A 118,521-nucleotide genomic window follows, 5' to 3' on the forward strand; every position below is an offset into this window, starting at 1 on the left:
TGAAAGATGGGGAGAGAGACAGAAACCCCATGACATCGTTTTAAGCACTGGGTACAGCCATGCTAGCCCAGTTACGTGGCCCCGTACATCCCCGTTTTTGTTTAAACTGGTTACTCCTAAAGAAGGAAGTCGAAGGAAGCAGAAGCCTGAATGAGACCTCAATGCCAAGATCACCTATCCTGGAGAGGAGCAGAGAGAGACAGAAGGTGGTTGCTTAATGAGCAGACTTAGTCTTCTGTCTTAATGGCTTCTTGACTAAGACACATGACTGGGGAGACAGTCATGTTGGCAGGAGAGGTGGCCAAATAGTGAGGTAGCTTTAGACTTAAAAAGACTTCAGTGGAATCCCAGCTTTGCTGCCTACCAGCTGTGTGACCTTGTTCAAGCTACTTAACCTTTCTTTTCTCCCACATTTTTTCTACATTGGGAATAGTATTTGTTTCATTGGATTTACTGTGAGCATGACATGATGTCTTGAGATGACATACATTATTAGTCATCTCAGTCCAGAATACCCCCTTCCTTCTGTGGAACTGCTCTTCCCCACTCTCTCCAAATGTTCCTGGAGGGCATTCTTAGTCACATGACTATAATCCAGCTGGTCACACAATTGTGCCACAGGTTGGGTTAATTATAATACCTCATCCACCTAGCCACAAGGATTGGTGCAAGAATGGGCATGTGGCTCAAATCTGGTTTATCAGAGACCTCCCCTGGGAATTATTAAATTATTATTAATAAAGTTGGGATCGAATAATTATATTTCTTCTTTGGTCCCAAGGCTGTAATGGTTTGAGTTCAGAGCTGCCTGCAGCCATAGTTCCAGCGTTATGGAAATAGCAGCATTATGCAGAAGGAAGCAGAGACAAGAGATAAAAAGGGAATAAGAGAATCTTAATAAGATTTTACATTCCTGGAGCTGGTTGTTCTAAAGCTCCACCTCTGCCCTTTCAGTGAATCAATGCTTATGCTATAATATAGGTTGGGTTTCTATCCTTTTCAACCAAAAGAGTCTTAATCAATACAGGGTGCGATGCACTTAGTATAAAGCAGATGGCACATAATAAATGCTCATAATAAATATTTGGCACAGAAAGTGCTCCCAGGAAAATGGTTTGAGACTTTCCAGACTTATGGAATCTTTGCTTTAATTTAAGATAAATTCTTAAGCCCTTGTGTGTGTATATATATATATATTTATACATATATAGGTTTACCATAATAACAATGTACAATAAACAGAAGTGCCCTCCCATTGTCCCAGTGGTTTCTGCTTGAGGGTAAAAGTCGTTCCCATCTAGTAGTTAAAAGTGATGCCCATTTCAAAGGAGATAAGCCCACATTAGCCAAAGAACTGGTAGAGGCTCTTTGTCCTAAGGGCATCTAATTAATCCTTCAGAAGTCAGAATAGCTAGATTGGCAGCTGCAGATGGGCTACCATGTACTGGCTACTAGAGTGGTGGAGGAAAGGAGCCATTCCTGAGGAAGCTCCAAATGTTGTACAAAAACGGGATTCTCAGGATCCCAAAAAAAAAAAAAAAAAAAAAACGGGATTCTGGATGAACATTCACTCTGTCTTTAATCCATCTTCTCCCAACTAACCTTGGAGGGTTTTATTTTTATTAAAAGAGGTGGGAAGTTTCTTCATTGAATTGTCTGACATAGTTGATCCCAATACCTTGAATAAGTCCATACGTTAAAGACTTCTGCCCTCTAGTCCAAACCAGTGGCCAGCCAGGTAGAGGAAGACTGTCGCGCCCGCCTCGCCAGCAAGGAAGAAGCGGCAACCGGAGTTCTTCTGACAGCGCTTTATTGGGGAATCTGAAGATGACTAAAGCGGAAGACCCCGAGGAGCTCTCGGAGCGGGCTTATATAGGCACTAAGTACATTAGGCAGAATCTGATTGGCTCACGCAAGAGCCCTCATTAGCATACTTGCTGAGAGACAGGAAAAAGCCCCTACACATGCGCGGTTCACCCTGTTTATCAGTCTTGTGGTATGGGTGTGACCAGGAAGTCGGCGCCATCTTGCAATGGCGTTAACACCGCGCCCCACAGAAGACCAGCCTGCCACTGCCATTTATAAGGAAGTAAGGGCCTGCCACCTATCACTTTTGAAAAACCAATACAGATCAGCCACCTAGCTAGAGATAAAATGCCCAAACCCATCCAGTCCTCCTCTATCTCTGCGTCCTCATCTTTGTCTTAAAGGAATTTTCCTTAATCGCCAGTAATTCCAATTATAGCAAGCCCATACTCCAGACATGGGACAACTGGGAGAGGTTGATGTGATAGAAATAGTGAGAGAGACCAGGGGACAAAGACTTTGAGCATGACTGCAGGAACTATAAATGGTCACTGAGAATCCTGCAATGACTCCTTCAATTAAGCAAATCCAATCTAGGCCAACCAATTAGGGAATCAAGGCAGCACAGGATTGCATAGACTCATGTTTGAATTACTAGCTGTCCCAGCTTAGACTTTTCAGGGTCTGTTATCAAAGAATCCCTGGAAACTACTTTCACATGCACTCCTCATCTTGACAAAATGATAGATGCATTGATCTGATGCACTTGAACATCTCTTGTATTATTGTGTCTTGTTAGGGATTCATTTGTGTAAATGTTATAGAAAGCCTAAATGATAGTGTCTTTAATCTATAGGCTTGGGGGTTTTTTTCTTTGTGATTTTAGCATGTTGACATTTTGCTTCATAATTACAAGATAGCTAATGCAGCTCCAGACTTCAGGTCTGTATTCAAGGCAGAAAGAAGGGGGATGATTACACCAGCTGCATCAGCCCCTTCCTGTCTGGAAAGTAAAAGTTTTCCCAGATTTCTCAACAGAAATCAGTTTGTATCTCATTGGCCATACTGGGGTCTTGTGACCAGCCCTAACCAGGCTTACATATGATCTGTTGTCATGTTTGAACCCATGACTGCCTCAACAAAATTGCAGTTGTGTTAGCAAGCAAGATGGGGAATGCATGGATATTGGCTAGGTAAGCAGCAATGTCTGCCATGACGATCTCATTACAGTCTACACAACCCCGCTTATTATCCCAAAGGTGGGACTTTCCTGTTGATGTGACATGTGTCTAGCAAGTCATAATGCAGTGCTGCTCCACCATCCTGTTCCAGAGGAATAGGAAGTCTTCTCTCTTCTTTAAAGACCAGGTTTTACATTCTCTGTCTTTGGAGGAATATCTACTATGTAGGACTGTGTCTACTGCACAGACCTTTGACTCTGTCTACTAGGCATATAGGAGCACTGAACACCTATAGAAAGACTATTGAAATATCTGAAGGTCTCAGGGTCAAAAGGAAGTGTGGTTTCACCTTCACTGCTTTCTCTCTAAGCAGCATGAACATTTCCACTAACAACCCAATCCAAAAACAGCTCATGTTCCAGCTCTCCCCACCCTCATCACACTCCAACACACAATCCCATGAAGGCAAAGCAAAAATAACAAAAATACGTCAACCCAAATAACTATCAGTACACACTTTATTTTTTTATTTTTCGAGACAGAGTCTCACTCTCTTTCCTGGGCTAGAGTGCCATGGCATCAGCCTAGCTCACAGCAACCTCAAACTCCTGGGCTCAAGTGACCCTTCTGCCTCAGCCTCCCAAGTAGCTGGGACTACAGGCACGTGCCACCAGGCCTGGCTAATTTTTTTTCTATTTTTTAGTTGTTTGGCTCGTTTCTTTCTATTTATAGTAGAGATGGGGTATCGCTCTTGCTCAGGCTGGTCTCAAACTCCTGAGCTCAAGCAATCCTCCCGCCTAGGCCTCCCAGAGTGCTAGGATTACAGGCGTGAGCCACCATGCCCAGCCAGTGCACACTTTATTAAAGTTAAATGTTCCATGCAAACTACAGAATAAGAAAAGCTTAGAGTTAATAACCCTTTACTTTTCAGTGCTTCAGTCTGACCAAAAAAAAAAAAAAAAAAATCAAAACATCACTTCCCAAAGTTAGAGCCATAGTTTAGCTGGATAAAATTACTCTAATTTTTATATAGGGAAAGGCATTTGCCCAAATGACCAAATTCCTGTGTCATGATCCAATCCCGGGATGTGTGGCATATCCTTTATGTTGGGCGATGTCCTTGAGGAAGTTCTCTATTGCAGATGACCTGCCATCCAGGCCCTGCAATGGCTGGCTTCTAATATATGTTCACCTGTATCTTGGCCATGGTGGATGCAGTCCACTAGGACAATTCTGTCAACGCCTCCTTTCTTCCAAAGTCTGAAACTTCAGAACATATCAGTGCTTCCTATGACAAGTTCATATGAAAATTCAGTAGAAGATGATTATTGGTAATACCACCTTTAGCCAGATGGCTGATCTGGATTGGTTTAAAGAAAATAATAGGTGTTAGGCCCTTAATTCTTTGTAAACAACAATGGCAGGCTGGTCTTCATCCACCCAACAAGCCTGATAGCCGGAAGTAATTAGCATATCAGCTTATTCAAGGGAGTTGGGATCAACCATGTCAGATAACTCAATGAAAGAAATGTCCTACCTTTCTAAGTAAAAATAAAACCCTCCAAGATTAGCGCTGGAAAGAGAATATCCAAGTGGAACAAGGCACCAAGACCACAAAACCTGAGAGCCAGGTGCCTCTTGCAATGCCTCACTAAGGATTGCTGCCACGAAGCTGCCTGCCCCACCTTGGCCTCTCTGGCCTGAGGCCGAGTATATAACTCTTCCTGGAATGTCCCTTTGCACAGCAAAGACACAATGGAAATGCTTAGCCAAGCTAAAGGAAGGAAACAGTCAAATGGAACTAGACAGAAAGTAACATTAAACTAGATAAATGAGGACAGACATGGCTCCTTCCTGGCTTTCAGGCCCTGTCACGGTCCATCTCCCAAAGTGCTCCCAGGAAAGAGGTCACCTCAGCATGGACTTCGGAGGAACACGCCTCTACATCTCAGCTCCTCAAAATGGAAGCTCCGGGGCTAAATTGCAGAGAAATGAAGAGATGCCTCTCTGTTTACCGCCTACCTTCTAAGTTCTTGCTGAAGACATACCTGGCCCTCTAACAGAAGCGTGGCCTGCTGCAAATGAGGTCATGCCTGGCCACAGCAGAACGCACTTTCCCTATGCCTGGCTTCCTCCTGACATGTACTCATTCGTCCTCCTCCTTGTTCATTCAATCATTCAAAAGATATTTACTGAGTATCCACTATGTCTCAGACATTGTGTTAAGGCTACAGTGGTAAAGAAAACAGCTATGGGCCGGGCGCGGTGGCTCACGCCTGTAATCCTAGCACTCTGGGAGGCCAAGGCGGCAAGATTGCTTGAGGTCAGGAGTTCAAGAACAGCCTGAGCAAGAGCGAGACCCTGTCTCTACTGAAAATAGAATAATTAGCCTGGCGTGGCGGCCCATGCCTGTAGTCCCAGCTATTTGGGAGACTGAGGCAGAAGGATCACTGGAGCCCAAGAGTTTGAGGTTGCTGTGAGCTAGGCTGACACCACAGCACTCTGGCCTGGGCAACAGAGTGAGACTCTGTCTCAAAAAAAAGAAAAAGAAAGAAAACAGCTCTGATAACTTTCCTTATTTTTTTTACATTTCATATTTTTTAAGCTTTATTGAGGTACGATTGGCAAAGAAAAATTGTATATTTTCAAGGTGTACAATGTGATGATTTGATATATACATACACTGTGAAATAATGATTACCACAATTAAATTAATGAACACATTCATCACCACACACAGCTACCATTTGGGGGGGGGGGAGGTGAGCACACTTAAGATCTACTCTGAGCAATTTTCAGGAAAACATCACCATGCTATCTGGGTCTCCAGAGTCTTTCCCCATGGAACTTACAGTCTAATGAGCACATGCTTTAAAAATAAGTATTAAAGAGTCTTTATATTTCAGACATATATACTTAGATATCTATAAATGAAATGATAATGGGGGAATCATAAGGAATATAAATAAGTTTGGTAATGAGTTGAGAATTATTGATGAGTACAGTGAAGTTCATCATATACTACTTTATTTACTTATGCATATGTTTAAGTTTTTGTAAAATAAAAAAATGTTTTTTTAAAAAAAAGCATTAATATAAAACAATAAATGCTAGATGCCAAATGAATGGCACAGCCGTGGCCAGTGGATCACTCCAAGCCCTCAGATGAGACAGTGTCGGCATGAAGTGTGAGAAGTGTGATACCAGCCACATACATGCACACCAAGAGACATTCAGGCTGGGTGATTTTCAAGGGGTCTCCATTTCCTGGATAAGAGCTTCCCCCACCTTCAGCCTTGAGATAGACAGTGACGAGGAGAATGGCCTGAACTTCACTTGGATCACCAGACACGCATTGCTGGTTGAGTCAGGAATTATCTGACTATCCAGCTGAACCACAAAAGGAGAATATGTCCTTAAATGAACTAAGGAATAAGGTAAAAATTACATTTCATGTAAGTGTTTTTGTAAAAATCAATTAAAACAAAACTGAGGTGGTTATTATCAGGTTTGTTTTAGAGTTTGTTATTCAAATGTTAATAAAATGGTCATTGCCTTGTTATTAAAAGGCTGTGTTGGTGTAATGTTTGCAGGCAGGATGTGTGGGCCCAGCAGGTGCACACACTGCTTAGTGTCACTAGCTTTTACTCATTAAAAAAGGTGGGGAAGGGCCGGGGGCAGTGGCTCACGCCTGTAATCCTAGCACTCTGGGAGGCCGAGGCAGGAGGATCGGTCAAGTTCAGGACTTTGAAACCAGCCTGAGCAAGAGCGAGACCTCGTCTCTACTAAAAATAGGAAGAAATTAATTGACCAACTGAAAATATACAGAAAAAATTAGCCGGGCATGGTGACACATGCCTGTAATCTCAGCTACTCGGGAGGCTGAGGCAGAAGGATTGCTTGAGCCCAGGAGTTTGAGGTTGCTGTGAGCTAGGCTGATGTCATGGCACTCTAGCCCAGGCAACAGAGTGAGATTTTGTCTCAAAAAAAAAAAAAAAAAAAGAGGTGGGGAAGGAAACCAGGGAAAGGGCAGTGGAGAGGTGTGGAATCACTAAACGTTTGCAGCAATATAGGAACAAAGAGCAACCACATCAAGGACTCTGAACTTCACTGAGACCCAGAACAAAAGGAGTGGAAGTGGAAGAAGCAGACGCCTGGCACGTCCCAGCAGCAAGGGGCAGGCGTGTGCTAGAACTCGGAGGAACAGCAGGGCTGCTGAGCAGGAGTAAACACCAATTGGTGTGGACCTGGAGGTCCTCATGGGCTTCGATATGTCACCAAAGATGAATGTAGGGCACAGAGCTTCAGGCATGAAACCCTGTGTATGAAGAAGGAGATTAGGACTGCTGCCTTCTGGGCTGGGGTAGCATGAGCTCACAGTGACACTAAATACAGTTCATGGCTCACAACATCCGCCCCTGCCTTAAATGTCCTTCTGCCCACTCCTGGTCCCCTTCACTTATCTGAGCTCTATTCTTGCTTCAAACCACCCTCATCCAGGGAGCCTTCCTTGATCACCAAAATTCTCAGATCATTTCTCTCATACCTCAACTCCCATAGCATTTACTGTCTGCATCATTCATTTGGCATCTACCATTTATTACTTTATTTCATACACACATACATTTGTCATCAGACTATAAGATCCCAAGAGAAAGGAGACTGTGTGATTTGTTTAGCACGTAGCCCATTACAATGAGCACCATGCAATGTTAGGAGCATGTTAGAAGGGTCAGAAACACAGAATTCTAAGTCAAAGCTCCTGTGTTTTAGCGCTAGTTCTGCATGTCGTTAGAGATCTAACGCCAGACAAGTAACAAGTCACTTACCCTCTCTAGGCCTCAGTTTCCTCCTCAGAAAATGGGTTTAAAAATACCAATCCCTCCTCACATAGTTCTCAAGAGCACCACGTTAAATAATGGATGGGAAGCACTTTGTAAAAAGCACTATTCGGAGTTAGCCTAGTACTCACACAATAGTGTTGCCTCTCTCCCCATCTTACCAAGTACAGTATATCAAACCCTTAATCTACTCTGTGTCCCTAGCAGAAGCACACAGCAGAAGCTCAAAATATTTACTTTTCTTGATAACGACGCTAACAATGACAATGTTGCTGATGATGGCTAACGACTATGGATGAAGATGACTTAATGGTCACCTAATGCCCAGCAAACCTGATTTTTACATTTGAATGCATCCCTTGAGCTGCGTGCTTTTTCTTCCTCTCCTTTATGACATGTGGGGTGAGGGTGGAAGAGGCCTCCAGTCTGGCAGAGGCCCCTTTAAAAATGTACCGGGGCTCCTCCTCTGCCAACCAGGTTGCTAAAAATACGACGACAGCAAAAGCTGAAATATTTGCAGCGAAAACTGAATTTCCTGCTACCTCCACCCCCTCCTCGCAAATGGGTAAAATCCTGACCTAAGAAGCCCCCAGATCAGCTCCACGAAAGGCACAGGCCTCCCGCTTTCCAGCCCCCTTCTTATGATGGAGTCCCTCCGTGGGCTTGAGCTGGGATGTTATGTTCAGAAAGTGCCCACTCCGAGGAGGGGAAGCCACAAGTATTGGCAAATAGATTGTCACATGTCTTGGCTTTTCTCCCTGCTTACTAGGACCAACCCTCTCCAAATCCCCCTCCATCTGTCCCAAGAAGGAGCTGTATTGGACCGCAGAAGCTTCCCACTAATCCATCTTTTAGTCTCTCTTTTGCTAACCATCTCCTCTTCTGCCTGCCTTGGCTTTTATTCTTCACCCTGTACCTCCATGCTCCCTGCTGACACCAGCCCACGGCACCGACACGCCCTAGCCCTTCCCTCTGGAGCTCGTCTCCTTTCCAGGCCTGCAGCCCTTCCTTTTCGGTAGCAATGGGGGCTGGCGACTGTACAGGAGACTCAAGGAGGACAACTACAGGGTCCAAGCCCAGCTGGTCAGTAGGTAATACTCCAAAAGTTGACTGGTGGCACCCAGGCCCTAGGCCAGGCAAGCTGCTATGGGAAATGTCACCTGGCATAATTCTGCCAAGGACCGGAGCCCTGCAGAGCCAGACCCGGGCATCCCATACTGCACCTGTCCCTTTTCCTAGCTCCTCTATTTGAGAATCACAGGCTCAGAGTCCCACCGGTCCACCCTGCAGACAAACTCCAGCCACCTAGAGGTGCAGAAGAGAGATCTCTCACCAGGACCTCTCACCAGGGTTAGTGTGTGCCTTGGCCCCATGGTGGTTAAAGGGCCTCCTCTGAGCATGTCTTTGGATGTCAGTGTATGACAAGCTGCTCAGGGTGTGTGGCTCTGTGGATGTGGGCAGTGTGTGTGTCTGCGTCTTTGGGTCTATGTGTATGTGTCATCTATATGAGGCCATATGTGTTGCTGCTCCTGCCTCTGGTATTTGAGTTTCTGAATGTCTGTCTTCTCATTCCAGTCTCTGCCTTCCTCTCTGTCTTTTCCTCACCTCAGAGCCAGCCCATCCCCCAGGGTGAACACTGTGGCCAGTTCTGCGTAGGCGCCTCAAGTGGGCTGTTGCTGAAATGGTTGTTTTGCAGATGGAATTGACAGTTGCCGTATCTGTTCTCCCATGGGCCTGCCAGTGTTCGGAGACACCCTCACCCCACACAAAGGTGTCTTTCAGGAAGAGGCAAGGGCTGCGCTGCCTGTGTGGGAGTGTGGGGGGAGTGTAAAGATACCCCCCCCTTTCAGCTCTGACCAGCAGGAAGAAGGGCCCAGAGGCAGCGCAGCCTGCAGAGGGATGTTGCCTAGCAACTTGGGAGACTTTACTGCAAACTCACCAAATCCCGAATTCCTCAGCTCTAATTTGGGAAGAGAAAAGCACAGAGTCTAGGCCTGGTATCCACTATGTCCCCCCCAGTTTCCTCCTTTTCTCTCCCCTCTGGATTCTAGAGTTGAAGTCCAGCAGGAATTGGCACAACCTAAGGCCCCAGATGTGCCCATGATGTATACAAGAGCCTGAGTTGCCAGGACATCCGGCCATTTGGTGGAGGTGGGGAGCTGGAGGATGTGCCAGAGACAGCTTGGGGAACAGATTTTTAGTTACAAGGGTGGGTGGGTCCCAAACATGCTGGGAGAGACACCCCTACACCCCAAGCCCTGGAATCCCAGCCGGCATCCAGCTCAGCTCAGGGCCTCAGCTGGCTCAGACTTCCCCACCCCGAATGGACACTGGAATTTCCCTCCCACTCATTTTCCCTTTGGCCAGCAAAGCCTGTGGGCCCAACGTTCAGGTGGGAAAGAAGCATGTAACAGCCATGCCATGACTGGCCAGTGGCTGGGAATTCCTTGTAATGCAGTCTCAGGGTCCCCTGTCCCACCCAGAGCCACTGGGCATTTTCGTCTCCTTTGCCCTGAGAAGCAGCCATCCTTTCCTCCCTCCCTCCTCTGGGACCTGAGGACCTCCTTCTAGTTTTCTCAGAGAAGGCCCACCCTACCCACATAACATGCCGCACTGCCAGCTCCATCACCCTGACAAATCGGGGGAAGTTGGTGACCACAAAAGTGGCAGACTGTCCCTCCCAGATGCTCCTGCCATATCTCCCCTTCCCAGCCTCTCACCAAGCACACATCCTTCCTCATCATAGACCCAAAGAGCCTATCACTTCTAATTCCATATACTTGGGTTTAGGGTATTTTTCTTTTGCACAGGAGCAAAGGTGAGGGTGGCCACTTTTTTGCCTTATTCTGAGGCAGAAGATCAAGATGCTAGGGAGAGTGTGGTGTGAGGAGCAGTAGTGGGGAGGTGTTTCTTCCAAATCTGTGCACATATTATAAACACAGACAAAGTGGGTTTTGTTGGTTTGGTGCAGGGCATACAGATAGATAATAGATGATGGATCCATAGACAGACAGTAGAGACGCAATGCAGACAGCTCGAGCAGGGAGATTGTCTGTGTGTGTGTATGCACTCCCATAACCGGTGTCTGCGTTTACCTGTAACTGCACAGGGTGTGCGTACCAGGTCTACGCAGTTATTTTTGCAGGTTGTGTCTGCAGTATCTGCATGTTGGAAAGCCACGTTTTAGTGAGCCTGGCTGTGTCATATATGGACATGTGGGGCTTGTGAGGTTTTGTGTTCATGCTGCCCATCACCAGGTTGTGTACCAACAGCTCTCTCCGTTCTATAGCAGCAGTGATGATGGGACTTTTTTTTATTTTATTTTTTACCGCACGTCTTAAGGAGCTGTTCTTTGCGGACTGAGGGGGAGGGAAGTTAGAGGGAGCCATATTTGGGACTCTAGCTAGCTTGTGGAAATATGGAGAGGTGGGTGAGGGGTGCGTGGTTTTCTATTCACGGGCGGGAGAGGGTGCTGTGCCCAGATGTGAGTGTGTTTGTGCCAGGGCTGTCGGGGGCCTCCGTCTGCCTCCTCCAGCGTACATCTGCCTGGCAGTCTGCCACGCAGCAAGCAAGGGGACGGAGTTGGGAGGATGGGGTGTGTAGGGGGAATGGATGCAAGCGTGTAGGCGGAGGGGTTGGGGCAGGAGGCGAGAGAGGGCGTGGTCCTCCCTCCACTTCTCCCCGCCCACCCTGCCGAAGGCTTCTTCTGATTGGCTTTCGGGCCGCGGGGCTCAGGTTACATTCGAGAGCGGAGCCGAGCGCGGGAGACCGGACCGGAGAGGCGAGCTGCTGGTTCGGCGCGGGTCGGCTGGCGGCCCACAGCCCCAGAGCCCCCACCCAGCATCACACTGACCCCACCCCCGCCCTCCGCCCCAGGCAAGGACCCCCAACACCAGCATGGACTGCTGCACCGTAAGTTAGAGGGCCTGGGGGACGGGCACTCAGCTGGGGCTGGGGCAAGGGGCGCCCGAGAACCCCCTGGACGGCGAATAAGCAATGGAAGTGGGTGCGGAAGACCTGGGAGCAAAGAGGGGTGCCTGCCGAGACGTGGGTGGTGGGTGGTGGAAGGCGCCCGCCTGAGTTGGAAGCCCCAGGAAAAATGCTCCCCAACTTGCGGGGGCGTCTGAGCGCCGATCACCCGGGCAGTCTAGGTTGGACTGGGAGCTCGGCTGGGCTCTGCCACAGGGACGCAGGAGGTTAGACGAGAAGAGGAACTTCCCCCCACACACACGCCCCAGTGAGATGCTGGAAACCGTCGCCTAGAGGAGCCACGGCGGCGGCCCTTTTCACCTGGCTTTCGGCTCCCACCATTCCGCCTCCCACCGCCGCCGCCTGGGCGGGCGGACCGGCCGCTCCGCGCGGCCCTTCAACCACCGCCCGAGCGCCCTGTGCGGCGCAGGCTGGGATGACCGGCTCACCTGGGTTAGCTTAGTACTGGCGATGAGCAGCAAAGCGCCTAGTGAACGCGGTTCTCAGGGCGGAGGGGCGGGGGGTGCCCGGCCCCCGACGCCTTCTCGCTCCGGAGGGGGCTGGGGGAAGTGGCCGCGAGAGAGCCCTGCTGGCCAGGGGGGGAAGTGTCTGCGGTTTGTCGGCGCCCACACGGAGACCTGGATACTCCTAGGGCCGAAAGCCACAGAGCGCTGCTGCTCAGGTGACTCGGTGTGAAAGCGCCTGGCACAGGACCTGCCTCCTGGCTCACTGGAGGAGTGCAGTGGTCATATGTATATAAAATTTGTGTTTGTTTATTTATTTTTAGCCCCTACATATGAAGAAAGACTACTCCAAAGTCTTTGTATTCTCGTTCAGTCAACCCAGAGAATGATACAAGAAGGTTACTGACTTAGCCTGCTGTCCCACCCTCCACCCCATGGCGTACAAAAGAAAAAAGAAGTGGGGTTTGGAAGGAAAGGATAGCCCAGTTCTATAAGAATTGAGACTTCCCTATGTCTGGGTACCAAGAGGCAGAGAAAACTTGGGGGCAAGTCGTGATTGCTGTAATTTTAACTCTTATTAGTGTCAATAACGGTTGCCAGTTTTTGAATGTTTACCACGTACCTACCACTTTATATTTAATCATTGCAACAACCCTGTCAGGTGGTATTATTTCACAGATGTGCAGACTGAGGTTTAGAAAGATTAAATTGTTTTCCTTCCCAAGGAGGCAGGATTCAAGCATCGCCCTATCTGATTCCAATAGCTGTACTTTAACCTCTCCTCTGAATCTGTACTGTTTTTTCCTCATTGTAAAAGTAATATGCTCATCATAGAAAATGTAAAAACTAAAGAAAAGTATGAAAAAAACATATCAATCATCTCCAACCCCACCCCCTCCCCCTGGAGGAACCCCCACCCCCCCATAAAATATCTCCTTCCAATCTTTTCCCTTTGCTTATTATGCTTCAGGAAGCAGTTTTTGTCGTGAGAGGGACTCCACTTTCCTGGGCTCCACTGAGGAAGAGCCCCTCACCCCCCGCAGTGTTTTACAAAGTAGAGAAAATAAATGCATGGTGGGCTCTGGGATATACGTGGGAAAGGGGAGAGGAGTGAGGGGGCAGTATTGCTGGGGAAGGGGAAGCAGGAGGCATGGCCAGTGGAAAGAGATGAGTAAGCAAGGGATCCAAGAAGCCAGGGAAGGAAGGTAGCTTGTCTTCTCTAGTGTCTGCACAAGTAATTAGGGTAGGATGTGGAGGCCCTGCCTGCAGGCCCTGGTCTGCCCAGAACTGTGCTCTTGAGTGCCCAGGAAGCCATACTGAGGAATTGATAGATGTAGTTGGAATCAATGTCCCCTAAAAAGGGAAGGCTGCCCCTCAAAAGGTACAGAGGAAGCATATACACAACTCTCCCAGTGTACCCAGTGCATAGGAGCTTTCCCAATTCATTCCTTCCCTGTCCTAGATCTGCAGAGACAAAGGGCTGAGCAAGAGAGACATTTTCAGACTGTGCAAGGGGCAGGAAGAATAAGCAGGCGCGATGAGGTAGAGGACTGGGGAAGGGCAGGGCTGGGCTCAGTGCTGAAAGGTAGCTGGGACTTGTAAAGAGAACAGTGTACCTCTGGGAGCTAGAGACAAGTCCTTCTTCACCTTTCATTCTGGGGCTCTCCAGCGCTGACTGCCTCAGCTGGTGTTTGGGAAGAGCCTAGTCCTGCCTTCTTCCCTCTCTCCCCTTGGTAGAGGCTCGGACAGAAATGAGGAAGAAGAAAATAGAGCTGCTTTTTTTTTTTTTGAGACAGAGCTGTTGATTCAAATGTTACAGTTGCTGATTTACATAGCCACATATATATGACTTTTCCTGCATTCACTTAATATAAAAAGGCAAGGAAACATTTTTTTTTGAGACACAGTCTCACTGTATTGCCCAGGCTAGAGTGCCGTGCCTAGCTCACAGCAACCTCAAACTCCTGGGCTCAGGTGATCCTCCTGCCTCAGCCTCCCGAGTAGCTAGGACTACAGGCATGCGCCACCATGCCCGGCTAATTTTTTTCTATATATTTTTAGTTGGCCAATTAATTTGTTTCTATTTTTAGTAGAGATGGGGTCTCGCTGTTGCTCAGGCTGGTCTCAAACTCCTGACCTTGAGCGATCTGCCCACCTCAGCCTCCCAGTGCTAGGATTACAGGCGTCAGCCACCGCACCTGGCCTGGAAACATATTTTTGATCCAGCTCCTTTCTTTTGTTGAGTCTAGTTGACTTGGTCCAGCTGAATTCATAGAAATAATTACCTGCCCTAAGGCAGTAGTTAACAGCAGAGGCTACTGAATCTGATCAAGTCATTGTCACGGTTTGTCAGCTAAGCGACCTTAGGTAGGTTACCAAACATCTCTGAGGCTCTATCCTGACTAAACGGGGCCTAAATGGGGTAAAATGTGCAAAGTGCTTAGCATAGGGCCTCCTCTCACATAACAAGCAACAGACAGGGATAAAAGCCTGAAAGCTATTAAAATTTGGGTATTGAAGGAGACTTTATTCATTTAGGCCAAGTGCTAGTTGTGGCTGAAGAAAATGAGACTCTTGGAGGTGAAGTGACATGTGCAGCGGGGACGAGAGGCCATGAGTCCTGTTTTGTCAACCAGTGCTCTTTCCACTTCCTCCGCCACGACCACCCCTGCCCTCGCCAGTTGTCTTTCAGTTCACATGGAGCTCTCAGGCACGCACCAGTGGTCTTAGGTTTGGAAGGCACCAGCCCAGGCGTCATGACCAATGAGCCCCTTTCTGGATTCCTTTTACTCTCCTTCCAGTTTTGCCACTTAGCAGCTCTGTCCTGAGAGTTCAGCTGCAGGGAGAGGGAGCTGATTCTGGAGAAGAGCGGAGTGAGTGTCAGGGGTGGCTTTGCCTGTTGTTCCAGGTTTCCATTCTGGATCCATCAGGGGTGGGTGGTGACAGCAGGCAGGGTCTTAGCATGGTTGGGGGAAGATACCCTTTCCAGAAGGGTTCCTCCTCCGCTCAACCTCCTGTGAGGCCATCGAGGACAGGTGGGTCAGGAATGGTTTTTTATGGTTGTTGCTCCTTTTTGAGAAGAAATCTAACTGTTCCCTGATAATATGCCAAGAAAGACTTGAACTCTGAGAATCAAAGAATCCAAAGGAGTTGTTTCTGATTTTACGTGAGGAATAAGATGTCAGAGAGAGCTCCAGACCTGCGAAAGACAAGAATGTGTTTGTCAAGCCCCATCCACAACCACTTGCCTATTCCTAGCTCCTTTTAAGTGTGTTTAAATCAACTGTGGGCTTCTTAAGCACAAATGGAAGAACTCTGAAGCCCAGGAAATGAGGACAGCCTGGGGAAACATGGTGACAGGGAGCCATTTGTAAACCTAGGCTTGGGCATCTGGAATTTCAACCTGTGCTCCTGGGGCAGAACCTGGCCAGGACAGTGACCACTGAAGCCTCACTCATTTCCTATCCACTTCTGTGAACTGGATTGGTGGAGGGCGAATGTGCAGAACTGAGTTACCGTGTGTGAGACCTTGGCCATCTCATGTCCTAGAAGAAAGAGACAGCGAAAGCTGTGGAAGGCCTTATGGAAAAAATGAGCACAAAGTCGTAGAAGCCAGAGGGCCAAATCAAAGGAGAAATGCCCTTCCAACCGTATAGTAACCATCCCCATCCCAACCCTCACTAGTGCTGGAAGTAAGGGGTGCAGGAGCTGAATCTCTACAATCCAGGGCCTTGCTTTCACAATCAATACCATCAGTTCACTAACCTCTTCTAGGAAAGAGGGCAGGCTGTCAGAGAACCAGAAACCTACTTTGGGGCACAGGGGAGGGTTGGATTATTATTAGGTTGAACCATGTGAAATTATTAATGACCACTTTGGGCCCCATGAAAACGACTATTTTGCATCAACTTATTATTTAAAACAACCATAATAGCTACCATTTATTGAGCAACTAGATTGTGCCAGAAACTTTATGCATATCATGCTGTTTGTTCTTCCCCACAACCCATAGAAGTGGTTATTATTATCCTGATTTCTCAGATGAAGGAGCTGAGATAGGAACAGATTAGATAACTTGCCCAAGACCATGCAGTCATAGCAAGTGGTAGAGCCTTGGTTTCTTTTCTGGGGTGCATTTGCTTATCCTACAAAGTAGGGGTTAAAAATATATTCTGGACTCTGACATACAAAGGTTTGAATCTTAAGTCCATTATAACTATCTGTAAGACCCCAGGTAGGTTTTTAAACACTCCAGTCATTAGTTTTATTAGAGGTAAACTAGGATAACAATTAAAAGGTACATCATAGCTTTATTTTTGAGGACTAAGTAAAATAATGCCTAGAAAACACTACGTTATTGCACCTGGAACAAGGTAAGTGATTAAATGGTAGCTATCATCATAATTCCTCTCTTTGTCTTTTCTCTGTCACTCCTTCCACACTATCTTTTGTCATCTGTGTTTGAGCTCATCCTGGGAAGCAATAGGAAACAACCTCTGGGCCTCCAGCCCTAGGTAGAGGGAGGCTGACTCACTGAGAACTCAGGGAAAGAGCTGTCCTGCTGAGTCTTCTACACCCTCTCTCCAGGGAATCCTGGACTGGGAAGGGGACTTTCTGAGCTGGAGGCACCCTCTGAGAGCAGGAGCCCTAAGGCCACTTCCAGGATGGCCTGCTGCTGTTGTCCTTGCTCCTCCAAACCCAACCACCAATCAGCTGTGCAGCTCCTCTAACTCGGCCGCTCCTGGTGGGCCTGACTTTCTTGTATCCCAACCCACCGTGCGCTTCTCTTTCCTGAGTTGGGCACACAACTGTGTCCGCCTGGCCCTGAACCTTCCTCTTCGCCTGCCACTCCCCCCACCTAACACACCTGCCCCAGTGCGGCCCTGCCTTATCCCTTCCCCACGCTCTGCTCCCCTCTCTCCACCTCCCACCCCCGCGTCGCCCTCCTCTGCATCCCCCAGGGCTCTGTTCCTGTCCCACCCCGCGGGATCTCGATCCAGTTACCCCATAAGAACCCCCTTGCCCCGCCCCAGGAGAGCGCCTGCTCCAAGCCAGACGACGACATTCTGGACATCCCGCTGGACGATCCCGGTGCCAACGCGGCCGCTGCCAAAATCCAGGCGAGTTTCCGGGGCCACATGGCGCGAAAGAAGATAAAGAGCGGAGAGCGCGGCCGGAAGGGCCCAGGCCCTGGGGGACCGGGCGGAGCTGGGGGCGCCCGGGGAGGCGCGGGCGGCGGCCCCAGCGGAGACTAGGCCAGGTGAGGCGGGCCGGGCGTGGCGGGCTGGAGGCTGTCCTTTCCCAGCCCTCCTCCGAAGGAACAGGGGCAGACTATGGGGGGCGACGGGTGGAGAGGGGTGTGTAGGGAGCCAAGGTGGGGGACCAGAAATCCGAGACGTGAAGTGGGTGGGCGGGAGGAGGCTGAGGGTGCTGCGGGTGCCGAGAGCTCACTGTTTCTCCCTTTTCGCCCTCCCTCCTGCCCCGCCCTGGACCAAAGAAGAACTGAGCATTTTCGAAGGTAACGAATACGGCCCCGAAGCGGCAGGGTGGGAGCTGTGAGTGGGAGAAAAGGACCAAATCCCCAACCCGTCCCTCTGCCCGCCCTCACCCCTCCCAGCTGGGGACATGCACCCTGCGCTTGCGGGTTTCCTGATACATCGAGGCGCCTGAGGCTGCGACGGGGACACACCTGGCCCAACACAGATACGCAGTCACCCCCATTTGGCTGCACAAGCCTGGCCGAGGGGCATACGCACACCGCGGCGCGCACACGTACCTGCCGCGGGGCTCATTTCAGCACAGTGACTCGGACGGGGGTTCTGGGTGGCTGGGGCCCCTGGCACTCCCTGCCCAGCCATCCCGGTTCAGAAAAGGAGAAGGGAGGGGGAAGGAAAAGTACCAGGAGAGGACGGGTTCTCAGACCTTCTCTCTCCTCAGTTCCCGAGGAGAGATGGATGCCGCGTCCCCTTCGCAGTGACGAGACTTCCTGCCGTGTTTGTGATCCCCTCCTTCCCACCAACCTGCCAGCTTCAGGAGCCCCCCCGCGTCCCAGAGACTCCCTCTCCCAGGCAGGCTCCGTCGCGGAGTCCTTGCCCTTTTAGTTAGTCTCCAGTCCAGTATGGTTCCCATCTGCCCTTCCTCCCCGACCTGCCCTAACCCTGTGCTCCCAAATCTTCCTTCTTTTGCTTCTCGCCCACCTCTCCCCGCACCCAGCATGCAGCTCTGCCTCCGCAGCCTCGGCGCGCTTCCCTGCGCGCACTGCGGAGGGCGCCCTAAGCGTCACCCAAGTACACTCAGAACAAGTCCTTTCGTTCTGTGCGCAGCCGAAAGGGGCGCCCTGCGTCTCTGTGCCGTTCCCGCCCCAGTCTAGCCCCAGGACCTGGGGCACGGAGAGGGGGGAAGAGGGTTTTCATGGCGTCAGACGCCCCTTTCTCTGATCGGAAGGGAAGTCCCTACCCCACGCCTGCCTGTGATGTCCCCTCCCCTCTCCCTAGCGCACTCTTGAGAGCAGCCTTTCCAGCTCTCTTGTTTATGCAAACGCCGAGCGCCTGGAAGGCTCGGTAGGAGGAGTCTTCCGCGGCCCCGCCCCTGCCCCGCCCCTGCTGGTCCCGTCCCCCGCAGGGCTCCTGGGGCTGTGGCCGGAAGGTTTTTAATCTCCGTGTGTGCATGTGACCGTGCTGGGTTGGAATGTGAACAATAAAGAGGAATGTCCAAGTGTTCAGAGGGTGCCGGCGGAGGGAGGGGGTGGTGGAGAGAGTTTGGGTGCACGAGGCCACCGCCTGGAGCTTGACAAGTCTCATTTGACCAAATGAAACCGGGCGGGGGATGGGGGCAGAGGTGGAGAGGTACCTAGGTTGAAACCTACTCCTTTGACCCAGCCAAACTTCCTGCTAAGGCGTCGTCTCCGGGACTTCAAGCTCATTCCTTCCTTCCTTTACTGGTAATGCTCTTTGAGCCGCCTAGAGGAATTCGCCATACTAGCAGGAAGAAGTCAATATGGTACCCAAAGACTTTAATTATTGACATCCTCCTTCACCGCCCTCAGGTTCAGGAGAATTCAGACAACCACAGGGAGCTTGGACTTCGTGGTCGTCACAGTGCTGGCAGACGGGGGCCTCTCCAGGAGCCCGAGGCTAGAATCACCCCTCTCCGAAGTTTGCTCAGAAATTCCTGGGGCAGTGGCATCCTCCCTGATGGATATAGAGAAATTCTTAGTGAATGTTAAAAGCATCCTTTGGAGGGTGGCCATCGTCTAACCTGGGGACTTTTAAATTTTACTATGCATAAGAATCATCTGTGGAACTTTGGTTAAAATGAAGATTCCAAGCCTCATCAGCCCCCAAACACACACACACACCACTCTAGGAAGGATAGGAAATGGCCTGAATCTGAATTCAAGTTTTGGACCCGGACTAGCAGCTACAGTAGATGGAAGAGGCAGTTTCCCCCCTCCTTTCCTGATTGCCTCACACAGAACTAAACTAGCCAAATGCTCAGGACAAAGCAGCTACCTCTCACCACTATTTCCAGGTGGTTAGTATATATGAAAATGCCTTAAAAGAAGAAAAGTAAACTTTTTTAAGTATGAAGAGGGGCGGGGCAGTCCTGCAAACTGAGCTGTCTCTGTACCAGCTTGTGAACCAACCCCCCCCACCCTGTACACCTTGCTCACACACGCAAATACATATTTATACTGCTGTCACCACCAAGTCCCAGGCCTGAGCAGCAGCCCCCTACCCCAAAATGCATTTTACAGTGTCAGAGTTTGAGGGCTGCAGGCACCCACTTAACCAAAGCCCTTTCCTCCCTCTCTGCACCACCCCCAAGACCTCCTGCTCACCGAAGGTCACTACCCCCATAGGTCTCTTTGGGCTTCTTCTTCCTGTCTTTCTGGAACCTGATCAGGCAGAAGGCAGCAACTGACAGCAACAGCACACCCAGGAGCACCCCAATCAGAGCCCCAGCCACTCGGCCTTTGGAGGGATCTAAAGAGACACAGACCCCCTCAGAGTTGCAGACCTCCCTTGGCCCATCCTCAGACAGCTTCATGCAGCCCTCCCCAGCCCAAGCCTGCCAGTCTGGCATCTGCCCAGCATCCCCTACCAGTCACAGAGAGGGTCAGCTCACAGGATGCACTGCCCATCTGGTTGGCGGCCACACAGCGGTAGGTGCCCGAAGAGGTCAGGGAGAGATTCGTGAGAATGAGCTGGCCAGACACCTCATCTAGAGGATGAAGAGGAAGTGTTCCGCCACTCATTCAACTCACAGTGAGCACCTACTATGCAGAAAGCACATTTCACTTCATCCTTACAATTCTGTCAGAAAGGGACTAATCTCATTTTATTGGTGGGGAAACTTGTTCAGAGAAAGGAAGTAATTTGTCCGAGGTGACCAGAGAGGAATTCCAAAGCCACTGCAACTTGTGTTCTTTCTACCCTATATAGCTGCCTGCTGAGGGGTCTGTGTGCACACAGAGGGCTTAGAAACAGGCAGTGGAATTGCGGTGGGGTGCTTACTGAGTAATGTCAGGCTTCTGGTTGGGGGTAAAAGGTTTGATTGCTAGAAACTGCATCCTGTGGGGTTGCTTTAAGCTGACCCAAATGCTTTTCTCAGCTGCTTGCCTTTGCTTGAGAAGACAGAGCACACACCAGGAGGCTGAGGGTGAGGGTGTGTGTCTGGATTGATAAAGGAGTTTGCTAGGACTGGGAGGAGACAGAGTAGCTGGAGCCAGCAAGAGAAACCTGAGTAGCTAAGGCTCTTAGGTATGTGGTTCCTCCAAAGAAATTGGCTGAAAGATTCAAGCCAGTCCAGGTTCTCTGCCTCAGTTTCCTCTTTTGGAAGTTTGGAAGTGATTCATGACCCTTAAGAAATGTAAAAGAAGTCTCCCCAAAGCAGACAAGTGGGAATTATCAGAATGCTCCCTGCTCTCCACTCTCTTCCAGGATATCAGGGTATATTTAGCTTGAAAAATGCCCCTAGGGTCACCCAGCTACAGACTGTGTAGGAAGCAGACAGGAGGGAACAATACAGAAAGCCAAGGAAGAGTCAGGGAAAGGTCCAGCGGTGTGCCCCATACTCCTAGTCATGGGACTAGTCATGTGGGTGTGGAGGCTCAGACCAGATTTGCTCAGATCCCAAGTCCCCTCTTCCCGATGCCCTGGGCCCTTACCTTGAACCATGCTGCCAGGAGAGGGTGTGGGAGAAGATCCAAGGTGCACCCAGTTGTACACTGGCTTGGGAGCTCCCTGAGAGGAGTGGCATCTCAGTGCAGCCGAGCCACCCACAGAGGTTTGCCCACTCTGACTGCATAAGGGGTTACTGGGAGGCACTGCAAAAACCACAGAAAGTACCTCAGCATTCTTCCAACCCCGCCCCCATTAAACACTAGACTTCCTGCTTCAATACCCCCTACCAAATAGTGTCCACACACCACTGCATCCTGAGGAAGGGATTTCCACTATTGGAAATTCTGATTGTTAGAAAATTCTTCCTTATGGTGAGCCAAAATCTGTGTTAATGCAATATCCACCCACTGCATCCAGTTCCTGCCCTCTGGCCCTGAAAGGAGAAATGAAAATTTCTCCTCTATGTGGCAGTCCTTCATCTGTTTGAATACAGCAGACATACACCACATGCTAGGTCATGTCTTTTCCATTAAACATCCCCAGACTATTTAATAGTTTCTTCTAGTTGTTCATCTCTGAACAGGCTCTGATTTGGGGTAAGATGGAAGCTCTGAATACAAAGTTGGTGTTCAGTGACAGGGGCCCTTGTTCCTTTAATGGCCACTCCCCTTTTCTGCCACTGACCTTGGGAATAGAATCTAGCTACCCGTGGGAGGTTCCCTCACCAGGGAGCTGGTGGGGGCATGACTCAGATCCCCACACATGGGAAAGGCTTTCTCTCTCACACCCTTTGTTACTAGGCCCTGAGGGAGGAGATTCTGTCTGTGGAGGGTGGAGTCAGAGTAGGACCATCTAGATTAGAAGAGTTGGGAAGGGGATATCTTCCCCTGGGGTCCGCAGTGCAGCTGTGTGCTCAGGCTGAAAATGAGGACATGGGGAGATTTAGTAGGGCCAGTACAAGCTTTCAGGTACGTGGGTGGCTGACGGGTCCCCAGCCTGCCTTACCCAGCACAGTAAAGTTGATTAGCCCTAACCCATTGGTGTAGAAATCTGGTGGGTTATTAACATGGCAGAGGTAGGTTCCAGTGTCTGAGGGGTGGACATCAGCCAGTTTCAGGGTGGCCACCCCTCCCGTGGGTGGGTTGTGAAGCAGGCTGGCCCGCTTTGCCTTAGAACCAGTTGGATACAGATGGCCATTGGTGAAGTACAGGATCTGGAGAGAGGTAGAAAACACACATATGTGCCTTTTCCTGCTTGGCATCAACTCTACAATCCTTCCTCATAAAAGTGAGAATAAGAGGCTCCTCACTTACATCAGCCAGGGAGGCTGATACTCTAGCTAGAACCACAAAGGTCTATCTGTCCCCAAACACCAGCCCCTTCCAGGTGCTAGATGAACTAGATTCATTGCTTTCAGTTAAGCATGGCTCTCTCTACTCAGGGTAGGGGGGATTCAGGCAAATAGTCCTAGAAGAGGCAGCATATTGTCCTAATATTAACTACAATGCCTTATCGTCGATGAGTTTATTAACTGAAACTAGGACTGCACTAACATAGGTGAGTTGGATATAGGAGCTACGGGAGAGGAAGGGATGATGTAGGGTCAAGCAGACTGCAGCCCTGAGAAGACCTAGGAAAAGCCCACTTACCTTTCTACCCAAGCATCCTGATGCCCAGACGCACCCTCCCGACCCCACCTGGGCTCCTGCCTCTCCCTGCCAACCCCACTCGACACAGTTGCTCTCAGCTCACAGGATGGGATGCAGAGATAGGCTCCCCAGGCTGCACAAAGCTCCACTCCAGGGCGAAGCTGTCTCCCACCGAAGTGCTGTAGCTGCAGGCCAGCTCGGCAGTCTTGCCCACGGGCGTGCTCAGCGGCTCCGAGGGTACCTTCACCTCCACGGCTAGCCCTGGGGCTGGAGACCCAAATCCCGTGATCTGGAGGGTCCGACCCACACCTGGGTGATTACACTGGAAGCCATGGCTGCCCCCCACCCCCAGAGCGCAACCCCTCCCCTCAACCCAGTCCCTCCCGTCCCTCCCGTCCTGAAACCTGAAGTTTCGGTAGGGAGAGGCCCACAGCCTGGCCGGGTTTTTGTGGGTAAAAGGGCCGAGACTGGGCCAGGTAGGAGGGTGTGTTCAGCAGAGAAAGGAAAACAATGGTCCTGCGGTGGTTAAGCCCTCTGCCACCGAGAGGATGAACTCGCCTGCCGGCTTGCCTACCTCTCCCCTCCGCCCTCCCGGCCTCGACGACGACGGTTCCCCCCTCCCGGACCCCCCCCCAGAGGACGCCCCAGCCCCTGCTCCCGCCCAGACGGAGCAGGCCCAGGCCCGAGGAGAGGAGGAGCCAGGCAAGCCAGGCCTCGGCCCCCCAGCTTTCCCCGAGGTCCCGCCCTCCTCACCACTTAGGCGCAGGAATCCCAGCAGGGCCCCGCAGACAAAAGGTCCAGGGAGCTTGGCCATGGTCCCCCTTCCCGGGTGTCTGGGAGGGACGGGAGCGCCCCAAGGGCAGCCGCCTTGGTGCCGGGCAGGAACAAGACTGACTATCTCAGAGCAAACAAGGGGAGAGGCTGGCACCCTCGGGTAAAAAACACGCTCCTCCCTCCTCAAGGCCCAATTCTGGAATCACTCTAGCTCTGCTCCCTTCTTCCTTCCTCTTCCCACCAACCTCTGAAGCTGCCAGGCCCTGGGAAAAGGGCTGGCCTTGGGGTGGACACCCTGAGGGGAAGGGCTCAGAATAGGACTTCTGAAGGGACAGTGAGACTTTTGAGGAAGAGGGAGGCATTCTGATCCCCCCCAGAGCCGGCAAATGACATCCCCACCCAAAGGCCTGACACAGGGAGCATGTGCCCCGGCCACAGACCATTTCTGTCCCCTTAGGGTTCTTATTCCTTCCCAAACCCTCTTCTCACCACTTGCTGAGGTAGGAGTCTCCATGGAAACTACAACAGCCCCCATTCGCAGAGCCACTCCATTTTATGGGCAGAGAAACTGGCACCTAGAGGAGACCCCAGCCTTGGTAGGAAAGTGCATCGCAGAATTCAGACATGGACCTGCACCACATCCTATGCCCAGCTCTCCCTCACAACACAGGGTCTCAGTTCCGCATGGGCAAGCACGAGGGTTTGTCAGGATTCAGTGGTTTGGGAGAAAGGACCACAAGTCAGCTTCCTCTCCCCTGTCCCAGAAGAGGAAGCAGGAGCCCCAAGCCTGGAGCACAGAAAGAAAGTGCCACAATCCCATCCCATTGCTGGTCAGAGCAGGTTAGGGTATCCTCACCTCAGGCTCTTTGTGCCTCCTCTTCTCCACAGGACAACAAATGACTCTTCTAGAGCTATGGGAGGGGGCCGCTCTAGGAAACTCTAGAAGAGCCATCTGGAGCTGGTAAGCTCTGAGGCTATGTGGAGAAGCACTCCTGGGTACAAAGCCTGGGTAGGGATCTACTTTGCATCATCCTGAAGCTCAACTTCTGAAATTCTGAGTTTGAAAAAGCAATTTGATTCTTACTCCATACAAACACAATGTATCTTTATTGAAATTGGCAAAATAAAAACAAAAAACATACATTTCAAGTTAGTTTAAAAGATATCTTCCCTATTCCCTGCCCCAACAAAACCCAACCAAGCCAGCAGGACAGGTTATATCAATGCAGGGAGCGGGAGCGGGAACAAAGCACAGTGTTAGACAGGGGTGATGTACAGATCAAGGAGGCTTGGGGGACCCAGTGACTAGCAGTCTCTGCCAGGGCCCTTGGTGGGCAGCCAATCTCAGCAGCACTCAGCTGGCTTCACAGGGAGGAGAAGGGGTGGGTAGAGGCTCCTCACAATCCCAGGTCTCTTCTTCTACCTCCTGGACATTTGTGTCTTACTGAGACTCAGTTTTCTCATAGTAAAGAGAGGTGGGGGCAGAGGACTAAAGGTCTGGAGTGTGGCTACCCTCCCAAGACTTAGGCCTCTGTGCTAGGGGTGACCCCTACGGGAAGGAGAGACACCAGATGGTTCATCAAAGAGTGACAGGGCCATCACACCAGAGACCCAGCCTGACTCTGGGCAGGCACCATCACGGGCACAGCACCCATGCGGCTCAGGGCGGAGGAAGAAACCCCCCCAGGGCTGGGGGATGTTGGCTTGGGGTGGGCCCCATCTGTTCTGGGCAGTCTTGATGAGGGCAGGGCCTGGCTGGAGATACTGGGTGTGGGGGTCAGGGCACCAGGCCTGGAAGGGGGAGGCCGGAGGGCTCGTGCTGAGGTGACAGAGGAAAGGGTCCCATTCTTGGAGATTGTGTCTGAGCCCTTGGGCCAGGGCAGGGTCCGAGGAGCAATGGCATCCTCCCTAGTAATCAAAGAAGTAATAAGAGGTCAGAAGTGGGAGGGGGAAGGAGGTGAGAGTTCACACACTTTGTTCTATTCCCCATCTCCCCCCATACTTCAACCCTCCTCCCCCTCTCCCTTAAAATCTGCCCATAGAAGTGTTTCAGCTACTGCTCACCTTTCCATTAGATGAGAGCTGCCTGAAATCCCAGGCTCTGTGAGGGGAGCTAGGAGATCCCCAAATACAGCAGAGACCAGGGACACTTACTTGATATCATTGGCTGGCTCCTCCAGGCTCTTGCCCCAGCGTTGGTACAAGAGGACCAGCCCTGCCAGCAGCCCCAAACCAATCAGGATGCCCACAACAGCTCCAGCTACCACCGCAGCCCTAGGCCCTAGAAAATGCTGGGAATTAGAGGGGGACACTGAGCTGTTCCCTACCCCTCTCCAATCCCACTGTCCTCACTGCCACCATACGCATTCTGTCTTTTTCCATGTTAAGAAGAGGGGATGGCTGTCAAACAGAAAATGGCCAGTCACTGATCAAACATTTGTACAAATATTTCACCAGAGCAAGCTCCCTGTCTTGTTATAAGGGGAGGCCTCATCAGACAGGCTTTATCCCCTCTTGTGACCCACCTCACCCCCACTGACCGTTCTCCTTAACCACACTTACCCCTCACTGACCTGTGCTCACTTCCAGTGTCACATTGCACCGGGCACTGCCCACCATATTGTGGACCTTGCAGACATAGACTCCAGACATGGAAGTGGAAAGGTTGGTGAGCCTTAGAGACCCACGGGTGGCATCTGTGGACACAATTTAGCCATCAGTCCAGAGAATCTCTTTCCCATTAAAAACAAAAACAAAAAACTCTTCCCCTCCTCTCCTTCCTCTAGAATGTTCCCTCTGACTCTCTTGGAGTCACAGATTGTCTATTCCCTGATGGAGGGGAAGGTGTGACAGCCAGCATGCTGGACTCAGCTCAGTACCCCTCTCCATCAGTACCCCTCTCCATTTCCACTCCCCAAGGGCCCTAACTGATATCTGAAAAAGGAAGCTAAAGGGGAAGTGACATACAGAAAAACCAAAGTACTCTTTTTGCTTCTTATATTCATCACACTGAAAGGCAGTAAGAGAGAGAAAGAACATTAGGCTAGGAACTAGAAAACCTAGGTTCCAGAATAGGCTCTGTGACTTTAAGCAAGTTATTTCATATACCTGCGTCTCCAATTCTTCATCTGTATAATGGGGACAATATAATTTACCCTCCTGTAGAAAGGTTATATGGACTAATCACTATAACAGTTAACATTTATTGTCTACCTACTCCACATCAAAGACTGCTCTAAGTTCTTTACCTGTACCAACTTACCAAAATTTCACAATGAACCTATGAGGAAATAAGTACTATTTAAAAAAATAAAATTGCTTCTTTATAAATGAAGCTAGAAGAAATGCAAAGTATAAAAAGAGCAAAATGAAAATCCATATTCCTACCACCTAGATCCCACAGTTGCTAACATTTTGCCATATTTATTTGATTTCTCTCTCTTACTGAGACATTTTAAAGTAAATACTTAAGCAGAAATCTCCAAAAAATAAGTATGCTGTCCCACATAACCACAATACCATTGCCACACCTAAGAAATTAATGATAATTATCTAAAATCATCTAATACTCCATATTAAAAATGTTTCAATTGTCCCTAGAAATGTTGTTCAAACCACATTGGTGTGTTCAAACAGGTGTGTGTAAAAATCCCTATTTCACAAATGCAGGAATGGAGGCACAGGATCACAAAGCCAGGGGACGGAAGAGCTGGAATTTGAACAGAGACACTTGCTCCAGAGCCTCTTTACTCACAGCATACAGCACTGGAATGGACCCAGCACCATGCCTGCCCCTGGTGGGCCATCTTTCTCCCTCCTCCTCCCCTTCCCAGTACTTTCCAACATTGCCTCCCCTTTTCACCCTAGTTTCTGCGGCACCTCAGTAACTCCTAGGTACTTTCCCCTCCCCAGCCACAGTCCAGCTGTTTCCAGAAGTGCTCTCACCTAAAGCTGGTGCAAAGAAAACCTGGGGGGACGGGGGTGGCCGCTCCCACTGGTATTGGGCAGCAGGTTTACTCCTTGGAGACTGGCAGCTCAGGGTCACGTTGGTCCCCACACGGGGCACGCCCAGGAGACGGCAAGATGGAGGAGCTGGAGGAACTGGGCAAGGGGACACAGATGAAACTCCACACCTGAGGGACCCACAGATCCTTCTCCTCCCATATCCTCATACCCTTGTGTCACTCCATTTGCCCCTCCCCCAACCCTTTCACTCAGCCATTTGGGAGGGACAGCTGCCACACCTCCCAGTGGGGTTGGGTGTTGGAAGGGACCCAGAAGTGTGTGCTTCTCACTCACCCAGCACATTGAGTTCTAAAGTTTTGACGCCAGAGTCCCTAACCACGTCTTGGCTGTCCAGCACATTCACGGAACAGCTGTAGGAGCCCGTGTCTGTCTCCCGAAGGCCCTGCAGGTGCAGGGACACATTCCAGGAGGGCTTGGGGTAGAGCAGGGATACTCTCGGATTTTTTGACGTCGTGTTCCCACTGAAGTCGGACAACACCTGGTGTGGGCATAACACCTCCCCGTTATTACTACACGTGTGCACTGTGCCCACAGGCTCAGCCAGTCGCCCTCCCCCAAATTGTCATTCTTCGAATACCTCTCATCTACACCCATCCTTCTGATCTGTACCAGCTCCCCATCCACCCCTGTCTTCCCAGCCACCCTCTCCCTGCCCCTGGGTCCTCTTCACCAGAGCAGTTCAGTTCAAAATCCCTTATGTGTTATTTCTTCCTCTCTCACTCCAGATGTTTAGAAAGGTGGCTAATGGGTGAAGGAGGGATAATGTAAATAGGCAGTATGGATGAAACAAACTTAGATTGCAGGGGCAGATCCAGGTTTCGTAGGGCCTGAAACTTATACAATTGGGGGGGGGCGGGGGATGCAGCATCTTCAGGAAAAAGAAGATTAAAAATATCTTAAAAAAAAAAAAAATCAAATGACCTGCTTGAACACATTCTCCAGGACCTTGGAAGGAGCCCATGCAAGTGAGGGGCTCTGAAAACTGTTCCCTTTGCTTCTTTGTAAATCCTCCTCTGAGTAGGTCCGGTGAGGAGGACAGGTGGGAGGTATGGACAGGAGGACAGGTGGGCTGCCCCTCGCCTCTCAAGGTGGCATAAAGGGGCAGGGAGCAGATGACAATCATTTGGGTAGAGAAATGGCCTATGACATGACAGTGTCCAAAGCAGAGAATGTGAAAACAGGAACATGCTCAGCTTTTAAGAGTTGTGTTACTTAGGAAGATGTACTTCAGAAGTAAAAAAAAAAAAAAAAAAAAGAGTTGTGTTACTGGCCCTAAGCCTGACCCCTTTCCTTAAGCCCCGCCCCTCCCCCACTCCCTATAACTAAGCAAAATGCCTTTCAGCTTGTGCGGTGTTTTGTGTGCTGGATTTCTAGGGAAAGTGGGGCGAAGGAAAATTCTTTTGGGGAAGCCTCCAATATCAGAACAAAAACTAAACCGGTAAGGACACTTGCTTATCCCTGAAACTCCTTCCTGGGCCCCCATTCCCTGGCCACCCCTCCCGCCTTCCTTCCCTAAGCCTACCGCTGGGCGAAATTTGCCACCGGCCGGGATGCTTTCCTCTCTCACCTGGATCTGTTCCTTCCCTTCCTGTTTGAAGAGCCAGATCAGGAACACCTTCCACCGCTGGACCGAAGACTCCTCCCCTTGCAGGGTGTACCACACCGGGAGCACCACTTCTGCTCCCTCTACCGCCTGCAACCTGGCGAGGCCGGCCGGCACGTGCAGCTCCAGCTGGGCCCGCGAGGGGGACGCTGGAGGCAAGAGCGCGGAGGCGTGAGCGCGGAGGGCTGGCTCCCGGCTCGGCGCTGTCGCTCACCCCGTCCCACGCGGCTGGAGGAGGGGGTCGCGAAAAAGTCGCGTGAACGGGAAATAACCTCGTGGTGTCCCGCGGCCGGAGGCCTTGAGCAGTGCCCAGGGCCCGCTGACCCAGTGTCCTGCTTTCAATTTCATTAGAGCTTATTCTCTCCACCTCCAACCCCTGGGTTTGTAGCGCGGATAGGCCACATTTATATGCATTTATTCGTATCCAGAGGCGCAGATTTCTGAGCGCCAAGAAGAGGGGGCCGATTTCCAGCCAGGAGGAGAAGATCTCAGGAGGAAGGACAGATCTACTTTTCTACACCCCACGTAGCCCACTTGCCTCCCCAGTTTCTCCGGGCGAGGGCCAAGGAAGAGTAGCGACGCTGGTCCGGACAACCGGGTTTCCTGGCTCCAGCGTTCTCACGGGCGGAGGGGGTTGGGAGGCTGCCGAGTTACCGATTAACGCCGCGGCTCCTTCTGAACTCCCAGAGCAGGAGAGAGAGGAGCGGCCCAGCGCCCAAGCGCCCAGCGGCTGCGGTGGTCCCCGGCCTCCCCGCTCAGTCCCAATGCGCCGGGCTTCCCTGGGAAAGCGGACCCAGAAAGCACCCCAGAACCTTTTGAGGTCCGGGCGATCTGGGCGGATCCTCTCGGGTCGCAGGGAATTACAGGCAGGGCGAACTACGATCTCCGGACAAGCACAAAGCTTCCCCGCGTGTCCCGGGTGCAGGAGGCGGACTGGAGTGCCGGTTTCAGGAAGGGGCCTATGGTTTGCACCGTGGCGTCCAGGCAGGCTCCCGTTTTGCCTTTCGGAGAGGCAAAGGAGCGGCTGCGTGCCAAGCCCTCTGGAGAATGGCATTGGGCTTGTACTCGGCCAGGCCTGAGGACGCTGGCCGCCCTACTCCCGGGCCCTGGTCTTTTCGGGCCTCGGCATTCCGCACCCGAGTACACAAGACGCCACCTCCGCGTGGCGAGCAGGCGGCCAACCCGCGGGCAGAGGCCGCGGACAGGCCCGCTCTCGGCCTTCGCCTTCGCGGCGCCGGCTTGCAGGCCTCTAAGGGCCGGGCCGATCCGGCCAGGATGCGCGCCACCCCCACCGCTTCCCCGCGGCGTGTCTTTACAGAACCCCCACCCCGATTCCTTGGCCTTCGCAGCACCCCCTTCCCATTTCCTGGCAGGTTCCCGCGGGCTGGGCAGGAAACTTGTACCCGGTGATAAGGCAGAACACAATGAAGGGGGGGCCGCTAGACCGGAGGCTCTGCGGGCGAAAACAACTCCAGCCTCAAGGAGCTCGACGCCCCCTGGGGACCCGGTCCGTGGGCCACTGGGCCGAGGCAGGGCCGGGAGCCCGCAGACGGTGCGGGCTCTCTCCTAGCCTTTCCGCAGCGCACACCAAGCGCTCAGAAACCGTTCCCGCCCGGAAACTGCCTGCGTCCCGGGAGGGGCGCGAGTTTCCTTCGCACAGACTGTCCCAGCGACCTCCCCCATTTGTAACTGCACGTTGCAAAAGGTAGAGGGGGGTTACAATAGATAGTAATGGACACACTGGGGGCTGGACAAATGCTCCCTGTCCTAGCCCGCAGTCAGAAACTAGGAGCAGAAAAGGGCCCTCTGTCCTGGGTGCCCCCCCCAACTGGTCGGCCCTTTTGGCCCCCAGGGGTTCACGGTGCCTCTGGGAGAGAAAGGATTTTGGCTGGGCCTGAGTGAAGGTCACAGGGGCAGCCCAAGAAGGGACCTTTCCAGCTCACGGCACTCGGAGACCAGAGTGAGGGAGCAGGCAAGGGCCAAAGGAGAGCGAAATGGGCCCGCTCCCCAGGGCTACTATTTTTAGTCTCCCTCTTTCTCTGAGAAACTCCCCCCGCGGGCTTCTCACGCCCCAGGGGCAGCAGCGCTGAGCCGCGGAGGAGCGCGCGGAGCAGGAGGCCTCGCCCGGAGCCCGGAGAGCGGAGCCGGTGCCTGCCCGACGCGCCACCGCCGTCCTGAGCGCCACTTAACCCTTAAGTGGCCGGCAGGAGCTGGGAAACCCCCTGGCGCCCGGTAGAGCCTTTGAGTCCTGGAGCCTTCGGTGTGGCAAACTGAGGCTCAGAACTGGCATAGAAAAAGGGGGCGCTGCAGATGAGCTGCAGGTTATGTCCAGGATGCCCGGGAAACAAACTTGGATTTTCCTCCCTTACTTCAGAGACTTCCCCTCCCACAGAAGGAAAAGAGGAGCTGAGGTTAAAGTTGGGAGAGCCAGGCTGAGAAGTTGAGGGATCATGGGTCAGGCCCACCAAGCCTAGAGAAGCCGGAAGTCGTTAGGTGTGGCTGGTGGGGGTGGGGGGGTGTGCTGCTCTTGAGACCCACTTTGTCTGGGGACTCCTTCATGCCCCAACACGCTTGGGATGCAGACCAGGCTAAAGGGGCACGGGCAGGACCTAGCATCTCCATCTCAGTCCCTGTCATTGTAACTGAGTTTCACTCTACATCCTTTCAGGCCTTACTTGCCTGGCGTCCTCCATCCTGACGGAAATGAGCTAAAGTGGATATCCCAAACCCCCCCATTTCCCCCTATTCCAGATCCTTGAAGGAGGATGGCAAGAAAACCTGGGAGGCAGCAAGTGGAACAGCTTCTATGGGCTTAGTTCCTGCTGGGTCCTTTTCTCCCCAGATGCAACATTGAGCACCCCCAGCTCCAGCTGAAGCTAGGGCCCCTGGTGGCCTTCAACACTCCCAAGCACTTGCTCCAAGTTGGTTCCCTTCCTCTCTGACCCTTTGCCACCCTTCTCCCTATTTTCCTTGTCCCTTAGGCTCTGGGAACCAATGGGGTAGTGGACCTGGGGGGGGGATGGTGGTGTCATAGTTATCCTCAGGGCATTTGAACCCCTCCCCCATTTCCTGTGTCCCAAATGACCTCACGGTCACCCTTTTGGGACACCTCCCTTGATTTCCAGGGCAGGAAGCAGGAAGAGGGGGCAAGAGGGAGGATCTGGGCCGGGGAACACACGAAGTGCCTTTGTCAAACCTGAAGACCAGGGTGTTCTCTTGGGGATTCATCAGCTTGTGTGGGGGGTGGGGGGACGAGGGGGGGCTTGGGTTAAGTCCTTAAGCTCTTTAGCCAGTGTCTCATCTAGCGGCTCAGCTCATCTGGCTCTGCTGAGTGGGGGGTGGGGAGTGGGAGGTGAGGAATGGCTCGGACAACTCACCCCAAAGGTCTTTCAGGCGATGCCCTTACCCACCTCCCACACACGCCACTATTCACACACAGACACTGCACCCAAACTGGGACCTGTCCCCGCCAAAGCGCGGAGAAAGGTCAGCACTGGCCAGTGGTGCCCTGGGGTGCGGTTGCGGGGTAAGAGAGGAGAACAAGAGTCTGAGGCAGGAGTCATGTGGGACCCAGTTCCCCATCAGTGCCCAAAGTCCTCGCTGAGGCCTGGCTCACCCCATCCCACATCCCAAGCCCCCTCCCAGTCCCGGGTTTTACTCACCGAGCGTACTCAGCCCCAGAAACAAAAGCCGCAGCAAGTGGGTCGCCGGGGGCCCGGGCAGGGAAATCATGGCCCTCCCTGGCCCCGACGGAGTCTGGGGTACCAACTCAGGGACACACCGGGCCGACAGGTGCCAACGCTGCGCGACGGGCCGTAGCGGGCGCGGGAGTCAAGCCACTAACACCACGGGCGGCTCCAGCCCAAGTCTGTGCTCGCGCGTGCCGGTGGTGGGGTGGGGACCGACGGCGACAGGGGGGCGGGGCATTCGAGGGGGTGGAGAGGTCGCCGTCCTCCCGGGCGGGGTGCGCGGGTGGCCTGCCGCGGGGGGGCGCTCCTAGCGTCCGACGGCCGGATCCCGCGTCCCCACCAGGTCAGAACTCAGGGTGGGGCTGGGTCAGTCTTGATGTCCCCACGAGCCAGCCCGGGGTCAAGGGGGAATGAGGAGGGTCCTGAAGAACTATCATTCTCGCCGTACCCTCCCCTTCCGCCGGGGTTGGATAGGAAGGATGACTAGGAAAGGAGGGAAGTTTGGGGACTCTCCGAAGTCTGGGAGCCACCCGCACCCCCGACACCCTAAACGCCTTGGGGCTCTGGCTCCAATAACCGGCTCCAACTTGGAGGCTCCGCGTCTTCGACCTAACCAGGGAGGCCTCCCTGGAGGAGGAAGAGGAAGCAGCGTCTTCCCGAGGCTCCCGGGACTCCGCAGCGTGTGGAGGAAGAGGCCAGAGCGTCGCCCGTGCCGGCCCCATTCTGCTGCCCAGAATCAACCGCTTTCCCGGAGCCAGGGCCGGGCTCGGCCCCCGGGCCGGGCGGGCAGGGTCAGCGCCGCGCCCGCCGCCGCGCACCTGGCGCGCCCGCCGCCCTGGGCCGCTGGGGGTCCCGGCGGCGCCGGCCGGTCGGCGCGGGCGTCTTCGCCTTGGGCCGGGAAGAGAAGGCCTCCCTGAACAGCCCACCCTAGGTGATTACCCTGCTCTTGTGCCTCATACCCCAAGCAGGCAGGATTGGCGCAAGGTAGGAGCTCGGCGGGAAACTGAGGCAACACTAGTTCCGTTCCCAGCTCCTCACCCCCAACATGAACAGCTCTCAGGCCTTTTGCTGACCGAGGAGGAGGGGGCGGCTGCGGGAAGGTAGGACAGAGTCCTCTGTTTCTTCTTTATTCCCCGAATCTTTAGTGCCTCCCATCGCTGCAGTGAAAGGCTCAGGCTCGCTCTGATCCTTTAATTCCCGAAACTAGATCTTGTTCGCCGTGAATTTAATTTAACCGCCCTCCCCCCGCCGCCCCGCCGCCCCGCCGCTGCCATTGGGTCACAGGCCCTTATGCGCCCTCTGGCGGCCGCGGCTCCCTTACCGCAGGGCACGCACCTGTTCTCCGTCCAGTAGCCAAGAAAAGATGCTTCAAACATCCGGGCAGAGCTCAAGCACCGAGCAAAGGTCACCAAAGGTCACCGAGGGCAGAAAGCATAACGAATCCCTGGCGCTGCCCGCTGTAGGGGCAGAGCTGTCTGAGAAGAAGAGCAGCCAGGCCTGCTGGATTCCATTTACTCCACCCAGTTCTCTGCTATTTTAACACCGAGTATGGGCCTTGTGCACACACTGCACAGGTCTTTTCCCACACAGTGCCCCATAGGCCCTCTCGGGTGCTTCTTCCTAGTGTGACTTGCCTGGCTTCTCTTCAAATACCTGCCATGCAGTGACTCTGAGACATGCCTATGCAAACACTAGCTTGCTCATGCAAACCCTGGAATCTCATACTTGGCAACTCGGTAGCGGAAGTGGCAAAGGCAACAGGAATAGATAACTGCCAGTCTCACACCCTTACTCAGGGAGCTACGAACTTGGAATTGTCAAGTAGATTGCGTGGAGGGGCAGGGGGCTTTTGCTTTGGTTTTCCTATTCTATCACACTCAAATTTTTCTTGGCTTTAGTCTACATTGCAAACCACCTCTTGTAAACACCGCTTCTTTGTTTTCAGACAGACCAGTTAAGTCACTCAAATAACTCCTCTCAAGAAAGGCAGTATAGAGTCTTTTGGCTCTAACGCAGGAACACCAAAGCATCTAACCACGCAAGCTGTGCTCATCCTTATCAAGAGGTACGTAAGGTATAGCCTCAACATTCATTCCCCGTAGCTAACTTTTCCTTCAGAATTCAGATTCCAAATAACTTGCCTCATGGGAAGTAAAGCTGCAACTAAGGATTTGTAGGCAGTGAATGTCTCCATGTGACACAGGCGCAATCTCGTCAGGACTTTTTCACCCCCCAAAATTTTCCTGTCTCCTTTTCCAACCACTTCTTTCTTCTGACCCTAAGACAGTCAAGTAGTAGGAGTTAGCAGGGCAGCTCGATTATTTTCTGAAAGCTTTCACCAACATGCATTTTAGGGTGGACATTGCTCTCCACCCTGGTGGATAATGAAAATGTTAGCATAGATGATCTGTGTGTGACATGGGAACTGCTTACATAAACATGCATGCAAGAGCTAAGTTCCTAGTTTCATATGTTAGAGACTTGCAGATCATTACCATTTCTTCCGATTACACCTCATCTTATATCTCCAAAGTACTTCCTAATAATTATTCTTACATTTGAATATAGTGTCTCTGTCCCCCTTGAATCAGTTATAAGGCTTCATTAAGGTCTAAAGAGTCCATTTTTTGTTGTAGCAATGCTCACAGTTATCTGACAACCTACTGTCTTCTTTTCTAGACTGTTTTAGCCAGAGACTTTCTCTGCAAGCCTCTGATTCCCAGTGCTCAGCTTTGTCCTCTTTTCCCCTTACCCCTACCCATCCCAAGCCAAATGGTGAAAACACATACTGGATCCAGTCTTTGCCATCTTCCCCATGCCACTCATAGTGGTCCAGCAATGGCCCATTCTCATAATGTTAGGTGAGTCTAAGACATCCTCACTAAATGTTCCCCAAATGTTCTGCCCAAGCTAAGCAACTAACACCGACAAAAGATGGGATGCAGAAAAAATGCATGAAGCACAATCTTAGTTTGGGGACTGGTCAGTGGCAAGGTTTTAGGGACTCCATGTAGTACTCCTGGTAATAATTCTTTTTCCTACAGCACTAAGCACTGAATACTAATGAGATTAATGAGATTATAGGTACAAGATGGTCAATGGGGCCTCAGCCTTTAAGGACCATAATTCCAAGTTCCAAAGAAGAGCAAACTCATGAGAATTTCCTAAGGCCTCTGTCTGCATAACAGGTGCTATATTCAAATACTCTCAGGATATTTACTCTCCCTGAACTAGCACCCATTTTTAGCAGCTCACATCAGAAAATAGCCAACTCCACAAACCCAGACTCAAATAATATAAATAAAAGCCATCCCATTAAAGATCTCTAATTGTTAGAAAAATAAATAAGCATCAACCAACCAAGAGGTTTCAGAATGAGAAAATCATTGATTTGAGACTATTCAGGTTGCAGAAAAAGAACATTTTTTTTTTTTTGTAAATATGCAACTTTATCTTTGGTAGTATATTAAAAAATGGGGAGAATGACAGCTCTTACCTGGATTTACAGCCCATTTAAAGCAGAGTACCTGAGAGATGCTGGGGAATCATTAAAGATAACCAGTCTAACCAGTTCCTGCCATGAGACTAAAGTGATCCTTGACTACTCTATTAGTAAGCTATTCTTAGCCAAGAGTACTAACCTCTAAGTGGAGTGGTGGTTGACCCATTAGAAATCTCTGAAAGATCTAAATATGATAGTTACTTTCCTAAGGGACTGATACTTTCCAATCTCCTCTTCTATGGATCACTTTCTAAAAATCTTTTTTAGATGTTTCTATTAGATCCTCACTTTCCTTTTTCAGAGGCAGCAAGATGACATCAGTGTTCTATTTGTGTTCCTTGAGAGAGTTGCTCCTGAATACTGAGTGTAAGAGATGAGGAATGAGTCTCTTACAAATTCATGCACTTAGGGTCAAAAGGATTATCCTAGTCATTTTTAAAAAAGAAATACAAAATGAGATGTCCAATGGCCTTTGGTACTCTGACAAGAAATGATGACATTGGTCAATGGGGTATAGAAAGTGCATGAAAGTAAGAGATCCTGCTCTGTTTGTTCTGTTCACTCTTAGCAGTAAAGTCAGAGCATACTACCCACTGCCAGTGTGGCCACATTCTGCTACAAAAAGCTCAACTAGTACGCCAAGAGGCCAGGAATTACTTTAATTTTTTTTTAAAAAAAGTTTAAACGGCAACACAACCGTAAAGTTGGTACATCACAGAAACAAAGGTCTTTGCAGGCAACACTGATTGGAAATAGCAAAACACTTGGTCGGTGAAAAAAATGAAACTCTAAATTATATACAATAGTAGCTAAAGGTGATATTGAAAAACAGTCTTATTTACTGTGACTCAGGATTTAACTTGCCATTATCTATTGCTTATTTATTCAGGGTTGTAAATATTACTTATATAGAGACATAGAGATGTGTAAAAATGAAACATTGTGAAAAAAATACAATTTTTCAATTTCATATGAAACTCAAAGTATAAGTTTTGTCCAATATGGAATGTACCTACAATTTGTTTATATTAGGGCTTTAAAATCCATTTAAAAATTGTTTTTTGTCTTTAAAAAAGAAATAGCTGACCCACCATGTAAGTTTGCTATATATCTTGCTTGCTCAAAATGAGCATGCTCAGGTGAGGTCTGTTTTCTCTGCCCAAGTCTACTATGATTTCTTAAAAGTTGTACTGGCCCGATCGTGGAAAAGTTTCCATGAAGAGTCTGATGGCAGCATCTGGATGAGGAACAGTCTGGGTAATGGGAAGCCGTAGAGAAGAAGGAGGTAAGAGCCAAAATCCTTATGAAGGATGACATTCAGTTGTTAAATTTTAAGGGGTATCCAATGGCTTTTTCCAGGCACTCAACCAAAGAGCCAGCAGAAAGAAAATCCCTCTCTACTTCTACAAATTTGATATAGATGGATTTGGGGGAAACTCCGGGATCCACAATACAGTTCTGAGACAAAAACCCATTAATACCAACCCAATCTTTGTTGAAGGTTTTGGTATTTGCTTGAAAATGTAAAAATAAGCATTGCTGCAGAGTCCTGACCTCAGCGATCCCGAGGTAGCAATAGGTAATTCGGGTGGGTTCCATTTCCACCTGTAACGAGGCTTGTGCTGAAAGGGTTTCCAGGTCAACACAGCCCTCTTTTCCTGCATCCGAGGAACGTCGCTCCGTGTGGGGTGAGAGGGGCCTCTCAATACATTCTTCATAGCCAATGGCATAAAGGCCTGGGCTTTTAGGAATGCCTCCAGGCAATAAATATTGAACAACGTTCCCACCAGTTGGTTTGGAGTGGGCAATGGGTATCCAGTCAATTTCCATGTGCAGCTCCAAGCACCTAGCTTCACTAATAGTGATCTCTAAAAATTTGTAGTAAACATTTTTCCAGTTCATTTTCTGTACTCGGGTCATAATGATCCGCCCCTCAGGCTTCTCAGAGTTGAAGTATTCCCGAAGTCGCTTGCCAAGGGGCACCTGGGAGCTGATCTCAGCATAATGGTAACGAATATCCTCTTTCCAACGAGTGTTATAACCAATTCCAAAAATGGCCAGTTTATTAGAAAGATGGAGCCTTGAAAAGTCTGTCCAGCTCTGAAACAGTTCCCATTTCAACTGTACCGATTCCAAAATCTGTACAATATTCTGCATGATGTCTCTCTTCCTAGAAAGAGAAATAAAAGTTAAATTCTTCACGTGTCCAGAACAGCACTGTCAAATGGAACTTTCTGTGACGATGGAAATGTTCTGTATCTGTGCTGTCCGATACGGTAGGCACCATAACTTAAAAAGTGGCTAATGTGAGTGAGGTATTAAATTTTAAATTATATTTTATTTAAAATTACATTTAAATAGCCACATATGACTAGTGGCTACTGTATCAGACAGTGCAGGTCTAGATAATCATAGTATTCAAGTATGAGAAACATTCACCCTTAGGGAGTGTCTAGGAATTAATGATAAACTGCTTTGTATTACTTCTGTAGCCTTGCTGTATCATATTTAATCAATATTAGTACCTAAGCTTCTAGGATTTCAGAAATCCAAGGATCATAAAATTTTTAAGTGGCTATTAGAATGCCTATGACGGCCTTCAGACCTAACTACCAAAATAAGATGAGGAGTGCTGTATTCAGAAAAGCATCTGATGTTACTTAAAAAATTAACATCTTAGCCGGGCGATGTGGCTCACGCCTGTAATCCTAGCACTCTGGGAGGTCCAGGCGGGCGGATTGCTCGAGGTCAGGAGTTCGGAAACCAGCCTGAGCAAGAGTGAGACCCCCGTCTCTACTATAAATAGAAAGAAATTAATTGGCCAACTAATATATATAGAAAAAATTAGCTGGGCATGGTGGCGCATGCCTGTAGTCCCAGCTACTCGGGAGGCTGAGGCAGAAGGATTGCCCGAGCCCAGGAGTTTGAGGTTGCTGTGAGCTAGGCTGATGCCACGGCACTCACTCTAGCCTGGGCAACAAAGCGAGACTCTGTCTCAAAAAAAAAAAAAAAAAAAAAAAAAAATTAACATCTTAATTTCTAACCTAGAAATTCAGAAAGTTCAATAATTTTGGCCCATACATGAATGTGGTAGGAAAATATACAACTGATTATGACTAATGACCTGATATAAAAATAAAATGACATTTTCTGTATGTCTGAAATTAATTACTACTCCCAAATTTAAAAGAACTGTCAGGTTAGCACAAAATTAAGATCTGAGAATTCAGATGGAAAAGGTCTACATTAGGCTTAGGATTTAAGACAGAAAGATTCAAGATAATGAATTGAGACTGTCCTAGAAAACCCTTTATAAAGAGAAGCAAAAGTATAGGAATTATTGCAATTTTGACTTGGATAGTTAACAAGACTTAGAAAATGGTGGGAAATTCTTATTTCACAGGCTGTTTAACTTACGTAATTTGTATATAATAAGGATATGTAATTATAAATTTGTTTCTCAAGTATAGCAGACTTTGATATTGGAAGATTGATTTGTTAAATATTAACTTGGCAACAAACTATTATACTCTACGTCAATTATAGGTTTAACCTATAAAAATCCTCAATTACTACACTCACACACAAACATAGGCAAGAAAAGAGGGTATACGTGTTGATTGGCTAATAGCCTCTTGAAAGGAGGACTTGCAAGGAGCCAGATCCTTGAGAATTTCCTTGTACATTCTCATACTTTCTAGGGTAACAGCTTCTGGAACATTCTGGGGAGTCTTCACATAGCCATTCTCAGTCTGTTCTCTTACTCTCCTTGACTTTCTTTGCAAGATGACAAAGAGATAATATTTTGTTATCAGCTGCTTTTTGGAGCCTAAGAGTACTCTGGATTTACTCTCTACCCTTTGGTTTGTCTTAAAAGTTTCTCAAGTATCAGAGTGGCCATCTGATAGATGAAATCACTGCATTCCTGGAGAATGATTCTTCTTCTCAGAGGACATAAAGGCTGCTGATTGCTTTTATAATATTTTTGATGCTTATGAGGCTAAGATATAGGACTCTGTTTCTGCATGGGTCCGTGCTTTAAAGGAAGACTCTTTCATAGCCACCATCCTTTCTTGTCCTCTTCTGAATTTTTTTTTTTTTTTTTTGAGACAGAGTCTCACTTTGTTGCCCAGGCTAGAGTGAGTGCCATGGTGCCAGCCTAGCTCACAGCAACCCAACCTCAAACTCCCAGGCTCAAGCAATCCTTCTGCCTCAGCCTCCCGAGTAGCTGGGACTACAGGCATGCGCCACCATGCCCGGCTCATTTTTTCTATATATTTTTAGTTGGCCAATTAATTTCTTTCTATTTATAGTAGAGACAGGGTCTCACTCTTGCTCAGGCTGGTTTTGAACTCCTGACCTTGAGTGATCCTCCCGCCTCAGCCTCCCAGAGTGCTGGGATTACAGGCCTGAGCCACCACGCCTGGCCTGAAATGTTTTCTTGATCGCAGGGAGGACTACACTATGGAGCAAAGGGCAGAGATTTTTATCTATTATGCTCACTGATGTATCCCAATGCCTGACATATAGTAGGCACTTGATAACTATGTGTTGAACAAATGAGCAGATCAGGTGACTCTTCTTCATGGATGAAGGATGGTGTATTTTACTACAGGTTATGCTAGCTAGTTCTGCTAATCCTGCCTGTACCCACAGAGAAAAAAAAATCCCATGCCTAAATGAAATTATTTTATTCAGCAATGATTCATGATTTTATTCATAAATCATTAATACTATAGTCAGACCCTGCAAAGAACAGTTCTGCAAAAACTACCACCCTGGAAAATACCCAGTGACCCAGACCCTCTTCAGAATCTCTCACTCTAAGAGCTGAAACCTGAAGAGGCAGCATAAGCTGGAGATTTCTGCAGAGCCTGCCCTACTGATTAGTTGCCTGCCCTACTGATCTGAGCTTGAAGCTGATTCAGGTTCAAGACTCATGAAGAGTCTCTGAGATACGGAGCACGATGAGAACTAGACCTAATTATTTGAACAGTTCCTCAGAACTGTCTGTTGTATTTCCTGGTTGCTGAAGTTGCAACCACCAGACAAGTTCAAGTGGTTTGAGATTGACATTTTGAGATTCAAGTGGTTTGAGTGACACCCATTCCATGAAGATTCAGTTCAACCCCAGTTACCAGTTTCATCAACTGGTAACTTCAGGCCTCCCCTGAAAGGTTCTGAGTGACTATAAGGGAGAGACAGAGCAAGGGGGCAAGTTAGTGTAAGAGCAAGTGGGTTTTTTGTTTTTTTTGTTTTTTTTTTGAAAATAGAGGTTTGAATGTATGGACTTGTAATAACTCATTTTTAAAAATAATAACCCTTCCTTTGGTATACTTTAATGTCACAGTCTTAAAAGGTAACTACCTTCCCAAAAGACATGGCCTTAAACTTACTGATCTGGGTCATTTAATTTCCTTTTTGAGGCACAGAATAAAGGCTAAAATTTTGGGTAACAACTCCTGATACCTGAATTCTCACCCTCTCCTCAGACATGGAATCAGATGATACTGGGAATTCTTTGATTCCAAAGAGATACAGTCAAAATGAACAGCATTTGCAAAGGAGAGGTGCTGATGGTGGTGATTTGCTGAATGAAAACAATGTTTCCTCATTGCACTGCCTGTTCTCTATCACAGTTCATCTCACCTCTTTGCCTCTTTCTCCACCATCTCTCTGACATTAAGATCACATGTGTGGAATGAAGCCGCCAGGAACAAGTGGGTGCTATAAATGCTCCAAGGTTAATAGGTGAAAAAAAAGGTGTTTCTCACTTGCCCCCTAAATTTATCTTTTAATATATTCTCTTCAATGTTTAGATTTAATCAGAGACTTAAAAAAAATCTATCAAAAAGAACTGTACCTGCCTGGGCAATATAGCAAGACCTTGTCTCTACAGAAAAATCTTTAAAAATTATCCAGGCATAGTAGCGTGCACCTGTAGTCCCTACTACTTGGGAGGCTGAGGCAGGAGGATTGCTCAAGCCTAGGAGTTCAGGCTATGATCACACCACTGCACTCCAGCTTGAGCAACAAAGTGAGATCCTGTCTCAAAAAATAAACATACAAAAGAACTGCAAACATAACATTACTGGTAACTCTACAAACTCTAAGAACTGTGATGTCTTTACAAAAATGATAATGCTAAACTCTTAGGGGAAAGATCAAGAGGTGTGGACAAGTGGGAAGACCCTGTCCCTGGACTTTCTTAGTCTTTCCTCCAGCAACTGCTTTCTTCTCCAAATATATAAGTAGATCATCTAAGAGCTTGCTTTTAGAATCCCAAAATATAATACTATAAGGAATTTAAGTATCTCTCTGGCCCTCCTTCTGTCTCACCTATCCCAAGATTAAACTCAGGTCCCTATGACTTTTCCTTGTGCCTTATTTAAACATGCAGAAATCTACATCCACACCCAGTCAAACACCATAAACTGGCTCATTTTCATATAACACATTTATTTATTCTTGTTGTATACAAAATTCTCACATCTTAGATAACCACTAGAAAATATAAGATCAGAAGATGATAAAGAATAAAAGGACATGCTTCCTTGGTGTCATGACTGTCACTTCCATAATTTGTCTAACAACTTTCTGATCCTCCTAATGGTCAATAAACTTAGGCAGACACAGTTTCTGAAAAGGTGAAGCATCTACTTACTGTGCTTCTTCAGAAGACTCTTGTTTTATTTTTAATGTTCTCTTTGTGACAGGTATTTCATCTGAAAAGCAAAGATTTTGAAACAAATTATATTGTCCTAAGTGATGGCATATATTTACATACATAAGTACCTATGTTTACTGCTCATTCCATACTTTCCAATGCCAGGCCTTAGTTCTAATGTCAAATTGTCCAATGCCAGATTTATAAATATAATTCTTATATAATGAGATTCATACATTTATATGCAAGATCAGAAACCAGCTCTACAAGTATAAAATTCTTCAAGGTCACCAGTGGATTTCTAGCTAGGAGCTTAAAGCTTAATTTCACTGCAAACACGATTTTAAAAGAACAAGAATGAAAATAATTCTGTTCTATTTAGATTTTCTATGTAGGTTTTATAGAGGATCAACACATATTGCATGTTATTTTTTTCCCAAAGGTTTGAGTGACTTAACTCTGTATGGTAAAAACCAGTGTTATGGGATGCCAAAATAATTTAGTCCTTATTACTGTTTTGAAATTAAAGATATAGTGATCACTTAACATCTGACCTTATTATTCTTCTAACCTTTAAGTCCATCTTTCACATACTATTATTCTTACAGTTTTATAGCCCCTTTCTTCTCATTCTCTCTTTCAATATTTGAGAGATATTTTAAAAACAGCATTCATAAGAAATACAATAGCATTTATTCATTTTTCTTTTGAATTCACATTTCTGTCTCATCAGGAATTCTGTAAAAAAAACAGTACCCATGGACTTTTATCATAAGCTAGGGGAGCACATTTATACTACCAATTCTACTTATTCTTCCTTGGGAGTTGCCTGAGTACCTCAATGGGAAGTAAGAACATTTACTTAAGTGAGTGCTTATTACACAATTTGCTGTTAATGTACAATGGCTGCAGCAGAAACTTTATTAGTACTTCCAAATTATAGAAATCAAACCAGAGCATCTAACGCAAAAAGAAACAAACAAACAAACAAAAATTCTACACATATACTCTTAATTAAGCCATATAAGTTTAGATTTGATGGCCAGTTTTATTTTCCATTTGTAATGCCTATGACTGTATATAAATCATTCTAGCTACTACTGGCATGTGATCCCTTAAGAACTTTGAAGGAGTATGATCACAGTTCAAATATCAGCTTTTCTCAAGATAGATGGAAGATTCCCCTCATTTTTTGTTCAGACTGAAGTCTGGGAGGGGAACTTCTCCAAATCATAAACAGAAAAGAAAAAGAATTTGGGATGAAGGAAGGACAAGACAGTCACATCTATAGCATTTGGGCCAAGAGTCAATACTCTTGGCTGTCATCTTAGAACTAGAAGGTGCAGGATATTTAGAATTGCATAGGATGCTGCCTGTCACTGAGCTTCCATGTATAGCTCAGAATCAGAAATTCTTCTGGGTCTTTAGGAATCTTGTTGGTACCCACATCACCAAAGGACCAACACTGCGCACTAGCTGGCACGTTTAAGGTTAAACGGCCCATGTTGCCCCAAATAAACTGGCTATGTGCCTTGTGATGACTGACCACTAGTGGGAACAGTATCAGAAGATATTTGCAGATAATAAGTACCAGTGCACATATATAAAGGTATATAAACACACACATACTTAAGTATCATATATATTGGCTTCTTACCCAATTCCTGATCTGTTGGATAGCCATGGAGATCCTGACTGTGGTTTCCCCAGTCCTCCTGTGAATAGTCCTCCATAGTGCTGCCATCTGACTCCAGCTCCTGGTACAAGCCACTACTGTTAATAAGTACAGGCTGGCAGGGCTGAGCATCCCATCCTCCCTGACCAAACACCTGTTCCAACTGTTCAAATGTGTAACTGCTCTTTCTTTTCCCAACACCATGTTCTTTCACCCGACTGTAACACCTGCGAAGGGTCTAAGACACAAAGTCTTTTGTTATTCCTTTAAAGCTGTACTTCCTCTTCCAGGTACGGACCACAGATATTAATTACTATTAGACAGACACAGACAGACAAACATAGACACATTGTTACAGGAATGCTAGATTTCAAATTCATTATTATATTAGAAAAAAAATACTAATTTAGCATTTACTCAAACATGTTATAATTCAAACAATTATTTTGCAATTAATTATCCATTAAACAACAAGAAACATTACAACATTATTGCATGTACCCCATACACATACTTTTATGCCCCCACCCCATTTAAAAAGAATAAGGGGGGGAAAAAAACAAGAAATACCAGCCAGCCAATAGGATGCACACCTGCCACAGAAAAGAGAGAGCTGCTATTGTGCCCAGAATTTGGAAAAAGTGAGGGAAGGGAGGACAGAAAGAAGAATTTCCCAAAGCAAAGAATACCTTCCTTACTCTTGATTAAGAAGAAATACAGGGTAAAAACAATTGCCTGAACAAATTACCTAGTAAAACATACTTACATAGTCTGTATTCCTTACTAACTTAACTTAATCTTTGTAGAAGCTGCTAAAATTTAAAAGAGGTCAAATCAGTAACGCTACAAATTCCCAGTCTCACACATCAATTATCAAGAAATAGTACACTAATACCTATGTCTAAAACTTGACAATTTACTAATCTATTCTACCAATTCAAATCGCCAGCTAAACAAACCAACAAGGCAGGCCCATCATTCCTTTTCTGGGGGAAGGGCAAGGTGGAGGGGTATTATTTCACTTATTTTTCTGCCACAAAACACACAGCAAATAAATAACATGCAAGTCCACAGATAAAACCTAGTTAATTTACCTTGTACAACTCTTCCGTTTTTTTCAGGGTTTTTATTTCTAACACATTATTTCTGATGGTTAGCCCAGTTTCCTGAGTTTAGTGGTATGTCTGACCAAGGACTTAGTCCCAGCTTCCAAACTGAGTTTAGCTGCATTCAGTCTCTATATCATCTCTGCCTCCCTTTGTTCCTTCTACTCTCCTTTCTACTTTACTGGGTTTCACTCTCAGAATCTTCTTGAGAGACAAGACCCTGTTCCCTGTTGCCTCCCCAATACTTTCTAACTCAACAATGCAAAACCAGTTCACCTCCAACTTAATTCATAGGCATTTGCCAGACTCTAAATTTCTCCTAAATATGAGATTACTTTCCATAAGCCAATAATATTAACTATTCTCACCAAACTAAAACACCTCTTCATAATCTTTATAGAGCCTCCATGGAAGTTCAGTATCTTTAAATCACAGCTGACAATCTATAAGACACTCTGTCAAATATTTTGTAAATCTGTCCCTTGAGGCCGGAAATCCAGATGGGTAAAAAGAGTAATAAAAACATGACACATGATCTTCCTCACACATAAACAGAGCAATTATTAGTGTCTCCCACCCTAAAGCCAGCCAGCCTACCCTCTGCAAAAGCACCTGCTTCATTCTCCTTTTCTTGAGATCTCTTCTGGGGGCTCAAATGATGCCTTAGAGAACTGAGGTTTCTAATAATACAATCTTTTTAAAAGTGTTTCTCTTCTTTCTCTTTGTAAAGGATAGCCACAACTACATAAAAAAAACTTTCTAGAACAAACCAGAAATATGAACTTGGGAAACGTGTGTCACGGGCAAACCTTCCAATGGAAGGAGACAAATGCCTGCAGCAGATCTCATTTGACTTTCTACATGTTCCCCTTTCCCAGTGCCCTCTGCCTTCCTTGCAGGGATTGGAATTTGAATTGCAAACATCCCCTGACAATTTATTTTTATCTTATAATGTCTAGTTTCTGCCTCCAACAACACCCCAACCACTGTTTTCAACTCCTCCAAGGTCCGTAAATGGAGAGTCCCAACCATGTCCATTTCACCCTTCCAAGGCCATAAATGGAGAAGGAAACCATGCCAATGTTCACCCTTTACTGGCTGCCTAGAGAAAAGCCTTCAGCACATAAAAGAGCCTATCGGCTCTTTCACTGAGAGTTATTTCAGAAATCGAGGAATAAAACTAACGTTCCTTTGAAGAAAGGTGCCACATTTATCAGGAATTGACACACAGGCATAAGCAAAGCCACCAATGTTTGATAATATACATGGTGGGAAACCACAGACTTTTACTCACTTTGAAACCACAAAATTGAGCTTAAAATTTCAGTTGGCTTGTATAATTGTGAATAAGGAAACTAGTAATATCTAATGGTTATAGATATGGGAGAATAGACAAGTGTTGTATATTTCATCAAAAGAGACTAACAGATCTTGCCATCTCTTACTTTGTAGTGTACTTTTGTAATACATTTTATGGTGCAATATCTTGATATGTAAAATATCTATCAGAAGAAAAGATGTTTGGTAACTTATAAATCCATGATAGGAATTTGATGTATTAAAATAATATTAAAAAGATTTCCAAGTTGATTTTAACTCTCTCAAGATATAAATACACATAAGAGGTAAATTCTGGGTTCAGTAAAGACCACAGATTCAAGGACAGGCTGTTTAAATAGCCCACATCAACTAAGAAAAAAAAAAGCAAGAACTCAAACATCAGCTTGACTGGTTCTACTATAACAAACACTGGGATTTAGTAAAACTTGACAGAATTTAGAGATGGATAAAAAGGACCTATGGAGACCTTCCAATTATTATCACCCATAATAAATCAAAAAAGGTTATGTTTTCCACACTCTCAATGATTAACCAAAGCATATAACTAAAAGACTATATGTGTCAACGATCCTGAATAAACCAACTTAAAAACACACTCTGAATCTGAGAGTACAATAATGCCCCTGAATCTAGGAAAAACAAAGTCTCACCTCCCATTTCAGACAGCTACCAAATCCAACAAGAACCTTAATTTGGCTTTCTTGGAGAGCCACGTCCTATTCAACACAAAAACCTTGCTTCTCTTCCTTCTTCCTTTACCTTACTGGTCTTGGAAATTTATAGTAATTTAAGCTCTAATAATTTTCTAAAAATTAAGATCTTAGGGAAATTTGCTTAAAATTATTAAAAATTATTCACAATTAAAAATAATAATTTGGCTTACTATCAGAAATTTCCCTGGTAAATTGACATTAAGTTTCTGTCTCCTCCCTGGAGGAAGAGCTGTGAGATAATACTATATCTTGAACGAAGCATAGGGACAGAGGTCAGGAGGAGTCAAGAAAATCTGGACAGGAGAACTAAAGCACAGGTAATACCTGGATCAAGTGGTCAAACCAGGAGTTCATGAGTACTTAACTTGGAAGAAATGCCAGGTAAATGCTTACTAAATACACCACACCAGGTGCTTAATGACTACCAAAGGAAAAGAACCAGAGAAAAGACTTGAAAGATGTCCCATTACCAAAGCAGGAAAAAAATAAGATGGCTGACAACTGACAATTTATAGGACAGAGTGAAAGTTTTGCCAAGTTTAAGATTAGAGTAAAAGGAAATGAGAGAATAAAAAGATGACATTCATTGTGGATGAATGTATAGGGAGTCTATGGGGGAGGGGGTCAGGTAAACAAAGGCAGGGGCTTTAGATTGGCAGGATTGGGGGTTTAACGGCAGTAATGCAGAGAAAGACCCAGAGTTACAGTACACGTAACATTAAATACAGTGCACAATGCAGCTATCTTGCCAAAGTAAGTAAATCCAGTATTGGGTTGTATAAGCAGAGGAATCACATGTAAGCTATGAAGGTGGCTCTTCCTCTCTATTCAGCACCGGTGAGGCCACAGCTGGAGCACAGCATTCAGTTCTGGGCATCGAACCAGCTACAAGAGAGGGAAATTGTAGAGTTCAGAAAAGGGCAAATAAAATAATGAAAGGCTTGGAAAATAAGATCTATAAGCAGGGCCAGTGGTTTCATCAAAGCCCTTCCTGACATTATCTAAGCTACTTTTGGGGTGAGATTAAGGTTTATTTTGCTACAATGTCCTCCAATCCCTCCTTTGACCTTCAGGAAGTGGGAAGAATTAAATTCCTCCCTGGTATGGCCAACTAGGAAGCAAAACTAAATAAAGCGTAAGGGCATATGCTAACCAATTCCAGTACTGGCTCAATAATTTTCTCAAAATTTGCCCCATTTCATACAATCATAAAGTAATTACCATGACAATACCACTGCTATAGCTGACTGACTGTAAGGGGAAAGAAGCATACAACGAGGAGGGTAGAAATAAGGTGTAACAGTTGTATAAACACGTTGTTTAGAAAACATTGGCTTGATCAGGCTAAGATGTCAGATGAAAAACAGTCAATCTGCAGTGAGGACAGCTTAGTTATAATAGCAGGAAACAATGTTATAAGAAAAAATAAGCAGTGAAACAGATTTTCAAATGTAATTGTCAAACTGGCCATACTAGAAATGGATTACACAGTTATCTTAACCCACTGCCAACTACAACTGATAAATTTGAGATTCCTTTCACCCAAATGATTAAATAAAGAATACACTTATTTGTAAACAAAGCCTTAAAAATCATATATTATACTTTACAAAGATGAGGAAATTATACTAGGAGTAAACTTCCAGTGACTGATTTTCTTATAAAAGTATTAAAAATTATACCTCAGACTAAAGCAGATATGTACTTTGAAACAACGTAAGTCTTTGTAATAGATTTTTCTTCTTCCTTTAAAGTAAAGTTACTACTATTTTAAATGCTACAACTAGTTGCTCTTAGTTAATTGAGGCAACAAAACAAAACCAAGTGTATTTAATATCTTTAAGACTCAAAATTTCTTTAATTAGCTATATTTCATTACTGTGAGCATAAAAGAAAAAAATCTTAAATAGCACACATAAGTCAAAAACCACATTTCTGCACACAGTAAGAGATGTTAACAATGTATTGTAAATTCCTGTACATATCTTTTTGACACGGAATTGTAATAATTAGGAAGTCACCTAAGATAAAATCCATCTGGGGCCAGCAGAACTTTTACTATCCACTTTCTTAGATTATCTATGTATTAATATCTGACAAACTGGCTTGCCAATCACTTAAATCCCTTAAAGCCAACCAAATAAAAAGCTCAACAAAAGAAAACCAAAAAGAAAAATGTATCAAACTTATTTTAACTCCCCCAGTTCTTAGTACTACAAAGCAAGTTTTGGCAAATAAAAATCTTTTTATTCTTAAATATTTTGCTTTTCCTTTTCCTCTCCAGGGCAGAGGTTCCTAACCTTTTTGGCTCATGGACTCCCTCCCCAGAAAAATGCACACATACACAACCTGTTCCATACAGTTTCAAGGGGGTACATGGACTCACTGAAGTGCCCATACAAGAACCTCAGATTAAAAACCTCTGCTCTATATTAGGTAGTTTTTTCTTCCATAAAAGACAATAATATATATTAGTCAGAAACTCTAAAATAAGGTAGACTTAATTTGTTTCTTAGGCTTTTTACAAGAGATTCTAAAGACTGGAACAACAAGTTTAAGTACAATTAACCAGTTTGCTCAGTATCCTGTTCATTTAGATGAAGCAGCATTAATATTTCCTTTAAGAGGTAAATTAGCCAAATTCCCTGTTTCTTGAAGGAAATAACATCTATCAGTAAATCATACAAGGATATCGCTTTACTCTTCACAAATATATAGCATCTTCCTCCTGCTGAGCAAGAAATTCTTTGTTGAAGTGATAATTAAGTAATATTAAAAGATTCATTAGTTATGCTGATTATCTGATCCAATTGTATCATATAGTACTTGATCATTATCTGATTGACTTATAAATATAAATGCCAGATAAATTACCTAAAGTAACAACTTAAGACAGGGAAATTCATACATCTAGAAACAAGTATAAGAAAGTAACTGACTATCTTTCTTACCAGTCTCTGTGGCTAAGTTCTCACATCTTCCAATTCTAACACTTCCATGATGACTGAGGGGTCTCACAGGAATAGACAATGTCTACATTAGTTCAGTCCTTAACCCATTGGGATCGCCTTTTGATCTATTACTCTACTAGAACTGTTCATATTATGATCAATGTTATCTTAATAACTAAAAATGGTCCTCAAACTCTGTACTTAATTCATTTGCCTCCCCTGCAGCACTTGATACTGTTCAGCACCTATCCATATCACTGTCCTTGCCAACTTTCTCTTTATAAAACTTTCTAGGCCAGTGCGATGGCTCATGCCTGTAATCCCAGCACTCTGGGAGGCCAAAGTGGGAGGACTGCTTGAGATCATGAGTTTGAGACCAACTTGAACAAGATACCCGTCTCTACCAAAAATAGAAAAAATTAGCTGGGTGTGGTGGCACACACTTATAGTCCCAGCTACTTGGGAGGCTGAGGCAGGAGGATCACTTGAGCCCAGAGTTTGAGGTTGCAGTGAGTTATGATGGCGCCACTGCCACGGCACTCTAGCCCAGGCGACAGAGTGAGACCTTGTCTTAAAAAAAACAAAAAAACAAAAAACCCAAACATTCTATAATATACTGATCCACTGGGAGTTGGTGGAGCTGCCAATGCTCTAATTGCAAACCAGACCCCAACTTCTAAAACGTTATAGAAATTTTGAATGGAAAAGAACCTTAAAGATCATCTAGTCCAACTTCCTCATTTAACAAATGAGGAATCAAGGCCCAAAAATAAGTATTCCTTTAAAAGGGATTTGGTATATGAAAATTACGAAATAACACCCATAAAATGTTAATATTTCCTAAGAAAGTTATGAGGTAGGGATTTTGTCTACCTTGTTTGTCTCCTCCTGAGCCTAGAACCGTGCCTATCACCTATTCAATATATATTAAATAACTATTAAATAACTAAATTAAGATAATTTTAAAATAGTAAATCACTAACAAGGGGATCAATTTATTTTTTTTCTTTCTTTAAGAGACAGGGTCTCTGTCGCCCAGGCGGGAGTGCACGGGCTTGATCATAGCTCACTGTAGCCTCAAACTCCCGGGCTCAAGTGTTCGATCCTCTTGCTTCAGCCTCCTGAGTAGCGAAGACTACAGGCGTGCACCACCACACCCAGTTAATTTTTGGTCTTGCTATCTTGCCCAGGCTGGTCCCAAACTCCTGACCTCAAGCAATTCTCTGCCCCAGACCTCCCAAAGTGCTGGGATTACAGGCGTGAGCCACCATGACTGGGTCAAATTTTTCTTAGCAGAGAAAATCAGAAAACTCATTGTTTAACCACAATAGATTATATTTATAAAATCAATAAATCTTGGTAGGTAGGGTCCTGAAATCTTTTGAAAAAAGCAGTAGCAAAAAAAGGGTACAAAATGTAGATAACGGCTATAATTAGCAAAGCAGAAAGGCTATTTTTAAAATACCTACCATTCTTGTTGTTATTGCTTTGGGAGGGGGCAGGTCACCTACCAAAGGGAGCTCTGCAGCCCTGTCCAAATTTTATTTCTATGCCCTATAAATTAAACAAATAAATAAAATATTTAAAAATACAAGGTAGTTCTGTCAAAGATAGAAAGGGAAAAATACTCGTTTCTTGATTTTAATAGGGTCAAACAGAATGACCACCACAAACAAGAGATCTTACCTCTCTGGAGCCTCAGTCTTTGTGGGGAACTGTCCAGGACTGAACGCTATCAGCTTGCACTTCATTCTGAATCTAGCTATCAACGACTCACTCACTTTGTGTTTACAACCGGTCAGCACTGTCTTCATGAGCAGAGAGTCTTGCATAGAATATGTAATGTGAGAAATTTTGATTCTCAACACCAAGTTCTAAGTTTTCTGGGTTCCTTCACGCTAGCAGCTAAGGGTCTTGCCCATTCAGATTACTAAGAAAAAAAAAACCTTTAAGGAAGACATTGTCCAAAAGAAATACCTTCGATGGCTCAAGGAAGTAAATTCATGTAACCATAAAGCTTTTAACCTATGCTATATGTACTTCATATGGACACTCATACAATTAACTCATATCAGCAGCACTCTATAAAAGCAACACGTGGTATACATGTTCATGTGTAAGAGCTTCTTTGGGACATAAGAATCCTTCTAGATATGGAATTCTCGAGTGTTCTCTATTTAGAACCAGGCAGGTCAAAAAATTAGGGTATACTGAATTACTTATTTCAGATATAAGCAGCAGTATGTAGCTACAATAGGCAGATAACACTATCTAGAACTTCCTCCTCACCTGAAAGGGAAAAAAAAAAAATCAATTGTTGGTAAAGAACTGACTTGGATTGGAGGTTATTTTCATGTGACCTCCTATCACACCTCTCAAATTGCTAATGTCAGCACCTCTTTGAATCTCTTTCTCAGTACTTCGCACCTTGGGGCACCACTTCAAAGTGGTATTCAGATACATTAAAAATGTTATTAACTTTGATTGGCATGTGATATCTAAACAACACATTCAAGAAAATTATCTAAAATATTTCTGCCACAGGGGAGAACCATTCGTCTTTAAAGGCCTTCCAAACACCCTCCATTATGAACTTAACTGTTTCACAAATAACTATGTCTAGAAATTAAGAACCCCTTCCTCCCACCACACACACACACAAGAAACCTCACACAGCTTTATCATTAGAACATTGTATTGCTCCCCAAATACAAAGGTATCTTCTATTCATGAGACCAATGTTTAAAAGGGAAACTGTCCAGAGCAGTTTCCCCCTGCAGTAGACCACTTTATTCTTTTCATATGTTGACCATGTGATTCTCCCAGTTTTATAGCTTTCTTACCAAAAACTACCATCTATGACACAAAGATGACCTACAATAGAGATGTTTTCTGTTCGTAAATTTTATACTTTGGTTATGAAAAAGAGAATCCTGATATCCAGATAAAATCATCCAAAAACTAATGCTATTAGAAGTCTTCCACCAAGACATCTGGGTACAAATGTTAAATCAAGACTCAATTGTGAAAAATGTAAAGATTGAAAAAAATTTTTTTTTGCATTTACACAGTGGAAACTGCAGGTCATAAATGCATGAAAAGAACACATCTTCATATTCCGACACATACCATTTCTATAAAAAACCTGAAAGTAAGCATTTTTTAAGTGTACTGTAAGCAACTATCCTTGAGTGACCTGAACTTATTTAGGAAGATGTTAGAAAGAAATTTGGGGAATCATAACACTATTTTTATAGCTCACTTGGTAGAATTTTTATATTTCATTCTTAGCTTTATGAGGATTGCTAAGAAAGCCATATGAAAAACATCTCTGTATCTTCTACAAATGTCACGCATTTTCCTTATGTGGCTCAATGTGCCATGTAATGAGAGTAAACCATAACTACCATTTCCTGAGGGGCTACTGTGTGCTGAGATTTGGGCTAAACAATTTACATTATCATTTCTGCTTCTTATAGTAATGTTAAAAGAGAGTATCCCCAGAAACAGACTCTGAGGAGACTGTGCAGGAAGTTTACTGGGGAAGGCTCCTGGGAACCACACTTCTAAAAGAGTGGCAGGGCTTGCAGAGAAAGAAGCGAAAATAAGATATATTCTTTGTTGCAACAGAGGCCTCTGCTAATCCTAAAGTGGAACTTGGGTGATCCTAAAGTTGCAACAGAGGCCTCTGCTAATCCTAAAGTGTGGTATGGAACTTGGGTGATCAATCCTTCAGAGTTGTCCTGAATTGAGGCAACAAGGCTGGACCTTTGTATTTCAGCACTGACCAGTCATTAGTTTCAGCCTGCCACCAGAGAAGGGTGAGACAGTTCCCTTGAGCAAGGGGAAATTCTTAGGATGAATTCCACCAGAAGCCCTCAGGGGTTAATGCTCCTGGCAGCTGGGGGGACTACTGTCTCATTCCTGGAGGATGCATCTGGGCAGCACATCATATATATAGTAGTGCACATATATGGTGCATCCCTATTTTACAGGCATGAAAACTAAGACAGAGAAAGGTAAGAGCTTCTTATCCAAGGTCACTATGGCATTCTTTTTAATGTAATTCATCTTTGGTTTCAAACCTAGGACCTGGTATGCTTCTCTTCAGGAAGCATTGAAAATTACGGAAAGTCACTGTATTTATCCTTTTGCCATAGTTGCTGGGAAGCTCACAGCTCATTTTTATATTTAGCTCCAGTAACCGTATTTATCTTGGTTACTGCTACACACCCTGCATTGATTTATTTCCTTATTCTATTTTTAGCTTTCTCGATAAGCGAACACATTTTTTTACATTTGTATCATACATTACAAAACAGTCCATGTCATCCCCATCATCTCTAAGATGAGTAGCCAAATCATTTATACATTAGAAAACAATGGCAAGTATAAGGTAATAGACATGCCATAGCCTCATTTGGTAAGCCTCATCTTCACCTGTTTCTACTGTCAAAAAGTAATTCTACTTTGTGTTTCTCCTGTAATTCAAACTTACTTCTTTCGAGAGGAGTTGGTAGTCCAACAAATGCCACCACTTATACAGTCTCGAATGAATAGCTGAATCAGTCTTCTACAATGTGTTTCAATATTTATTTTAAATTCTTCCTTAGGATTTCCAAACCAGTGTTTCTCCTTGTGTTTGTAATCTTAGGAAACCCTGAATTATCTGCAAGAATTTTAAAAATTTGTGTTTTCATTTCAATAAGAAACATATATAAGCATAATGATGTCCATCTGGGTGTTACTATATTATTTTGCTACTGCATTTATGACTTTATGATTCACACTGTTGCCAAAAGCATTACTTTAATTGTCAAAATTTAATAAAGTGGGCTAATAAGGCCGTAATATAACCAAGGAGGCAATATAACCAAGTAGTTACGAAGAACATGGGTTCTGGAGTAAGACTGCCTAGTCTACAGTGTCACCACCTGCTAGCTCTGTGACATTAAACAAATTAATCTGTGTCTTAAATTCTCCATCTGTAAGGTGGAGCTAGTAATAGTACCTCCATTATAGATTTGTTGGGAGCATTAAATGAGAAAAAAGAAATAGAGCATTTAAAAGTGTCTGCCTAATTGCTTATACTTGGTAAATGTTAATCATCATAATTATTATAAAAATGATACAGTCACACCACATGGACGCTAAGGGGTCTTATGAATAAAGGGTAGTTCAAGTAGAGAAAAAATAGTAGCAGTAGTGTTATATCACAAGGTACAATATGGATAGTAATAACATGTAAGAATAAAATACTGTGAACCTTACCAAAGCAATCAGTATCACAGTCTATCACAGTCATGTGGGAAAAGCAAATAAGTTTCAGCTAAACCACACCATCCAAAATATTAAAGGAATGCTAACTTGACTTTTAATTTTTCATTCTATTAGTACTTAAAATATTTCATAAAACTGTATTGGATAACACGTGAGCTCTATAGGTAAAAGTAGTATATTCCTAGATGTAAATTTGCATATATTAAATAACATTGTTACATAAACATGTTTTTGCACACACATTATTAAAGTTTCAGAAACATCTGGCTATATCATCATAGCTTCTTCCAATATTTGCTCAGTTCCTCTTTTATAGATAAAAGCCAATTAATTGTTTTCAAAGATTGATAGTTTGGGCAAGAATATGTAACTAGCACACTGACATACAAACCAACAAGGAACAGGGGATTTTAACTCCCCATCCAGAGTGAGAAGCAGGTTTCACTCCTGTTTACAAGCAGGAGGCAGGTAAAACTCAGCATGAATAGAAATAAATAGAAATAAGGAGTATGAATGATCCATATATTTTCTTGGAGTTTGACAGAACAAAGAGCATGTGGATCTCTCATTCCTTTTTAGTATGGAAATTAAATTAAATTAAAATCAGATTTACCATTACCATTTCTTGAAAAATAACAAAACGTTTCATGGATATGTGGTTATACTATAATAAAGAAGTTACAATTTTTTCCCTTAATTTTGTAGTGAGGTTATATTATTTATAAAAGGACAAAAGTAATTATTTTATACTGTCCTAAATTGGCAACTCTGATTTCTGAAAGCCCAACTATGTTTCCCAATACAAGAGAGAAAGGACATTACCTGGTTTTGCTGAAGACTGTACCTTTGGGACCCTATATAATGTGTGGTTCAATAGTAGTGCTCGTTACCTAATAACTGAATGAATTATAAGAATACAGCATTTTGCTGCTTGGTGGTGCAAACCTCAATGAAAACTGGATAAACACAATGCAAAGGAATATAAAATCATGTAAATCATTCTTAATAAAGCAAAAGCAGATGAATTTCTATTATGCATAATGAAAGGCACAGAGCTCAAACTTTCTAAGGCCAATAAGGCTTCATCAAGGAATACAGTAGTTGAGTTTTTTCTTAATTGTGTTAATTGCTCTGAATTACATATTTTAAATATCATACTGTTTTCTACTAGAATATAGGCTTGTCAGTTTTGTTCACTGATGTACCAGGACCTAAATCAATACCTGGCATGTAGAAGGGGCTCAATAAATTTTTGTTGAATGAATGACTAAAAAGTCCTTAAGACTGTATATGGGCAGTTGAGATACCCAATATAAGACTAAAGTACTTTTTGACCTATCAAATTCTCCTCTCTAAATCACAAAACCAGCTCTTTCCCTTCAGAGAAAAGTTATTTGCAAATTAAAAAAAATAATAAAAGCAGTTTTTGGTAGATATGAACTTTTATTCTGGTTTTATTAATATCAGTTACAAACATAATTGGTTTATTCAAATAAATGAAGTAATCTGAAGATAGTAGAGAAGCAGTACTATAAGTTTCAAAGATGATTACAACAAAGTAGTCTTACATAGGCTGAGAAAATGCAACTAAAAAACATATTGAAGTAAACAACTTCCACTCTATTGTATCAATTTATATTGAATGAAGTAATATTTGGTAGCTCAAAATATGTAATTTATGAATACAGCCAAGAACACACATATAAAAATAAAATGATGGCTGTTCCTAAAATGCCTGAGAATACAAGTTTGTAATTTACTAAGGAATAACAATACATCCTAAGTGAAAAGATAACACTCACTTGATTAGTGCCAAGGAAAAAAAGTATTTCCACTGGCTCTCAAGGACTCTTTCAACTACAAATAGGGGAGAATTATACAAATTTAAACACATGCCTTTTTCCATATGTAGACATCTTTCAATTATTTAAAACAATAGGGGGGAAAGACTCAGCATGGATTACAAACTCCAGATAATGTGTAACATATGCATAGGAGGCACAGATTCATTAAACATTCCTTTTAAACGCTGAATGAAGTTTCTGCAATGGTAAATAGGCGAAACACAGTGGAGGAACCCCACAACAGCAACAGAATTAAAGTGTATCTAATTATCACTTCAATCCTAACAATTCTTTAAAATCTAAAGCTCTTTATGGTACTGGTCTGTTGTTCTTTTGAAACTCAGAGAATTTTTCCCCCATTTTATTTCATTTTTAAACATTACATAGATAAAACTTTTCATAGGGGGAAAACCTGCTATTCTATCTTAACCTAGCAATAGGAGCATACTTCTGGGTGCCCATATGACAATTAACATTTGAAATCTTAGATCTGAATTTTATTTATTTATTTTTGAGACAGAGTCTCACTTTGTTGCCCAGGCTAGAGTGAGTGCCGTGGCATCAGCCTAGCTCACAGCAACCTCAAACTCCTGGACTCAAGCGATCCTTCTGCCTCAGCCTTCCAAGTAAGCTGGGACTACAGGCATGTGCCACCATGCCTGGCTAATTTTTTCTATATATTTTTAGTTGGCCAATTAATTTCTTTCTATTTTTAGTAGAGACTGGGTCTCACTCTTGCTCAGGCTGGTTTTGAACTCCTGACCTTGAAAGATCCTCCCGCCTCGGCCTCCCAGAGTGCTAGGATTACAGGCATGAGCCACGGCACCAGGCCTTAGATCTGAATTTTAATTCTTAACCTCAGGTTATGTTAAGAAAAAGAGAAAAAAAAGGCAGGAAAATCACTTCTGAAGACTAGGCAGAAAATCAAAATCTAAGAGTCTGTAGAGAATATATTCTAGAGGCAACACAGACCAGACTGCCCCAATGTGGTGTTTTAGTTGGATTTCATCGGGTTCTTAGAAATCAAGCCTAAAAACCGAAGCTATGAAATACTATGATGGCCTCTGATGACTGCAGCAACGAATCCTCTGTAAATTGGTAGAGAAGTAGATAGTGAGTTGTCTCATAGGTTAAGATCTGACAAATCCTGTAAATTAAAATTTCCAAATTCTCCTAATAGCCCCCAATTTTGATACATCTGAAATCCACCCTCTTCCCTCCATCTTCATTGCCACTGCTTTATTTCGCCTCTCATTTAGCTTACTTCAAGAGGCTTCTAAATCTGCAGTCCCCAACCCACGGTCTTTGGACAGGTACCATCTGTGGCCTGTTAAGGACCAGGCCAGAGAGCTCCACCCTCCTACCCCCCCCAACCCCCGCATACCTCCATCCATGGAAAAACTGTGTTTCATGAAACTTAGGAGTGGGGAGGGCCCCACACACAGCAGGACGTGAGCGCAGGCAAGCAAAGCTTTGTCTGCATTTACAGCCACTCCCCATTGCTCACATCACTGCCTGAGTTCTGAGCTCACCCCACCTTCTTCCATGGAAAAACTGTCTTCCATGAAACCAGTCCCTGGGGCCCAAAAGGTTGGGGACTACTGCTCTAAATGACCTTTGTGCTTCCAGTCTTATCCCTTCCATTTTCCACATTACAGCCAGTGACTGTTCTAAAAGTTAAGACTAATCACGTCACTGTCTGGTTTAAAATCCTGATTAGGATAAAGTCCGAACTCCTTAGCACATCACCTGACCTCTTGTTTATGTCTCCAGTCTCATTTCTTCTGACTTCCGACCTCTCTTCATCCTTCATTCCCACACCCTAGGTTCCAGCTATCTGAAACTACATAGTATAAATTAATGATGTTTCTCGAGTTTTGGTATATTAAGTCTAAAAGAGAATAATGATTGAAAAAAATCCTGATCTTACCTCAATTTTTTAGTTCCTTTTAATCTAACTGTAGGTTGTGGCCCATTAGTGGGTTGCACAATCAATTTTAGTGAGTTGTGACCACCTTCGTGAACACCCAAAGTGGGAGATGAAGAAATAATGCATAGGAGACCCAAAACTGAACTGCTCTGATGAAGAGGACCCATAGGCAGGGAGAGGGAGGCTGGGGAGACAGGGGTGGATGGGGAGCTGGTATAGGTAGGTTAGAAAGGAGGGTGCAGGTGAGAGGCACCTGAAGAATGCCAGTTTGGGGAAGGGTGACTGGCTGAGCATACAGGCACAGTGCACAAGTAATAATAACAGGGAGGTGCTTTGCCCACATCAAGTGTTGGCCAATATCAATGGGGTCATGTCTAACAAACTTAGAGTATCCCTGGTCTACCCAAGCGCTCTCAGTATGTGTCCCTGCACCTGTAGGGCCTGCAGGAGACAGACACCAGCCCCTACTGCTGCTCTGCCAAAACATGGTTAAGGACTCCAGCGTCAAAACTTTAGAACTCAATGTGCTGGGTGAGTGAGAAGCACACACTTCTGGGTCCTTCCCAACACCCAACCCCACTGGGAAGTGTGGCAGCTGTCCCTCCCAAATGGCTGAGTATAAATAAGGGTGGGGGAGGAGCAAATGGAGTGATACAAGGGTACAGGGGACTGGGAGGAGAAGGATCTGTGGGTCCCTCAAGTGTGGGTTTTCATCTGTCTCCCCTTGCCCAGTTCCTCCAGCTCCTCCATCTTGCCGTCTCCTGGGCGTGCCCCGTGTGGGGACCAACGTGACCCTGAGCTGCCAGTCTCCAAGGAGTAAGCCTGCTGCCCAATACCAGTGGGGGCGGCCACCCCCATCCCATCCCCCCAGGTTTTCTTTGCACCAGCTTTAGGTGAGAGCACTTCTGGAAACAGCTGGACTGTGGCTGTGAAAGGGAAAGATAGGAGGTACTGAGGTGCCGCAGAAACTAGGGTGAAAAGGGGAGGCAATGTTGGAAAGTACTGGAAGGGGGAGAAGGATGGAAAAAGATGGCCCACCAGGGGCAGGCGAGGTGCATTCCCATGCTGTATGCTGTGAGTAAAGAGGCTCTGAAAAGAATATACCAGAGTATATTACATGTAGTTAAGTATAGTATTGTTAGATGGATTAAATAAGTTAACATTCAGAAAGCCCTTAGAACAGTGCATGGTACGTAGTAAAAGCTACGTAAGTGTTGGCTATAATCATTATTTTGTGAAATTTGTTATAGTTATACATATGTTATGTTATTTGAGTACTAGGCCCCAGGGTAAAATATATTTCTTCTTCTTGTGAGTTGTGGTCAAAAAAAGAGGCACTGCTTTGTTTTTTCTTTCCAGTATATAAATTAAGGAATGAGATATATAATGGATATTTGCACAACTGCAATTCAATGCTGTAAAAGAGTTACTCATCAAAACATACAAATTGCCTAGAATTGGTATGTCCCCTATGTCATCCGAAAACTGTCAGCTCTATCCTTTTACGTGGTTCTTTATGACACCACCAATCCATCATTCACAGTTCCTAAATCACACCTTTACCACACACCATGCACTATGGCAAATGGTTCTTCAATGAAAAGGCATGACTCTTTAAATAGCTGGTCACTTAAAAATTTCTGTAACAATTTCATTATTTGGATGCTCCTAGTTTGGGATTCTTACATAAATATATCTTAGCGTATTTGCAGTCTGCACTATTCTGGGTTATGCTGCCTCTGAACTTTTATATCAACTACTCATCTATTAATATCGCTACTTCCTTCTACCCAATTAAATACAACTTCACCTTCAAGATCCACCTCCTGAAAGCCTAGGATGATGTGTACTCCTTCCCTTACACTCCCTCCCATGAGCCTAACATTAACATGACACACAAGACCTTATTCACAATAGTGTAATTGGTGCTTTAGTAACCTGATTCCTTTATTGGAAGGTGGACATCTTGAAGGTACTCGGTATGCTGCTGTATTTCTAGGGCCTACCACAGCAGGTACCCAAATATTTGTTGGCAAATAATAAAAAATAAAGTCCTTATTTCAGACCTTAGTATTTAAGGAAACCCTGGGATAAATCTGTCAGTTGAGTCTGATGAAAGGGAATGGGCAAGATATCTAAATCTACCCCCCCTCCAGCTGCTGGAACATTAGCTAAGAGTTAAGCCCCATACCTTTCTCCTGTAATTCTTCCCTATTTCCCTCTGGGATTTCTAAGGGCAGTGGAATTCAAGGGTCCGAGCTCAGGCCCACTATATCAGCCAAGAAAGATAACAGAAAGATGCTCGGAGTTCTAAAGCAGTAGTCTGTAACTGAGGTAGTCTCCTTTAATGATTGATCAAGGTACCTTAAAACCTTAAAAAATAGGTTCCTGCCATTCTCTATTTTATGTATATTTCTTTTGGTGTGACACTTGGCCCCTGAATTTAGAATGACCAAAGCAATATAGCTTAGTGATTTTTTTTTTTTTTTTTTTTTGAGACAGAGCTTGCTCTGTCACTTGCGCTAGAGTGCAGTGGCATCATCATAGCTCACTGCAAGTTCAAACTCCTGGGCTCAAGCAATTCTCCTGCCTCAGCCCCTTGAGTAGCCGGGACTACAGGCACTCACCACCATGCCTGGCTAATTTTTCTATTTTTTTTTTTTTTTTGTAGAGACGGCATCTTGCTCTTGCTCAGGCTGGTCTTCAACTCCTGGCCTCTCAGAGTGCTAGAATTACAGGTGTCAGCCACCGTACCAGGCTTGATATTGTTTCTTTTAAATGTAACTAGAATATTTCCTAATCGCCAACATTTTCCAGAGATACTTGATAAAACCCACAGGTAAGGATTTTATGTGGATTTTTCACATTCATAATACATTACTCAAGACACACTTTATAGCCAATCCTCATCTTATTCATCTCATACTAGATTTAATATTTTTATATCCTATTAACTTCTTATAGATTTTCAAACACATGAAAAATTTTGATGTCAGCTTTAAAATGTTTCAGAGGATACATGGATTTCAAAATTCTTTCAAGAGTATGTAAGTAAAAAGTTTGAACACCCATTGTTCAAAAACTGTCCTGTTTAATACGACAGTCACTAGCCACTTTGTGGCTATTTAAATTTAAAAAATTAAAATTAAATAAAATTAAAAATTCAGTTTCGCAGTCACTATAGCCACATTTCAAATCCTTAATAGCCACCTGTGGCTAGCAGCTACCATATTGGATGGTGCAGATATAGAACACTTCCATTATCACAGAAAGTTCTATGGGGCAGCACTGTCCCAGAGCATACACTGTTTGCCCAAGCCAGCTGAGGTAATAATACTTTCATTCCCTGTACTAAAAGCTCCACATCCTAGAATGGCAGACCATTTTTCTTGACTTTTATCAGGGTTCCTCCTACACAGGGGTAAAGTGACAGGAAGGGCAAGAAGAAGGAACTTTGAGCTCCCCCTAGAGGTTTGAGTATGTGGCCAAGTGAATCCTTATATAAAATTAATACTTTAATACTATGAATAACAACTTTCTGCCCTTATACTGTTCAGTATGGTAGCCATTAGCCACATGTGGCTATTCATAATCTAAAATTAAATTAACTAAATATAATTGAAAATTTTGTTCCTCAGGCACACTAGCCACATTTCAAATGTCCAACACCTACATATGACTAGGGGCTATCATACTGAACTGAGGTAGAACATTTCCATCTTCACAAGTTTTATGGAATAGTGCTGCTTATACTACATGCTTTCTAAATTCTTTTTGCCTTTTACTTAACCTTTTTTTTTTTTTGAGACCAGAGTCTCGCTTTGTTGCCCAGGCTAGAGTGAGTGCGTGCTGTGGTGTCAGCCTACCTCACAGCAACCTCAAACTCCTGGGCTCAAGCTATCCTCCTGCCTCAGCCTCCCGAGTAGCTGGGACTACAGGCATGCGCCACCATGCCCCGCTAATTTTTTCTCTATATATTAGTTGGCCAATTAATTTCTTTCTATTTATAGTAGAGACGGGGTCTTGCTCTTGCTCAGGCTGGTTTCGAACTCCTGACCTTGAGCAATCCGCCCACCTCAGCCTCCCAGAGTGCTAGGATTACAGGCGTGAGCCACCACGCCCAGCCTTACTTAACCTCTTAATGAAGTATCCAGAATATTCAACTCCACCCTTCACTAAATTTCCAAAAATGCCAGGAAGTCAGAATTCTGTTCATTCAGTTTTAACATGTGCTTGTTAAATTGCTTCCTTCCAAAACTGAAAGCCTAATTAAAGCATATGGCCCAGTTGTCAAAGATGGTCTATTCTTATAAGACATGCATTAAGCTTCTGTCACATTCACAAGCAGACAAGCAAACTGGAATGCATAAACTTTCAGGTGACAGTGGGATGAGAAAAGAAGCTAAATATGTAAAAAATGATACAAAACAAATCTGACTAAATCTTTCTTATGAACTATTTGAGTGGCTTTTCATATATCTTGGAAATCTTTCAATGATAATGCAAACACCAAAGAGAAGTCCTCGGAGATGGGCAGTGTCTATTAAAATGTTTATACAGGGACAAAGGTGTCTTTGGGCTCCAAGTTATCTTTACCCTATTCATTCTAACAAACAAATAATCACAAGCCTCAATAGCTAAAATAAAAGACCAAATACACTATATTGTGATTTGTCTGCTAAAGTACAAAATTTGTTCCAAAGATGACAATTACTGATGGATAGATCTAAACAATACCCTCAGAAAATTAATCATTTTGTTTGCTGGACAGAAGACTCCTTTCCACTTCTAAATTTGTCTGATCAGCAACCAGCACTGATCCAGCAAAGGCAAGTTTTTTAGGTCACATACAATCACCTTGCATTTCATCTTGAGGCAGAGCTACAAGTACACATCTGTTTCAAAGACATAAAGCCAACTCTCAAGAGGGAAATTTCTGGAGAACACCCAAAAATATGGGACTTGAGAATGAGTTTTGCAGGGCATCAAATTAACTGACTGAAGTGTGAATGCAGCATCTGGTTCAGAAGTGAATGCTTTCATGAATTCCAACTCAAGATAGATCTTTCAACTACTACAGTATGGACAGTGATGAGATCGTTCACCTCCTTTGAAGTCATCACATTATAGTCCACATTAGTCATATGACACTGAATCAAGTACAGCCTTGCACACCATCCCTTGTGTAGTCTTGTACAGCTTTTTAACTCTTTGATGTATGTATACAATCTTCATTTGGATTGTAAACTTTTGGGACTACACCAACTGTATATTACAATTCTTTTCTTTCTTTCTGTTTTTTTTTTTTTTTTTTTTTTGAGACAGAGTCTCGCTTTGTTGCCCAGGCTAGAGTGAGTGCCATGGCGTCAGCCTAGCTCACAGCAACCTCAAACTCCTGGGCTCAAGCAATCCTCCTGCCTCAGCCTCCCGAGTAGCTGGGACTACAGGCATGTGCCACCATGCCCGGCTAATTTTTTCTATATATATTAGTTGGCCAATTAATTTGTTTCTATTTATAGTAGAGACGGGGTCTCGCTCTTGTTCAGGCTAGTTTCGAACTCCTGACCTTGAGCAATCCGCCCGCCTCAGCCTCCCAGAGAGCTAGGATTACAGGCGTGAGCCACCGCGCCCGGCTTCTTTCTGTTTTTTAAGACTACAGTTCTTTTATCCATCCTAATATCCAGCAGACAGCCTTGCATATCAGAAGCACTCAGGTATTTGGTGAATGGAGATATGAAGAAAAGGCCTATATAAAAGGAGAAAATTCATGCAATTACTTAACAAAGAACCACCTATATTTGTTTATCTGACTCCAAAATCAGGCTAGAATTGTTAGCAGACAAATTTTCTTCTGGCAAACATACGAAAAAGCAACATAACTTCAGAATAAACAACATTCTGTGTAGCAATGCAATCTCAAACACATCTATTTTATGCAAGTGATAGAACAAATACCAATAAAATGACAGACATCAAAATGAAACTCTCTGCAGCAATAACAAACATTTATATCTAAGTTAAAATCATGTGTGTGTAGAAATACATCATTTGATATTAAAAAGTAGGACTTTAGTCTCAAAATCTAAGATTATTAATTCAACTTCAATATTTACAATTTTAAATATTTTCATTGTATAGATAAGAGGACTGAGGCACAGTCCAAAGAAGGTTAAGTGATGTGCTTTAAAGTTACTCAGGAAGGTGGTCAGAAAGAGGTTGAGACAGGACTCAGCTTTCTGATCCTTTATATGATGAGATGAAGACTACTACATCAACATGTTGAAACTATATAATTAAAGGAAGGTTTGCATGGGAAAACTAAAGTTACTACATATCTCTTCCTTTCAAACTTAGAAGAAATTATTTACTGAGTTTTCATACTTGAATTTCTTTAAGAGCCTAAGTCTGTGTTACCCAGCCTGCAGTGCAGTAGCCATCCACAAGTGCCATCATTGCACACTGCAGCCTTGATCTCAAGTGATCCTCCCACCTCAGCCTCCCAAGTAGCTGAAACTACAGGTGCACATCACCATATCCAGTTCATAATTGAATTTTGATGGGAATTTCAAATATATTAGATCAGATATGTAACTGACTCACATGGTATTCCTTCTCAGTGAGCCTGACATTGAGTTCACATTTCCATTAGTATGTACAAGAAGTTCCTCATTTTCCACATTTTATTGAAATACTTTGTTTCTAAATTGTAAAATCTAAAAGTATTACTGAATTTCTTTTTGCAGTTCTCATCAACACAATGAAGTGAAAGAGATTTCCGAATTACTTGTTTTTAAATCATCATTTCTGAGACTAGGATCTAAGAATTTGTTTTCAGAGGTTTGAGGTTCTCTGAGAATTTAAGGTTGCATTTTTATTTTCCTAAGTATAATCTGGGTTACTTGAACATCCACCTCATAACTGTATAAGGCTATCCTTTCAGTGACCACATTTGCTTCTGTGCTTAAGATTACATTCACACTACATCTCCTAAAGGGACAGAGTTTAGTTTTTATTGCAGTATGTTTTCAACCTGGGTTTCAAAGTCTTAGGTTTCTGAGTTAAAGTTTGAATAATACTGCTGTAGATTATACTTTCCCAAATTCTCTTTTCTAGACTTCATTTGATGAATTTAATTGATATGTATTCAGTGTTTACTATTTGCTAGTACACCAGTGAATAACAGAACCTGTTAAAGAGCTTATCATTCTGGCAGGGAAGATCAACATTATTAATGAAAAAGCCTGGGTTCCTTGATTGACATCACATAAAGAATAGGGCACTTTAAAAAAACAAAATAGTTATCTGCACTCCTTGTTAATTGCTATTATGGTCCAGAGAACCCACTGTCATCTGCTTATTCTCAAAATATTCTAAGAGCTTGAGATCAACTTGGTCTTACCTGTCTAGAGACAGGTAAACTGATCTTCTTTTTAAAATTCTTCAAAGAAGCTCAATCTTTGTTCCTCGCTTTAGGTTATCCTTCTCATAATTGGACAATGAAGCAACCCAACTAGATATTCCCTGGTTACTGGAGAAACAATTTTACGAAGAGGTTTATATTCTATGAGGTTTTGATAGCACACTTTCTCTGTGTGATTAGGAAATTTATATGGACAGAAATCAATCAAGCTAAAGCAGTCACAAATGCCTAAAGTACACTTCTCAAACAGATAAAAATTCATGGATAGATGCTAGGGCAGGACAGCGCAAACATTCTCCCAAAAATTTAACCTAATGACTTTGAATAGAACAATGAATGACAAAGAACAGTAGTTTCTTCCTATTAACTACTACTTTGATGACATCCTTGTTTTTTTAAAAAAAAAAAAAAGAAAAAAGAAAAAGAAAGCCCCAAAGGTATATGTTAACAAATAAACTAATTTAATTCTATAATTGAGTAATGAATGCCAAATTGCTTTGGTTTGAAATATCTTAGTATTTCGACCAAATTTTCTAAACAACAGTGTCCCCAAATGAACACTACTGGAGCCAAGATCTTGTGAACTTTGGTGCAATTTCCCTATATTAGTGTGATTACTCTTACTTATGATTGTTCTTAGTGGTTTTCACCCTCAAGGAGTTCCCTGAAAAAGTGCTAGCCCTACCAGAAAAAGAAATACACAGATACTGTGGCTAAGTAGTAGAAGCAGTTCAGTAAAAACTGGGAGAATCCTACCCAAATCTCTTAGTAGACACTATGATGAGGGAATGAGTTTGAAGCACAACTCCATATCTGCCAATGATATAAATACGAATACTAGCTAAAAGGCAGTAGAAACAGCAAAATGATAACCCGGCTGGTGGTAAAATTTGTAGCCCAAATTAAGCCTCTGCATATCAACATGCAGATACACAAGGATGGCCAGATGCACACTCAGAGTTCTACTTGTCACCACATCCGGCACAGTAACTGAAGCAGGGGAAAACTGGTTTTCATGAAGGAGCTTCATCAGAAACAGCAGGGCCTCAAGCCAATCTAACTCAGGAGGCATCGACAATCCAAATTCCAGAACAACTCTTGGCCAGGCTAACTTAACTTTCATGGTGCCCGCTAACTTCACGATAACAATACACAATCTGGCTACAATCAAGCCTTTCCAATTTTCCAAAGCATCTCAAGTCTTATTCGTCCTTCGTAGCTCAAGTTAGAAGCAAAGCGACTGACACAAAGGCCAGTTGTCCCAAGGCGCTTTTTGTGTGGCTTTGCCACAACTACTTCTGAAAATTCCTAAACTGGGGGCTCAACGGCCCCCCCACTTCTGCCCTTTCTCGATCCCACCCCGGCTGGTAAGCCTCTGCCTGGGAGCCCCTCCACCTGAAACAAAGCAAGGGGCCCCGGCGGTGGGGGCGAGAGGCGCCAGCAGCACGGGGACTGCCGCACCGCGCACAATAAGAAACTACCAACTTCAGAGCGCAGGAACATCCTCAATTGGCAAGAAAGAGGGGCGGCGGCAGACACGCCCAACTTCAAACTCAGGAAACCTACGGGCTGGCGGCCATCTGGAAAAAAGCCCCCTTCCCAGGGAGAGAAGAAAAAGGCGGAGGAGATGCGAATCGCCCACCGGGCCCCGGAGGGGAGCCCCGCACTCAGACCGGCCCCCGCCCCCGAGGCCCGCTTCCCCGCTTTTTCTCTGCCTCAGGTGCGCTGCCCCAGGCCGGGCGGCCGGTTACCTTGATGCGCTCCCGGCACTGAGACGGGGTCCGCTCGTAGCCCAGCTCGGACAGGGCCCGGGACACGCGATCGTACATGGCTGGCCCGGGGGCCTTGCTGCCGAATACCGTGCCGGCTCCCTCCAGCTGCTGGTACCGCGCCTCCACCAGCCGCTCGTTGCCCCACACTGCGATGAGCGCGTTCGTTTCGGCTGGCGTCCACGACATGCCCCGGCAGGCGGCGGCAGCGGCTGCCGCAGCCCCGCCACCGCCGCCACCAGGGGAGAAGGAGACCGAGGACGAGGCGGCGCTGCGGCCCCCCAGCCCCAGCCCGAGACCCCCGGACGCCGCTGCCCCCGAGCCCGCCGCACTGCCTGGCCCGAGCGGGGAGGCACCCCGAGGCGTGGAAGGGTCGGACAGCGATGGATTTCCGTCGCTCAGGCCACCAGGAGAAGCCGGCGAGAGCACCTCCATCTTCGGGATTTTTAGCGGCGAGTTGGCGGGCAGCTCCGAGCCACAGGGCGCAGCCATCTTCCAAGCGGCCGCCGCTGCACCGCCCGGAAGTGACGCGCCCGCGCATCCGGCCACCGCTGTCTCTGGGGCTGCCCTCGGGCCTGGCTCGCCCGCAGGCGGGCGGCTATGGGCCGCTGCTGCAGAGGATGCGGCTGTAGGGCGGAGGCCGTCTGCTCCCGGCCTTTCTCCGCGAGCCCTCCCGCGCCGCCCGCTCCTCTCCCGGGGCGAGGGGCGGGGACGAGGCGCGCCGAAGCCACGAGCTGAGGAGAAGGGTGGGGGCATGAGGGCGCTGGAGTGGGGAACAGATTGGAGCCTTCCCACTTCCTCTCCAATCTCAGCCCCCGCGAGGAGGGGTGAGGCCCGCGAGGGGGCCCGGAGTTAAGGAGGAATTGACCATTTAGCTCTGTCTCTCCTGTCTCCCTCCCCTCTTGCCCGTCTTCCCTCTAAACTGGCCTCTAGGTGCAGAGGCTGACGTCCAGGGTGGGGACTAGAGAAGACTACGGAGGGTATGTCGGGGAAGGCGCCAAGGCTGAAGGAAGAGCAGTCCAGGGGGAGGCTTTAAAAAGCAGATGTGGACTAGGGTGGAGTTTGTACGCTATAGCTTTTCAAGAAACCCAAGCCCGTTATTTGAAGAACAGCACCTCTTTAATTCAAGTTATGATCTATTGTTTTCCAGTTAGTCAGGGTACGTATAACCGTTTTATAGGAGAATTAGATGTCTTTATTGCGTTTATTCAGTTGTCTGTAGTTTGAACGTGTGAAAACTCCGGAGCGCAGCAGAAAAGTCACTTTCCAATACCATTCTTCGTCCTCCCTGCTTGGGAAGTCGCATAGTTTTCCCACTTTTTCATACTCTGAACTGTAAGGAGATTGAAAAGAAAGCTGTCAATTATGACAGCCCTTGTGACCTCTGGAAACAAATTAGTGTATTAGTCACTCCTGAACGTTCCTTAAAGTGCTGGAACTTGAACAGTAGCACACCAAATCCAGTGTATAGCTGTAAGGTTTTTACATATTCTTCAAAGCTTTGAATCATTAACTCAAAAACTTCAGTGGATTTTTTTCCAAAGCAGACGTATAACTGAGGAGGCTGACCAATGTATATGAATAAAGTTTGAAATATTTTTTTATTTTATTTTATTTCGGCTTATTATGGGGTACAGATTTTAAGGTTTCAATAAATGCCCTTTCCCCCCCTCCCCCCACAAGTCTGAGTTTCCAGCATGACCATCCCCTGAAATATTTTTTAAAATAGAAAAGTTATGTTAGGGTTTTTTTTAAAGCTGTGGTCAGCCACATTTTTTTTTTTTTTTTTTTTTTTTTTTGTAGGAGATGGGGTCTTGCTCTGTGCCTGGAGTACAGAGCCACAATTATAGTTTAGTGCATCCTTGAACTCCTGGGCTCAAGTAAGCCTCCCGCCTCAGCTTCCCAAATAGCTGAGTCTACAGGTGTAAATTTTTTGTAGAGCCTAGTCTATATGTTGCCCAGGCTGGTCTTGAACTCCTGGCGTCAAGTGAGCCTCCTGCCTCAGCCTTTAGTGCTGGGAGAGAATGGCTATGGTTGCTTATGGTTGTATTGGAAAGTCAAAGGATTAAGCAATAGGGATGAAGTACAGGAGGAGATAATTGTCTTCATATGTTATGTTAAAATGCCATCATATTTCATAAGTTAGTATGAAGAAGCCTAAGGAAGTTCCATAATTTATGCTATCCTCTTCACTCTTTTTCTAAGAGAAAGACACACCACCTAGGTTAAGATTATGGATTCTAGAATCAGAATGGCTAGCTTCAAATTCCAGTTCGTCAACTTCAGGCAAGTTATCTAACCACCCTCTCAGTGCCTTGGTTTCTTCATCTATAAAATGAAGATGACCTCACAGCATTGTTGGGAGAATTAAATGAGTTAATATAGGTGAAGTCCTTAGAACTTGAACTCCTGGCCTCAAGTGAGCCTCCCGCCTCAGCCTTCCTAAGTGCTGGGAGAGAATGGCTATGGTTGTTTATGGTTGTATTGGAAAGTCAAAGGATTAAGCAATAGGGATGAAGTACAGGAGGAGATAATTGTCTTCATATGTTATGTTAAAATGCCATCATATTTCATAAGTTAGTATGAAGAAGCCTAATGGTGCCTGGTTCATCGTAAACATTGTATGAGGGCTCTAGTAGAATCTCAAATATCTGTCAAAGCGAAATTCGCTCTCATTCAGCCCAACAGCAAATTTTTAATGTCATAAGGTATGTAATGTGTATGGAAGGGAAAGTCATGCCTAAATCATATACTAAATTAGAGACTCCAGAGAATTTTTTTTTTTTTTTTTTTTTTTTTTTTTTTTGAGACAGAGTCTCACTTTGTTGTCCAGGCTAGAGTGAGTGCCGTGGCGTCAGCCTAGCTCACAGCAACCTCAATCTCCTGGGCTTGAGTGATCCTTCTGCCTCAGCCTCCCGAGTAGCTGGGACTACAGGCATGCGCCACCATGCCCGGCTAATTTTTATATATATATATCAGTTGGCCAATTAATTTCTTTCTATTTATAGTAGAGACGGGGTCTCGCTCTTGCTCAGGCTGGTTTTGAACTCCTGACCTTGAGCAATCCGCCCGCCTCGGCCTCCCAAGAGCTAGGATTACAGGCGTGAGCCACAGCGCCCGGCCGACTCCAGAGAATTTTAAAATCAACACTTTATCCTGTTCTCATTGTCCCACAAGCCTGAAAAAAAAATCTTCCCTCCTCCTATTGCCTAATTCTGGAAGATTCTCAGATCAACTCTGACTCATGCAGGAAGCCTTTCTAGATAAAGTGGGTTGACTGAGAGGTCTTCCTTCCCACAAACTTCTGTTTCTTGTCATTATTTCTGTATAACTCAACCCCACCCCTTATTCCCTTACCCATCCATCAGTCTACCTAAATGAGAAAAAGTTGTAACAAAAATAAAATTTCCAGTAACATCCTAAAGTTAAAACTAAGCCAATAATGTAAAAGCTATTAATATATATTACGTGGTAGATAGGCACGGCTAAATAGGCAGCTAGGCGCGTATGTATGTCATGCTGGATCACTGTGTCTTATCCTGGCTTTTAGAGGATGTGTGAGGTGCTTGTTCAAGACTTCACAGGTCAATCAGAATTTACAGAATGGCTACTGTGTTTGAAGTAATGTGCTACACCTTCAATGGATCTAATTGGTAGTCCTAAGTAATGCATGAAATGTCTCAAAAATAAAATAATGTGCAAAATAGCATAAAACTATACACAGTAATCTACCTGTAAACTATCAACTACTCCCTTTAATTGTGTCATCCCCTTATTCATTTCCTTCACAATCTGTTCACAAGTATTAGATTCCCCAGCTTTTCTATACAGTCTTCCCTGAAATAGTTGGACAAAAGTCCTCCGTCTAATACCTACTCACACAACCTGGAACTTCACGTTAATATTTTCTGTTTCAAAAGCCTAGTTATTAGGCCGGGCGCTGTGGCTCACGCCTGTAATCCTAGCTCTTGGGAGGCCGAGGCGGGCGGATCGCTCAAGGTCAGGAGTTCAAAACCAGCCTGAGCAAGAGCGAGACCCCGTCTCTACTATAAATAGAAAGAAATTAATTGGCCAACTGATATATATATAAAAAATTAGCCGGGCATGGTGGCGCATGCCTGTAGTCCCAGCTACTCGGGAGGCTGAGGCAGAAGGATCACTCAAGCCCAGGAGTTTGAGGTTGCTGTGAGCTAGGCTGACGCCACGGCACTCACTCTAGCCTGGACAACAAAGCGAGACTCTGTCTCAAAAAAAAAAAAAAAAAAAAAAAAAGCCTAGTTATTTCTTCATGTTTTATCACTGTATTTTATTATGAGTTAGTGTTTGTTTTACCTTTTTTTTCTTCACATTCCTCATCATCCTATTACCTCGATCTCTAAAATGTTTCCTAAATCTGATTGCTTCTCAACCCTAGTCCAGGCCATCATGTCTTAACTGGACTCCTGCTTGCACACTTGCCTATATACACAGTAGCCACAGTGAACTTGACTTTTTAAAAAACTTTTTTCTGTGAAATATGCATATAGAGGGGTACATAAAATGTATATAATTATTATATGAATCATTGTAAAGCAAATACCACATAACCACCATTCAGATCAAGAAATAGAATATTACCAAAACTCTAGAAGTCTTGTCCCCAACTCCTTCCCAGTATTACCCTCTATCTCATTTATAAAGATAACCACTATCCTGATCTTCTTTATAGTTTTATCATTTTATTATGCATCACCAAACATTACATTTTCCCTGGTTTTGAACTTTTTATAAATGAAATTATGTAGTATGTATTCTGTGTCTGACTTCTTTCATTTAACATTGTTATTTAATTAAGATTCATACATACTATATGAGGCTGTAGTTTATTCACGTTTGATTCAATAAAATTATTTAATGGATATATTACATTTTATTTGTCCATTCTGTTGTTGAATTTTTGGGTTGTCTGAAATTAGAAATAATATGAATAATGCTGCTAGGAAAATTCTTGTACACATCTCCCAGTGCATATGTGCAAGTATTTCTGTAGAGTATCTACCTCCCTCCCTCCCTCCCTCCCTTCCTCCCTTCCCTCCATTCTTCCTTCATTCCATGTGCATACAAAATTATTCCAACTCTGTTTACTGAAAAGACCATCCTTTCCCTCCCTCTTTGTAATGTCATCTTTGACATAAATCAAGTGTCCGTATGTGCATGGGTCTGTTTCTGGGCTCTTTCTTATATTACATTGGTCTGTTTTTCTCTCCCTTTTACTATTTGTGTTGCTTGTGAAAATATCACACTGCCTTAATTACTGCGACTTTATAATAAGTCTTATGTCAAGTAGAGCAAGTCCCTCCTCCTCTTGCTTTTCCTCCTCCTCCTTCTTCAAGAGTGGCTTGCTATTCTTGATCCTTTACATTCCCATATACATTTTAGAATTAGTTTGTCCAAGTTCTGCAGAAAACAACTGTAGATATTTTGATTGTTATTGCATTGAGTCTATGGACCAATGTGAGAACAAACATCTTTGTAATTATCACCCTTACAATCCTTGAATATGGTATCAGCCTACATGTATTTAGTCTTTAGTCTCTCTCAGTAAAGTTTTATAATTACTGCATAAAGGTCTTACACATTTTTTGTTGGACTTATTCCTAGGTAGGTGATATTTTTTAATGCTCTTGTAAATTGTATCATTTTTAAAATTTCATTTTCTAATTGTTTTGCTGGTATATAAAAATACAATTGATTCTTACATGTTTATTTTGTATATAGTAATCCTGGTGGAGTGGTCTGTTGAAATTGTAAATCATTGCACATCATTTCCTTTTTGAAAATTCACCAGTGGCTTTCCTGTGGAATAATATAATCCAAACTCTTTGCCATGACCATGGTGGTTTTAAAACATGTCTACATAATATTTGACACTCTTCCGAGAAGTTGAATCTCTGTTCCCTCCCCTTGGATCTGGGCCCTTAGGGTAGCCCAACTTCTCTCTTTATTTTGTCAACAGCATTTATTTTCAGAAATCATTTATTTATACATATTATTTTTCTTTCATGTGTTTATTGTCTGCCATCCCCCTCTAGAACCCTCTAGAATGTAAGCTGTTTGAAGCCAAGGATTTTGTTCATTTTGTTCACTTCTAATAGATCCAGCACTTAAAATAGTGCCAGACAGTCTTTCCCCATCAACCAAGATGGAATAACAAGGACAAGTTATACCCTTCTATCTTAAATAATTAGAAAACCAGACAAAATATATAAAACACTGGTTTTAAAGACATAGGACATCAGACAACAAAGGACAGTGAACACAGAAACAAACAAGGTGAGCCCTATAATTGCCCAAGCTTACTGGCTGGAAAGAGTTTCCAGACCATGGCATAGAGAGGATTCCCAGAGGAGTTCTGTGGTCTTCATGAGTTGAGAAGACAATGAAAGTTGAGAGTCCAGAGTGGCCAAGGCAGCTGGCATTTGTAGAGCATAGGAACAGAGATAAAAGAGGTACAGGCAGAGAGAAACTCAGAGATCTGCAAGAGATCTCCCTCAGCTCTTCAACCTAGTTCTTACTGGTACATGTGTGTGACAAAACATCCCAAGGTCAAGGGAAGAATCACTTAGGATTAAAAGTAAGAATACATGGAGCTAATAAAGGCCAGGAATAATTTCTGTTCCCACCAGCCAATTTGGAAAACTTCATAGATCATGGAGCTTAAGTAGAGTACCCAAAAGGAATTTGCCCCAGAAATAGACTCACATATATATATATATATATATATATATATATATATATATATATATATTCAATTGATTTCAACAACAGTGCAAAGACAGTTCAGTGCAGAAATAAAAAGAAATGAACTATTGATACATGGGACATTGATGAATCTCAAAAAAAGTAGGGTGAAAGAATTCAGAATCTCCCCACAAAAAGAGTATATGCTGTATGATTCAATTTATATAATATTCTAGAACATGCAAATTAATCTTTGATGACAAAACGTGGTTGACTGGAAATGGTTGGGGAACAGAGTGGCCAGAATCAGGAGAGAGAGATTACAAAAATGTACAGGAAAATTTTGGGGGGTGATGGATATCTTATCTTGATTATGGTGATTGTCTTACAGGTGTATGCATATATTAGAAATTATAAAATGTGTACACTTTAAATATGCACAGTTTGTTGTATGCTAATTATACCTCAAGAAAGCTATTATGGAAAAAATACTTCTGGGCAATAATAGGCACTCAATAACATTTGTTACCTGGCCAATGACTTTCTAGGACTGTGATTTCTTAGCAGTTAGGGATTGATTCTTCTGTACATGTTTATGTAATACCTAGCAAAATGCTGTGTTGGAATAAGTGCTCAATAAATGCTATTTTATGAATACTATCACCAAATATTTATGACATAGCTATTAGATTAATGTCATTTAAGTGGAACTAAAGATAATATATTTTTCCTGACATAATGTTTAACTTCATTAGCAATCAAGGAAATGCAAATTAAAATAATGAAATACTATTTTTAACCTTTCAATTTGCAAATAATTTTAAGTGATAGCATAAGTGAGTTATTTTTATATTCAGAAGAAAAAAGGAAACTGTTTCAATTTCTAAAGCATTTTATAATACCTATTTGACAAGAGATTGGGGAAATAGGTGCTTTTTCATACACTGCTAATGAAAATAGTAAACTGGGAGAAATTTTCTGCAGAACAATTTTAATAAATATTAAAAGCTTCAGGCTGGGTGCAGTGGCTCACGCCTGTAATCCTAGCACTCTGGGAGGCCGAGGCGGGTGGATTGCTCGAGTCAAGAGTTCAAAACCAGCCTGAGCAAGAGGGAGACCCCGTCTCTACTATAAATAGAAAGAAATTAATTGGCAAACTAAAAATATACATATATAAAAAAAATTAGCCGGGCATGGTGATGCATGCCTGTAGTCCCAGCTACTTGGGAGGCTGAGGCAGCAGGATTACTTGAGCCCAGGAGTTTGAGGTTGCTGTGCGCTAGGCTGACACCATAGCACTCTAGCCCGGGCAACAGAGTGAGACTCTGTCTCAAAAAAAAGCTTCAAAAACATAAGAACCCTTTGATCCAGCTATTCCACTTCTAGAAATGTAAGCTAAGAAGATAGGATTGCACACAAAGATTTAGTTATAAGATCATTCATCACTACATAGCTTATAATATTAAAATATGGAAATGACCTATAAAGCCAGCAGTAAAAGACTGGTTAATAAACACTGCTATATTCATTGCATGAACTATTATTCTGACATAAAAACTAGTGTAGTAAATGAATTAACTTAGATGCACACAATATTTTTGTTATTCAAAAATAATAGGCTTGTTAAGAGAATGAAAAGACAAAGATTTGTATTCAAAATATACAATAAACTCTTAAAACTCAACAATAAGAAAATAAACAGAGAGAAGAATGGCCAACAAACATGAAAAAATGCTCAACATCTCTAATCATCAGGGAGATGCAAATGAAAACCACCATGAGATATTACTTAACCCCAGTGAGAATGGCCTTTATCAAAAAATCTCCAAACGATAAATGTTGGTGTGGTTGCGGAGAGAGAGGAACACTCCTACACTGCTGGTGGGACTGCAAACTAGTTCAACCTCTGTGGAAAGCAATATGGAGATATCTTAAAGCGATACAAGTGATTCTACCATTTGATCCAGCAATCCCATTGCTGGGCATCTACCCAAAAGATCCAATGACACTCTACAAAAAAGACACCTGCACTCGAATGTTTATAGCAGCACAATTCATAATTGCAAGGCTGTGGAAACAGCCCAAGTGTCCATCAATCCAAGAATGGATTAATAAAATGTGGTATATGTATACCATGGAGTACTATTGAGCTCTAAGAAACAATGGTGATATAGCACATCTTATATTTTCCTGGTTAGAGCTGGAACCCATACTACTAAGTGAAGTATCCCAAGAATGGAAAAACAAGCACCAGATATATTCTCCAGCAAACTGGTATTAACTGAGTAGCACCTAAGTGGACACATAGGTACTACAGTAATAGGGTATTGGGCAGGTGGGAGGGGGGCGGGGGGTGGGTATATACATACATAATGAGTGAGATGTGCACCATCTGGGGGATGGTCATGATGGAGATTCAGACTTTTAGGGGGAGGGGGGGAATGGGCATTTATTGAAACCTTAAAATCTGTACCCCCATAATATGCCAAAATAAAATAAAAAAAATCAATGGTGACATAGCACATCTTATATTTTCCTGGTTAGAGCTGGAACCCATACTATTAAGTGAAGCTTCCCAAGAATGGAAAAACAAGCACCACATATACTCACCAGCAAATTGGTATTAACTGAACAGCACCTAAGTGGTCACATAGGTACTACAGTAATAGGGTATTGGGCAGGTGGGAGGAGGGTGGGGGGTGGGTATATACATACATAATGAGTGAGATGTGCACCATCTGGGGGATGGTCATGATGGAGACTCAGACTTGTGGGGGGAGGGGGGGAAATTGGCATTTATTGAAATCTTAAAATCTGTACCCCCTAATATGCTGAAATAAAAAAAATAAATAAATAAAAATAATTAATTAATTAATTAATTAAAAAAAAGAAAATAAACAACCCAATTTTAAAAAAATAGGCAAAAGATCTGAGCAGAGATCTCTACAAAGAAGATATTCAGATGAAAATATACATATGAAGATATTCAGATGAAAATATACATATGAAAAGATGTATATTGGGCATATTGGGCATATTAATTGGGCATAATGAAATAATAATGAGATACCACTACACACCTATTAGAATGACTAAAATAGTAAAACACTGACAATACCAAAGGCATGATGAGGATGTGGAGCAACAGGAACTCTCATTCTTTGCTGGTCAAATGCAAAACATGTAGCCAGTTACAAAACTAAACATAGTTTTACCATATGATCCAGCAATGGCGCCTATGTCCACACAAAAACCTGTATATGAATGTTTATAACAGCTTTGTTCACAATTACCAAAAACAAGAAGTAACAAAAATGCCTTTCAATAGGTGAATGGATAAACAAACTGTGGTACATTCACACATGGGGTATTATTCAACGTTAAAAAGAAATGAGCTATCAAGCCATGAAAAGACATACAGGAACCCTAAATGCATATTCCTTAGTGAAAGAAGCCAATCTGAAAGGACTACATTGTATATGTTTCTTACTATGTAACATTCTGGAAAAGGCAAAACTACCAAGACAGTAGTAAGATCAATGGTTGTCAGGGGGGAGAGTAAGAGGAATGAATGGGTGCAGGGCATGGATTTTCAGCACAGTAAAACCCTTCCCTATGATACTTCTGTATGTAATAGTGAATGTTTGTCAAACTCCATAGAACTGTGCAACTGAGTGAACCCTAATGTGAACTGTAAACTTTAGTTAATAGTAATGTATCAATATTGGTTCATCAATTATAACAAAGGTATCACACTAAAACAAGCTGTTAATAACAGGGGAAACTGGAGGGGGAGGACTCTCTGTACTTTCTGTACTTTGGATTATTCTGTAAATCCAAAGCTGCTTTAAGAAATAAAGGCTATTAATATTTTTTAAGAATTAAAAGCTATTAATATGTTTTTAAATAGGCCTACCCACATGTATTAATTCTAAAAAGGGTTGAAATAAATAGGAAACTGGTTTTAACACTAGTTATATCAAATGCTGGTTTTCTTTTGTTGTTGTTGCTTATCTTTGTTTTCTTTCAAAGAAAGAAATGATGGTTTTATGATTTTTATTTTTTGAGACAGAGTCTCACTCTGTTGCCCAGGCTAGAGTGAGTGCCGTGGCGTCAGCCTAGCTCACAGCAACCTCAAACTCCTGAGCTCAAGCAATCCTCCTGCCTCAGCCTCCCGAGTAGCTGGGACTACAGGCATGCGCCACCTTGCCCGGCTAATTTCTTCTCTATATATTAGTTGGCCAATTAATTTCTTTCTATTTATAGTAGAAACTGGGTCCCGCTCTTGCTCAGGCTGGTTTCAAACTCCTGACCTCGAGCAATCCGCCCACCTGGGCCTCCCAGAGTGCTAGGATTACAGGCGTGAGCCGCCGCGCCCGGCCGGTTTTATGATTTTTAAGAAAACAAAAACAGTTATTTAAAAAAGAAATGTTGGAAGAAATAATGCAATAGTCTTTCCTCTCTCCCATGACTACATCCTCCCATGGGCCACGGTCACACTTGGGGTAGACTGTCAATTTTATTGCCCAATGGGGACATAAAGCCTACCTCATTGGAAGGTATGAGGCATAAATAAGGTAATGCATGAAGTATAATTTGCATGGAACCTGATACTACTCAACACAATAAAAGATTACTGCTGCTATTTCCTCTCATCTGCATGCTGTTGGAAAGGTGTCCCATCCTCAAACCCACCCCTATGCAACATTGACAGCCTTGCCGCCACTTTCTGACTTCTGGCCACCAGTACTAATCTCATCATGACCTTTACCTGTTTAAGGCACTCACTATGAGAAGCCCAGGAATCCCTGGACAACCTAAATGCTCTGGAATTTAGTGCTCAAAGTTCTGTAAATTATTGTTTCTGACTCCCTTATCCATCCTGCCCCACCTCTTATATTTAGACTCAGTGAACAGAAAAAAATCCTTATGTCCTTAATCTCTTCTCAGGCCATTCTCTATACTTTCTGGCTCTTACTCAACCTTGGCTATCTCACCTCCTCTTCAGCCCTTGTAAGTGAGCACTGTTACATCTCAACTCATCATTCCTTTTTCTCTTGCAGCATTCATTTGGCAAAACCACAATCCTGTTTAAATCCAACTGTCTGCCAATGCCACACCTGCACCATGCAACTGCTCATGGCTAGGAAAAAAACCACAAAACCATGCTGACTGGTCTGCCTTTCAATTAAATGATGACCTCTGATCTCAAGTGAGCTCTTAATGTGGCTCGGCAATCATTTCATTTCTTTTGTTCCTTCATTCACTCACTGTCTCGTATAACTATTTAATATTTTAATAAGCCTTTGGTCACCTTGAACTTCTAAGAAAATCTCTTCCTCCAACCCTCATTCTCAGCTCCTTATCTTTCTTCCTATTTTCATTGGAAAAGAAATGGAAGGGATTAGAATCAAAACTCCCAACACATTTATTAATACTTACCTGCTTGCTGTACCTCTAGTTAGTACTAGTTAGTAGTCTGCACTTTTGCTTAAGATCAGTTCCTCCATTTAAGCACTAAATCCTGTCATTTTCTACCTATAAGAACATTGCTCCAAAAATTCTCCTTTCCAGCTCTTTCAGCAGCAATTATTTCCCCCTATACTGGATCTTTACCACCAGTATATATTTATGCTTTATTTTTCTCATAAAAAAAAAATCTCAAAACATACTCTCCTCTTCCAGCTATTGAATATATTTCCTTTTAAAAAAAATATAGCCACTTTATTCAGGTATAATTTATATAACATACAATTTGCCCATTTAGAGTGTACATTTTGATGGCTTTTAATGCATTCACAGTTATGCAACCATCACGACAATCAATGTTAGAACCTTTTCATCATCCCAAAAAAGAAATGCCATATCCATTAGCGGTCACTCTTCATTTCCTCCCAACTACCCCAGACTTAGGCAACAACTAATAAACTTTCTCCTCCTATAGATTTGCCAATCCTAAGCATTGCATATGAATGGAATCATACAATATGTGGTCTTTGGTTACTGGCTTCTTTTATTTAGCATAATGTTTTCAAGGTTTATCCATGTTGTAGCATGAATTATTAATAATATTTCATTCTTTTTTATTGCCAAATAATATTCCATTGTATGGATAAACCACATTTTATCTGTTCAACTATTCACGGCCATTTGGATTGTTTCCACATTTGGGCTATTATGAATAATTTTGCTGTGAATATTTGTGTAGAAATTTTTGTGTGGACGTATATTTTCATTTCTTTTGGGTATGCCTCAGAATGCAAGTGTTGGATCATAGGAGACTCTATGTTTAACATTTTGAAGAACTGCCACACAGTTTTCCAAACTGTGCACATCATTTTCCTTTCTCAGCAGCAAACTTAAGTGTTCATATTTCTCCATATCCTCTACAATAGGTTATTATCCGTCTTTTTGTTTATAGCCATCCTAGTGAGGCAAAGAAGAATCTCATTGTGGTTTTGATTTGTATATTTCCTTGAGAATAAGTGATGCTGAACATCTTTTCATATGCATATGGGCCATTAGTGTGTCTCCTTTAGAGAAATTTCTGTTCAGATTCTCTGCCCATTCTGAGTTATTTGTCTTTTTACTTTCAGCTGTAATTTTTTTATATATTCTGAAGAAAAATCTCTTATCAGATATATGAGACTATATAAAGAAAATATTTGCAAATATTTTCTCTCATTCTATGGGTTGTCTTTCCCTTTCTTGATGGCATCAATTGAAACACACCAGTTTTAATAAAGTTTTATTTTAATAAAGCTATTTTAATAAAGTTCAACTCACCTAATTCTTTAATTTCATTCATGCTTTTGCTATAAAATCTTAGAAGTCTATGCCTAACTCAAAGTCACCAAGGTTTACTCCTGTATTTTCTTTGAAGACTTTTACACTTTTAGCTTCTACATTTATGTATATAATCCATTTTGAATTAATATTTGTATATGGTGTAAGAAAGAAATCCAACTTCATTTTTTAATTTTGTATCTGGATACACAGTTGTCTCAGCCCTGTTCATGGAAAAAAATTATTCTTTTACAATTGAATTTCTTGGTTCCCTTGTCAAATATCAATTGATTGCAAATATGAGGGTTTATTTCTAGACTCTAAGTTCTATTCCATCAACATATAGATTTATCTCTATGCCAGCTCCACACTGTCTTCATTACCATAGCTTTATAGTAAGCCTTAAAATTATGAAGAATGAGTCCTCCAACTTTGCTCTTTTTAAAGATTGTTTTGGCTATTCTGGGTCCCTTACATTTCTATATAAATTTTAGCATCAGCTTATTCATTTATGCAAAAAAAAAAAACCAACTAGGATTTTGATAGGGATAGTATTGAAACTGTAGATCAACTTGGAGACAGGGAGTATTGCCATCTGCTATAGTTTGAATATATGTATCCTCCAAAAATTCATATGTTAGAACCTAGCATTCGATGTGATAATATTAAGGTGCAGGGCCTGTAGGAGGTCATTAAATCACCAGGGCTCTGCGCTCATTAATAGGATTTGTGGGCTGGAGAGAACTAGCTAGTTCTTTTGCCCTTCTGCCTTCCATCATGTGAGGACACAATGTTAATCCCTTCCTCCAGGTGACGATACAGCAACAAAGTGCCATTCTAGAAGTAGAGGGCAGCTTTCAAGTGTCTTCCTCATCAGATGCTGAATTTGCTGCTGCCTGGATCTTGGACTTCCCATCCTCCAGAATTGTAAGGAATAAATTTCTATTCTTATAAATTACCCAGTCTGTGGTATTTTGTTATAGCAGTATGAACAGACCAAGATACCATCTGTTGACAGAAAAAAACCTAACTCTGTAAAATAACCTAAAGATGTTTATTCTGAGCCAATACAAGTGACTGTGGCCCAAGGTTATACAACCTTCAGAGTTCCTGAGACAGTACACCCAAGGTGATCAGATTAGAGTTTGGTTTTATGCATTTCAGGGAAATAGGGATTGCAAGCAAAATTATAAATCAATACATGGAAAGTATACATTGGTTTGGCCCAAAAAGACATGACATCTCAAAGCAGAAGCTTTCAAGTTAAAGGTAGATTTAAAGATTCTTTAATTGGCAATGGATTGAGAGAGTTAAGCTTTGCCTAAAAATTTGGAGTCAGTAGAAAGGAATGTTTAAGTTAAGATAAAGAAGTCTGCTAATCATAGAGCAAGCCACAATGTACCAAATCAAAGTGATCTGTTAAGCAAAGTGATGGCCTTCAGGCATGACTTAACCTTTGCCTCGCATGGCCTTGGGTCCTGTTTATAATTTAGTACCTTATTGTCACAAAGAGCCTGTTTGTGAGTCTTATGATCTCTATGTTAACATTAATGCTAGTCAGTTGCTGTGTCTAAACTCCAAAAGGGAGAGGGTATGATGAGGCATGTCTGACCTTCCTTTTCTTCAAAGCCAGGAACTCAATTTTAGGATTTTTCTGGGGTCCCCTTGGACAATTCAGTCAGTGAGGGGCTTAGAATTTTATTTTTAGTTTACACATCTTAACAATATTAAGTCATCCAAACAGTGAACATAGAATACCTTTCCATATATTAAAGTCCTCTGTAATGCCTTTTAACAATTTTTGTGATTTTCAGAGTGTAAGTTTTAAACTTCATGTGTTAAATATGTTCCTAAGTATTTTATTCTCGTTGTTGCTATTGTAAATGCTTTCTTTTTTTTTTTTTTTTTTTTTTTTGAGACAGAGTCTCGCTTTGTTGTCTAGGCTGGAGTGTGTGCCTTAGCATCAGCCTAGCTCACAGCAACCTCAAATTCCTGGGCTCAAACAATCCTCCTGCCTCAGCCTCCCGAGTAGCTGGGACTACAGGCATTCACCACCATGCCCGGCTAATTTTTTCTTTTTTTTTTTTTTTAAACATTTTTTATTTTTAAAAAATTTATTTTACTCTCTTTTCTTTCTTTTTTTTCCACCAATAACCATTGGGAACAATAATTTTTTCTATATATATTAGTTGGCCAATTAATTTCTTTCTATTTATAGTAGAGATGGGGATCTTGCTCTTGTTCAGGCTGGTTTTGAACTCCTGACCTCAAGCAATCCACCCACCTTGGCCTCCCAGAGTGCTAGGATTATAGGCGTGAGCCACCGCGCCCAGCCTGAAGTTGCTTTCTTAATATCATTTTCAGATAATTCATTGCTAGTATATAGAAATACTATTGATGTATGTAATTTATTTTGTAGCCTGAAATCTTGTTGAACTTGTTTATTAATTCTAATTTTTTTAGTGAATTCCTTATGCTTTTCTATATATGAGATCGTGTCATTTAAGAAACAGAGATAGTTTTACTTCTTTCTTTCCAATCTGGATGCCCTTTATTTACTTCATTATCCTGCTTAATTACCCTGACTAGAACCTTCAGTTTAATGTTGAACAGAAGTGTCAAGAGCAGATATCCTTACTGTATTTCTGATCTTGGGAAGAAAGCATTTCAAGTTTTGCCATTAAGAATGACTTCAGCTCTGGGGTTTTTATAGATATCCTTTATCAGGTTTAGGATATTCTCTACTTTAAGGCTGGTGGCGGCCCCCTCCCTTCCCTAGATCAAAAAAGAAAAGGCTCAGGAGACCAGACCTGCCAAAGACAAAACTGCCAGGCTCCGCTGAGAGGAACCACACCCAGATATCCACCAGATGAGAATATTTTGGCTCCTGGATTCCACAAATACCTCCAGCCCCTCCTATTTCTCAATGACCACCCAAGGTCACAATGGAAAATCCCCAGCTCGTCCCGCCAAAAGTCCCTAGCCAGGCCCAAAGGGTATAAAAGGCCTCATCCCTTCAAACAGAGGCAACTTCTGGGGCTCTCTTCCTTGGGGACCCAGAACCTCATCCAAGAATGTATAATAAAGCCATGTGGTTTGGTCCCCACTCTCTCTCTCTCTCTGTCTTTTCTTTTTGTGGCTGCCAAAAAACCTTACACCTACTATGCCTAGTTTGCTGAGTATTTTCATTGTGAAGGAGTATTACGGTGTTGGAGTTCATCAAATTCATTTTCAGCCTCTGTTGAGGTGATCATGTGATTTTTGTCCTTTATTCTATTGATACTAGATAGTGAATTACATTAAATGACTTTCAGATGTTAAACCAACCTTGCATTTTGGGAATAAATCCCACCTGGTCACGGTATATAATCCCTTTTATATGTTGCTGGATTCAGTTTGCTAGTATTTTGTTGAAGATCTTTACATCTCTGTTTGCACTCAACTGTTAGGTTCTGCCAATTGCCAACTGATTCCTCTATCATTTTCTACAGTGACCTGGGGCACAAATTTCTCTGTAGTCTAATCCAATTAAATTTGGGCCCCTTCAGGGGTAGTTTTTGAGGACAGGCTTTGAGGTTTGTCCTCATCCCAGGAAGGCTGTTCTTAGCTGTCTCTTTCTCTAGTTCTCTCTGGTAAACTAGCTAGCTTACAGTTTAGCTTATTTTTCTCATGGAGCTACCAGCCTCCTTTTAATTGCTTACCACCAACATCTCCATTGTTTTCAAAAGTACCCTTAGGCTTTAACTTCCTGCATCCTCTGTTCCAAATAAAGTCAGTTCTCTTGGAGAAAGCTTTGGGACTGTCTGTTCTTATGGCCTACCTCTTCCCTAGGCAAAATCTCTATACCACTGCTTCAGAGTTGGTGGCAGAGACAGTGGCCTGCTTGTTTCAGAGTGATCTGCCCCTGCAGGACACTTCATCGGGGTGGCCTCTGGTCTTCTTGGCTTGCCTGTCTCCATGTGGAACCTCTGCCCTATAAGTGAGCTAGGGTGAGAGTGATTGGGGCCCCAGTATTATTGGCCTGCCACACCTAGGTAAAGGCTCTGACCTACAAATGGGGGTTGGGTGAAGATAAAGAGCCCCCAGATTCTTGGCAGAACCTCCCTGGAATAAAAATTCCTCTGCAACACAGAGTTTGGGAGCATGAGAAATGCTGGTGGCCTGCCCCTCACAGGGAGACAGGATAGTCCTCGAGTGGGAGCTAGAGGAAGAAGAAGCCCTGCCATCATAACCACAGCTACCCAGAGTGGAGGAGCTTCCATCACCCTGAGCTGGAGAAGTGAGCAAGACAGGAAGCAGACTGTGGCTTAACCCTTTGCACTCGGATGTCGAGTGTGGATAATGTCGAGTGGATAATGAGAAAAAAGCAAGCGAGTGCAAAGGGTTAAGTTCCACAGACTCTCCCTGTTCTTACTGATATTTAGTAGAGTTTTTTGAATAAATGTTTCTTAATTTACTGCATGCCTTAGGAAATTTCCAGAGACTTTAAAAGGTTGTTGTTTCTTGAAATAATTTCATCAGTTATGGTTGTTTTGTTGGGGGAGAACGTCTTCAGAGCTCCTCACATTGCCACCATTCCAGAAGTGATTCTTTTTCTACTTCCCTTCTTCTTTTTTTTTTTTTTACAGTCCCAAACTAGAGACAGATCTACTTCCCTTTTAAGCAAAACTTCTCAAAAGTGTTTCAGAACTTCATATTCAATTCCTGTCTCCTCCCTGCCCTCAAATTATTTCTTGAACCGACAACTCCAATCAGGCTTTGAGCCTTCATGAACCCAATGAAACTGCTCCTGTCAAGATCACCAATGATGTCCACATTGCTAAATTCAATAGTCAGGTCTCATTTTCATCTTACTTAACCTGCCAGCAGTATTTGACATAGTTGATCTCACCTTCCTCCCTGACACTCTTTCTTCACTTTGCTTTCAGGACATTATACTCTTCTGGTTCCCAGTTTTCCCCTTACCATATATATTTTTGCTTCTCAGTCTCCTTTGCTGGTGCTTCAGAAGCAGTCCTCAGACCTCTTCTTCTTTATCTATACTTATATCTTTGATGATCTCATCAAGTCTCTTGGTTCTCAATAATCATCATTATGTTGATGGCTTCCAAATTTATGTCTCTAAGCTAAGCCTCTCTTCCAAACTGCACACTCACATAATACTCTGCCTACTAGACAGCTGCACGTTGCCCAGTGAGCCTCTCGAACTGTATGCTCAAAACAGCTCCTGATCTTTCCCTCTATTTATGTTGCTACAATGTAACAAAAATACGTTTTATATTAGGATAAAAAAATCAAAACAAAGAAACACTGTGGGCATTTGTGTAGTGAAGAATTACCATTGCCCAAAGAGAGGTCTGACATTCGTCCATACTCCTTAGAGTTTCCCTCTAATCCTCTGAAATTTTCTGAGTGACAGGAGTGAAATCAATCTGACCTCCAGAGAGAAAGGGTGGCTGGACATTGAACTCAACCACAAGGGTAATAAATTAATTGTGTCTACCTAATGAAGCCTCAATGTATACTCTGGACACCAAAATCAGGATGAGCTTCTTGAGTCGGCAATACTCTCTGCTTATTACAACACATCGATGCCAGGATGGTAACACATGCCTGAGGGCACAAAACTTGGAACACTGTTAGTTTTAGTACTAGATTCTGCCATATGTGTCTCTTTCTTTGGCTGGTTCTAATTTATAACCTTTCGTTATAATAAAATGATAATTGTTAGCCTTGAGTTCTGTGAGTCATTCTAGAAAATTATTAAACCTGAGGGTGATCATGGGAACCCCCTAATTTGTAGCCAGTCGGTCTAAAGTGAGTGAATTTTGCATGTAATGGGTGAGTTTGGGCATATTTTGTTTATTTTTTTTTAAGTGTATGCCATCATATTCTCCTCATACTGATAGCCCTTCCCAGGTTAGGATAGAATTTGTTGACTTTAGCAAGACCAAAGTTGAGTATCTAAGAAAACTTTTAGCTCAGTGACTCAAGAGCCCCTGTCCCAGGATTGGTATCCAAATGTATCCCACCACTAACATGTGTAAGTTCTTGAGTGCATTGACAGATAACAAGCCAACAAACTAAATGGAAAATGGTAAACTTATGAATAGCCAGTTTTGAGAATAGAAAATATAAATGGCTCTTAGTTAAATAAAATATGCTAAATCTCACTCATAATACAAATTGAAATTATAGGAAGTTGTCATTTTTTACCTGTCAGATTGGCAGAGGAAAATTTTGGGATAATATACCATCTTGTGAGATCTGGAGAAACTTTATCTGGTACCCTTATTTATCGATGGTGAGATTGAAAATTGGTACAACCTCTGTGAAGTGTGATTTGGCAATATCTCACAAAACTGCAAATACATATTTGCACTTGACTCAGCAAGACACTTTTAGGAATTTATTCTGTATATCTATCCACCTGCAAGTGAAAATACCTCTGATGTAAATTGAAAAACAATGTCACATTATGTTATAACTCTCTCCATTAACAGTGGGTTAATTTTTCCACTCCTTGAATCTGGAATGGCCTTGTGGCATGATTGGACCAATAAAAAAAAAAATGTGGCAGAAGTGATGTTGTTCTGGAACTTATCCTCAAAAGGCTTGTAACTTCCACTCTTGTTCTCCTGGAATTCTGCCCGAAGACCAGTTGGTGGATAGGGGCTGGAAACACACCAAGGGAGCTGTGAGCAAAGGCTGGGGGAATGGCGAACCAACAGCTGCTGGAGCTGGAAAGGCAGTCAGAAAATAGTTGCTGGAGGCTGGAGAAAGGGCAACTTGTATTATGTCGTCATGGAATCGTTGGCAAAATGTTGCCTGTAGAAACTTGAGACATAGAAAATGTACCTAATAAAGTTTTTAAAATATGATTAAGGAGATCACCAGGCAGAATGTTGAAAGTGCTATTTGGCTTCTCCTAACTGTGTATAATAAGATACAGGAAGAGAGAGATGAGCAAAAGAAGGAACTATTTGGCTTACAAGCAGAATTTAGAGGATTTATAGAAGCCCAGGGATTTGCTGGTTTGGAAAATACAACTGCCTCTTATCCCTAGTTTCCCCCACTGGTAAGCATTACTCAAAGTTAAAGGAGTTTGAGGCCAAAATTGAACCAAGGGTATGGCTGTAAAAATACTTGTTAAAACCTCTGAATAATTTAAGGCAATGCCTAAAGGACCTCTCAGCCACAGCTTCTAAGAATCTTAAGAGTGTTTTCCCATAGCAGCCTCAAAGTATTGCCCGAAAGACCTTGATGGTCTTGAGATATACTCCAGAACTCCAGAGTTTCCCTATTTGGATGCATTATGTTAATTGGATCACTTATGTACAAGAGGTGAGGAAACAAACCCTTAACCAATTGAAGGCCTGTCCTATCAGTGAAGTTTTTAGGGGTCCAGTTGTCTGGGGCATGCCAAGACATCCGCTATGAGTTTAAGGACAAGTTATTTTACTTTGCACCTTCCTCCACTGAGAGATGTAGTACTGCTAGGCCTCTTTGGATTTTGGAGAAAGCATACACCACATTTGGGAATACTGCTCTTAGCCATGTATTGGGCGACTCAGAAGGCTGCCAGTTTTGAGGGAGGCCCAGAGCAAGGCTAGATTTTGCAGCAGGTTCTGGCTGCAGTTTAAGTGGCCTTGCTGCTTGGGCCCTGTGACCATTAATTCCATGGTGCCAGAGGTATCTGTTGTAGATGTGTATGTCACATGGAGTCCCTCTCAAGATCCATTAGGAAAGTTGCAGTGCAGGCCTCCAGGGTTCCGCTGCAGGGCCACGCCTGCAACAGTTAATGCGCCCAGAAGCAGGTCTTAGCAAATGGCAGATGGAGAGTTGGTAGATAAATATTCCTACTTCATTGCCCTTCAGGTGGGACAACTCTGAGGTGCATCCTGTACCGTCTGCTAGAGTTTCCTGATGGAACTAAACCCCAGCTACCCACAACTCTCCCTTTATTGGCTTTCTGCCTTTTTCTCACACACCTTTAATTTCCTACTGGTGATCCATTTCCCCAAATGAACTCCTTGAACTCGAATCCTTGTCTCATACCTATCTCTGGAAAGACCCAACCCAATTCAACAACAATTAGAAGACAGGCAAAGGGTCTTGCTCATTTTTGACTCCTACTGAAAGCAGACCTTTTCCAGAACAAAAAGTCCTGGTTTACTGGCAGTTCAATGAGTTTTCTGTTGTATTTGCACACGCACACTAAAGGGATAAGAAAAAAAACAAAAACTGAAGTGTTTTCTTCCCTTTCTCTACTCCCTTACACAGCCATCAATATTTCTGATACCAGATGTGTGAGGTTTATTCTCTACATGCCAATCAATTCTTCGGTGGACACCAGCTGAATACCTTCCAGTTCAATTCTGACACTATCTACCTGGAGATGGCATCGGATCCCATAGGTTGAGGGCTCAGCCCCACAAGATTTTCCCCACTACAGATGCCAGTCACAGGCACAAGTTGTAACCCGTGCTTTTGCCCAACTGGCTATAAATCGGGGTTCTCACAACCTCCTCCTTGGGTTTCATTAATTTGCTACGGTGGCTCAGAGGACTCAGGGAAACATTTACCTACATTTTCCCATTTATTATATAGGATATTACAAAGGATACAGATGAACACCCAGATGGAAGAGATGCACATGGCAAGAGCTATGGGAAGGGGCACAGAGCTTCCATGCCTTCTCCAGGGCCCCACCCTCCAGGAACCTCCGGGTGTTCAGTTATGTGGAAACTCCCCAAACTCTATCCTTTTGGGTTATTATAGGAGCTTTATTATGCAGGCATGACTGATTACGTCATTGGCCACTGGTGACCAACACAATCTTCAGATCCTCTCCCCTCCCCATTGGTTGGAGCATGGGGCTGAAAGTCCCAGCGCTCTAATCATGCCTCGGCCACCAGTCAGCTCATTGGCATAAAGACTCTCATCTCTCCAGAAATTCCAGGGATTTTTAGAAGCTATATGTCAGGAAACGGAAGCCCAAATATATATATTTCATAATATCACACCCAGATACTCTCTCGATCACAGATAAATGTCTGTTCCCAGCATCAGAGGTGAAGGAGGCTTCTAATCTCACAGAGATCTGGGTCTAATAGGTGCTAAGAACTACTCATCAATGCTTTGTACTAGGAAGATACTGAGAATTTTACATGCATTATCTTATTTAAGCCTCACATTACAGGTAAGAAGGTCTGCCTTAGCTCAGAGAAGTTAGGTCACTTGCCAAAAATCATAACACTGGTAAGTGAGGGATCTGAGCTTTGGCCCTGGGACTGTCTGACCCCAGCTTCTGCTCTAAACTTACACTACTGTATTTTCCTTCAGTCAGTCACTGCAGTTCCATCATTCGATGGAAGTGTACCCCCCTTTAAGGCAGAATAAGGCCCTCTGCCCAACTCTGTTCTTTCTCTCTCCTCCTGCCCTAAGAAGGTAGGGAATACAGTAGAGGGCTTTGGGTTGGAGAGTGATTGTAGAAAAGATTTGGGACTAGAAGCATCGGCCAGGGATAGAAATGGTGCAGGTTCCACTACAAGTGGGAACCTTTAACCAGAGCCCATAACATGCAAGATGTGCAAGAAATAGGGGGGCAATTTCTATCCCAGTGTCTTAAGTAATAAAAATTCCTTGTTAAAAAAATAATTGAAAGAAGACAGGCTGGACATACTGGCTCACACCTGTAATCCTATCACTCTGGGAGACGGAGGCAGGAGGAGTTCAAGACCAGCCTCAGCAAGAGCAAGACCCCATCTCCACTAAAAAAATATAAAAATTAGCCATGTGTCATGGTGCACATGTGTAGTACCAGCTACTCAGGAGGCTGAGCCCAGAAATTTGAGGTTGCATGCAGTGAGCTACAATGATGCCACTGCACTCTACCCAGGGCAATACACTGAGACTCTATCTCAAATAAAAAAATTAAAAAAAAAAAAAAAGAAAGAAGGAAAGAAAGCTACAGAACCAAATGTGTATGTAGTCATATGCTAATAAAGGTTGTTAAAGTTAGCAGTGGGAAAAAAACAATAAACAAACTTATAAAATCTCCTTATGTTCATAAATTAATTTCAAAGACCAAATGTTGATTTGAATGAGTCTCTTTTTACCTTGATCAAAAAATGTGGGATTTTTTTTCAGCCTGGTTTTCTGGTATGAAAGACAATAGGGAATGACATTCCATAACTGTTATAGATGTGAGCACAGTTTTTCTTTTTTTATTAATGGTCATTAATGGCCTATAACCAGGGCACAACCTTCTAGGTAAACATTTAACTTTGGAGTATTAGTAGAATATGATTCACTAACTTTTAAAACTTTCTTCCCTTCTGCGCACATTAGTACCATGAGGTACTAATATCTTTTAAGTCCATATACTCCCACATAGGTACAAATAAATTCACATATCTTGTTTGCAGTGTGTGCTGGTTTTACATAAGGGCTTGCTAGTTCAAATGAGGTTGTTAGTTTTGCATCTCAAATTAGTTCCTACCAACCCAGCAACTAAAGAAAATTCCTTTGTGAAAAGTTTCCAAGCATGACCTAGTAATTGTTTTAATGGATTTTCAATGAAGGGTGAAATACCATGCTATTTATGTAGCCTGTAGGCATTCCATAAATACATTTTGACTGACTGTTAACAACACACATAGAAGAAACAAGATGTACTATTTCAATCTTCTTAAATTGTTTCTCACAGGCTCCGTTAGAGTATCTGTTAACATTTACAGTGTACACAGTTTCTGCTGCAGTGAAAGTGAATTGCCCAAGGCAGAGCAGCGCTCTGGGCTGGAGGGTTTAACTTAGTCAAAGATTTTCAGTGTGTACCTGGGATCTGCCCACCACCAAATGGGGAAGAGGCCTAAAGCTGATCAGATGAAAGAAGTCCTAACCCCTGCAGGCTAAAAAGGTAATGTTCCACTTACACTAGAGAACCAGATGTTGGTATAGACAATTTCCTGTCTTCTATGTAAGGTATAGACCTGCTTTGACCTTGACATTGTAGTGGATGCTAATATATATTCTCAGTACCTGTTGTATACCTGAGATGAGAAAGTTGTGTTGAACAGAAATCTTTACCTACCCTTCTCCTAAAACATTCATGGAACCCTCTTGTAAGAGGCATATATTCTTGTTGCATGTGAATAACTCCTGCTATAGTTATTATACAATTTATATTGAATTCAGTGTATGCACTGAGTATTGTCTGAGCATTAGGACATTTGGGGTAAAGGGCAGATCACCCACACGTCCATCAGGCTGCAAAACTAGAGTTTAGTAAGAAGGTCCCTGAGTGGATTCTAGAGTTAAAATAAAGCTTTATTTTTTTTTAGTTTGAAAACATTTCAACATGGGAAACAGAACAAAGAATTCTTGAGTGGTAGGTAATAAGAGTTCCTGCCAGAGAGGATAGAAGCAAAGGAAGCCAAGCCATGTCCTTGTAAAATTGTTTAGGGCTGTCATATGTGATGGAAGAAACCTCTGGTTTGAAGTTATGGGGTCTTTGCATTTTTCTTAGTTAAGTAACCCATTTTCTTACATCTACAACAGAGTGTACCTCTTTTCCCAAAGGAAAAACTAGAAGGTTTCAGCGGGTGCTTTCTCACTGATGAGGAAGTTCAAAGGATTACTCAAGTACACTGGCAGCAGTTACAAAGATGGTTTCAAGCAACTGTCCTCCCTGCCTCAATTTCCAACTCATCTAAGAAGACAAACAGCCCTTTTGCCCTGGCTCTGATTTGAAAAAAGTAGAATTTAGGCCAGGTTTCAAGTCCAGGGATAATTCTCATTAGTGATGCAATGTCTGCCACCTGGTGGTGAGAAATAAAATGTCACTTGCTTTTCTCCCGTGATCTCTCTATATCGTGCTTCTTTTTTTTTTAAACTCACTTTTGCAAACCGTCCTCAGCCTCTCTCTGACGTGGGTCGGCTTGCCACCAGCCAAAGGCTCCTAACTGATGATGATGACACTGACATCTTAGGGGGAACTTGTCAGCAAATAGCTGGAACCCAACCATCTTAAATCACCGTTGGAGTGTGTTTCAGAACTGCTGGAAGAAGCAAAGGTGAAGAGGGGGACTGGTAGGTGCTAGGATTTGCCTAAATAGGAAAGAAAGCATTAATAAATTCATTCATACACAAACATTTAAGTCATTATTGTGTAGTAAAATCTGTGCTCATCAGTTTGCAAACAGAAATGTGGACGCAACATCCTTGCTCCGTTAGTGACACCGAGATGGGTGGGTAACCAAGTTAGGTTGGGAAAATATTAGGGTAAGAAATTAGGGTGATTCTTGCTTCCCTTTGCAAGGCTGAGAAGAGCACAGAATCATCTGAGTCCATTAGGGGGAGTGCTCAGTCTCCAGAAAACACACACACACACACACACACACACACACACACACACACACACACACGGCTAATTCTGGAATATGCCACAGTCCTTGGGGGATTTAGCCTGTGGATCCCTCTTAGAGAGTGAAGGTGCTCCAGTACCCTGGGGAGCTTCAGCCTCCAGTGAACTTCTCAGCACTGAATGGTGCAGCTTCTTTCTCTTTCCACCAGCTCCTATTTTGCTGCCCATCTAGATGGTGCTCTCAAAGCCTGGGCCCTGGAATCAGCACTGTTACCACCTGGGAAACTTTTAGAAATGCAAATCCTCTGGGCCTACCCCAGACCAAAGGAGTTGGAAACTCTGGGTGGCATTTCAACAAGCCCCCCAGGTGATTTTGGTGCATGCTAAAGTTTGAGAACCACTAGCCTAGGAAAGCTATGGGGTACAGACCAGGGAGACTGGGGGTGGGGGGAGTGGGAGGCAAGAGGAGGGGCAGTGGATCCTCCAGGCCAAACTACTTGCCCTCCTCCCCAGAGTGCCAGAGGGAACCAATGCACAGCCACAAAGAACAGAATCACTGCAGACATTTTTGCCAACTCAACTTGCCACCAGTGTTGTGGACAGTGAACCCCAAATCACCCTCCGTCAGATTGGTGATGCTGCCAAGATCTTTAGACTGGAGACGTGGACTCAGACTTCAGCTCACAATACTCCAGAGGGGGGTCCCTACAGGTTCCAGGGCAAGTTGAATAAACTAGGGCCACATCCACGCGCAGCTCCAGCTCTGTCCACTCGCTTCCAGATCCATGGAAGGCCATCTCACCTCCGCGGCAGTGAGTGTGGTTAGTGGGAAGCCCTCCTCTCCCCCCCACACCTTTGTGGTTTGGATATCTGAATCAAGAACTAACTCCACCAAAGCCCTGGAGACACTCTGCTGGGTGGAGAAAAGGCTACTTGAATGTGCAGTGTTATCGCACAAATAATACAGCACAGCAAGTCTTATTCCTCAGTACTTTTTCTGCTACCCTTTTCCTCCTTCCCCCTTTCCCCCATCATGTCTGCCTGTGCCTCCCTACCTTGCAGTTTCTCGCACAAGATGGGCACTTAATAGTGTGGAATGAACTGCTATCGTCTGCATTTTTCTCTAGCTGCTGCCCCAAAGCACCAGCTCAGGGCCAGGGCGGCAGACTTTGTCACAGTCTCTTCAGAAGAAACCATTCTTTTTAGGGAGAAAGTAAAAAGCCAATGAAGGCCTCTCCCTGCCCTCTATTCCTTCTCCCTGCACGTGGGCACACAAAGAGCGGAAGGCAGAGGTGGGGGCGCGAGGAGGACAGGCCGCCGATGTCCAGAGTCCCGTGTCACCTCGGCCTGGAGTCGGTCTGACTCAGCTGCAGACGAGGAGACGGGGCCGGGCGGGGCGCAGAGCCCTCCCCCCCTCCCCGGGCTGGGTGACTGTCAGGCCGCATCTGCTCCAAATTTATAGCTCCTCCTCGGGCCGCCGCCGGCCTCTCCACGGCCTCTTTACCAAGTGCATCCCCAGCTGAGACCCCTCCCGCGGGGAGGGGGAGGACACACCCGCGCCGGCCGGGGCTGGGGGCGGGGAGCAGGTGTGAGGCGGGGGTCGCGGCCGCGCGCGCGGTCACCCTCCGCCGCACTCGGGGACCCGGCGTCACCCCCGCACGCACACAATGGCGCGGGGTGACACAATGGTCGAGGGCGGCTCATTACCGCGGCCGGCCGGGGAGCGGCTGAAGAAAGAGGTGGGAGCGGGAGGGCCGCCGCCGAACCGCCGCGCGCAGACGCGGGCCGGGCGCGGGAGGGCGGAGGGCGGAGGGCCGGCCCGCGCCGAGGACTCGGGTCCGGTCTGCCGCCAAGACCCACCCTCGCCAAACCCCCGAGGCTGGCACCCATCTGGGCTCCCTAAGCGGGCCCAGAGGAGGATCCAGGGAACAATGAGACGCCCGCGGGGGCTGGGAGGGACGGTCGCGCCCGGGGAGCGCGCTGGCTGGGGGCGCCCGGCGTCCGCTGATGGCCCATTGTGTGTCTCCGCGTCCGCGCCCTCGCGCCCCGCCCGAGCCATTCCTCCTCCGAGCCGGCCCCTTCTTCGCTGAATGAGCAGCCAGCGCCGCAGACACGTGCCAGGGGAAGGGTCGTTCCCTGCCGGGGAGCGCTGGTGCAGGGAGGAGGGGATACACTAGGAGAAGGGACCGCACAGAAATGGCACTGTGCCCGTCCCCAGCGCTGCCCCTCTCGCGTGCCTTTGGATGCGCGCACTGTGGCTTTGGCTCGCTCCCCTCCTCCGGCCCAGTTGCCCCATCTCCGCAGACTGACCGCCCTCTTCTCTAACCTGAACTGCTCCGGGAGACATTCTCGCCTTCTATTGTTACTTTTTTCCTGGGCAGTAGATGACTTTGGTCTGGGCTCTGGAATGCCCAGGTAAAAGGTGAGAGGTCTGGCCAGATGCGGTGTATGTCTTTGAGGTTGAGGGGAGAGAATTGGACAGAGAAGGGGCGCTAGGTTGCGACAGCTCCTGTCCCAGCTCCAATCACCCTAATCCTGCAGTGCTTTCTGTCCTAGGGAACTTGCGCTGGTCTTCATGGCTTTGTTTAATGTTCCTCTCTGCAACACTACCACGTTCCCTGGGAGGTGGGCACTTCCGGGAAAGGGCCTGAAAAGGGACCAGAAAAGAGTGTGGGAAATCAAGGTCCAGTAGTATTGGGTCCGACCACTGATGGTTTGGATTCATGGGCAGTTTAGAGTTGGATGGAAGCTGAAGTGTCAGGGAGTCAGAGGCCACAATCTGGAGGGCTGTGGACCAAATCTAGGCATATTTTGGTCCACAATGTATTTTTTAAACTATTATATTATGAATAATGGCATATCGTGGATAATAAACATATACAAAATTAGTGAGAATAGAATAACCCCCATATACCTATCACCTAGCTTCAGCATTTAATCCCTCCAAAGGCAATCTTCCTTCATCTATTCCCTCACTTTCTCCTCGTGATTTTGAAGCAAATCTCAGAGATCATATCATTTCTTGTGTAAATATTTCAAGGTAGTCCTAAAAGGTAGGTACTCTTTTAAATAACAAAATAGTAATACCATTATCACATCTAAAGTAATCATTCCTTATCCTCAAATATATGGTCAATGTTGAAACTTTCCCAGTTGTTTTCATTAATCTTCTTCATTGTTCAAATGAGGACCCAAATGAATCTACACGGTGCATTGTCTGACTTGATCCCATGTTCCTCCTCTTAATCCCTTTTTTCCCCTTGCAATTTATTTGTTAAAGAAACCAGATCATTTGTTTTGTAGAATTCTCCACAGTCTGGATTTTGTTGAATGTATCCCTATGGTGTCATTTACACATGTTCTTCTGCCCCTATATTTCCTGTAAATTGGTTGTTAGATATAGAGGCTTGATCAATTAACGCTTGATTCTTTGTTCAAGAATACTTCATAGGCAGTATTGTTTAATTCTATCAGGAGTAATATCTCCTTGTCAGTAATGACCATTGCCTAGATCCATTATTTCATTAGACACTGCCAAATTGTGATATTCTAATTCTATGATTCCCTCTTCATTTATGAGCCATAATACTTCTCTAAAGAGAACCTGTCATCAACTGTTTGTTTATTCTGAAATACATTTCAAACAGGAAAAGTAGGACAAGTGCTTGATTCTTTCCCTTATTATTTTCTAAAATAATGAGTTGATTCTTCAGCATCCTCGAAGGTGAATGATTTTTTAAAAACATCATTATGAACTCATGTATTTAAATATATTTGATGTGTTTCAAACCAAGTGTGTTTTGATTGTGCAGGCATTTTAAAATTAGGAGATCTCATGTTAAAAACATTGAGCTCTGGCTTCTGCTGTAGACGATCTGGCAACCTTGAGCCTTTTTCCAGCAAAACTGGAGCAGGCTTTGACTGAGGGGCACGGCCTCTGGCTTCTTCGGTGGGCATTCATTCCTGCCTTGGTCTGCTCAGAGCTCTTCTGTTGTCTGCCTGGTCCTGCAGGTGTGAGTCTGTACACCAGCTCCAATCCAACTGTCTCATCTTATAGATGAGAGAGCTGATGAAGTAACTTACCTATCTGAAGCTGAAAGACATCCTGACTGCCTACCAAGGGGAGGGTAAAGCGGACAGGCGGGAACCAGCAGGTCTCTGCCTTCACCTTCAATTCGAGGTGAGCCAGAGACCTGGGGCCACCTCACCATAACCTTCCTCCCTATTCCCCAAACATGCTTTGCAGAGGAAGCTTGGGAATATTCCAGACTCCTCTCTCTCTCTCTCTTGCCTCCCACACCCAGTCAGTCACCTAACCTGCTAATTAGCCTCCCTTCCTCCATTCCTGTCCTCCTCAATTCATCCTCCTCACTTGCAAAGAGGTTTTCCAAAACACGAGTCTAATCATGTCACCCTCTGGCTTTGAAATCCACAAGTAACTCCTCATTGCCTTCAGGTTACATCTAGGTCCTTGTTCTTAGCACAGCATACAAGGCCCCTCATGACCTGGGCTATAAGGGGGCTACCTTCTTACCTCGAGCTGTCCCCTTTGTCGGACCCTGTCCTCCAGCCAGACTGAATTACCCAAAGGGCTTTGTACACACAGTTCTGTCTATATTTTGTCCTCTGTATTTGCTATGTGCTGCTTTAAATATCCACTCCTTCACTGGCTAACTCCCACTTAGAGTTTAAGTCCCACTTCTAGCTTTGATCTTCTTAGGAAAACCTTTTTTGGCAAGCCTTGGCTGCATTCAGTGTCCTACTCTGCACATCTACATCATTCTGTGCTTTCTTTAAGAATAGCACCTTGCTACCGGTGGTGGTTTTATCTTATCCGTTTGATCTGCCTTTCACTTTCCGCCTCCGGCCACGGTAAGAGCTTCCTGAGGACTAACAGCCGCTATGTCTCTATCTCCCCCCACCCCCACCCCCGTGTCCCCGGTGCACACAGTAGGTGTAGCCCAGTAAGGATGTCGTTAGTAAATGAAATTAGACCAAAACGATGGACTTTTTTGGAAAGAAGGAGGATCCTCCTTCTCGTGCAAGGAAGGGACTGGTGTGAATGCCCACTCCGCGGTGGGCTCACAGGGCGGATGCAAAGAGTCTCTAGGGCCGCCTGGGGTTGAGGTACCATCCCGGGAACCAAGCCAGGGTCTGCCGCCCTGGCTGGGTCAAATATCACGCCCTGCCTGGGCTGGAGCATCGCGGACCGGGGTGTGTGCGTGCGTGCTTGGAGTGTGCGCGTGCGTGTGTGTCCGTGCGTGTGTGTGTGTGCGCGCGCGCGCGTGCGTGTCCATGCGTGCCTGTGTGTGCGCGCGCGTGTGTGTCCGTGCGTGTGTGTGTGTGCGCGCGCGTGCGTGTGTGTCCATGCGTGCCTGTGTGTGCGCGTGGTGTGCGCCTGCGTGTGTGTGCGCGCGTGTGTGCGTGTGTGTGCATATGTGCCTGTGTGTGTGTGCGTGTGTGCGTGTGTGTGGGTGTGCGCGCGCGCGCGTGCGTGCCTCTGTGTGTGTGTGTGTGTGTGTGTGTGCATGCGTGCAGGCAAAGCACAGCGCCTGGCCAACCCCGCCTGCTCCCGCTGGGAGGATAATTAAAGCGCCCAGCGGCGGAGCGGGCGGGCAGTGTTCCCGGGGGCGCATTTCATCGGGGCTGATTAATGAGGCCGGGGAGTTAATGAGGAGAAAGCTAAACGGAGGGAGCTGAGCAGCGGAGGGGCCCTCCGAAGGCATCTCCCGCCCTCTTTAGCAGAGGCTCAGCGCAGGCCACATGGTGCCCCTGGCTGCGCTCAGCGCCTCCGGCCGCGAGAGGAGGGGTCGCCCCGGAGCCCCGCCAGCCGCGACGGAGAAGTCGCCTTCTCCTTCCTCTGCGCGTGCCTCACCCGGCTAAACAGAAAAAGAACCTGCCTTGCCACCTGAAACATAACAAAGGATCCCAGGAGACTACCGCCGCCTGTTTCTCTTCAGAATTGTGGGCATGGGTCCCGAATTGAGAGCCGGTTCTGCCGTGCCAGCCGAGTGATCTGAGACAAGTAACTTAGTCCTTGGGGCCTCTGTTTCTGCATCTGCAAAATGGGATCGTGCTTCTTACCCTCCCTACAAGTGACTAACGTTTATTGAGAACTTAGTATGTGCCAGACACTACTCTAGGCACTTGGCATGTGTCATTTTCTCTTCCCAACACTCTAGGAAGTAGGTTCTATTGTTATCATCTTTATTTCATAATTAAGGACATTGAGGCAGGGAGCTGTGACATAACTTGCCCGAAGTCACCCAGCTGCTTGCCTGCAGTGGCCCAGCTGATAAGCAGTGGTGCTGGGGAGTAAATGCACACAGGCTGACTCCTGAACCTGTGTCCTCAGCCTTGAGCGCCGGTGCTAGTCCTCAAGGCGGATGTATAACACATAAAAAGGGCTTTGTAAACTGCAAAATGCTAAGCAGATGCGAGAAGAAATTGTTATTATTGTAATTATTGTTGATATCATTCGTTCCCAGTTTTTTTTTTTTTTTGAGACAGAATCTCACTTTGTTGCCCGAGCTAGAGTGAGTGCCCTGAGGTCAGCCCAGCTCACAGCAACCTCAAACTCCTAGGCTCAAGCAATCCTCCTGCCTCAGCCTCCCAAGTAGCTGGGACTACAGGCATGCGCCACCATGCCCGGCTAATTTTTTCTATATATATTAGTTGGCCAATTAATTTCTTTCTATTTATAGTAGAGACGGGTCCTCGCTCTTGCTCAGGCTGGTTTCGAACTCCTGACCTCGAGCAATCTGCCCGCCTCGGCCTCCCAGAGTGCTAGGATTACAGGCGTGAGCCACCTCGCCAGGCCTCGCTCCCAGTTTTGAACCCAGCACTGAGACAAGGCAGTGAGGCATGGAGGCCGTGAACAGAGAGAGACCTGGCAGTGTGATGGCCTTTCCAGCAGCCAGTCCCGGTCCTTGTGTCCTAACCACAGTGGTGGAGCAGAGCAGAGAGTGACCTCTGCCTGATGCCCACACCGTCAGCACACACCCCTGAATGCACAGTTCTCTGCAGTCAGACACACCAAAGGGGCACCGTCTCCCCACAAATGGCAGAGGAGTCGTAGCCTCCATTTTAAAGGACAGAGCATGGCACAAAGGTTGAGGGCGAGTTTGGACTCAGACTCGAGTTTGTTCTCATGTGCACCTGTCATTGAGCAGCCGTGTGAGCCTGACTGAGCTGTTGCATGCCCACTCGGAGCCTCCTGTGCTGGTTGGGAATGATACCTGCCATCCTTGTGTCACAGACTGCTGTGCATCGGCAGACATGAGGTCTTGGATGTGAAAGGGTCTTGTGACTTTATGTCATGCTTTGTATCTAGAAATGGTTGGAAGGAGAGTCCAGGTCACTTCCCCGGGGCATGCCAGGGGTTTCTAGCAATAGTCTCAGGGCAAAGAGCCCGAGCTCTCCAATGAATACACCCCCCTTCCCCCAGTAATCTGATTTTGGGATCTAAACTCCTTATTGATCTCCAGTCCAGAGTGATTTGAGACCACAAGCCAATCAGCTCCAACAAAGTCTTGATGAGTTTGAAATGAGCCAATTTCCTCTGGATGAGTTTCTTCTGCTGAATCAGGGAAATTGAGGCTGCCCAGGCCAACTAAAAACAAATCAGTCTGCCCTCTCTTGTCAGACACCTCCACCCTCCCCACCGACCTGACTCTGCAGCCCCAGCCCTCACTGATGCTCTGCACCGCCCCCCCTCACTGTGGGGCCGCCAGCACTGGCAAAAGGGGGAGCACCCGTAATTTTCTCCAAAGGAGCTAGTGTCTAGAGAAACCAATATTTAACATCCCCATTTACATTGAAAGCGTGATTCTGATTATGAGATGGTAATGAGGGGATTAGCCAGAGGAGAGAGCCCCCCTGCCTGCAGCACCCGTGGTCTTACTCCTGGAGGAGGAGGAGGGGTGGGGGAGGGGTGCGGGCACTCCCACTGGGAGAGCACCAGAGATGCCAGAGCAGGGCAGGGGTCCTTCAAGACCCTATGTGAGAGCCCCTTATTCATGTCTGGAATCAATTAGCCTCAGAAGGGGTGACGGGAGAGATGCGAGAGCCATCTGACTCTGGTCCTTCCCTCTCTCTCCCCTGGACTGAGCCCCTCTGCTCTCCGATGCTGCCCAGTATTCCAGACTGGCGAGTTTCTTATGTCGTGTGTTGCCTTTGAGGTGGACAGCTGAAGTGCAAAAGTATGTTGGGAGAACTTTTGTTTAGTTCCTGGCTTCTCTGGCTGAACCTCAAATCCCAGGCCCTCTCCCCTAAATTCTGGCCTCTCTGGAATGGCATCTCTGTCTTCCTTGTCCCAGACCCCTGCCTTTTAACCAGGCAGCAGTTTATCTCTGGCTCTTCCTGTGGGGCAAGGGGTGGGGGGATGGAGGGAGCCCAAGGGGGTCACCCATCCTGAGGCCCCGTTTGTTGGTGGACAATTGCGCTCAGACGGGATAATTCAGTGTGTGATTGTGGTCACGCCCCCCCCTTTTGTGCCCCTTTCAGAGCCAATCTCCCAGGCCCAGATGGGTTAATCCATAATGCAGACGAGCAAGTAATTGGCTGTCAGCCCGGCCCCCTGCACCCCCTCCCTATTAGTGCCACTGCCCTAATGAAGCCCAGCTTGGAGAGCCCCCTTCTCAATGAGGCACCGGCCCCAACCCAGCCAGGCACACATGTGTCTCCACTGCTCTGCCTGAAGCCTGGCTCCCTTTAGGGACCCCCAGCCCAGCCTCCCCGGGGTGACCCAGCTGCCAGGGCTATGGAGGCTCCAGGGGAGGCTGTGATGGATGGGAGGGAGTTAGTTAATAGAGCCCAAAACACATGGGCCCTGTCTCCCCCACCCCCACCCCCAAATGCACAGACACTTTTACAGCCTCCACTGACAGCATCCCTGGCCTTTCTGAAATAGCCCCATGGAATATTATCCACTCCCATTTCCAACATAAATTGTGCTGAAATAGGATTTGAATGGGGCTATGAGGCTGCTTTTTTGGACGCCAGCCCAAATCATTGCTACACAGCCCATCCCCAACCTCTGCCAACCTAAGTCCCCTAATGGGTTTTGGGCAGAGATGGCTCAAGGCAAGGTAAAAGATGAGCTTGGACCTCAACCTCCAGTGTCTCAACTGATATTTGAATCTTACCAGAGATGCTCTTTTCTGTAATTCTTGGACCTCCATATCTGTCTGTCGATCCTACCTCTCTTTCTACCCACTTCTGAACCAATCCTTTAGTTAGAGGCAGGACTAGAATGCAGCCCAATAGATGAGGCAGGTATCCATAGACAAGCGCCCCTTCATGCGAGAGCTGCCTTACCTTGTACTAGGCCTCCCCTCATCAGGTTTTGAGCTTCCTACCTCTGGAGGGAGTCAAGCCAAAGCTGGATGACATCTGTTTACAATGTCATAGAAGAGAGGTTCGGGGAGGATGTTTGCAAAGGGACCTACTATATTCTCTGATTCCTTGCACTTACTTCCTACTTCCATCTCTGGAAAGATTATACACATTCCCTCTCACCTAATTCAACCATTGCTTATTTTTCATTCCATCTTTTTTATATGCATATAGGAAATTATTCAATATAACTAAAATATATACTGAATGCCTCCTATGAGCCAGGCATGTCAGCGGATAGGCTTATGTGCTTATAATTTTCTACCTGGATCATGACTCCAGATTCATTGCTACGTTTCATTTTCCTCTTCTAAAGCCAGAGTTATTGCCCTGGAATAGGTAAAGCTTTTCATCATGGAATATTTGGAAACTCTCACATTTAGAGATACAGGTCTCTGAGACTATGAAGGTTGGAATCTGTAAGGGGCTCCAAAGTCACAGGAGGAATCTTTTTATGATTAAGACCATGAAGAGGAAAATAAAGCCCCCATGCTGATAAGTGCAGGGCTCAGGGGATGGAAGCAAGTGACTCTCAGAAAAGTCTAGCCCCATTTCTGATTAGATGGGGGAGCAATGCTGGGTGGTGAAATACCATTCAGAGGTTGCTCCTAGGAGATGCTGAATATTTATGAGCTATGCAATCAGGACCTAGGAGGTAAGGCTTAAAAATAAATAGGCAGCAGGATGGGGGCAGGGAAGATGGAAAGGGAAAGAGATGTGGAAGAGAAGCCATGGGAAAAGGGAGAGGGGCACACAAAAGGAAGGAAGGAAAGGAGCAGGTTTCCATGGCTTGTCAGAGTAGTGACTTCTCTTAATACCTTTAAAATCTACTGTGTCTCTTCCCATTGTGTAGATGGGGAATGAGGTCAGACGAGGCTGGACTTTCCCAGGTCAGATTGTGCTTCTCTGTGGGAGCCCGAGGAGATCCTGCAGTCATCTTCACTACATGAGAGTGAGGAGAAGTCAGTGGAAAGGAGCCACTTGTGATGTAAGAAACCAAAGAACAGTGTGGATCAGTGGAAGGAGGGACTCCGGGCAGAGGGATTCCTGCAGATACTGGAGACAGGCCTAGTATTCAAGGTGTATACAAACAAATCTGTGACCACACACACAATCACCAAAGAAATTCAGACAATAAAGGCTCAGTGACAGTAAGGTGGAAAACCTTTCATATACAAAAGCATTTCCCTTTGAATGGGGATCATTAGAGGCAAGGGAATATTCCTCTTTAATTGAAAAGTGGGACATCCTCTGTAGGATATAGGGGATTTGAAGATCTTAATTGGTCTCTTCCTTTGTGAGTTTGATCCTCACCTACAGAGAGAGAGAGAGAGAGAGAGAGAGAGAGAGAGAGAGAGAGAGATCTTGGTAGAGAGAGGAGAGAAATTGAGACAAAGAGAAATAAAGAGCAGAGGCCATTTCTGACTTCTCTGAGACTGGGAAAGGGCCAGGAATTAGAGAAATGGACAAATACAAAGAGTGGCAGGTTTAATAAGGATAGGTATAAGGGACTTAGGGATTGAGGAACTAAAAACAGAACGGGAGAAAAAGATCCAGAGGTCTTAGTAGATTATATTCAGCAATACGATTATAGGAGTCATTCTGCTGCTAGAATTATACATGAGTAGAATGTGTATGTGTTGGAACTGAGTAAGGAAGCCTTCCTTCTGCTACACTACTATACCTGCTATACAGATGCAGTCTTTCACAGAGATGACTGATTAAGCGTATGGGTAATTGATTAAGCGTATGATCATTGATTAAGCGTATGGGTAAAAAATCAGCCTGAGTTTAAATCCTGGATCCTCCATTTACTAGCTAAGTAACTTTGGGCAAGTTATTTAACCTTTATGTGCCTAAGTCTCCCCATCTGTAAAATGTGGATAGTAATTATACCGAATCTTAGAGGTATTTAGGAAAATTAAATCAATGTTAAATAAAATTTATAGGAGGCCATCAGTTTGGGCTGAGCTTCTGCACTAGGGCTGCACAGACCAAACCAAAATGGAGTGACTTATGCTGAAGTTCCACACCACCACCATGCCAACAGTCAGATCTTTATCTGAGCCTCCAAGAACTCAGGAGAGAGAGATAATAGTCAAATCCCCAAGCGGGCCAGTTTTAGGAGGCATGACAAGGAAGTCCCTCTGCTTTAGTCTTTAGAAGAAAAGTTAACATTGAGATGATCATTCTACTTTTTGTTTTCTCTTTCTCTATTCCTTAGCCCTTTTCTGTCTAAGAAACCAAACTCCTCTGCTGGGCTCCTCAGAACATTCATTCTACTTTATAGAAGGACGTGTTGCTTGATTCCAGAACTGAAAATAAAAGCCAACTAAGATCTTTAAACTAAATTTACTGTAATTTTGTCATTTGACATGAGTGAATACATTTAAAGCACTTATAATAGCTTTGGCAATAATAAGTTCACAGTAAATTTTTTTAAAGGGAAGTAAGCCTTTATTTCCTTGTTGTGCAAATAGAGCTGGCTGAGTTGGTTCTTTCTAGTGATTAGTCAAAGAGACCAAATTCTGTATCCTCATCCAACACCTCCAGCTCTTCCTTGGCTTCAACCCTGGTTGGGGCCACGGCAGCAGCAGGAGCAGCAGTGGTGGCGGTGGCCACCAGAGAAGCAGCCACAAAAGCGGATGGATCGGTGAAGAAGGCCTTGACCTTTTCAGCAAGTGGGAAGGTGTAATCAGTCTCCACAGACAAAGCCAGGACTCGTTTGTACCCACTGATGATAGAATGGGGGACTGATGCAACAGCTGGGTAACCAATCTGCAGACGAACACTGGCAACATTGCAGACACCCTCCAGGAAGCGACAATGCAGAGTTCCCCCTGTGATCTCAAGCACTTCAGGGCAGTAGATGCTGCCATTGTCGAACACCTGATGGACGAGCAGACCAAAGGAGAAAGGCGATATGTTCAGCACACTCTGCAGTGTGGCTTCACTGGCTTCCATTTCGTCTCCAGTCTTAACCAGCTTCACATCAGTCAGGATTTCAATGGTGTCCCTGGAGATTTCAGTGGTGATGCCTAAAACCTGGAAAAAGGAGGTCTTCTCTGGCCCCAGATCAGTGTTCTGGGATGGCACAATGACTTCACATGGGGCAACTGCACAAGCATGGGTGGCAGCTGGCACCTTATTGGCCAGCAGCACGTCCCTGATCCCAGTGAGGTCCTCCTTGGTGAACATGAAGCCCACATTCCCCTGGATATGAAGCAACAGTTCCTCCAGAGGTGGGTTGGTTTCCAGATGTCCCTGGATGGCTTTGCACATCGTGTTGTTCTTGCCCAGTGCCACAACCTTCCCTCAGAGGGACATGAGGATCTGCTGCATTGGCTTGGAGCCCACATTTTCTGCTCCCACCATGAAACATTTTGGATAATCATCCAAGATGATCTTAAGGAAGTAGTTAGAATTCCAGGTTGCCCTGTCTTCCCTGGGCATCATGGTGTTTACCATGCATCAGGGATTACCATGCAGAGTTGAAGAATGTTGTTGGCCGGGCGCGGTGGCTCAAGCCTGTAATCCTAGCACTCTGGGAGGCCGAGGCGGGCGGATTGCTCGAGGTCGGGAGTTCGAAACCAGCCTGAGCGAGACCCCATCTCTACTAAAAATAGAAAGAAATTAATTGACCAACTAAAAGTATATATACAAAAAAAAAAAAATTAGCCGGGCATGGTGGTGCATGCCTGTAGTCCCAGCTACTTGGGAGGCTGAGGCAGAAGGATCGCTTGAGCCCAGGAGATTGAGGTTGCTGTGAGCTAGACTGACGCCACGGCACTCACTCTAGCCAGGGCAACAAAAGTGAGAGACTGTCTCAAAAAAAAAAAAAAGAATGTTGTTATTCACACAAGGATGCCTAGTGAGAGCCACAATAAATACTATATGTTATAATTCATGTCTCCATTAACATTAAATGAGCACCTACTATATGCCACACATTATGTTGGGCACTTGGAATATAAAGAGGAATAAGATACAGTCCCTGCTCTCTAAGGGGAGCTTGGAGATTATGGGGAAGATAGATAGGTACACAAATAATTAGAACATTGCATGGTAAGTTATACAGGAGCGGAATAAACCAAGTGGGATGGGAGGACCATATAGTCTGAGAGAGTCAGGAAGACCTCACTAATTAGGTGACTGAAGCTGGATTTCCAGGATGAAAGGGACGCAGAAGGTGGAAGCTGGAGGAAAGAAGGCAATTCAGGAAGAGGAAGTAGCAAGAGCCAAGGCATAGGAGTGCAAAGACTAGCACATGGTCAAGAGAAAAAGGTAGTTTGGTGGTGGGATATAGTTGATCAGAGGGGGTGGGGTAAGGGTGGGGGGTGATGGAGAAGATCTTGGAAAGGTAGACAGCATCCTGTCTGTGGCTATCCTTGTGTGCCATCTATATGGGGTTTATCCTACAGGAAGTTGGGAGCCATTATCATTTTTAAGTGACATGATCAAATCTGAACATTAGAGACAACCATGTAGCTCAGTGTCTGGCACTTAGCAGGTGCTTACTAGATGGGGATTGATTGAACAAATATATTAACAACTCCCTGTAGTATCAGTGCAGAGGATGGATTCTTAGTGGGAGGCTGAAAGCAGGGAGTTAGGAGGCTTTGCAATAGTCAGGGTGAAAGATGATGAGAACATAAACCAAGGCAGTGGCAGTGGAGATTGGCAGGAGGTAGAGAGTTGATGAAATACTTCTCAGAAACCCACTGGAGTGGCATGTGCAGTTTGGGGTTCAAGGTTTAAGGGGCATATGGAGAAGTTAGAAAGAATCCAAAGGAAAAGATCCTGTTTACAATCATAACAAAACAATAATAAATATTAGAATAAACATAACAAGAAGTGTTCTAGATCTAAATGATGAAAACTTTAAAATTAGTAGAGAACATAAAAATGAGGTAGCTATTTTATCTTCCACAACTCTTTATTATTGTGCTTAGAGGTGGGATTGGCATACTCCTTGCTTCCCATTGTTAAATCTGAGCTATTTCCCCTCCCTCCTCCCTAAGAAACTCTCTGTTTTTGAGTCTAAGGTCATAAGGCTCTACTGTCTACTGTCTCAGTACCATGTTCTGCCAACTCCTGGGCTCATGTCACCCATCCCTTGCAGGTTTTCGCTCCCAGCTCACTGTCATTCTGACCAACTCTTCCCCTGCCCCAATTCTTGATAGTTTTAATGCACACTTGGATAATCCATCCAATATCCTTGCTGCTCAGTTTCTTGACCTCCTCTCCTCCCACAATCTTGTTGTTTACTCTTCCCTTGTGGTTAATCCTTGTGTGTACCTGTAGTCACCAGCTATTCCGGAGGCTGAGGCAGGAGGATCTATTGAGCCTAGGAGTTGAAGGTTGCTGTGAGCTATGATTGCACCACTGCACTCCAGCCTGGGTGACAGAGTGCAACCTTGTCTTAAAAAACAAAAGAAAAAGAGTAAATGGAAGCAAAGGAGTTAGAATTTTGCTGAAATTGGAAAGAAGTCTACTATACCCTAGTAGACTATGTCATAACCAGTAACTGAACTTCCCCATGATCTCAATTTCAAGAATTCTCATTTCCAATCACCATTTGCAATTTTTTCCAGTTTACCACTTCCAGTATTCCAATTGCAAAGAATCTTAGACCACACCAAGACAATCCATTTATATCAATCCCTTTCCATTGCTCCTTCAATTTATCTACTCGTGGTCCCACGTTTCTCATTACTCAGCTTAAATTCCCTTGTTCAATCATCAGATTCAGTTTCTTGCATACATCTTCAACTTCCTTACCTGTCTCTCACTTCTTTGAGTTTGTTTGGCTAACCCACAACCTTGGGCAAATCCAACCCTCCGCCTATTCTGCACCTGCACCCAAGCAGCCCAAAGTACCTGGAAAAGAATGCAAAACCATGCACACTGGTCTCTTTTGATGCATGATCGCTAACATCAAGTAATTAATATAATATTGTACTGCTCAAGTTCTAATGCTGCCTGTCATATACTGTATTTCCAGAGCCAGGAACTCTCCTGGTTTCCTACACAACTCAGTGGTAAATTTCAGTCTTCATCCTAGTTGTCTTATTCCATTTGGGCTGCTATCACAAAAATGCCATTGACTGGTGGTTTAAATAACAATTATTTATTTCTTCCACTTCTGGGGGCTGTGAAGTCCAAGATTGAGGTGTTGGCAGATTCAGTGGTGAGGGCTCACTTCCTGGTTCACAGACGGCTGTCTTCTCAATGTGTCCTCACATGGTAGAAGAGAGAGAGCTTTCTAGGGCCTCTTTTCTTTTTCTTTTTTTCTTTTTTTTGAGACAGAGTCTCCCTTTGTTGCCCAGGCTAGAGTGAGTGCCGTGGCGTCAGCCTAGCTCACAGCAACTTCAAACTCCTGGGCTCAAGCAATCCTGCTGCCTCAGCCTCCTGAGTAGCTGGGACTACAGGCATGAGCCACCATGCCCGGCTAATTTTTTCTATATATATCTTAGTTGGTCAATTAATTTTTTTCTATTTTTATAGTAGAGGCGGGGTCTCACTCTTGCTCAGGCTGGTTTCGAACTCCTGACCCCGAGCAATCCTCCCACCTCGGCCTCCCAGAGTGCTAGGATTACAGGCATGAGCCACCGCATTGGCCTAGAGCCTCTTTTATAAGAACACAAATTCCATTTATGAGGGCTCCATCCTCATGATCTAATTACCCACAAAGGCCAACCTCCTGATACCATCAGCTTGGGGGTGAGGATTTCAACATATGGATTTTGGGGGGACACAAACTAGTTGAGCTCCCAATTTACCATTGCTCATTCCCTCCCCCTTCACTTGTTTTGTTCTCTCTTCACTTGGTTTACAGGATACCACTCTCTCCCAGATTTCCTTTTGTCTCTTTGGCTCCTTCTTAGTCTTCTTTATTCTTCCTCCTCAACTCCCAAAACTCTAAATGTTAAGTATTTAGAGAGCCTAGTCCTAGGACCTGTCCTTTTTTTCTATCTCCTTGAATGATCTTATGGTTTTATATGCCATTTCTATGATGCAGATGCTCACATTTATACCTGTAGCCTAGATCTCTCCTCTAAACTTCGGATTAGTTCATCCAACTGCCCATATGAAGACACCACTGGAATTTCTAACAGGCATCTCAACATTAACATGCCCCAAACCAAGTTCCCAATATAACCCATCGAATCTCCAATGCCTTTAGGTTTTCCCTATCTCAGTAACATCTTGTTAACTCTATTTTCAAAATATATGCAGAATCTGGCTCTTTATCATCTCTACTGGTACCACCCTGGTCCTAATCACCATCATCACTTCCCTGTGTGTATTCTGAAAGCTTCCCAGCTGGTTTCTGTACTTCTTCCCTTGAGCTATCTTCAGTCTATTCCCAGCATAGCAGCCAGAGAGATCCCATTTAAAAACCAGTCAGATGATGTCACTGTTTTGCTCAAATCTCTCCAATGACTCCCATCTCACTCATAAGAAGGTAAAGTCCTTATTATGTCTTACAAGGTCCTATGTAATCTCCCCACTCTTGATCTCTCAATGTTCCTCTCCTTTATTCACACTACTCTACCTCCTTTTCTTACCTCCAACTCACTAGCTGTCTTCCCGTCTCAGAGCCTTTGCATTGGCTATTTCCTCTGTCTTCCCTAAGACATAGCTCATTCCTTCACTTCCTTAGGGTCTTTACTCAGATAGCATTTTCTCAATGAGGCCTTTTCTGAGAAATCCATTTAAATGTTAGCTTCTCCCACACTACCAAATAATTCTCACCACTATTTAACCTCTATATATTTGAGTTATTTAGCTTATTTATTGTTTGTTACCGCTAGCAGAATGCAAGTTCCATGAAGCTCCACGCTTTTGTTTAGTTTGATAATTGATGTATTCCCAGTGCCTAAAAGAGTAGTCGGTACAGAGTAGATGTTCAATAAATACTCATTTAGTGAACAAATAAATACCTTGTTCTCTAAAAGAAAGAATCAATATTGAAAACATGTCAAATTTCTTAAATTAACCTATGAATTCAATGTAACTCAATAAAAACATCAATAAAATTTCCCCAAAGTTTAATAGAAGGATAATTAAGATCCAAAGAAATTCAAGAATAGCTAGAGAAAGTCTAAACACTAAGAGTAACAAAGGGAAACTGTCATGTAGCAAAATATATTACAGTGCTCTAACAATTGAACAATTAAGTACTGTCATGGAAATTAACATACAGATCAACTAACAGAACAGAGATTCCTACTCACATAGGGTTTAGTAATCCTAGCACTCCAGGAGTCCGAGGTGGGCAATTGCTCAAGGTCAGGAGTTCAAAACCAGCCTGAGCCAGAGCGAGACCCCTGTCTCTACTATAAATAGAAAGAAATTAATTGGCCAACTAATATATATAGAAAAAATTAACTGGGCATGGTGGTGCATGCCTATAGTCCCAGCTACTCGGGAGGCTGGGGCAGGAGGATTGCTTGAGCCCAGGAGTTTGAGTTTGCTGTGAGCTAGGCTGACGCCACAGCACTCGCTCTAGCCAGGGCAACAAAGTGAGACTCTGTCTCAAAAAAAAAAAAAGAAAAATGGCCCTGCAAATCAGCAAAGGTAAGATAGGAACAACTGCTTATCTGTTTAAGGAAAAAAACTGTATCTTTACCTTACTCCTTATATCAAAATAAATTCTAGATGCATGAAAGATCTAAGTGTGAAATATCAAACCTTAGAATTATTAAAAGAAAGCAAGCATTCTATCTTTTTAATCTTAGCATGAGGAAGACCTTTCTATGCATGACACAAACCCAAAAGGTATAATGGAACACATTAACACATTTGACTTTATTTTTTAAAATCTGACAAAATATTATAACGTCAAAAGTTGAATGACAAATTGGGGAAATTGCAACATATATGAGAGACAAATAATAATTTTTCCCCAATGACACAATAGGGTAAACCACGGAAACATGCAAGTGGCCAATAAACATATGAAAATATGCTCGAGTTTACTCTGAATTAAATATACAGGTATTATAATAGTTAAACACATTTCATTCATTGAATTGTAAAAAATTTTTAAATGTTATAATATTCAGTCAAGGTGATCAAACAGGAGATCTCACACACTACTTTGGGACTGTCAACTATGGCAACTTTTTGGAGGGCAATTTGGCAGTATCTATTAAAAATGTAAATGCACATACTTCTTGCTATGTAACTTTGGGAAGTTTACTTAAGTACGTTATGTTACTTGCTATCTTTTCTTAGGCCTGATTTTTCTCATCTGAAAACTGGAGTACCTGCCTTGTGGGGTGCCTATAAGCATTACATGAGACTGTGCCTGCAAAGTGCTCAGGTGTTGTTCCTTGTCTATTTTTCTCACTACTGGTAGCCTGCACATCCAGAACTGTGTCTGGCACATCGTAAGTGCCTGGCAAACATCTGCTGAATGGATGAGTAATAAAACCACTCAATAAACATCAGCTATTGTTAGCTAGTATTTGCCTCCATAATTTCACTTTTAAGAATTTATCTTATAGATACATGTGTGTGCAAAGATACATGTATACGATAGCATTGTTTTATAACAAAAATCCAGGGACAACCTAAACTTCTATAAATAGGAGACTGATTACAAATGTATGATAAATCTATGCAATGGAATATTAGGCAGTCAGTAAAGTAATAAGATAGAGATATGTGTACTGATATGAAGGGATGACCTAAAAATATTGATCAGTTAAAAAAGGTAGGTTGCAGAACAGTATAGATAATCTAATCATATATATATATAGAGAGATAGGGATCTTACTATGTTGCCAAGGCTGGTTTTGCACTCTTGGGCTCAAACAATCCTCCCACCTCAGTCTCCCAAGTAGCTGGGACTACAGGCAGGTGCCACTGTGTCTGGCTAATCTGATCATATTCATGTTCTGAAAAAAATAGAGATACATATGTTTATATATGCTTTTTAAAAATCTGGTAGGATACACAAGAAACCATCAGTAGCTTCCGCAAGCAGGTGGGTATGTAGCATGCAGAAAGACTTAATGATGGCATGAGGACTTGGACTTTTCATCTTATATTTCTTTTCTACTCCTTGAATATTTTTTCAGGAGCATATATTATGTCTATAATAGTAAAAATATATTGGTATTAACAGATCAACACTTAAGTGGACATATAGGAATAACATTTATCGGATGTTCAGCGGGTGGGAGGGGGGCACGGGCAATATAGGTAACCTTAACATTTGTACCCCCATAATATGCTGAAATAAAAAAAAATAGTAAAAATATTTTTTAAATGAGCAAAATAGGAAGTTAGCCTGGAGCATCAATAATAATGAGGAGGGGAAGGGAGGAAAAACAGGAAAAAAATGTATTCTGAATTGAATGATATCCTCTCCCCAAAAGAAAAATTCATACCCACCCAGAACTTCAGAATGTGACCTTATTTGGAAATGTGGTTTTTGCAGGTATAATTAATTAAGATGAGGACATATTGGATTAGGATGGGCCCTAATCCAATGACTGGTAATAACAGAGACCCAGAGACATACACACACACACAGGGAAGAAGGCCATGAGAAGACAGGCAGAGATTGGAGTGATGTAGCTACAAGCAGAGGAATGGCAAGGTTTGCTGGCAACCATTGGAAGCTGGAAGAAGCAAGGAAAGACCCTCCCCTAGAGCCTTCACAGAGAGCAGGGCCCAGCTGACGCCTCTATTCTGGACTTCTAGCCTGTGGAGGAATAAATTTCTGTTGTTTTAAGCCACCCAGTTTGTAGTACTATTACAGCACCTATAAGAGCAGTCCTAATGCAGAAGGAGAGAAAGAGACAGAGAAGGCTAGTTAGTAGGCTCTGAGACAGCAGTTGTAAGTAATAACTGTTTAATCAGGTATATTCAACAAACATCTATTTATGGAGGGCTTGCTCTGTACCTAGTTTTATAAAAGGAACCAGGACAGCTCTTGCTCTCCCTAGCCTTTGTTATGCATGTACTGGGATGTGGACGCGTCTGCCCAGCTGCCTCCAGATTTCCAGCCTTGGTGGAGTGTGTTGCAGAGTCTCCCCGCAGCCTCCTCCATTGGAACCCTGTTGGGCAAGGGGGACTCTTGTGCAGGGGGCTCCTGCTTATTATCTCAGCAGCTGCAGGGGCTGAGCCAACAAACTCTGGCTCCTGCCAGGGGAAGGCTCCTGCCGTCTGCTTTCCAGCTGGGTGCCTGCTCTTTGCTCTGTGATCCCCCCTCCTGTGTGGCCCTTTGGCCCCTGCCGGCTGGGTCACTGCCCCTGGTAGCATCACTCTGAAGCCAGCAGACCTGCTGGGCCATTCACAGGCATAGCCTAGTGGGGGTGGGGGGCAGATGGTAGTTGCTTGCTCCCCCAACACACACACACAGACACACAGACACGCACACACATGCTCAATGCCCTGGGAAGGGATCCAGGCAGAGAGAGTGATGGGAGGCTATAGGCTCTGGGGGGATGCAAATGGACGGGGCAGTGTGTGTGTGCATTGTGGAGAGGCAGCGCAGCAATCAGTGTGAGATTGGGGGGGCTGTCCTCAGACTGCCCTCCTGGGCACTGACATGCCAGCAGCCTCATCCACTACCAGCTGGCATGCAGGCTTTGGACCACCAAGAAGTCTCCCCATACGGCCCCCAGCTTGGTCACTAAAAATTCCCAGCCACATTCTCTGGCCTATATGCTGGCACCAGGCCAAGGAAGTTAGCCTGGGGCAGCTAGTCTGTCTCCCAACACACACACACACACACACACACACACACACACACACACACACACACACCAGTGGGTGGAGGGGGGAAGGGTGGCGAGTTCCTTTAGAGGCTCATGGTTCCCCAAATACCACTCTTGTGTAGTGTTCTTTTGTTACCCATAATGACTTCCCTTCCCATCTCCTATGTGCCACTGTAAACCCACTCACCCCAAATACCACCGGAGAAAGAAATATTCCTCTTCCAGTTACCTCATTGCCTCATCAACCCCTGGCCCCAGGCTCTTCTCTAGGGCTTTTCCTGTGAACACACACATGCATGTGCCCACGCACACACGTGCACACACACACACACACCACCACATGCCTTATCCAAACAAACTTACCTCCTAACTCCACCAATTCAATTCCTCTCATCTTCCCTGCCTCCTGCTACTCTCTTCTTTCTGCCAACTCCCCTTCACAACCTCCTATTCTCTGTCTTACCCTTTCTAAAGTTTGCACTGTATGTATTAAGGCAAAACCCTAAAAAACAGTAATCCTCAGAGGTGGCAGAAGGGAGGGGCTCTGGGAACTCAACTCTGACTCTTCAGCCTGAGGTGGAAGCTTCTAAATGGAGTGAATGGACCCAGATGAGGCCCGGCTGCTCACACTGCACCTACTCTGTGTTTCGGGCGCTGCACAAGCGCCTCACCTGCAGCGCACAGGTTGGGACAGGGACACAGTTGTAGTGAGCTACACCCCACTCCAAGCGGGAGGTAGAAGCCAGGGAGTTGTCTTCGGAGGGTGAGGAGAAGACAGGCAGGGAGGAAACAAGGAAGAGGTAAACATCCCTTCCAGAACCACCTATGGAATAGCCCAGGGAGAAGCTGGACTTGAAAACCGTGCAGGGCCAGTTTCCAGGCGGCCTGTCTGGCATTCGTACAAAGGGAGGGGGAGGAGAGGCCGCAGGAGACCTGGGAGAAGCGACCTCCCTGGGCCTTCTCTGTGGGAGTACAAAGAAGGAAAAAGCAGAGCGAAACAAGAAAAAGTGGAGAGAGAGAGAGCCGAGAGGGGGTGAGGTGCAGAAGAGAGACAGGAGGCTCTGCCAGGAGAGTCCCGCGAGGAGGACAGTGGCCCCGCTATTTGTCCAGCCTCCAAACCCAGACGATGGGGATTAGGAAGCAGCCTCGCCCACGGGCTGAGCCGCAGCCTCCGCTCGGGGAACCCTGAGCAAATACGCCCTGATCCCCACATAAAGGGCCAATTAACTGCGCCGTCTCCGGAAACAAATCCGCTAACAGGGTGACAAGCCCCTAGACGCCGCCTGGCCCTGTGTTTGCTGAGAGGCCGGCCGGGAGCAAATCAGGGGATTAGGACGGGGCAGGATCCGCATAGTGGGAGGGTTTCCAGCCCTCCCCGCCCCACGGCAGGGCCTGGTGCCAGCACGCAGAACGTCTGTCCTGGTGCAGCCTCTGGTGTGATGGAACCCGGCCCGCGGCCCGCAGGGGCGGAGCGAAGAGTCCTCGGAACCGCCGCCAGAAGGGTCAGAGTGGATCCGACCCTCCTTAACAGATGGGAACACGGAGACCCAACGCCGTGACGTCTTGTAACTGGAAAATATGGAATCGGACCCCAGTTCTGGGTTGAGCATTCCCGAAGCGATAGGTTTCTGGTGGGAAATCTATCCCTCGCCACCTCTCTTTCCCGAATGCTGCCTGGCCCTGGAGCAAGCGACAGATGTCAAATATCTTGGTGACCTGTGCTTTAGGAAGCACGTGTGGCTAGCCAGTCTCCCACCTAGCCCAGCCCTTCTCAGCCGCACGGTCTGATCTGAGTCTTCTTTGCGGGCCCCTAGTCCCGCACCGGCACCTGCAGACCAGGTGCTGGAAACGTCCCCCGGGGCGCTGCCTCCGCGGGGCCATCCGCCCCCATCCCTACCCGCTCCCAGCCTTCCGACGTCCTGACCAGAGGTAGGAAGACACCCAAACACCCATCAGTAGGACGCTCCGCAGGGAGGCGTCAGGACTGAGGAAGGAGTCCTGGGGCAAGCCCGCTACACCCCTGGGTTCACTTGAGCGCTCTCTGCCTGAAATACTCCCACTCTTGACTCTGCTCACTCGTTGGGGGCGGGAGCGGGAGGGCGTCTGCGACTGCAGCACCCACCCCTCTCTGATCTCGACCTGTCCCTCGTGGGACAGAAGCAGTCACCCCATGAAGGTTGTCCTATCAC

At 44.7% G+C, this 118,521-nt stretch overlaps 4 protein-coding genes and 1 pseudogene across 8 annotated transcripts; 1 reads left to right on the plus strand and 4 right to left on the minus strand.

The window, feature by feature from the left end:
• The first annotated feature begins 11,571 nt into the window (after nucleotides 1-11,571).
• On the plus strand, nucleotides 11,572-18,980 carry NRGN (neurogranin). 2 transcript variants are annotated; one of them, XM_012752519.3, is made up of 4 exons: nucleotides 11,572-11,740; nucleotides 17,295-17,521; nucleotides 17,759-17,779; nucleotides 18,199-18,980. In XM_012752519.3, the coding sequence occupies exons 1-2, from the start codon at nucleotides 11,726-11,728 to the stop codon at nucleotides 17,514-17,516; spliced, it is 237 nt and encodes a 78-aa protein (XP_012607973.1). In that variant the 5' UTR covers nucleotides 11,572-11,725; the 3' UTR covers nucleotides 17,517-17,521; nucleotides 17,759-17,779; nucleotides 18,199-18,980. The 2 variants fall into 2 exon arrangements, with proteins under 2 accessions (XP_012607973.1, XP_012607972.1); XM_012752518.3 differs by having other exon boundaries at nucleotides 11,573-11,740; nucleotides 17,762-17,779.
• Nucleotides 18,981-19,256: 276 nt separating this feature from the next.
• Nucleotides 19,257-23,986, minus strand: VSIG2 (V-set and immunoglobulin domain containing 2). Of its 2 annotated transcripts, XM_012752516.2 has the most exons (7): nucleotides 23,789-23,974; nucleotides 23,139-23,302; nucleotides 22,392-22,599; nucleotides 21,431-21,589; nucleotides 20,365-20,484; nucleotides 20,102-20,246; nucleotides 19,257-19,451 (listed from the first exon to the last, which is right to left on the minus strand). In XM_012752516.2, the coding sequence occupies exons 1-7, from the start codon at nucleotides 23,847-23,849 to the stop codon at nucleotides 19,319-19,321; spliced, it is 990 nt and encodes a 329-aa protein (XP_012607970.1). In that variant the 5' UTR covers nucleotides 23,850-23,974; the 3' UTR covers nucleotides 19,257-19,318. The 2 variants fall into 2 exon arrangements, with proteins under 2 accessions (XP_012607970.1, XP_012607971.1); XM_012752517.3 differs by lacking the exon at nucleotides 20,102-20,246 and having other exon boundaries at nucleotides 23,789-23,986.
• Nucleotides 23,987-24,893: 907 nt separating this feature from the next.
• ESAM (endothelial cell adhesion molecule) lies at nucleotides 24,894-33,338 on the minus strand. Its single transcript, XM_012752515.3, has 7 exons — nucleotides 33,101-33,338; nucleotides 29,403-29,587; nucleotides 28,109-28,313; nucleotides 27,755-27,910; nucleotides 26,383-26,505; nucleotides 25,964-26,090; nucleotides 24,894-25,717 (listed from the first exon to the last, which is right to left on the minus strand). The coding sequence occupies exons 1-7, from the start codon at nucleotides 33,168-33,170 to the stop codon at nucleotides 25,408-25,410; spliced, it is 1,176 nt and encodes a 391-aa protein (XP_012607969.1). The 5' UTR covers nucleotides 33,171-33,338; the 3' UTR covers nucleotides 24,894-25,407.
• A 1,108-nt stretch (nucleotides 33,339-34,446) lies between these two features.
• On the minus strand, nucleotides 34,447-70,014 carry MSANTD2 (Myb/SANT DNA binding domain containing 2). Of its 3 annotated transcripts, none has more exons than XM_012752509.3 (4): nucleotides 69,308-69,920; nucleotides 44,954-45,053; nucleotides 43,294-43,354; nucleotides 34,447-38,799 (listed from the first exon to the last, which is right to left on the minus strand). In XM_012752509.3, the coding sequence occupies exons 1-4, from the start codon at nucleotides 69,815-69,817 to the stop codon at nucleotides 37,947-37,949; spliced, it is 1,524 nt and encodes a 507-aa protein (XP_012607963.2). In that variant the 5' UTR covers nucleotides 69,818-69,920; the 3' UTR covers nucleotides 34,447-37,946. The 3 variants fall into 3 exon arrangements, with proteins under 3 accessions (XP_012607963.2, XP_012607962.2, XP_012607966.2); XM_012752508.3 differs by having other exon boundaries at nucleotides 44,954-45,209; XM_012752512.2 differs by lacking the exons at nucleotides 34,447-38,799; nucleotides 43,294-43,354; nucleotides 44,954-45,053 and adding an exon at nucleotides 45,076-49,016 and having other exon boundaries at nucleotides 69,308-70,014.
• Nucleotides 70,015-107,067: 37,053 nt separating this feature from the next.
• LOC105864578 (putative ribosomal protein uL10-like) lies at nucleotides 107,068-108,087 on the minus strand (annotated as a pseudogene).
• Between the last annotated feature and the right edge of the window lie 10,434 nt (nucleotides 108,088-118,521).

Source organism: Microcebus murinus, chromosome 4 (assembly GCF_040939455.1).
Source record: "Microcebus murinus isolate Inina chromosome 4, M.murinus_Inina_mat1.0, whole genome shotgun sequence".
Classification (NCBI taxonomy): Eukaryota; Metazoa; Chordata; class Mammalia; order Primates; family Cheirogaleidae; genus Microcebus; species Microcebus murinus.

What these genes read in the sequence shown, in the direction of transcription:
- VSIG2 (XM_012752516.2), bottom strand. Translation starts at nt 23,849, where the DNA reads ATGGCCAAGCTCCCTGGACCTTTTGTCTGCGGGGCCCTGCTGGGATTC. An exon ending in CTATCTCTGCATCCCATCCT is followed by an intron (nt 22,600 to 23,138) that starts GTGAGCTGAGAG and finishes ACCTCTCTCCAG; the next exon opens with ATCCTGTACTTCACCAATGG. An exon ending in AATCAACTTTACTGTGCTGG is followed by an intron (nt 21,590 to 22,391) that starts GTAAGGCAGGCT and finishes TGGTTTTTGCAG; the next exon opens with TGCCTCCCAGTAACCCCTTA.
- ESAM (XM_012752515.3), bottom strand. Translation starts at nt 33,170, where the DNA reads ATGATTTCCCTGCCCGGGCCCCCGGCGACCCACTTGCTGCGGCTTTTG. An exon ending in TTTAGAACTCAATGTGCTGG is followed by an intron (nt 27,911 to 28,108) that starts GTGAGTGAGAAG and finishes CCCCTTGCCCAG; the next exon opens with TTCCTCCAGCTCCTCCATCT. An exon ending in TTTCTTTGCACCAGCTTTAG is followed by an intron (nt 26,506 to 27,754) that starts GTGAGAGCACTT and finishes TTGTGTCCACAG; the next exon opens with ATGCCACCCGTGGGTCTCTA.
- MSANTD2 (XM_012752508.3), bottom strand. Translation starts at nt 69,817, where the DNA reads ATGGCTGCGCCCTGTGGCTCGGAGCTGCCCGCCAACTCGCCGCTAAAA. An exon ending in AGTGCCGGGAGCGCATCAAG is followed by an intron (nt 45,210 to 69,307) that starts GTAACCGGCCGC and finishes TTTGTGTCTTAG; the next exon opens with ACCCTTCGCAGGTGTTACAG. An exon ending in TCCAACAGATCAGGAATTGG is followed by an intron (nt 43,355 to 44,953) that starts GTAAGAAGCCAA and finishes TTTGCTTTTCAG; the next exon opens with ATGAAATACCTGTCACAAAG.